Below are 144179 nucleotides of genomic sequence, written 5' to 3' on the forward strand. Positions count from 1 at the left end.
TCAAAGTACTTTTACAGCCCTCTCTAAGCAGTTTACAGAGTCAGCATATTGCCCCCAACAATCTGGGTCCTCATTTTATCCACCTCAGAAGGATGGAAGGCTGAGTCAACCTTGAACTGGCAAGATTTGAACTGCCAAACTGCAGCTAGCAGTCAGTTGAAGTAGCCTGCAGTACTGCACTCTAACCACTGTGCCACCTCAGCTGTTCATCTAGGCCATACTTACTTCTGTTTCATTTCTTGGTTGCCATTCAAGGGGGAGGGGGGAGAGTATGGGGGGGGACTCAGGAATGTGGTGCCTCGGATGGCTAACCATAACACCCACCAGCCGGTGTGAGAACCAAGGTCATTTCAACGGATATCTATTGAAGTTGAGCGGGAACCTACATCTCGACTGATAGGACCATGTGACTTGAGAGACAAAGGGGGGTGGGGAGGTCTTATTCTTTTAACTATCCCTAAGCGTGGGAATAATTCAGAGCTAGCTTCACCTTTCTAAGTGCCGATATGGTGTACTCAATAAAGGATCCCTTGAACCCGAACAAACATCAGAGTCCTGACTTCCATGAGTTCCTTACTTGGAACCATGACACAACTGACTGCCCAGTCTTTTCTTAAAACCCTACAGCGATGAAGCACCCACAACTTCTGGCGGCAAGTTGTTCCACTGGTTAATTGTGCTCAGTTTCACATTAATTCCAGTTTGCCTCTCTCCTTGATTAGTTTCCATCCATTGTTTCTTATCCTGCCTTCTGGTGCTTTGGAAAATAAATTGACACTCTCCTAAGTTTGTAGGCCAGAGAAATGCTGTGGACATAGTACACTTAGATTTCAGTGAGGCATTTGACAATGTAGACCACAACCTACTTCTTGGTAAGCTAGAAAAATGTGGAATAGACAACATCACCGCCAGATGGATTTGTACCTGGCTGACAAACCATACTCAAGGAGTAGTCCTTATGGTACTACATCAACATGGAGAGAAATAAGCAGTGAGGTACCACAAGGCTCCATCAAAGGCCCTGTACTCTTCGAAATATTCATAAATGATTAAGATGAGGGAATAGATGGGGAACTCATCCAATTTGCAGATAACACTAAACTGGCAGGAAAAGCCAACAGCCCTGAAGACAAGCTCAGGATCCAAAAAGATCTTGACAAACTTGAACAATGGACCCTATTCAACAAAATGAATTTTAACGTGGAGAAAAGCAAAGTTTTATATTTAGGCAGGAAAAATCAAAGATATAAGTACATATTAGGAATGACCTGGCTCAAAAACAGTAATTGTGAGAGAGATCTTGGAGTCCTAGTGGATGATCACTGGAATATGAGCCAGCAGCGTGCAGCAGCAGCCAAAAAAGCGAATACAATCCCGAGTTGTATAAACTGAGGCATAGAAACAAGATCACATGAAGCATTAGTACCGCTTCATAAAACCCAATAAGACCACAACTTGAATACTGCAACCAATCTTGTTCAAAGGCCCGGAGACTAAGACATATGAAGTACGGCTGCAGAATTTGGGTTTGTCTAGTTACTGAAAAGAAGAATTAGGGGAAACATCTGATAGCAGGATTCCAGTATTTGAGGGCTGCCCCAAGGAACAGTGAGTCAAATTATTCTACAAAGCACCGGAAGGCAGGACAAGAAACAGTGGTTGGAAACTAATCAAGGAGAGAGGCAACCTGGAATTAAGGAGAAACTTCCTAAAGTAAGGACAATTAACCAGTGGAACAGCTTGCCACCAAAATTGGAAGGGGCTTCATCATTAGAGGTTTTTAAGAAGAGACAGTCACTTATCTGAAATGGTGTAGGTTCTCTTGCTTGAGCTGGGGGCTGGAATAGAAGACCTCCAAGTTCCCTTCCACTCCTATTCCTATTCCTATTCCTATTCCTATTCCTATTCCATTCCATTCTATTAGGTAATTGGGTGAGCCTCTGACTGGCAGTGGGGCTATCGAGAGCATATCTATCATGGAAGAACCTGCCATTCAAAACAGCCAAGAGTATAACTTTACTGAAAATTCCATGTGGGTACAGAAGTGGAAAAGCGAATTCTAACAATTTTGCATGCAAACAACATAGGAAAACTTCCCCTTTTCCTGATTTGTCCATTTGTCTAGCCAATCAGTTATAATTGTGTTGATTTGATAACAGTCTCTTCACCTTGGACTTTTGCAGCTGATGACCTTGGGGTGCTGGATCTGTCTCAAGCTTCAAGTCTTCATGCTCCCAAATGCCCCCGCCCCCTGCATTCCAATGTCTTCCCTCCCCCTCTCCCATTGCTGATTTTGGTTTGTGAGCGGGCTTTGCATAGGGAGCCGACCATGACACTCTGTTTCTTGAACCTTGGACTGTTGTTTTGGACTCTGGACCTCAGACTTTACTTGTGGACTTTGGACTCGCCTTCCTGTCTTTGGAATCTTGGAGTGTGCTTTGACTTTTGGAACCTTGGACTCTGTTTTTTGGGTTCAGTTTTTGGGAGCAGTGTGTCTTGTGCTTATGCCTGGTGGGTCAGCTTGAACCCAGTTTCTGGAACTGGGAGGTTCTGGGGAAAGGGGACTACAGAAAGAGAAAATGAGGTGGAACTTTACCAGCCCCATTGGTGAATTATGGGATGTTGTGTAAGTGAGTAATAAACTGACTTTTTCTCTCTGTAGGAGGACATCTGCAGTCCTAGCCAAATACCTTAATCATCCTAATATACCAATGGTCTAAACTCGTTCTCTTCCCACACTGACTGCTAGCACCTTCAGAGGAAGGAGAGAAGAACATAGCACCATGCACCCATTCCTATAACCCAAAACAAACTTTTCTGGCTCCAAGGAGTTGTTAGACAGCTCTCCTGCAGAGTTTAAATTAACCTTAAATTAAGTTAGTTTCTTATTATATCCCCAGCCATGGGGGTTTAAATAAACCAGTCATTTTATCCAAATGTTGGTATGCTTGTTCACACTTACTAGGGTAAAACTGATTGTCACCTACTTTCCTACTTCATTCATGCTATCCAAACAAACTGTGGGTCAGACTCCATCTTCGGTTAAGGTGCTCAGTTTCAGGTGGGACAAATTCCACCTGAACCTTGACCCTCAAGTCCATCTCCTCCTTGGATCAACAAGAGACTTCTGATGTATGAAGAGAAGCTATTGCTAAGTGGGTAAGATATTGGTCTTCCCTGCAATTATCAGAATAACAGTCATTCTAAATGTATCCCCCATGGATTTCAACCCAGAAAAATATTCTGAGGTAAAATAAGCTTTTAAAAATAGGCTCTGAGTTTCCTCCTCCTGAAAAGGCAACTCCTGGCTTTGGTGAGACTCAGCTGGTCTTGGTTTTCTCTTTGGTCACAGACCAAGGATAGGTAAGGGGAAGCACGGATGATGTAAACTTGCCCTGGGACCATCCAGGTGGCATCGTCTCTCTCTCGCTCTATGGTGAAGAAATTTGGGTGTGATTTCAAGGGCTACCAGCAGTTCAACTGCTGCACAAACCTTGATTTCTGATCTAGGAATGAAGGGGAGAAGAATGTCTGGGCTGCCTCTCCTCCTCCTGCTGCTGCTGCTCTTCTGGCTCCTGCCTCCAACTTCTCTAATGTCTACTAAGAGGAAGCAAACTGGGTGTGTGTTGACAAACACTGTACACACTACGAGAGACTTTTACAGGCCTGGTGATCTCATCATTGGTGGGAATGTTGCCCTGGGAACTGCAATTAAAATTAACTTCCAAACCTTTAAAAAAGACCCATCTCTACTTCTGAAGAATATTTTGTAAGTTTCACCCAGAGGGGAAAGATGTAAATAATTTTTTTTAATTGAAAAGTTTTACAAAACAAAAATACAAAATTTCCCCCCCATGTTCCCCCCACTCTTTCCCCCCCTTCATCCCTCCCTCCCCCCCCGACTTCCCAGAGCAAAATACAAGGTATTTCATTTAATCAAACATAAACTAGATTAATCTACCTATCCTCAAAGTACTGCCTCCCCCACTGAAACCTTAACTCCACTACAGATAACCAAATACTTCTAATACTAACATTCATTCATAAGCTATTTGATATTTTCTTGTCTGATACTTATTTTGAATATAATCAATCCATCTTCTCCATTCCGATACGTATCTTTCTTGCGTGTGGTCCTTCAAATACACCGAGATTTTCGCCATTTCTGCTAGGATTGTTACTTTCAATATCCACTCTTCAATAGTAGGCAAAGAGTCCTTCTTCCAATATTGAGCTACCAGCAGCCTAGCTGCTGATATTAAGTTCAAAATCAATTTAGTCTCTGATACTGTATAGTCCGTAATTATACCCAATAAAAACAATTGAGGAGTAAATTTCAACCTTCTTTTCAGAATGTTCTGCATCACCCACCAAATTTTTATCCAAAATGCCTTGATTTTCTTACAGGTCCACCGTATATGATAATAAGTTGCATCATTACATTCACATCTCCAACATTTAGCTTGCAAGTTCGAATACATACATGATAATTTTTTAGGATCTAAGTGCCATCTATAAAACATTTTATAAAAGTTCTCTCTCAGATTTTGTGCTTGCGTAAATTTAACATTTCTGTCCCAAATCTTTTCCCACGTTTCCATCATCACTGGTTCCTGAAAGTTTTGTGCCCATTTTATCATACAATCCTTAACCAATTCTGTTTCTGAGTCTATTTCCAGCAATGCATTATAAAACCTTTTAATATGCATCTGACTTTGATCTCTAATCTGTTTCACCAAATTTTCCTCATTTTGCATAACCCCAATTTTTTGATCCTTCCTCCATCTAGCTTGAAGCTGACCATACTGAAACCAAGTATAAATTATCCCTTCTTCTTTTAATTCATCTAGAGATTTCAGTTGTAACTTACCCCTTTCCAAAAGAAGAAGCTCTCTATAGGTAATCACCTCTATTTTTTGCTCTATACTTATATTTTCTAATGCATGTCTGGGATTTGCCCATATAGGTATCTTATAGTTCAGCTTATATTGGTACTTTTTCCAAACCCTCAACAATGCATTTCTGAATATATGACCTTTGAACACTTTATCGACTTTTTTTTCATGGGAAAGATGTAAATAATTATTTGCTTTGCTTTACATTCAGGGACTCTTTTCAGAAATACTTGTTCTAGTGATGTTTGCAATGTCCTGGCATAGTTCAGATCTTTGTGTTTTTCTCAATAAACAACCAAACTCATAAAACAGGCTAGAATTCTCCATCTTTCCAGAACTCTTGATCAGGAAGCAAATAAACCGCCAAAAAAGTCAGGAAGGACAACACCTTAGAAACTGTGCTGGCCTAGTGAAGAAGTTGACTTGCAATATTAATTTGGACAGAAACTCCTGATGCAAAACTCAATCATGAGGTCAAACCTATTTAAAGTATAGAGAAGGAGTGAAAAATCCATCTGTCTTATGCTCAACAATGGTTTCCAGACCTGAAGAAGCTGCTTCAAGAGGGAAAGAAATTAATTGGGGTGGAAGAGGGAAGGATGACCATCACTGAAGCAAAGTGAAGGAAGGGAGTGGGGGCTGATGGAGGGGTATCAAATGATCTTGTGGAATGGAGAAACAGGATTTTCTCCTTTCTGTCATGGCCATTAATCAAGGAACAGCCTTAACAATGAATCAAACCCCATGGACTTTGAAACTTCCTGCTAGAAAGAACATTTTTTAAAAATCCACCAGCACCCACAAGCTTTCCTTAAAATTTCCCCAATGATTTTCTTACTGTAGAATGATACCCAAGAACTACCAGCAGTTCAGAGCGTTGGTGTTTGCAGTCAGAGAGGTCAACAAGGATCTGCTTCTCCTCCCCAACATCACTCTTGGCTTCCACATCTATAGCAATTCTCAGTCTGAGGTGGAGATTTGCTCAAACAGCCTCTCCCTGCTCTCCACCCGGGGCCAAATGGTTCCAGGGTACAAATGTGACATGAAGGACCCTCTTCTCTCTGTCATTGGAGATCTCAATCCCAGATCCTCAAGGCAGATGGCCTCCATCTTCAGCCTCTTCAAGGTCCCACAGGTAAGGGGGCTTCACTGGATACAGTAGAGAGTACAAAAACAACTGAAGCACACCCAGAAGCCAAAGGTGGAAAACAAAGGGGGTGTTTTGAGGGACATATATTTATATTTTTTGTGTCATGATATGTTTTTATAGAAGCCAAAACTGATCAGTGAGAAAACTTTGAAATGTGGTACTTGCCAAAAGGAATTCCTTTTTAATCTATTCTTTATAAGAGTGTAGTGTAATATATTCTCTGTATTGATTTGATGTATGGCTCCCTTGGCTTCTGACATAGTCCACATAATGATGACTCCTAAAATTTACTCTCTCAAGAATCTCACTTTCTCCAGCTCGGTGTTGGCTTTGAGTTCTCTCAAGGAGACAGAATAATTTATCCTTTCTTCTTCCGGATTAATCCCAGTGACTTTGCTGAGTGTGTGGGTTTAGTCCAGCTGCTTCTGCATTTCCAGTGGAACTGGGTTGGTCTTCTGGCCCCTGAAGATGACAGTGGAGAACATTTCGTCTCATCTCTGATGCCAATGCTGAAGGAGAAGGAGATCTGTTTGGCCTTCACTGAAATAATGAAATCAGATTTTCTTGTTACTTCAATGTTGAAATTACTTCATATTGTGGAGTCTTGGTCTAAAGCTGAAGTGATTGTTCTATTTGCAGACCCCGATAGTATTAAAAATGTACAGATGGCAATCAGTGTATATAAACATTTGAGGAAGATGTCATTTTGGAAAGTTTGGATCTTAACTTCGCATTGGAAACTTACTGTGGCCAGGAATCAAGACATCGTGAAAGCAGTAAAGCCCTTCCATGGGGCTCTGCATTTTAGGCCCCACAGTGGGGATGTCTCAGAATTCAGTCGTTTCCTTCTGTCTTTAGATCCCTTGAAGCCACAAGGGGACCTCTTTCTCCCTCCATGTTGGGAAAAGTTGTTTGGCTGCATGATGGACAAACCAGGAAGGATCCTTCCAAAGAGGGTAAAACCATGTACAGGAAAGGAGAATTTACAGAATCTACCATCTTTTTTATTTGAAACAAGCATGGAAGGTGAAAGTTACAATATCTACAATGCTGTTTATGCTGTGGGACACGCATTGCATGCAATACATGGATCTGGAGGACAACCAACCACAATGAGGCTCAGAAAGAGGATCTCAAATATTCAGTCATGGCAGGTAATCATAATCATAATCATAAATTTATTTGTCAAGCATATATAAGATAACAGGTAAAAGTATAAGCATAATTTGAAGACATGAAAAGAGTAAGTAAAAAGGAATATTAGGACAGGGACAGTAGGCACGCTGATGCACTAATGCACGCCCCTTAGAGACCACTTAGGAATGGGGTGAGGTCAACAGGAGACAGTCTAAGGTTAAAGTTTGGGGGGTTTGGGGAAGAAACTACAGAGTCAGGTAGTGCATTCCTGGCATTGATCACTCTGTTGCTGAAGTCACATTTTCTGCCATCGACTTTGGAACGATTTACCTTGAGTTTGTATCTATTATTTTCTAATGTATTGTTGTGGTTGAAGCTGAAGTAGTCATTGACAGTAAAGACATTGTGGCAGATAATTTTATGTACTATGCTTAGGTCAGACTGAAGTTGGCATAGTTCTAAATTGTCTAAGCCCAAAATTTGGAATCTGGTGGCATAAGGTATTTTATTGCAGTTAGAGGAATGGAGGACTCTTTTCATCAAATATTAAATATATCATATTAAATATAAAATATCGTAATCTCAGTGACTGGGCAACAGATCTCTAGATAGGAAACTATCTATATATGTTTCTTGAATTACTGTTTAAATATCTGTGTGCTATCGATCTATCTAAGAAGAGATTAAGATAGCAATTATTAAAAATAATTTTTGTAGAACCTCCTCACTTTCTCTCAGTCAGTAGCCTGAATCCACTCTATAAAAAGATAATCAATACATTTCAATGTTACTGTGGCTTAGAATTGTTTGTGACTCCACCGCATTTTTTATTATGCCATTTTGTGTCATATTATTATTTTATTATGCCATTGAAGAAGCCATGATTCAAATGTCCAATGATAAAGAGAATGTGTCATCATTTTGGGGATGGAGATGAATATCTGATGTTACTTCTGATTGCTTAGATCTTCATCGAGGGAACTCTTTTAGCTTCTCAGGTATAGACCCATCTCCTAGGCTGATGGCCATCACATTATGATAGAAACCAGGATGTCTCATGTGTGGTGTTCAGCCAATTAATCCGGCTGTCTTTTCTTTCAGCTTCTTCCCTATCTGAGGAACGTCAAGTTCAACAACAGTGCTGGGGAGGAAGTCTCCTTCTCAGAAAGTGGATTGGTTTCTTCTCGTTACGATCTTCTCAACTGGCTTTTCCTCCCCAATCAATCTTTTGTCACCATCAAAGTTGGACAAATAGAGTCCACGGCTTCCCCAGGACAAGATTTCACCATTAACTCTGATGCGATCATCTGGGCCACAAAGGTGAGTTGGAAGGAAAATTTATAAATTCAGCAAAGGATTAATTCACTCCAGGGGATGCATACCCCCCTTTTAACCAGGAAATAGATCTATTCAGTCAGAAAAAAATTCAGGGATTTGATGAAAAACCTGCTTTTGAGTTTAACACATTTACAATTTGACTTCTGAAAAGTCCAAGATGGGGTAAGATTGGGAAGAACTCCTGCTTGGAACCCAGGAGCCCATTAAAGCAAAAATGATTTCCATGGACCATTCAGTTGGATCCCCACAATTCTTTCTTTTCAAAAAGCTGTAGCTCCATCTCACAAGCCTTCATTTGTATTTTGAGGTCTCAGTTACAATCTCCAGCATCCATTCTGGAGGGTCAGGATTGCCACTGGCCTGACTCCCCCTGGAGCTTATCCCTCTCATAGGCCCTGGTAAACCATCTCTTTTGAAGACATTCTAAATTTAATTTAATTTAATATTTAAATTTATATACTGACCTTCTCCCGAAGGACTCAGGGCGGTGAACAGCCAAAAAGATAAAACACACAAACTACAAAATTTCAAAACAGTTTAAAAATATATTAAACAATTTGGCCCGACAGTTAAAATCCCCCATTTAAAACCCAAATTAAAATTACACAATTGGAGAGATTAGGCCAGCCTGGCTTGATGAAATAAAAAGGTTTTGAGGGCCCGACGGAAAGTACATAAATCCGGAATCGTCCGTATCTCTGGAGGGAGCTCGTTCCAGAGGGCATGAGTGACTGTGCACAAGGAGTCCCAATCCAGAAAGGAACGCAACTGACGAATCAGGCGAGCCTGATAAAAAGCTCCCCTGACCACGGCCATCACATGTTCTTCTAAAGACAACCATGCATCAGGAGGACACCCAAGTTGCGAGCCCTCTCCGTGGGGGCCAACGACTCGCCCCTAATAGTCAGAGATGGCACCAACTGACTATATTGGGACACCGGAAGCCACAGCCACTCGGTCTTGGATGGGTTGAGCTTGAGCCTGTTTCTCCCCATCCAGATCCGTATGGCCTCCAGGCACTGGGACATCACTTCAAGGGCATCGTTGGGGTGGTCCAGGGTGGAGATGTACAGCTGAGTGTCATCAGTGTACTGATGGTACTTCACCCCGAACCACAGATGATCTCACCCAGCGGCTTCACATAAATGTTGAACAGAAGGGGCGAGACGACTGACCCCTGCAGCACCCCACATACAAGGCACCTCGGGGTCGACCTCTGACCCCCCCCCATGAACACAAACTGTGATCAGGCAGAGAGGAAGGAAGAGAACTGCTGCAACACGGTGCCCCCCCACCCCTAATCCCTCCAACCGGCGCAGCATGATACCATGGTCGATGGTATCAAAAGCCGCTGAGAGATCTAACAGGACCAGGAGAGAGGAGCAACCCCTGTCCTGAGCCCTCCAGAGATCATCAACCAATGCGACCAATGCCGTTTCTGTGCTGTGCCTAGGTCTGAAGCCCGACTGGAACGGATTGAGATAGACCGCTTCATCCAGGAACTGGGGGAACTGTCGCGCCACTACACTCTCAACAACCTTCACCACAAAGCGGAGGTTGGAGACTGGATGGTAATTTGCTAAAACAGCCAGTCCAAGGAGGGCTTCTTGAGGAGGGGCCTCAACACAGCCTCTTTCAAGGTGGCGGGAAAGATGGAAATAGAAACAGAAATGTAGAAATAGACAAATGAAGCATGTTTATTACTTAGGCCATCTCAAATATTTCTCTTCTAGAAGGTGCCCTTTGCCAGGTGTGGCATGAAGAGGTGCCATGCAGGAGAGAGGAAGAGCGTTCCAGAAGGCAAGGAAGTTTGCTGCTACCAATGTGACCCTTGTCCAGAAGGGACCATTTCTAATCAGACAGGTACAGCACACGTCAAGTGTAGATCTTCAAGAAAGTCAATATTAATTTTGGCATCAGTTTTGGTAGGAGGCTTTATATGATTCAATATATTCATATATTCAGCAGACCCTCTCAGTTCATGAATCTAAGCTGTGCTACCCAGAGGCCACTTTTCCTGCTCCCCAACAATTTATTATCAGGTTGTTTCATGGCAAAATTTATAGGTTTCCTACTAAGGAAAAAGATTGAATGTCTGGATTTGCAGAATAAAGCAGAGAAGTTGAGCAAGAGAACAGATCTGTTTTTCTGGCTAATTTATTCCCAGCATTGTCAATATCGATGGATGATTTGTCTTTGTTAATTCATCATGAAATTCACACTGACTCTTGATTTCAGATGCAGCTCTCTGTGATCCTTGCCCAGAAGATCAATATCCCAACAAGGAAAAGGACCACTGCATTGCCAAGAAGCTCCACTTCCTTTCCTATCAAGACAACCTGGGATACTCCTTAACATCTCTCACTCTTTTTTTCTATGTGACCACATCTGCAGTCCTGGTGGTTTTCCTTAAGCATCACGATACACCGATTGTCAAGGCCAACAACCGAGATCTCACGTACATCCTCCTGGTCTCCCTCCTACTCTGCTTCCTCTGTTCCTTCCTCTTCATTGGTCAACCAGGGAACCTCACCTGTCTTTTTCGACAATCTGCCTTTGCCGTTTTCTTTTCTCTTGCAGTTTCCTCTGTCTTGGCAAAAACTGTCATGGTGGTTCTGGCCTTCATGGCCACCAAGCCTGGGAACAGGGCAAGGAACCTCTTAGGAAAACCACTGACCAATTCCATTGTCTTAGCCTGTCCCCTGGTCCAAGCAGTTATTTGCACCATCTGGCTGGTAACCTCTCCCCCATTTCCCAACTTGGACTTTCATTCCTTGGTAGGAGAGGCCATCTTGGAATGTAATGAAGGCTCAGCTTTGATGTTTTATGCTGTCCTGGCCTATCTGGGATTCCTGGCTCTCATCAGTTTCACGGTGGCCTTTCTGGCTAGGAAGTTGCCCAACAGCTTTAATGAAGCCAAGTTCATTACTTTTAGCATGCTGGTCTTTTGCAGTGTTTGGATCTCCTTCCTCCCCACCTACCTGAGCACCAAAGGGAAGTCCATGGTGGCCGTGGAGATCTTCTCCATCTTGGCCTCTGGGGCTGGTCTCTTGGCTTGCATCTTTTTCCCCAAATGCTACATTATTTTATTTAGGCCCAATCTGAATTGTAGAGAGAATATAATGAAGCATAAGAATCTTTGATGTGTGTGAGGATGTATGTTTAATTTTGACATTTTAGTGTTTGATTTTTTTAATCAATGTGTTTGATGAAATGAGGGAAGTGCTTTTTCATTAAATAATTGGAAATCAAGTGATGTACTAATCACAAAGTTTCTATCAATCAGCAATAAATGCCTAGCCTTTTATTTTTCATTGATGCCAGTTCTCCCCAGGGAGACCCCATGACCAACGTGGAAATAAACAATAATAATGTAAAGATGTTGTTATTCCTTTCCAATATAGATGTTGCCCTCTCTTTTATTTTAATCTGATTGGGTGTAAAAATGTGTTTTGTTGTGTTCACTTCTGGTGTTTTTAAGCTTATTTGTTTCAATAGATTTCTACAAAGGTATAGAGTTTATATGAACCACACTGTTTAATTTCTGTTAATTGAGAAAAATATCTTTTCATAAATAAAATCATGTGATCAGTAATATTATTGATAGTTTCCTGCCCTGCTTTTCATACATTGTTTATTCTGTCTTACTATTGTGGAGAAGAATGGATGGATGGATGGATGATAGAGATAGATAGATAGATAGATAGATAGATAGATAGATAGATAGATAGATGATAGATAGATAGATAGATAGATAGATAGATAGATGAATACATCATGACTTGTTTTTTCTTGAAATAATTAAATAATTCATATATTTAATTAAAGGGAGGAAGACATTGTTATATGATGCTCCCTGATTTGTTTAATGAAATTACAGATAAGAGATCAGAAAATGCTTTAAAAATTGGTTATTTGAGAAGACAAATGTCTTGTTCCTCTATATGCAGATGATAGTATGTTGTTTAAGGACTCGAATATATTTCCAAGAATTGTTACATAGATAGATATACATCATTGTTATGAGCATGTGTTTGAAAAATAATATATCAAATACCAAGATAGCTTTGTTTCAAAGAGAAATTGAATGAACCCTTTTTCCTGTGTTCCAGTGACTGTCTAGAAGAATTCAGTCTTATGAATTGGATGTTAGAACTGCCACTCAAAAGAGAAAACACCTCCTTTGTTAAATTGGGGAGGGGGGGTAGAGAGTGGGGGGAAGGTGTGGGTAGAGGTGTAGCTCTGAGACGTGTTCCCAGTCCTACCATTCAAAAATGTTCCAAGGACCAAATAACACTTTTTTAAATTCTTGTTGATAATGTTGATAAGGCTCCCAGATAACAGGGACACTCAGTGGAGTACAACAAATTGATTAATAAATAAAACAAGAAGGCATAATGCATCCTGGGTGAAATTGGCCAGTATGATTGCTGAGCACATTGTAAGCCGCCCTGAGTCTTCGGAGAAGGGCGGCATATAAATCAAAATTTAAAAAAAAAAATTAAAAAAAATGATGGGATCAGTTTCTTGAGGAGAAGGCTAGTCACAGCCTCCTTGAGAGATGCAGGAACAAGTTCTCTCTCAAGGGTGAATTTATGCTGGATCCAGTTCCATTCCTGGTCTCATCCCAATAACAGAGACTTCCTGCTTCCAACCTTTCTTCTTGCCTCCATCTTCTTTGTTGATCTTTGGGCATTCAGAGCCTCTGCAGCTCAATTCCATCCTTTTGAACAAATCAAAGCTATACAAAAAACTACATCACTACCATCTGCTTTTGGAGGAGGAGCTGAGAGTCCAGGGAGACACCCAGATTTCACAGCAGTCCTAAGCAAGCCAGGGCAATGTCATGGAAGACCAAAAACCCAATGTCCCCACCACTGGGAGGGCCAATCATCCACAGCTGCTTGATTCTACTGGGATTAAAATGGAGACTGTTCCTCCCCATTCAATAGGCTTCAGATACTAGGACATAAGCTGGACAGCATTGCTTGGTCAACCAATGGTTGAATACTTGGCCTTGAAAGACCTCCAAGGTCCCTTCCAACTCTGTTATTCTATATCTTTTATATCTTCTCAATGAGAAGGACTCACTGAGAAACCTTGAAAATCAAACGTTTGGGCTCAATGTCTCCCCTCCAACTCACACTGAATGGAAAGAGCTTCAGAGAATGGAGAGAACCACATAACACCCATGTACCCATTCCTGTTACCCCAGCCACTCCAGAGGTTTACCATGGGTGATGGGACACCAATTTGCACTTCTGAAGACCTCCTTCCCAAGACAAAAACAGCAGACAAACTTTCCTGATTCCAACTCCTTGTTAGATGACCTTCCTATAGAGTTTAAATTAGCCCAATACCTTGAGAGATGCTCCTGCCAACTTTTAAGTTCTATGGGAGAAGTTAGTGTCTAATTTCATCACCTGCCATATTTATTTATTTATTTATTTATTAAGCTTATATGCCGCCCTCTCTCCGACAACGACTCAGGGCGGCTCACAGCAATAACAAGCAAATAAGTCAATACTTAGATGTTAAAACTGTTAAAATTCCCCTTAAAAAACCCCTTCAGTCCCATCCAGCCCGGCGAAATAACCATGTCTTAAGGTCACGGCAGAAGGAGTGCAGGTCAGGGGCCACCTGGAGCTCCAGGGGGAGTTGATTCCATAAAGTAGGTGCACCCACAGAGAAAGCCCGTTCTCTAGGAGTCGCCAGTCGACACTGCCTGGCTGACGGCACTCCAAGGAGGCCCTCCCTGTGGGAACACACCAGGCGATGGGGAGCTGTCGCTGACCGCAGATGGTCCTTCAGGTACCCTGGACCTAAGCTATGTAGGGCTTTATAGGTGATAACCAGCACCTTGAATCTCACCTGGAGGGCAACCGGTAGCCAATGCAGGCCGCGCAAGAGGGGTGTAACATGAGAGTATTGGGACACTCCCATCACAACCCATGCGGCCACTTTCTGCACCAGCTGAAACCTCCGAGTGGTCTTCAGGGGCAGCCCCATGTAGAGAGCATTGCAGTAGTCGATCCGGGAGGTCACAAGCGTATGAGTGACTGTACGGAGGTCATCACGGTCCAGATAGGGGCGCAATTGGTACACCAGATGAATCTGTGCAAATGCCCCCCTGGTCGCGGTCGCAACATGATCTTCCAAAGTCAACCGTGAATCCAGGAGGACACCTAAATTGTGCGCCCTTTCAACAGGGGGCAACACCTCACCCCCTATGACCAACGATGGAATATTTCCTTGGAAATGAGATGCCAGTACCCACAGCCACTCAGTCTTGGTGGGGTTGAGTTGAAGCCTGTTCCTCCCCATCCAGAGCCGCACCGCTTCCAAGCACCGGGACATCACGTCGAGGGCATCACTGGGCTGGTTCAGGGTAGATATAAAAAGTTGGGTATCATCAGCGTACTGATGATACCTCACCCCGAGACCACGGATGATCTCCCCCAGTGGCTTCATATAGATGTTGAACAAGAGGGGTGAGAGGACCGATCCCTGAGGCACCTCACATGTGAGGGACCTCGAGGCCGACCTCTGTCCCCCTGCCAACACCATTTGCGCACGCCCTGAGAGGTAGGAGGTGAACCACTGAAGAACGGTGCTTCCACCTCCCAAACCCTCAAGGTGCCGCAGTAAGATACCATGGTCAATGGTATCAAAAGCCGCCGAAAGGTCTAATAGGACCAGGACAGAGGAATATCCCTTGTCCCGAGCCCTCCAGAGATCAACCACCAGTGCGACCAATGCCGTCTCCGTGCTGTACCAGGGCCTGAAACCCGACTGATATGGGTTCAGATATAATGTTTCATCTAGGACCAACGAGAGCTGGTGTGCCACCACACTCTCAACAACCTTCGCCATAAAGCGAAGGTTGGAGACAAGGCGAAAGTTGTTCAAAGTAGCCAGATTCAGGATAGGCTTCCTGAGGAGGGGTTTCACCACTGCCTCCTTCAAGGCAGCTGGAAAGTGCCCCTCACCCAAAGAAGCCATAATTACTGCCTGGATCCAGCCACGTGTAACTTCCCGGGTTGAATAAACAAGCCAGAAGGGACACGGGTCCAGCACACACGTGGTGGCACTCAGCTTCCCCATGATCCTGTCCACTTCCTCGGGAGTAACAGGATCAAACTCTTCCCAAACCACCAGACCACTCGTCCCCTCCCCGATCGACCCTGCCCAGTCAGAGTCCAGCCCCCTCGAATCTGAGCGATGTTATGTTGGTATATATAAACCACTTATTCCATCCAAGTGTTGGCACGATTGCCCAGAATAACTAGGGTACAACTGATTGTCAAGTGCCATCATGCCCCATGAATACTTATACAATCCAAGCAAACTATGTGTCAAGCTTCCAAGTAATTCATCACCTGAAATAAAATTCAAGGCATCCATTTTCCATTAAAGTCTGTTTATTAGGAACATATCAAATTGGCGAGGGCTTGGTGTAACTCCGACTCTGGCCAGGAAAGAATGCTACCTAGACATAACATCCCCTTTTATCTCTAGGACCCCCCTGTCAACAGCTAAAGAGCAGCGAGCCTGAAGTACCTTTAAATTCCTTTACTCGCAAACCTAAAAGCTAAGGGTAAAAATAGGCAAAGGCTACAATAAAATATGGCTACACATATGCCATCTTCAGGGTCGACACTATGGAAGAGGCCAGTCTTCATCTTGTGTGCACATGCTCAGTTTCACATAACTCAAATACCCAACAGATGACTCTCAACTGCATCTGATCTGTGGATTAACAACAGGAGAACCAAACTCATTTTTCTCTACCTGATGTATTGCTCCATAAATAGGAAAATTGCTTTCCCTTGCAATTATCAGAGGAACAGTAATTCCTAATGTATCCCCTTTGGATTTCTATACACACACAAACATACACACACTCAAAATCTTCCAAGATAAAAGCTGTTTAAATTAGATACTCAGAGTTCTCCTGGTGGGGGCAGGACATGTCACCTTGCCTTGTATTGCAAAGAGTGAACTCCTGGGTTTGCTTAGACTCAGCTGGCCTCAGTTTCCTCTTTGGTCATAAACCAAACACAGGTAAGCGGAAACATGGCTGGATCTAAATTGGCCTTGGGGCCATCCAGGTAGCACAGATTATTTCTCTTGTGCTAAAGCTCTGCTGAGATTTCAAATCCTTGCTGAGATTCGACTTCTACAAAAAAATAACCTCTTGATTGCTGATTTAGAGGGGAAGGAGAGAAGAATGACTGGGCTGCCTCTCTTCCTCCTACTGCTGCTCTTCTGGCTCCTGCCTCCAACTTCTCTAATGTCTACTAAGAGGAAGCAAACTGGGTGTGTGTTGACAAACAGTTTACAGACTAAGAGAGACTTTTACAGGCCTGGTGATTTCATTATTGGTGGGAATTTTCCCTTGGGAGCTACACATAAATCCAACATCCGGTCCTTTCAAAAAAAGCCATCTCTACTTCTGGAGAATATTTTGTAAGTTTCACCCAAAGTGGAAAGATGTAAATAATTATTTGCTTTGTTTTATATTCAGGGACTCTTTTCAGAAACACTTGTTCTAGTGACGTTTGCAATGTCCTACCATCGTTCAGATCTTTGTGTTTTTGTCAATAAAGAACCAAACTCATATAATAGGCTAGAATTCTCCATCTTTCCAGAACTCTTGATCAGGAAGCAAATAAACCACCAAAAAGTCAGGAAGGACAACACCTTAGAAACTGTGCTGTCCTAGTGAAGAAATTGACTTACAATATTAATTTGGACAGAAACTCCTGATGGAAAACTCAATGATGAGGTCAAACCCATTTAAAGTGTGGGGGAGGAGTAAAAAATCCATCTGTCTTGTGCTCAACAATGGTTTCCAGACCTGAAGAAGCTGCTTCAAGAGGGAAACAAATTAATTGGGATGGAAGAGGGAAGGATTACCATCACTGAAGGAAAGTGAAGGGGGGGTGATGGAGGGGTATCAAATGATCTGTGGAATGGAGAAACAGGATTTTCTCCTTTCTGTCAAGGCCATTAATCAAGGAACAGCCTTAACAATGAATCAAACCCAATGGACTTTGAAACTCCCTGCTACAAAGAACATTTTTAAAAAAGACACAGCAAACTCCATCAACACCCACAAGCTCTCCTTAAAATTTCCCCAATGATTTTCTTACTGTAGAATGATACCCAAGAACTACCAGCAGTTCAGCGCCTTGGTGTTTGCAGTCAGAGAGGTCAACAAGGATCTCGTTCTCCCCTCCAACATCACCCTTGGCTTCCACATCTATAGCAATTCTCAGATTGAGATGGAGATTTGCTCAAACAGCCTCTCCCTGCTCTCCACCCGAGACCGAATGGTTCCAGGGTACAAATGCGACATGAAGGACCCTCTTCTCTCTGTCATTGGAGATCTCGATCCCAGATCCTCAAGGCAGATGGCCTCCATCTTCAGCCTCTTCAAGGTCCCACAGGTAAGGGGGCTTCACTGGATACAGTATAGAGTACAAAAACAACTGAAGCACACCCAGAAGCCAACGGTGGAAAACAAAGGGGGTGTTTTGGGGGACATATAGTTCTATTTTTTGTGTCATGATATGTTTTTATAGAAGCCAAAACTGATCAGTGAGATAACTTTGAAATGTGGTACTTGCCAAGAGGAATTTCTTCTTAATCTATTCTTCATAAAAGTGTAGTGTAGTATATTCTCTGTATTGATTTGATGTATGGTTCCCTTGGCTTCTGACATAATCCAAATAATGATAACCCCTAAAATTTACTATCAAGAATCTCACTTTCTCCAGCTCGGTGTTGGCTTTGAGTTCACTCAGGAAGACAGAATAGTTTATCCTTCCTTCATCTGGATTAATCCCAAGGAATTTCCTCAGTATGAGGGTTTAGTCCAGCTGCTCCTGTATTTCCAGTGGAACTGGGTTGGGCTTCTGGCCCCTGAAGATGAGAGTGGAGAACGTTTCTTCTCATCTCTGGTGCCAATGCTGAAGGAGAAGGAGATCTGCCTGGCCTTCACCGAAATATTGAAATCAGATTTTCTTGATACTACAATGCTGAAGTTACTTCGTAGTGTGGAGACTTGGTCTAAAGCTGAAGTGATTGTTCTATTTGGAGACCCCAATAGTATTAAAAATGTACAGGTGGCAATCAGTGTCCATGAACATTTGAGGAAGATGTCATTTTGGAAAGTTTGGGTCTTAACTTCCCATTGGAAACTTACTGTGGCCAGGAATCAAAACATCTTGAAAGCAGTAAAGCTCTTCCATGGGGCTTTGCATTTTAGGTCCCACACTGAGGATGTCTCAGAATTCAATCGTTTCCTCCTGTCTTTAGATCCCATGAAGCCACAAGGGGATGTCTTTCTCCTACAATGTTGGGAAAGGTTATTTGGCTGCATGATGAACAAACCAGGAAGGATCCTTCCAAAGGGGGTAAAACAATGTACAGGAAAAGAAAATTTACAGAATCTACCTTCTTACATTTTTGAAACAAGCATGGAAGGTGAAAGTTACAACATCTACAATGCCATTTATGCTGTGGGACATGCATTGCATGCAATATATAGATCTGGAGGACAACCAACCACAATGAGGCTCAGAAAGAGGATCTCAAATATTCAGTCATGGCAGGTAATCTCAGTGAGTTTTTATCTAGTCCAGAGATCTCTAGGTAGGAAACTCCCTATATGCATTTCTTGAATTACTGATTAAATATCTGTGTGCTATCAATGTATCTAAGAAGGGATTAAGACAGCCATTATTAAAAATAATTTTTGTAAAACCTCCTCACTTTCTCTCAGTCAGTAGCCTAAATCCAATCTGTAAAAGGACAACTCAATTCATTTTAATGTTGGTTTAGATTATTGTGCCTCAGAAATGTTTGTTATTGCGTGCCAAGTTTCAAAACTTTTTTTTTAAGCAGGCTATCCATTCAATTTTAAATTAACCATTTTAATACTTCAGTGAGTTTTAAAAAACACTTCAATAAAACATTCTTCAGACTATAACCTTAAAGATACTATTAATCCATTGGGTTAAATTATTTCTAACTCTTGAGTTCATTCTTCAAAATATCAATTTCAAAACTTCCGGGAAGCTATCCATTAACTTTAAAATTAACCATTTTAATACCACAATAACTTTTAAAAAGCTATCCATTTTTAGTTAAACATTTTTACTTAAACTTAAAAAATACTAATTTCAGTAAGCTTTTCAAATTTATTATTAAGATCCTCCCCAAAAGAAATTAATCTTCCATTCTTCCTTTTTTTTTCTTTTTTTTTTTTCATTTTCATTTTCATTTTTTTTCTTTCTATATCTTTTCCAGTCCTTCTTCTTCAATAATACTTTCTTCTTCAGCATTGCTCCTCCCCCTGCTTTTATTTTCGAAAATTTTTGAATATGGATTTGAGGCTGATGTATCTTTGGAATTCGTTCTCTTCTTAGAATTATCTCCTTTAATTTAAAGCCTCCATTTCGACTCTTCCTGTTTGTATAATCAGTCACTTCATTCCTTAAAGATTGATTCTGTCTATTGTCATGGTAAAGTTTATCAGTCTGCAGGAAAGAGTCTATTTGCTGCTTTTCAATTAACTGCATAGAAGCCTCTGCCAAAACCTCTATTTCCAGTGTGCTAACTTCCATCTTAATCCTGACAGCCTCTTTTCCCCCCTTCAAAGTCACATTAGCTTGGTTAATTTCTTCTTCTTTTCCAGCCAGCAAATCATTGTTGTTCTCCAGATTTTGATTTTGAACAGTCCTTTTAATTGATTCTAATAGAACAGAAGTATGAAAATTTAAGAGTTCTTGTAAAACCTTTACATTCACAACTTGTGAGTTTGCTGGCTCATATAATAATGATCCTCCATCCTTGATGTCAGCCATATTTCAATTTTCACTTTAAATTTATTCAGCTATCAGGTCAATAAGTCCAATTATTTTCCACACAATTTAGAAGTATAAATTAGTTGAGGTCAATACCATAGTCTTTCCCATTCCACTAGCACTTTAAATCTTTTTCTTGCTGCGTAATCCAGTAGCTTTAACACTGTTGCTAACGTTAACAGGCACTTTCACTAGTAATAAGTTTCGTTTTCACACCCTTAGGCGCCATCTTTTTTTTTTCTCTTTTAAACGGAGTTAAAGTTCAGTACTTGCATTTTTTGTTCTCCTGATTTTGCTCTGCCAGCATCCAGGGTCGAAGTTTCTCATAATCCTTAAAATTGCATTGCTGGTGTAGTCGCGACCCCTTGTTCTGCATAAAGCAGACTCGTCCCAGATCTGGAGCACTGAAGGGCTTTCAGGGAGCTCTCACCCTGCAAACCCCAGGCTTAAAAAAAAACTGGGGGTCTAGGGGAGCTCTACACAGACCCTTCTGCTCTTCTCTCCCCCTTTTTCCCTGGGGGAGCGTTTCGAGCCGCTAGACAGCAGATTTTCACTGTTCTAGCGGCAAACAGAATCGCGGGGCTGGAGCTCCTAAAGGAGCGTCCATCGGGGATCGGATATCACTTTCAGCATTACCTATTTTAGGTCATGAAACATCTGCAAGAAAACAACCAGGCTCAGAGAGAAGCAAGGACTCCATAGAAGTTATTTAATCATTCCTAAAATGCACTTGCCATTTACAAGAATGGGGGGGCCAAATAAAATTAAAAACATAGCTTGCCAAGTATCACAGAGGAAAAACTACACAATGTAATTTGGAATATTTGTCTGTAGCTCTCATCCTTGTAAGACTGAAATTGAAGAAGCCATGATACAAATGTCCAATAATGAAGAGAATGTCTTGTCATTTTAAGGAGGGAGTTGAATATCTGATGTTACTTCTGATTGCTTAGATCTCCATCAAGGGAACTCTTTTAGCTTCTCAGATATAGACCTGATTCCTAGGCTGAAGGACATGACATTATGATAGAAACCAGGGTGTCTCATGTGTGGTGTTCAGCCAATTAATCCAGGTGTCTTTTCTTTCAGCTTCTTCCCTATCTGAGGAACATCAAGTTCAACAACAGTGCTGGAGAGGAAGTCTCCTTCTCAGAAAGTGGATTGGTTTCTTCTCGTTTTGATCTTCTCAACTGGCTTTTCCTCCCCAATCAATCTTTTGTCCCCACGAAAGTTGGACAAATAGATTCCACGGCTTCCCCAGGACAAGATTTCACCATTAACTCCAATGAAATCATCTGGGTCACAAAGGTGAATTGGAAGGAAATATTGTAAATTCAGCAAAGGATTAATTCACTCCAAAGGAAGCATAACACCCTTTTAACTGGGAAATAGGTCTATTCAGTCAGAAAACAATTCAGGGATTTGATGAAAAACCTGCTTTTGAGTTTAACACATTTACAATTTGACTTCTGAAAAGTCCAAGATGGGGTAAGATTGGGAAGAACTCCTGCTTGGAACCCAGGAGCCCATTAAAGCAAAAATGATTTCCATGGACCATTCAGTTGGATCCTCACGATTCTTTCTTTTAGAAAAGCTGTAGCTCCATGTCATAAGACTTCCTTTGCATTTTGAGGTCTCAGTTCCAATCTCCAGCATCCATTCTGGAGGGTCAGGATTGCCACTGGCCTGACTCCCCCTGGAGCTTATCCCTCTGGTAGGCCCTGGTAAACCATTTCTTTTGAAGACATTCTAAAGATGGAAAGAGAAATGTAGAAATAGACAAATGAAGCATGTTTATTACTTAGGCCATCTCAAATATTTCTCTTCCAGAAGGTGCCCTTTGCCAGGTGTGGCATGAAGAGGTGCCATGCAGGAGAGAGGAAGAGCGTTCCAGAAGGCAAGGAAGTTTGCTGCTACCAGTGTGACCCTTGTCCAGAAGGGACCATTTCTAATCAGACAGGTACAGCACACGTCAAGTGTAGATCTTCAAGGAAGTCATTCAATGGGAAAATATTAATTTTGGCATCAGTTTTGGTAGGATGCTTTATATGATTCAATATATTCATATATTCAGCAGATCCTCTCAGTTCATGAATCTAAGCTGTGCTACCCCAAAGGCCACTTTTCTTGCTCCTCAACAATTTAATATCAGGTTGTTTCACAGCAAAATTTATGTTTCCTTTTAAGGAAAAAGATTGAATTTATTATTATTAGTTCGATTTATATGCCGCCCTCCTCCGAAGACTCAGGGAGGCTTACAATGTACTTATAGCAATAGCCTTCATTCTTTTGTATATACCTGCTTATTAGGGCTTTTGCCCCGCCCCCATAAGTGGTGTTTCTACAAAGTCAGTTTATTGCCCCCACAATCTGGGTCCTCAATTTACCTACCTCGGAAGGATGAAAGGCTGGGTCAACCTTGAGCCTGGTGAGATTTGAACTCGCACTAATTGCAGGCAGCTGGCAGCTAAGTGATACATAACAGCACTTAGTCCACTGCACCACCAAGGCTCTTTTTGAATGACTGGATTTGAAGAATAAAGCAGAGAAGTTGAGCCAGAGAACAGATCTGTTTTTCTGGCTAATTTATTCCCAGCATCGTCAATATGGATGGATGATTTGCCTTTGTTGATTCCTCATGAAATTCACACCGACTCTTGATTTCAGATGCAGCTCTCTGTGATCCTTGCCCAGAAGACCAATATCCCAACAAGGACATGGACCACTGCATTGCCAAGAAACTCCACTTCCTTTCCTATCAAGACCCCCTGGGCTACTCCTTAACATCTCTCACTCTTTTTCTCTCTGTGACCACATCTGCAGTTCTGGTGGTTTTCCTTAAGCATCACAATACACCAATTGTCAAGGCCAACAACCGAGATCTCACCTACATCCTCCTGGTTTCCCTTCTGCTCTGCTTCCTCTGTTCCTTTCTTTTCATTGGTCAACCAGGGAAGCTCACCTGTCTTTTTCGACAATCTGCCTTTGCCATTCTCTTTTCTCTTGCAGTTTCCTCTGTCTTGGCAAAAACTGTCATGGTGGTTCTGGCCTTCATGGCCACCAAGCCTGGGAACAGGACTAAGAAACTCTTAGGGAAACCACTGACCAACTCCATTGTTGTAGCCTGTCCCCTGGTCCAAGCAATTTTTTGTGCCACCTGGCTGGTAACCTCTCCCCCATTTCCCAACATGGACTTCCACTCCTTGATAGGAGAGGCCATCTTGGAATGTAATGAAGGCTCAGCTTCGATGTTTTATGCTGTCCTTGCCTATCTGGGTTTCTTGGCCCTCATCAGTTTCACTGTGGCCTTTTTGGCTAGGAAACTGCCTGACAGCTTTAACGAAGCCAAGTTCATTACTTTCAGCATGCTGGTCTTTTGCAGTGTTTGGATCACCTTCCTCCCCACCTACCTGAGCACCAAAGGGAAGTCCATGGTGGCCGTGGAGATCTTCTCCATCTTGGCCTCTGGGGCTGGTCTCTTGGCTTGTATCTTTTTCCCCAAATGCTACATTATCCTATTTAAAGCCAATCTCAACTGCAGAGAGAATATAATGAGGCACAAGAATCTCTGATTTTATTATTTATTTATGAAACATAGTTATATTGCTATCCAATTTACACATTGGTGACTCCGGCTGGATTATAACATTAAAAATCACAACATAAAACCCATTGAAATGCCTCATTACACCCCCATTTATGCAGGGATTGGGAAGTTTTATTTTGATTTTGGATACATTGATTTTGATTTGAGGGGGGAGAGATATCCTCTTTTTCTACAGAATCCAATCTGGTTTTTTCATCTATTTGTGGTTTCTGTTTTCTATTCCTGTTCTGTCAAAGTCTTTAATTTTCTCTGTTTTTTCGGCTTGTTTCCTCCTTCTTTAATCTTCCCCTCTTCCAACTCTTGGTTCCATCTGAGGGAAATTACTGGAAGGATTCAAAGGTGCTTTTTCAAGAGACAACTGGACTTTCTGGTTTTTCTTTGAAGACATTTTGCTTCTGATCCAAGAAGCTTCCTCAGCTCTGACTGGATGGTGGGGATTCTCAGCATTCAGTTAGAACTGAAGAAGCTTCTTGAGTGAGAAGCAAAACATCTTCAAAACCCCTCCAGAAAGTCCAGTTGTCTCTTGAAAAAGCATCTTTGGAACAACTATGACCTGGAGGACTGAGAATCTCCATAGACATTTACCAGAAGGACGTTTCCCTCACGCAGGGTCTGAGGGGAGGCAATCAACATTTCTCTTTCCCTCTTTCCCTCAGTTGCTTCCTCCTTTCTGTTTGCCTCTTCTCATCTGAGCAGTTTATCTCTGAATTAGCCTCTTTCTCTGCCTCCTGGGCTTCAGTTCTGTCCATCTTCTTCCTCCTGGGGCCTCACAGAGAGTTCTTCCTCTATTCTGCATTCTTTGCTGGGTTTGCCTCATCCTGAGCTCCTTCCCTTCGTTCTCGAGAGGCCCAGGAACCTGAGTTTGTGTGGTGGCGAAGACCTATTCCCTGAGTTTGGAAGAGAAAAATACTGTCACCTTTGTAAATTTGGTTTATCTGCCTACCCGAAAATAGAAACCACCAAGGAATTCAGGCAAAGCCAAAGGCATTTTTGAGGGGGGTGGGATAGGGTGTCAAGTCTTTTTATAGGGTACAGAAATAAATACATTCATTAAGTATATGTGATACGTCAACAAGGAACAAATCATAGAACATAGAATAATAGACTTGGAAGGGACCTTGGAGGTCTTCTAGTCCAACCCTCTGCCCAGGCAGGAGACCTTATACCATTTCAGACAAATGGTTGTCCAGTCCCCCTTTGAAATCCTCCAGTGAGGGAGCACCCACAATTTCCGAAGGCAAGCTGTTCCACTGGTTGATTGTTCTCACTGTTAGGAAATTTCTCCTTAATTCCAGGTTGTTTCTCTCCTTGGTTAATTTCCATCCTTTGCTTCTTGTCCTGTCTTCAGATGCTTTGGAGAATAGGTGGATCCCGTCTTCTTTCTGGCAGCCCCTCAAATATTGGAACAAACTTATCATCTCCCCTCTAGTCCTTTTTTAAAAATTAGATTAGATATATCCAATTCCTGTAACCATTCATATGTTTTAGCCTCTAGCTCCCTAATCATCCTTGTTGCTCTTCTTCTCTGTACACTTCCCAGAGTTTTTTTTTTTATTGTGGTGACCAGAACTGGATGCAATATACCAAGTGTGGTCTTACTAAGGCTTTGTAAATGAGTACTAGAACTAGAAATCAAACAATAAGACATAATTTAGACATGGGAATTAAAGAATAGAAAGTATTGGTCCTAGATAACATTCCACAAGTGGCAAATTCATGAGTTACATCAACCCTCTTTTTCAATTAAGTTCATACCTTTCTCAATATACTTGCAAATGTACTTCAATGATTTCCAGAATATGCTCCCTATTGTTGAGTTGCTGAAAAAAACTAGTTTTTTCATGTTAAAAAAATGATTTGTCTGAAAACAGTCACATGGGTCACATCTTCCTCGTGTTCCAGACAGAACAAGATACGACAGGACAGGACAGGACAGGACAGGACAGGACAGGACAGGACAGGACAGAACTTTCCTGAAGTTCAAAAGGGACTAACCTGCTGGAGACAGAAGCAAAAATTGGCCCCTGGGATTATGCATTTCCTATATGGAAAAAATCTGTTCTTAGAAGAATGGAATTGATTAAATCAAATCAATGAATAAAGATATAAGGCCAAAATCTGTAATCTAATTAGAGCAATCCCATAGATTTCCAATGGGAAATTTTTCTCTTTTGGTGTCTGGCATTCTGGCTCCTTCTCTTGATTTATGGGAGAGGTTTTCCCTCCCTGTCCTAATTTATTGCTTTATTCCTCCCGTTTGGCTTCCGAAGGAAAATCTGCAGAAGAAATAGGCTGAGCTCCATTACTTGAGATCCTTTCCCTGTGAATATCTGTGCTTATCTTGTCTGTTCCTTATGCATTAGCCTCTCCTGCCTTTCTTAGATGTGTAAATATGAGACCATCCTTTTCTTGAGCCTCTCTCAATATTGGAGGAGTCCTACCAGCACTTACTGTTTCATGAACCCTGAAAAAAGTCTTGATTATTGATTAACCTCCAGTTTTAGAGTACCTCTGGAGGGAGGTGAGTGATCCATCACTGAAGGTTTTTCAGAAGAGACAAGCATATGTCTGAAATGGTATGGAGTTTCCTGCCTGAGCAGGAGGTTTATTTATTTATTTATTTGATAATATTTATATGCCGCCCTTTTCCTGAAGGACTCAGGGCGGCTCACAGCAATAAAACCAAACAATAAATAATACTAAAAATCCAATTAAAATCCCCAAATTAAAACTGTATCTCCCAAACAGATCAGAAGATTTGTTGAAAAAGCCATGTCTTCAGGTCACTGCAGAAAGAGCGGAGGTCAGGGGCCGTCCGGAGCCCAGTGGGTAACTCGTTCCACAGGGTCAGTGCGGCCACAGAGAACGCCCTCATCCTGGGCGCCCCCAGCCGACATTGTCTGGCTGATGGCACCCGGAGGAGGGCAGTCCTATGCGAGCGCACTGGGCAGTGGGAGGCCGGTAGGAGGTGGTCCTGCAAGTACTCCAGGCCCATGCCATGAAGGGCTTTATAGGTAAGCACCAGCACCTTGAAGCGGATCCAAAGGACCACCGGCAGCCAGTGCAGCTCGCGCAGGAGACGTGTAACACAGGAGTAACAGAAGCTCCCATAACAACCCACACGGCCGCATTCTGGACCAGTTGGAGCCTCTGGGTGCACCCCAAGGGCAGCCCCATGTAGAGGGCATTGCAGTAATCCAACCGAGAGATAATGAGAGCTTGAGTGACTGTATGGAGGGCATCCCTATTTAGGAAAGGTCACAACTGGCGCACCAGGCGAACCTGTGCAAAAGCCCCCCTGGTCACGGCCGTCAGATGGTCAACTAAGGAGAGCCGCGAATCCAGAAGGACGCCAAGATTGCGAACCCTTTCAGAGGGAGTAAGTAACTCCCCTTCCATCAAAAGTGATGGAGCCGCTAGATCATGGGATGCCGGCATCCACAGCCACTCCGTCTTGGAGGGGCTGAGTCTGAGCCTGTTCCTACCCATCCAGGAGGTCTTCTAGGTTGGGCTAGAAGACCTCTGAGGTCTCTTCCAGCTCTCTTATTCTGTTATTTCCTTCAGGTCCTCTGTTTGATTCCACCCATTCTTGTCATCCCTCCCAGAACAGAGGTTTAAGGGAGTGATGCTCTCCTTCCCACACCAGCTTACAATGGTGGAGACATTCTTCAGAAGAAAACACTGCAGATAACTTTTCTGGCTCTAACTGGTTAGACAGCCCTCCTGTACATTTAAAGGTCTTCAACAGTTACGAAACATAGAAATAAGGCTTGGTAAAGCTCTCCTCAATGAGAAGCAGGAATAGCTAAGAACAGCAATCTTGCAAAACAGGCAGGCCATGGACTTGATGCTGCTCAAAATGGCCCATGGATGTGAGGGATTTCCTGGTTTGGGTTGCTTCAACCTTACTGACAATTCCTTGCAAGTAAAAGCAGTATGTGGTGGCCTATAGGTGGAGCAATCAGGAGGCTGTGAGTTCGATCCTAGGTAGAGGCAGATATTTCTCTCTCTGGGCACAATGAGAATATATCTGCTGCAAACTCTGCATTGGCAACTGGAAGGGCCAGTAAACACTCAGCTCCATTCAGTTGCCCTGACTCCACCCCACAAGGGATTATTATTATTATTTATTATTATTTATTCAATTTATATACCGCCCTTCTCCTAATGGACTCAGGGCGGTGCACAGCCAAAACTAAAATACATAACAATACAAAATTTAAAATTAATTAAAAGGGTTAATTTTGGGGTCAATAAATGACAAAAAAAAAAAAGCAGTATGCAAGATGCAAAGGATCAGGCACAAGGAGCTACACAACAAGCCTCAGTCTTCTATGAAATTGGCTTTCCTTGTGGGTACCTGGGACAGGCTGGTTGCAAAATTGGGCTTTAGATTACCCAGTTCTTCTGCGTGGCATTAAGGTCTTTTCAAACATTGTTTCCAGAAGACTGAGCGGATAAATCCAGTCCTTTCAGGATTTTGCCCCCCAAGAGGTGAAAAGGGATAAGAGCTGTGAAAAAACCAAGTTGTTGGAGGAGTGAGACCCTCTTAGCAAGACAGAAGCATAGAAAGAAGGTCTGCTTTTGGGACCCTGAACTCCTTGCTTCTCAGTACATTTTATCAAAACTGCTACTGCAAAACAACTGATTGTGTTTCTTTTTATTAAGGCAATAACTCTCGAGGATACTAACAGCAGATGGGTGGGAAAGTAACCTGAGGATTGTTATTTATGGATATTTGTGCTTACAACATCGATTGTATTTTTTATATGTATGATCATCATTTTTCATCATTTTCTTGGTTTGGCCTGTTAGGAGTCAAAATACGTCTGACTCACATAGCTAATTTCTTTTGGTCGTTAGTTGCTCCTTTGTGTTCAGGTCTGGCCTCAGAATAATAATGTAGCACTTGGGGATGAAGACGCAACCAAGCAGACCAGCACTGGAGGCCAAGATGGAGAAGACCTGCACAGCCACCATGTATTTCCCTTTGGTGCTCAGGTAGGTGGGCACAAAAGTCACCCAGACGCTGCAGAAGACCAGCATGCTGAAGGTGATCAGCTTGGCTTCGTTGAAGGCCCCAGGCAGGTTCCTGGCCAGGAAAGCCACCGTGAAGCAGATGGCAGCCAGGAAGCCCATGTAGCTGAGGGTGACGTAGAACATGACAACGGCCCCTTCATTGCATTGCAGGACGATCTCTCCAGGCTGGGAGTGGAGGTCAGAGTCAGGGAATGGGGGAGAAACTCCCAACCAGATGGAGCAGATGATAATTTGGACAGCAGAAGAAGAAAGGATGATGGAGTTGGCCAAGCTCTTCCCCAACCATCTCTTCACTCGGTTTCCTGGTTTTGTGGCCAGGAAAGCCAGCACCACCGTGATGGTTTTGGCCAAGAGAGAAGAAATGGCCACTGAGAAGATGATGCTGAAAACCGTCTGTCGGAGAAGGCAGGTGGCTTTCCTTGGTTGACCAATGAAGAGAAAATTAGACAAGAAGCAAAGCAGGAGGGAGACAAGGAGGATGTAGGAGAGGTCCCGGTTGTTGGCTTTGACAAGGGGAGTTTCTCGGTATTTAATGAAGATGAGTAAGACAAAGCCTGTGGTTAGGGAAAAGAATAGAGCAAACGACACCAGGATGTTGCCCAGATGTTCTTCATAAGACAGGAAGGTTATAAATTTGGGGATACATTGGACTTGATCCCCATTTGGATATTTATCATCCGGACACTTGGTGCATTTTTCTGTATCTGAGAAAACAAATAAACAAAAAAAAATTATTTAACATATTATCCTTTCACCTTCAAAGAAATACATTCGTGGGACAAGATGCATTTCTTACCATCTTCTCCACAGGAGGTTCATAAAAAGAATACCATTTTCTTAAAAAAAATTATATTTGTAATTGTTTATTAAATTGGGAGATGTCCTAGGATATTAATGATTTCCTGTGTAATGTGGAGAATCTTCATAGGAACCTACATTATTACAGGTAAATAATAAATCAGTTACTCTTTCTGGACACACTTCCTGAATCCTCCACATGGCACTTCTTAATATACAGGACTCAGGAGAGGCTAACTTTTGGAATCTAGTTTGCTGGCAGGGAAAGCTAGTCCTGCAAATAATCAAGAATGAATCCTGGGAGCAGCGATAATTTATTTGTCATGAGGTAGACCCCTAACTGTCCTCACCACCTCATTGTGGACCAGCAAAATCTTCTCGGTGATCCTCAACGGGGGAGCCATATAGAATGCATTGCAATCCCAAAGATGTTTTTTCCAAAAGGCAACTGGACTTTTTTTGTGTGTTTTTTTCTTTGAAAACATTTAGTTTCTCATCCATGATGTCTATGGAGATCTTCAATCATCCAGGTCATAGTTGTCAAACCATGAAACTAATCAAGGAGAGAAGCAACCTAGAACTAAGGAGAAATTTCCTGACAGTTAGAACAATTCATCAGTGCCTCCAGAAGTCGTAAATGTTCCAACACTGGAAGTTTTTAAGAAGAGATTGGATAACCATTTGTCTGAAGTGGTTGTAGGGTTTCCTGCCTAGGCAGGGGGTTGGACTAGAAGACCTCCAAGGTCCCTTCCAACTCTGTTATTCTATTCTAATTTCTTCCATTTAAACATTGGTAGGACTTCTCACACTTAGCAGGTTCAAGAGATTGTCACGTGGCCCATTTAGCACTCAAACTATGTGAACAAACTGTGGCTCAGGCCAAACTCCATCTTGTGTGCAGCTGCTCAGTTTCATGTACGTTAAATACAGTCAACTTTATCTTGATGCTCAAACTCTGAAACAATACAAGGTCCCTTCCAACTCTGCTATTCTGTTGTGTCCCAAAGACGTTTTTTCAAAAGGCAACTGGACTATCTTGTTTTTTTCTTCCTTGAAGAAGTTTCCTTTAAAACCGAAGAAGCTTCTTGGATGAGAAGTGAAACATTTTCAAAGAAAAGAAAACAAGAAAAACTAATTGCCTTTTGAAAAAAAAAAAGCACCTTTCAGGATAACCGTCATTGAGACGATTCTTGGAGACTGGAGACGCAATCTGTCACATCCTCCTCTCTGTTCCGAGCCACTCCTTCATGTTTGTCATCCCTTAGATAAGAAATTGTGCAGTTTGAAAATAAACAAGCTTCTAACTTTTAACTTGGACTTCCATGAAAATGCTCTGGTGTGGATGAATCCATTCCCTGTCTTTTTCTTTGGTGTCACCCACCTTCCTGAGTGGAGAAGGTCCCCTCTGGACAAGGAACGCAGTCGTAGCAGCAAACTGGCTCTCCTTCTCGAGCCCTCTTGACAAATCCAGGATGACAGTTTTCCACACATTTGGACTGAGGCAGGGACTGAGCAGAAAAGAAGGAATGCCAAAAGTAAAACCTCAGAACTCACCATCCATGGAAAATGGAGGTAGACATAAGCCTTAGGGAAGTAACTAGGTTTTGGTTAAATAAATATGAAATATCACCTGACTTCCCATCATTGACAGACAACCTATTCCATTCCATTCCATAATTCTTTTCCATTCCTATTTCTTCTATTCTATTCTATATTCCATTTCATTCCATTCCATTTTCTATTCCATTCCATTCCATTCCATTCCATTCCATTCCATTCCATTCTATTCTATTCTATTCTATTCTATTCTATTCTATTCTATTCTATATTCCATTCCATTTTCTTTTCTATTCTATTCCATCCCATCCCATTTTTTATTCTATTCTAAATTCCATTCCATTCCATTCCATTCCATTCCATTCTATTCTATATTCCATTCTATTTTCTTTTCTTTTCTATTCTATTCCATCCCATCCCATTCTTTATTCTATTCTAAATTCCATTCCATTCCATAATACTATTCCATTCTATGGCCCTATTAATATGGATTCCTCCGTTCTTCCTATAGCCATGATTTTCAAGGATGATGGTCTATCCCTTAAATTTATAATAAAATTTATTCTAGATGGTTTATTAATTTTTCTTTTATTAGATTTAAAAAAAAAATAAGTAGAACAATGCAGTGATGAAAAAGAAAATTCTGCCCAGCAGGATACTAAATTGCAGAGGGGAGACAAAAGGGCCATGATCTATGTCATAAAGTTTAGTCACCCAGCGTCCCATGTTGGACATGGCTGGATCAGCTGATAATAGTCTTCCATACTAGAGCATCTGAAGGACACCTTGGTCAATAGCACTGAAGCTTTCTAAGCCACCTAACAAAATTAGAAGAGTACCACTCCCCACATTAAATTCTCCATCTTGGTGACCAGGCTTAGCCCACATGAAATGGGTTCTAGGGCTTTGGAAGCCGGAGAAAAGTCTCCAATATTTTCCCTACCTTGTTGAGCGACTTTAGCCTTGACAGACCATCTTGGTTGATAATTACTCTCTGTCTTTCAACACTCCCAAGTTTCAGTTGGATGGGATCCTCCTCGGAGACAATCAAAATACATACAAAGTCCAGATCTGCTGTTATGTCTCCATTTTGGTCCAAGTAGAGTTTAAAGTGGGAAAAATTCCAAAATTCATTCTTCTCAAGGAAGGGGTGGAACTGGAATGAATTCATTCCCATATTTTAAAAGTAGAACCCTTCTTTCTTTTTTTTTAATCCCATGTGGTCTTTTAACATTTGAATCTTTCTTCAACACTTGTCTAAATTGCAAATATGCTTGGTTCGGGGGGTGGGGGAGTGTTACCACTATCTTCAAAAGTTAAAAAAGGTTCAGCAACATTTGTCAACCACATATTGAGAAAATATAGATTGAGAAAATAAATATTGACAAACTTTGTCAATTATATGGAACATTCTTGAACAGCTCACAAATAAATTAACAAACAAAGAGATTATGTATACACTCCCGGAAAACAACAGGGTGAGTAAAAGAAAGCAGGGATTTGTCAAGAAGAAAGTTGCCAATTTAATTTTCTCTCTGATAGTTGACAGGAAAAACACATCCTAATGAGCTAATTCTACCTTATTGTAAAGCCACATCAACAGAACTTTGCAAGTCTGAAAGTACAAATCTCCCACCATCAGTTTTGATTGGCTGAAAAGGTAAAGGTAAAGGTTTCCCTTGCACAGACGTGCTAGTCATTCCCGACTCTAGGGGTCAGTGCTCATCTCTATTTCAAAGCCAAAGAGCCAGCGCTGTCCAAAGACGTCTCCATGTTCATATGGCCGGCATGACTAAATGCCAAAGGCGCACGGAACGCTTTTACCATCCCACCAAAGGTGGTCCCTATTTTTCTACTTGCATTTTTTACATGCTTTCAAACTGCTAGGTTGGCAGAAGCTGGGACAAGGAACAGGAGCTCACCCCATTACGCAGCACTACGGATTCGAACCACTGAACTGCCAACCTTTCGGTTGACAAGTTCAGCGTCTTAGCCACTGAGCCACCGCAAGCCTGAAAAGTTAGGGATGATCATTTCTGAATTCCTTTTTTTTGCCTGTTATTCGGCTGTTGCCTGCCCCCTCTTATCTGGTTGTTCCCAGGAAATCTTCCCCATCATTCCTCAAGATCATTCTGACATGTCATTCTGCTTCTTAATGAAATGTAGGGATGGCAGTAATAAAACTTGATTTAGCAAAGTACTAACAAATTACTTCATGGGGTTATGATTAGGAAGCTACTTACGTAAGATCTGAATTGTGATAATTAGGTGGAGAAAAACTGTCTTAAGATGAAAGGAGCTGCTCCAGCCATGAAGAAAGACAACAAGGGAAAGAACTATATTTTTATGGCAGCTGAAAATCAGAAGATGCTTCTAGAAGCACCATGTTCAAATAACACAATCTCTTTGTTGGAAAGGATAGCGCACTCTTCCAATTACTAAAAAAATGTTACACAGAAGATTAAGCACTATATTCCATAGTTTATAGATATGGAAAAATGAACTCAGTCATAAGATGAGGAAATTCTGGCTGAATAAGAAGAAAAATGTCATAAAAGGAGGAGCCAGTGAACCTGAGAAATTCAGTCTCCTCTTGTCTTAATGCAAAGACTGAGCAAATATAGGCCAAAGAAATTTCAGCTGGGATTCATGCAGAAAGGAGTGGTTAGGCTAGATGGCCTCAAGGTCTCCATTAAATATATAAAGGTAAAATTCTATGATGCTAATCACAAACCATATACCTACAGGGATTTATTTAAAACTGCATGCATCCTTTTCAAATTAGCAATGTTTAATACCAAATATTAATAAATATTAATATTTATCTACCATGGTGTAGCTTCTTTGGAATATTAACTCCTGGTCAATTAGATTGGCCAAAAGTGTTGGACTTTTGTAGCATAATTAGATTGAGATGGTTCTTGTTCTTTTCCATTGGACTTCTTCTCAAACAGAACTGAGATTTGGGGACTGGAGGCTAGAACATACAATGAACCGTTGCAGGAACTGGGCATAACTGGTTTAGTGAGGAGAAGGACAGGGGAGACATGATAACATCTTCCAATATTTGAGGGGCTACCACAGAGAGGAGGGGATCAAGCCATTTTCCAAAACACCTGAAGGCCAGACAAGGAATAATGGATGGAAATTGAACAAGGTGAGATTCAACCTGGAAATAAGGAGAACAATCAACTAATGAAACAGAAGTTGCCTTCAGAAATAGTTGGAGCTTCAACACTGGAGGTTTTTAAGAAGAGACTGGACTACCATCTGTCAGAAATGGGGTATGAACTCCTGCTTGGGCAGGGGGTTGGACTAGATGACCTACAAGGCTCTTCCAACTCAGTTAATCTAATCTAATTAATGGCCACTTGACAGGGTCCCATACCTGCCATGGTTGCAGCCTTGGAGCTCCCAAACTCTCTTCGCCCTCCTTCCTACTCCTTCTGTATCTGGAGGAATATGCAACATTCAAGGCATGCGCCAGACTCTTAACGATACTGTAAATATGTTTGTTATTTTTGATCCGTAAAGTGTTCCTTCCCTGCTGGGTCTCCATTGATGCTTTCTGGGTGCATCTTCTCCGACCATTGACAAAAGAGACACGGTTTGAAAAAGAACAGTGAAAATACTGATCTTCATACTGGACATCTACAAAGAAGTAGGGTTCAAACGCATCCTCTTTTGGCCATTGTTTCCTCTGAAAAGTAAAAGACCAAATACTATGGACATGTTTGAGACATCTGTGTTTTTTCAATGAATATGTTCCCAAATTTGTGGTGATCCAGACTTTCCCTTCAATGGGTCCTGGCAAACCTTCAAGAGTTTCATGGAAAGGAAGGATTCCGTCTGAAATTGAAACGTATTCTAAGAAGTGAACAAAGACATTGACTTGTCTCCACTTAGAGAGGGCCTCTCTGAAGGATGCCGGATGTCTAGTCATTGAGATTCGTTGTGATATAACCACACAAATTCCATTCCTGACAAGCATAGGAGTCAAAATCCTCATGAAATTCTCTCCGTTCTCTGTGTCTGAAGCAAAGAGGCCAATCAAGGTCCATCTGAAATGGAGGAGCAATTGGATAATTGCTGGGTACTGGAACCTTCCTTTGGGGAGCATCCGGTGGTAAAAAGGGAATTGACTTTTATCACTCAGAGCCTCCGAAGCAGTTTGATAACTGATCTGAAAAGACAACGAAGAATGCTTATATTTGGGTTCGGATCAAGTCCAAATTAGCTTTTAATACGTCCAACTTCATTCTCTTGAACTTGTTAGAATAGTTTATTGTTGATTAGTCATGAGGTCTACAAAAATACAGAATATAAAACACAGAACATTAAGAACACAATATATAAACATAGAATAAAAAAATTAAGGAAACAAGAACACAAATAAAGAATGAAAATCATACTTCTGTATCACCTTTATAATTTCCCACAATCAGACGCAGATATACAGATTTTAGGTGAACTCTTTTGTTCCACTAAAGTGCCGTATTATATATAATTTTTGAATTCTCATAGCATAGGAAATGAGTTGTTTTAATATAAGGGTCACAATAGGTTGTTTTTATAATGTGTAGTCCAAGCTTTTGAAAGTTTTCTTTCTTATATAATTGAGATTGAAAGGATGAACATGTTAGTCTCTCTCTGGAGCTCCAGAAAGACAAGTTCATTGGGACTTGGTTAAATCTTCTATATTTCCAGCACATTCTCACTAAAATAAATATCTCCTGAAGGCACTTTTGCATTTAAATACTTGCCTTTTAATGGAACTTTTGTCTGTTAAAAATGACAGAATTTTAGAAATCTCAGTTTCTACAGCTTAATTTTATATCAAAAATTGTATATCCCAATTTTAGATAGGGGAAAAGTTGTATAAATTCCCAATTAAGCCCTGAGGGTGGAAGAACTTTTATCCACCCACACAATCCTTCTTAGATGATGTGATTATTTTAGTGATGATATATGTCTTAAAGCTTCAAATCACAGCTCCATATAAGAGTTTAGGGGTAATCTAAGGGAGAGAAGCAACCTAGAACTAAGGAGAAATTTCCTGACAGTTAGAACGATTAATCAGTGGAACCACTTCCCTCCAGAAGTTGTGAATGCTCCAACACTGGAAGTTTCTAAGAAGATGGATAACCGTTTGCCTGAAATGGTATAGGGTTTCGTGCCTAAGCAGGGGGTTGGACTAGAAGACCTCCAAGGTCCCTCCAACTCTGTTATTCTATTGTGTTCTAATCTCGGCATTATATACTTTAATAAATGGGGCTAAGGAAGTTGGATAGCTTAAATTTAAGTAGTAGATTCACTTATGTCCATGCTCTGGGCTCTTTTGATGTGGAGTGAGCAAAGATCCCATCTCCAAGAAAACTACCTCTAGATAAGGAAAGGTGTTACTTGCTCTATGGCTCACCACTGAATAGCCCTCTATGGGTATGATGTCATTTTTAAAATTCATAACTTTTGACTCTGATTTATTAAGAATCAGATACTTCTTATGGGAGTTGGAGCCAAGTCTTCTTTACAGCATATGGAACCCAACTTGACGGAGTCCTTGGTGCTGTCTGAGCTTGCTTGTTTTCTTCCAGACATTTCATAACCTGAACTGGCTAACATCATCAGTGCTAACCATCATCATCATCATCACTAGCACTGATGATGTTACCTAGTTTGGGTAAAGAAACATCTGCAAGAAAACAAGCAAGTTCAGAGATCACCAAGGACGCCTCATGTCAACCCCGAGCTACAAATATTCTCCTTTATTACGGGTATAATAAGAATAATAATACCATTCTCAGTTTATAACAAGATGATAATAGATGTATCTAGTGTCTTAGGCATGTGAACCGGAGGGTCCTTTATGAGTCCTGGTAAGTCATTCGTGTCTAGACTGAATAATAATGGTACAAGTATGCACCCTTCGTAAGCTTTGGTCCCATTTGCTACAAGTGTCCAGCAGAATCCACCCAAGCCATGAAGATGGTGACATGAGAAGATATGGCTGCTTTGATGGTTGCCTCCTTCTCAATATGGATCCCAATCACCAGCCATGAGACCTCAAATGGCTATGGTGAAAAACAGCTCCTGAATTCCATGGAGAAGATGCAAGTGGGGATATTGATCACCCACCAACTCTGCTCTCACTTTACCAGATACACAAACACACACACACACACACACACCTGTGAGGCTTTGTAGGTGCCTCCTAAAGTTGACATCTGGATGGAGATGTCCCTTCTTGCTGCATCGAGAAGAGTCAAAAGACTGTCCTTCTTCCCACAGCTGTAGTTGGGAACATTGGCTTCTCCAGTAGAGAGCATGTCCAGCAAAGCATCTGAAGTGGCAAGTGAGCTCAGCGAGTTGTCATGGATGTTGTAGCCAAGTGTGAGATTGTGCAGGAGCTGTGGGTTCTTGTTAGCCATGTGAATGGCAAAAATGAACCGGACAATTCTAAACTTATCAGAAGATAACCTACCTGAAGCTGCCCACCTGTGGAAAAATATTCATATTATCAACACCACCATCGAAAGCAATAACAGGATATTGTTTAATGTATTTTCTCTTTGTCACACAAGCCTATTGAATTTTAAGCCAATACTGATCCAAAACTAGAGGCAAAAATTAAACCATTCAATGAGCATTTATAGATAGATACAGATTAAGAGAGTTGGAAGGGACCTTGTAAATCATCTAGTCCAAACCCCTCACCCTCACCCAAGCAGACCCTGAACCATTCCTAACAGATGGCAGTTCAGTCTCTTCTTGAAAACTTCCAGGGATGGGCTTGACATAGGAAATTGCAACCTTTTCAATAGTTACTTTAAACAAAAGTCAGTTTTCAAACAGAGGAACTCAGGGCTGGATGGGGAGGAAGAAATAATCTGGAGTTCTTTTAGCTGTTTCTCCATCTTTGGATTTGAGTCTCTTCCAGGAAATTAGGTGGGTCCTTCCATATAGGAGTAAGTGAAATAAGGAGGGGAAAAAAGGAGAATATTACATCTGAAAATGGAAGGAGTGCAAATCCATCATCCTGAATGACTTACGAGTCAGACTGAGTAGAAGGAGCCATGTTGAAAGGCAACGTTATATTTGAGCTTAATGTTGCTGTGGTGACCATGCTAATGAGATGGTCTCCTGGCCTGTAATAGCTTGGTGGATTTTTTCCATCCCGGTGCTCCAAATTCATCGGGCACTTCCTCCTAAGCTTTCCAGAGACTGGCTGGAACACCGGCAGCATCAGAAGCATCAGGAGCAGAATCAGGAGGTCCATCATTCCTTGGGCTGAATCAATCCCTTTCTAAACAAGGACACCAAGAAGATACGGAAGAATTCCAGGCTTCCCACAAGATGGAAATGCCAGTGGTTCTTCTGATTCAGACAAAAACAAGCTGAGCTTCATCTGGAAAAGAGAGAAAGTACATTCAAGAGCAGAGCTCCTACCTGTCTCAAAATGTGTGCCATCAAAGAGCCTGACCTGAAGCATTTATCCTTTTCTGATGCAAGATCCCTTCCATGCTGCTTCAGTCTGATGTTTACATCAAGGCAGTCGCTGGAGAATTGACAGAAGAGGTCACAGAGAACAGGATGGCGATAATTACACTGTGAAGCAACTTCTCCTCTGGGAACCCTGAAGTTCTACCAGGGCTCCATGTGAGGAGGGATGTCTGGAGAAAAACATCAAAAATCACAGATACACACCTAGGGACATTATTCTGTAATGGTTGTGGTCCTTGCTGTCCGGACATGCCCAGAAAATTATCGAAGTACAGATTAGGTGAGATCTGGCTCAAAAACAGTAACTGTGAGAGGGACCTTGGAGTCCTAATGGATGACCACTTGAATATGAGCCAGCCGTGTGCAGCAGCAGCCAAAAAACCTAATACAATCCTGGGTTGTATAAACAGAGGCACAGAATCAAAATCACATGACGTATAAATGCCGCTTTATAAAATCCTTAGTAAGGCCACACCTGGAATACTGCAACCAATTTTGGTAACCATACTACAAGAAAGAGGTTGAGACTTTGGAAAAAGTGCAGAGAAGAGCAACTAAGATGATCAAAGGCCTGGAGACTAAAACATATGAAGAACAGCTCTAGGATTTGGGTCTGGCTAGTCTAGAGAAAAGAAGAATTAGGGGTGACATGATAGCAATATCCCAGTATTTGAGGGGCTGCCCCAAAGAAGAGGGGGTGAAATTATTCTCCAAAGCACCAGAGGTCAGGACAAGAAACAATGATTGGAAAAAAGAGAGAAGCAACCTGGAATTAAGGAGAAATAACAGTGGGGACAATTAACCAGTGGAACAGCTTCCCTTCAGAAATCATGGGAACTCTGTCACTGGATGCTTTTAAGAAGAGACTGGACAGTCAGTTATCTGAAATGATAATGGTATTGTCAGGCTTCGAGGTCGTCTCAAATAAATTGCATTTCAAACAAAGTCTTTGAAGGAAAACTCCTATTTATTAAGCACGACATTCCACACCTGACTCCATCGAAGCCAATACTGACTTCCAGACCCAAAACCCTCCCTTTCCTTTCCCCACTCCTCTGCACTCATTGGCCATCTTCCAAGTCATTCTACCCCTAATCTCCCGTTCCAGCTCAAAGGAATTTCCCCCCTCCCATCCCATCTCCTAGGGGATATTATCTCCAGGGAAAATAAGTAGGTGAAAAGTCAAACGTCCCTTTCCAGATGCCTCCGCCTCTCCTTCTTATGTCAGCACTAGAGTAAATGCAGCTTGAAGTGCTGACACGTATTAGTACTCCTGGTACTAAAGAGAAGTCATGATTCTTGCCTAGGGGGTCACTTTGGGTTTTTAAAAACCCTCCATTTGACTAGGAGGCAATTCTGGTGGCCAAAGATGAAAGCTGATGTAGAAGACTACGTGAGGAGCTGTGCCACCTGCGCCACCATGAAATCCAGACCAGGGAAGCCCCCTGGACTTTTCCAGGCTGTAGCCGAACCCACAAAGCCCTGGGAGGAGATTGCGATGGACTTCATAGTTGAGCTCCCTGACAGTGAGGGCAACCGTTTCATTTGGACTGTCATTGATTTATTCTCCAAGCAAACTCGCTTCACTGCGTGCAGCGGACTACCCTCAGCCAAAAAACTGGCAAAGCTGTTTGTGAAACACATCTACAGGCTACATGGAGTCCCAAAAAGAATAATATCGGACCGCGGGGTCCAGTTTACCACTACGTTCTGGAGGGAGTTCCTACAATCCATTGGGTCATCCCAGGGACTTAGCTCGGCTTTTCACCCATCGACTAATGGATCGGCTGAAAAATTGAACTCAATGGTGGAGCATTACATTAGGTGTTATGTCAATTATCAACAAGAGAACTGGGTGGACTTGCTACTGTTTGCAGAAGTTGCTTATAATAATGCAGTACACAGCAGTACTGGGTTGACTCCTTTTCAGATAACTACGGGCATGGATTTTGTGCCGATGCCTGAGTTGCCTCGAGAGCCGCCTACTTCTATGTCCCTAATGGAGTGGATGACCTCGTTGAAAAAGGGTTGGGAGAATACAAAAAAAAAGCTTTAGCGGTGTCAGCAGAAAAGTATAAGGCCCAGGCCGACAAACACCGGGGTCTCCAACCACCTTTCGGAATAGGTGATAAGGTGGATTTGTCAACCAAGTACCTGAGATTGAGGTTGCCTAGCAAGAAGTTTGGACCCAAATTCATTGGTCCCTTTCCCACAGTGAAAGTGATTAATCCGGTGACTGTCCAACTTAGACTCCCTCGCATATTAGGGAAAATACACCCCGTTTTCCACAGTAGCTTATTGAAACCGGTTAGAGAATCCACCCTCTGACCTTTGCCAGCTGCTCCGCACCCCCCCCCTTTAGTAGTACAAGGGAAGACTCCTTATGAGGTGAAGAAAATCCTGGACTCTACAGGGGGCGATTACAATATTTGGTGCACTGGAAAGGCTACCCTTTGGCTGAAGCTACTTGGGTTAAAAGTTGGGATGTGAAGGCTGATGCACTCGTGAAACAGTTTCATGACAAATTTCCTGACAAACCGAAAGGTCCTCCGGGGGAAGGGAGGGGGGGTTGAAGGGATTGGTGCTAGCTACATACCAAACAAAATTTTCTGGCTCCAAGGAGTTGTTAGACAACACTCCTGCAGAGGTTAAATTAGCCTAATACCTTTGACATCTATTTTTTAAAATCTATGGCAGAAGTTAGTTTCTTATTTCATCCCCTGCCATGGGGTTTTAAATAAACCATCCATTTTATCCAGATGTTGTTACGATTGTTCACACTTACTAGGGGACAACTGATTGTCTTGTGCCACCCTACTTCATTCATACTATCCAAACAAACTGTGGGTCAGACTCCATCTTGGGTTCAGGTGCTCAGTTGCAGGTAGGCCAAATTCCACCTGAACCTTGACCCTCAAGTCCATCTGCTCCTTGGATCAACAACAGACTTCTGATGTATGAAGAGAAGCTATTGCTAAGTGGGTAAGATATTGGTCCTCCCTGCAATTATCAGAATAACAGTCATTCTAAATGTATCCCCCATGGATTTCAACCCAGAAAAATATTCTGAGGTAAAATAAGCTTTTAAAAATAGGCTCTGAGTTTCCTCCTCCTGAAAAGGCAACTCCTGGCTTTGGTGAGACTCAGCTGGTCTTGGTTTTCTCTTTGGTCACAGACCAAGGATAGGTAAGGGGAAGATGTAAATTTGCCCTGGGACCATCCAGGTGGCATCGTCTCTCTCTCTCTCTCTAGTGCCGAAACTCTGGTGTGATTTCAAGGGCTACCTGCACTTCAACTGCTGAACAAACCTTGATTTCTGATCGAGGAGGAAAGGTGAGAAGAATGGCTGGACTGCCTCTCCTCCTGCTACTGCTCTTCTGGCTCCTGCCTCCAACTTCTGCTAAGAGGATGCCAATCAAATGTGTGTTCGCAGATCCTTATCAGAATCAGAGACAATGGGATTATAGCACGTCTGGTGACCTCATTATTGGTGGGAATTTACTCCTGGTAACTATTGTTTCATCCAGTCTCCCAGACTTTCAAAAAAACCCATACCAGCTTCCTTTCAGGATTTCGTAAGTTTCTCCTATTGGGAAAGATGTAAAGAATTCTTTGGTTTGTTTTTGGTTCAGAGTCTAATTTTAGAAATATTTGTTCTAGTGATAATTATAATCTCCTACTTTTTCCTTTTCTCAATGAAGAGGCAAACTTCTCTGTCTTTCTACAACTCTTCATCAGGAAGATGATAAACAACATAAAATGTAAAGAGGAACTACACCTTGGAAACTGAGGCATCCTTGGTGTTCTCTGAGCTTGCTTGTTTCCTTGCAAATTTTTCATCACCAAAACTAGGTAACACCCGAATAATGTGAACTAATCTGGGTAATGAAACATCAGCAAGAAAACAACCAAACTCTGAGAGCATCAAGCACCCTTTAGCTACAAATATTCTCCTTTATTGGTACTCTTTGTGAGAAGAGAAATACAGGTATATCCATTGGGAAGTTGCAGGTAATAAGGGCCAGGAGTGGGCTTGCAGGCCTCATTGAACCAAAGTTTTAAATTAACATAATTGCAAAATGTACCAGACATATTTCTAGTACGCTGACTTGTGTGCTGCATTTCTTGCAAAGTACATGGTTTTGAGATATATTTGGAATCGGAACACTGAAACTGTGAGAAATAGGGAACTGAAAGTAGCTGATGGATAGAGGTTTGAGATGGACCGGGGGGGGGGGGGTTGCAGAGAGTGACGGTCAGTAAGAATGTAAGAAAGAACAGGGAAGGGAAACTATGGAATGTGTATGTCAGTATAAAAAAAAAAGAAGGTAGAAGAAATGTGACTTGAGATGAGAACAGGGTCCTTTGCCCAATAGCAGTCCTTGTAGGACTTGCTATGTGTGTCCTTGGACCCCATTGCAATGGTTTAATAATGTATGTTTTGTCACGAAATTGCATTGCTATGATGGCTTTTCATGTTCCAAATTGTTCCTGAAATAGACCTCTGAATCTTAAAGTAAGATATATTGCTTGTGGTTTCCTATTTGGTTAATTTATAATATTAATTTGAACAGAAAATTGTAGTGGAAAACTCAGATAAAAGGTCTATCCTTTTCTAGTATGGGATACTGGAAAAAAAAACTGAACTCAGTTTTGGAATCATCAGTGCTCAGGATTGATGGCCTTCAAGAAACCTTCAAGATGCTCAGAGAGACTGAAATTAATTCTGGTGCTGGAGGAAGAGTTAAGAAGGATGACATTCACTTGAGCAAAGTGTAGAAGGACAGAACAATAGAAGGGTATAAAAATGGTCCATGAAATGGAGAGACAGGCATTTCTCCTTTCTGATAAAGGCCTTCAAATTTAATGAAAGGACAACTTAAAAAATAACAACCTTCATTTGTTCTTCGGACTTGCTGCTCCACACAAAATACAAAAATGGGAAGCAAATCAAATCCCATCTCAGACACACCCCATCTTTTCTGTAATGTTCCCAATGTTTTTCTCACTCTAGACCCATACCCAAGAATTACCAGCAGTTCCAGGCCTTGGTGTTTGCGGTCAAAGAGATCAACAAGGATCTGGATCTCCTGCCCAACATCACCCTTGGCTTCCATATCCACGACAATTTCCAGATTGAGGTGAAGATTTCCATAATCTGCCTCTCCCTGCTCTCCAGAAAAGGCCGATTGGTTCCAGGTTACAAATGGGACTGGAAGGACCCTCTTCTCTCTGTCATTGGAGGTGACAACCCCAAATCCTCAAGGCACATGGCCTCCATCTTCAGCATCTACAAGGTCCCACAGGTAAGGAGGCTTCTTTAGATAGACTGATGGAGTAAAATAACAGAAGCACAACTGAAGCCAAAGATGGAACCAGAGGTGTCTTTGGGGAGGAGTCAGTGAGTCTATGATTTAGAGAATTCATGATAAGTTGAATTCATTTTTATATTTTATGTTTTGATTTATATAGCTCCAAAGAGATAACGAGATAATTCTGAAATGCTGTATTTGCCAAGAGGAATTCCTTCCTAAGTTACTCTTCATTGAAGTTTAGCAAACCTTTCTGTGTACTTTAGTCTCTGTATCAGGTTGATAGTTTGTTCCCTTGGCCTCTCACCTCTTACAACCAGGCAAAATATGAAATTACAGCTCCTCCTAAGAAGGGAAGAAGTTTCAGCTTGTCCCTTAAAGTAAGTCAGTTGGTTGTAGGGCAATCAATCACAAAGTGGTGACCCCTACAGTCACCATAAAACTTAACTTCGTTTTTGAAAGAAGAATCTCCCTTTCTCCAGCTTGGTGTTGGCTTTGAGTTCACTCAAGGAGAAAGAGCAGTTCATCCTTCCTTCTTCCGGATTAATCCCAGTGAATTTCCTGAGTATGAGGGTTTAGTCCAGCTCCTTCTGTACTTCCAGTGGAACTGGGTTGGGCTTCTGGCCCCTGAAAATGATGATGGAGAACATTTCGTCTCATCTATCTTGCCAATGCTGAAGGAGAAGGAGATCTGCCTGGCCTTCAATGATAAGTACAAGTTTGATGTTAATGCTTTTACAGAATTGAAAATGCTTCGTCTTTTCAAAGCTTTGTCTAGCACTGAAGTGATTATTCTATTTGGAGACTCCCATAGTATTTCAAATGTACTGGTGGCATTGTATTGTCATGAAGAATTGACAAAGAAACCATTTTTGAAAGTTTGGATCTTAACTTCTCATTGGAAAGTTAATGTGATAGCATCTATTGGGATACTGAAAGATATCAAGCGCTTCCATGGATCTCTGCATTTTAGGGACCGCACAGCTGATGTCCCAGAATTCAGCCATTTCCTCCTGTCTTTAGACCCATTGAACCCACAAGGGGACCCCTTTCTCCCACTATGGTGGCAATGGGTCTTTGGCTGCAGCTTCCACCAGGTACCTCAGAATAAGGAAAAACATTGTACAGGAAAGGAGAATTTACAAAAGGTGCCAATTTACATCTTTGAAACAAGCATGACAGGTGAAAGTTACAACATCCACAATGCCGCTTATGCTGTGGCACATGCGTTACATGCAATGGATGGATCAGGAGGGCGACCAACTAAGTTGAGGCTTGGAAACAGGATCTCAAATGTCCAATCATGGCAGGTAATCTATAGGACTTTCTATCCAATCTACACATCCTTAGAGTGGAAACTTCCCACATGCATCTCCTGAATTACTGATTTGTAATTGTAATATGCGATTGAATTTGTATTTGCAATTGTGATATGTTTGCTGCCATATGCATGCATTTCAGAACAGTTTAAGAGAGCAGTTGTTAAAAAAATAATATCAATAAAGTGTGAGATTTTATTGGAAAGGGGTAAAGGAGGGAAGGAGAAAAGTAAACAAAACCAGTTGTCCATAAGTTCTCTAGAGCAGTGGTCACCAACTGGTGGTCCGTGGAAAACTGGTGGTCCGCGAGAAAATTTTGGTGGTCCTCAGAAGAATTATTTGCATTTTTTATATTGCACTAAATCAGGGGTCCTCAAACTATGGACCCTGGGACAGATACGTGCAATGAATGTTTGTGTTGCTGCAGAGAGTCTCCCCCTTCAGGGTCTTTTTGTGCTGGTTGGAGGGGGGCAGAAATTCCAACTTGGGGTCTACTTCAGCCTCCTGGTGTGGGGCTTTGGCTGAAGGCTGGAAGGAAGAGCCACTGGTGGCAATGAGCCAGAGGGCCTCATTCCAGTGGGACTGCCTCATGGCCTGGAACTGGCTGACCATCTCAGCCCACTGAACCTCCAGGAACCAGTACCTGGCCTTGCACTCCTGCAGGTCTTCCCTCTGATTGGAAAGCCTATGCTCCTAGTCCTCAGTGAGGTGCTTCTGCCGAGCCTCCTTCTCGGTCAGATCCAATATAAACTGAGCTGTTTTGCCAACTCTTTCTCGTGGTGGCTGCTTAGCTCCAACAACTGCTTCTTTTTTTATATAAAAGTAGTTTTTATTGAATATAAATATTAAAAAAGACATACGTAACATATACACAACAACCATTTATACAACATATACACAAAAAGAGTGTAATTTCTTCTTAAGCATTTTTTCAGAGTGACATTCTACAATTCTACTTATGATATATTCTTTCACCTCTCCTTAATCTAATAACATTTTTTATTATATATATATTTAAATCGGTAATATTTCCCCTATATTTTTTGTATATTTCTGATTTTTAACCAATTATACCAATTATTCCATATTTTATAATAGTCTGATTCTTCTCTTTCTTGTAATTCTTTGGTTAACCAACAACTGCTTCTTGTTAGGACCCTAAGGAGCCCAGGCGGTCAGACAAGGAGTGGCGAGTAGAGGCTGGCAAGGTGCCCCTCGATGTGAGTGACATCAAGTTGGCCACGCCCACCCAGTCACATGACCATCTTGCCACGCCCACCCAGCCATTCATTAGGCGCAGATCATATTAGTGGTCCGCAGGACTTAAAATTATGAATTTAGTGGTCCCTGAGGTCTGAAAGGTTGGTGACCCCTGCTCTAGAGGAAAGACGTTCCTATAAGGTCCCAAATGTTCTTCAATGGTTACCTGAGTTTAATAATAATAATAATAATAATAATAATAATAATAATAATAATAACAACAACAACAACAATAATAACAATAACAATAACAATAACAATAACAACAACAACAACAACAACAACAACAACAACAACAATAATAATAATAATAATAATAATAATAATAATAATAATAATAATAATAATAATAATAATAATAATAATTTTATTTCTATACCGCCCTTCTCCCGAAGGACTCAGGGCGGTGTACAGCCAATTTAAAAACAAAAGACACAACAATGATTAAAAATTAAAATAATTAAATAGATTTGGCCGGTTTAAAACCCCGAAAATTTAAAATACCCCAATTTAAAATTATTATGTTGATAGCCCGGCCTGGCGGAACAACAGGGTCTTCAGTGCACAGAGAAACACCCGGAGGTCGGAGATCTTGCGCATTTCCGGGGGCAGTTCGTTCCACAGGGCTGGGGCTCCCACAGAGAAGGCCCTCCCCCTGGGTGTCGCCAGCCGACATAACTTGGCCGATGGCACCCTGAGGAGACCCTCTCTGTGGGAGCGGACTGGTTTGAGACGGTGACAAATCCATGCAGGAGGTGTCAGCTCTGAGCAAGATGAAAATCTGGATGCTTCAAGAAGTTGACATGTCCTAGTGGGCCCATTTGCAGAACCACCTCAGTTTCCCTCAGTATGTAGCCTGAATCCAACCTGTAAAAAGTCAGTCATCATCAACCCAAATTCCTTTTAACTTCCTTGGTACATATTTCTGTGGCTTAGCATTCTGTGTGACTCTCTGCCACTTGTTTAATTTGCCATTTCTTCAATTGCTCTGCAGAATCTGTCACCCTCAGCACATCAAGCAGCACTCAAAGTGGACATAATGGATGACTGGCCTGAAATCCCTCAGACTTTTCAAAGGATTTCAAACATTGGGCCTCTCTCCACAGTGAGGTGACAAACCAGAGCTGGGTTTTCCTTACACAAAGCTCCTCTTGGTCAGACAAGGTTCCTGCATTCTTCTCAATTAGCTTAACAATCAGCTGGAGAAAGTCAATGGGATTATATTATTTCATCATTCCTAAAATGCATTTCTCATTTATAAGACCCTGGGCCAAAGCAAGTGTTTTAATATGTATATATTTAAAAATGTCTAAATCATTGGCTCTGCAACCAAACAAGACATACACAGACTTCAACGAATAATTAGAACTGCAGAAAAAAAACAGTTGCTACCAACCTGCCTTCCATTGAGGACCTGTATACTGCACGGGTCAAAAAGAGGGCTGTGAAAATACCTACAGACACCTCACATCCTGGACATAAATTGTTTCAACTTCTACCCTCAAAACGATGCTATAGAGCACTGCACACCAGAACAACTAGACACAAGGACAGTTTTTCCCACCATGCCATCACTCTGCTAAACAACTAATTCCAAAAACATTGTCAAACTATTTATTAAGACTGTATTACTATTATTCTTCTCATCCTTCCTATTACCTATCTCTTCCTGCTTATGACTATAACCTTGCTGCTTGTATCTTTATGATTTATATTGTTTTATTTAGTTTCCTAGTATGATTTGATTGCTCATTTAGTATCATATGACTATCACTAAGTGTTGTATCTTATCATTCTTGATGAATGTATTTTTGATGTACACTGAGAACTTATGCACCGAAGACAAATTCCTTGTGTGTCCAATCACACTTGGCCAATAAAGAATTCTATTCTGTTCTATTCTATTCTATTCTATTCTATTCTATTCTATTCTATTCTATTCTATTCTATTCTATTCTATTCTATTCTACTCTACTCTACTCTACTCTACTCTACTCTACTCTACTCTATTCTATTCTATTCTATTCTATTCTATTCTATTCTATTCTATTCTATTCTTCTATTCTATAAAACAATATAATGAAATTCTAAATGTGGAATTAAAATATTCCTCTAATATTTGAGACGACTCTGAATCCTGACAGAATCATTTGGTAAAACTGGAGTTGAAGAAGCCACGGTAGACATGCCCAATGATAAAGAGAATTTGTGGTATTGGGAAATGAATGAAATATTCGGTGTTATCCTTGATTGCTAAGATCACCATGAAGGGAAATCTTCTAGCTTCTCAGATATACAACCATCTGCTAAGATGATGGCCATCACAGAATGATAGAAGCTCTTGATATCTCATTTGTGGCTTCCAGCCAAGTATTCCAATGTCTGAAGGTTCCTTTTCTTTCAGATTCTTCCCTATTTGAGAAAAGTCCAATTCAACAATTGTGCTGGAGATGAAATCTCCTTCTCAGAAAATGGACTGGGATCTGGTGGTTATGATCTTCTGAACTGGGTTCTCCTGCCCAATCAATCTTTTGTCCCCATGAAAGTTGGGCAAATAGACCTTGGGGCTCCCCCAGGCCAGGATTTCACTATTAACACCGATGCTATCATCTGGGCCACAAAGGTGAGCTGTTAAAAAATCTTCTAAATTCAGAGAAGGATTCATACTCTCCTGGGAATAGCCATCTCAAGCATTTCTCTTTTCCCTTTTAGAAGGTGCCCTTTGCCAGGTGTGGCCTGAAGAGGTGCCAGGCAGGAGAGAGGAGAAGAGTTCCAGAGGGAGAGCAGGTTTGCTGCTACCAATGTGACCCTTGTCCAGAAGGGACCATTTCTAATCAGACAGGTAAAGCTCATCTCAAATTTATACAGTAACTTCTAAGATCAAGGAAGCCATTAAGTAGGAACAAATATCAATTCTGTTGTCATTCTTGTTGATTGACATTTTTCAAAATATTCATGGTTTCCAGCAGAACCTCTGAATTCATGGATCTAAACTGTGCTTCCCCCTTCCTCAGCCACTTTTCCTGCTCCTCAGCCATTTAATGCAAGGTAGCTTCAGGGCAGAATTCATGGATTCCCCAATAGACATTCTACTCCTTCTCTTACAGGTTCAAGGTTTAATGTTCATTATTTTGCTTCTTCTGTCAGCATTATCAGTCTCCCAGGAAATTGATAGACTCATTGGAGAAAGAGAAGATGGATCTAGCTATGTCTGCCTGCCCTTCTCTGCCAAAAAAGACTGAATGAGTTAATGCAAAATATAAAGCAGAGAAATTGAGCCCAAGAGCTGAAAGGCTTAATGTATCCTCTGGGTTATCAGTAGTAAAGGATGATTAGCCCTTTTTGGCACACCATGAAATGAAAACTGACTCTTGATTTCAGATGCAGCTTCCTGTGATCCCTGCCCAGAAGACCAATACTCCAACATGGAAAAGGACCACTGCATTGCCAAGAAGCTCCACTTCCTTTCCTATCAAGAGACCCTGGGATACACTTTGGCTTCTCTCACTCTTTCTCTATCTATGATCACGCTGGCAGTTCTGGCAGTTTTTTGTCAACATCATGATACACCAATCGTCAAGGCCAACAACAGAAATCTCACCTACCTCCTCCTCATCTCCCTCCTGCTCTGCTTCCTCTGCTCCTTCCTCTTCATTGGTCGACCTGGAAAGCTCACCTGTCTCTTTCGACAAACTGCCTTTGCCATTCTCTTTGCCCTTGCAGTTTCCTCTGTGTTGGCAAAAACTGTCATGGTGGTTCTGGCTTTCATGGCCACCAAGCCAGGGAACAGGGCAAGGAAACTCATAGGAAAACCACTGACCAACTCCATTGTCTTAGCCTGTCCCCTGGTCCAAGCAGTTCTTTGTGCCACCTGGCTGGTAACCTCCCCACCATTTCCCAACATGGACTTTCATTCCTTGGTAGGAGAGGTCATCTTGGAATGTAATGAAGGCTCAGCTTTGATGTTTTACACTGTCCTTGCCTATCTAGGTTTTTTGGCCCTCATGAGTTTCACAGTGGCCTTTCTGGCTAGGAAATTGCCTGACAGCTTTAATGAAGCCAAGTTCATTACTTTTAGCATGCTGGCATTTTGCAGTGTTTGGATCTCATTCCTTCCCACCTACCTGAGCACCAAAGGGAAGTCCATGGTGGCCGTGGAGATCTTCTCCATTTTGGCCTCTGGGGCTGGTCTCCTGGCTTGCATCTTTTTCCCCAAATGCTACATTATCCTACTTAAACCCAATCTGAATTGTAGGGAAAATATAATGAGGCAGAAGAATCTCTGATTTATACGAAAATTAGAAACTTTCAATTTCAATCAGACTAAAGCTGGAAGGGACCTTGGAGCTCAAGCAGGAGACCCTACATCATCTCAGACAGGTTGTCAACCTCCTGCCTGGGCAGGGGGTTTGGACTAGAAGACCCTGAAGGTCCCTTCCAACTCTGTTACTCTATTCTAAAACAGCTTCAGCTGAAGCCATAGAAATAGCAATAGCACTTAGACTTATATACCGCTTCAAAGTACTTTTACAGCCCTCTCTAAGCAGTTTACAGAGTCAGCATATTGCCCCCAACAATCTGGGTCCTCATTTTATCCACCTCAGAAGGATGGAAGGCTGAGTCAACCTTGAACTGGCAAGATTTGAACTGCCAAACTGCAGCTAGCAGTCAGTTGAAGTAGCCTGCAGTACTGCACTCTAACCACTGTGCCACCTCAGCTCTTCATCTAGGCCATACTTACTTCTGTTTCATTTCTTGGTTGCCATTCAAGGGGGAGGGGGGAGAGTATGGTGGGGGGACTCAGGAATGTGGTGCCTCGGATGGCTAACCATAACATCCACCAGCCGGCGTGAGAACCAAGGTCATTTCAACGGATATCTATTGAAGTTGAGCGGGAACCTACATCTCGACTGATAGGACCATGTGACTTGAGAGACAAAGGGGGGTGGGGAGGTCTTATTCTTTTAACTATCCCTAAGCGTGGGAATAATTCAGAGCTAGCTTCACCTTTCTAAGTGCCGATATGGTGTACTCAATAAAGGATCCCTTGAACCCGAACAAACATCAGAGTCCTGACTTCCATGAGTTCCTTACTTGGAACCATGACACAACTGACTGCCCAGTCTTTTCTTAAAACCCTACAGCGATGAAGCACCCACAACTTCTGGCGGCAAGTTGTTCCACTGGTTAATTGTGCTCAGTTTCACATTAATTCCAGTTTGCCTCTCTCCTTGATTAGTTTCCATCCATTGTTTCTTATCCTGCCTTCTGGTGCTTTGGAAAATAAATTGACACTCTCCTAAGTTAGTAGGCCAGAGAAATGCTGTGGACATAGTACACTTAGATTTCAGTGAGGCATTTGACAATGTAGACCACAACCTACTTCTTGGTAAGCTAGAAAAATGTGGAATAGACAACATCACCGCCAGATGGATTTGTAGCTGGCTGACAAACCATACTCAAGGAGTAGTCCTTATGGTACTACATCAACATGGAGAGAAATAAGCAGTGAGGTACCACAAGGCTCCATCAAAGGCCCTGTACTCTTCGAAATATTCATAAATGATTAAGATGAGGGAATAGATGGGGAACTCATCCAATTTGCAGATAACACTAAACTGGCAGGAAAAGCCAACAGCCCTGAAGACAAGCTCAGGATCCAAAAAGATCTTGACAAACTTGAACAATGGACCCTATTCAACAAAATGAATTTTAACGTGGAGAAAAGCAAAGTTTTATATTTAGGCAGGAAAAATCAAAGATATAAGTACATATTAGGAATGACCTGGCTCAAAAACAGTAATTGTGAGAGAGATCTTGGAGTCCTAGTGGATGATCACTGGAATATGAGCCAGCAGCGTGCAGCTGCAGCCAAAAAAGCGAATACAATCCCGAGTTGTATAAACTGAGGCATAGAAACAAGATCACATGAAGTATTAGTACCGCTTCATAAAACCCAATAAGACCACAACTTGAATACTGCAACCAATCTTGTTCAAAGGCCCGGAGACTAAGACATATGAAGTACGGCTGCAGAATTTGGGTTTGTCTAGTTACTGAAAAGAAGAATTAGGGGAAACATCTGATAGCAGGATTCCAGTATTTGAGGGCTGCCCCAAGGAACAGTGAGTCAAATTATTCTACAAAGCACCGGAAGGCAGGACAAGAAACAGTGGTTGGAAACTAATCAAGGAGAGAGGCAACCTGGAATTAAGGAGAAACTTCCTAAAGTAAGGACAATTAACCAGTGGAACAGCTTGCCACCAAAATTGGAAGGGGCTTCATCATTAGAGGTTTTTAAGAAGAGACAGTCACTTATCTGAAATGGTGTAGGTTCTCTTGCTTGAGCTGGGGGCTGGAATAGAAGACCTCCAAGTTCCCTTCCACTCCTATTCCTATTCCTATTCCTATTCCTATTCCTATTCCTATTCCTATTCCTATTCCTATTCCTATTCCTATTCCTATTCCATTCCATTCTATTAGGTAATTGGGTGAGCCTCTGACTGGCAGTGGGGCTATCGAGAGCATATCTATCATGGAAGAACCTGCCATTCAAAACAGCCAAGAGTATAACTTTACTGAAAATTCCATGTGGGTACAGAAGTGGAAAAGCGAATTCTAACAATTTTGCATGCAAACAACATAGGAAAACTTCCCCTTTTCCTGATTTGTCCATTTGTCTAGCCAATCAGTTATAATTGTGTTGATTTGATAACAGTCTCTTCACCTTGGACTTTTGCAGCTGATGACCTTGGGGTGCTGGATCTGTCTCAAGCTTCAAGTCTTCATGCTCCCAAATGCCCCCGCCCCTTGCATTCCATTGTCTTCCCTCCCCCTCTCCCATTGCTGATTTTGGCTTGTGAGCGGGCTTTGCATAGTGAGCCAACCATGACACTCTGTTTCTTGAACCTTGGACTGTTGTTTTGGACTCTGGACCTCAGACTTTACTTGTGGACTTCGGACTCGCCTTCCTGTCTTTGGAATCTTGGAGTGTGCTTTGACTTTTGGAACCTTGGACTCTGTTTTCTGGGTTCAGTTTTTGGGAGCAGTGTGTCTTGTGCTTAAGCCTGGTGGGTCAGCTTGAACCCAGTTTCTGGAACTGGGAGGTTCTGGAGAAAGGGGACTACAGAAAGAGAAAATGAGGTGGAACTTTACCAGCCCCATTGGTGAATTATGGGATGTTGTGTAAGTGAGTAATAAACTGACTTTTTCTCTCTGTAGGAGGACATCTGCAGTCCTAGCCAAATACCTTAATCATCCTAATATACCAATGGTCTAAACTCGTTCTCTTCCCACACTGACTGCTAGCACCTTCAGAGGAAGGAGAGAAGAACATAGCACCATGCACCCATTCCTATAACCCAAAACAAACTTTTCTGGCTCCAAGGAGTTGTTAGACAGCTCTCCTGCAGAGTTTAAATTAACCTTAAATTAAGTTAGTTTCTTATTATATCCCCAGCCATGGGGGTTTAAATAAACCAGTCATTTTATCCAAATGTTGGTATGCTTGTTCACACTTACTAGGGTAAAACTGATTGTCACCTACTTTCCTACTTCATTCATGCTATCCAAACAAACTGTGGGTCAGACTCCATCTTCGGTTAAGGTGCTCAGTTTCAGGTGGGACAAATTCCACCTGAACCTTGACCCTCAAGTCCATCTCCTCCTTGGATCAACAACAGACTTCTGATGTATGAAGAGAAGCTATTGCTAAGTGGGTAAGATATTGGTCTTCCCTGCAATTATCAGAATAACAGTCATTCTAAATGTATCCCCCATGGATTTCAACCCAGAAAAATATTCTGAGGTAAAATAAGCTTTTAAAAATATGCTCTGAGTTTCCTCCTCCTGAAAAGGCAACTCCTGGCTTTGGTGAGACTCAGCTGGTCTTGGTTTTCTCTTTGGTCACAGACCAAGGATAGGTAAGGGGAAGCACGGATGATGTAAATTTGCCCTGGGACCATCCAGGTGGCATCGTCTCTCTCTCGCTCTATGGTGAAGAAATTTGGGTGTGATTTCAAGGGCTACCAGCAGTTCAACAGCTGCACAAACCTTGATTTCTGATCTAGGAGTGGAGGTGAGAAGAATGTCTGGGCTGCCTCTCCTCCTCCTGCTGCTGCTGCTCTTCTGGCTCCTGCCTCCAACTTCTCTAATGTCTACTAAGAGGAAGCAAACTGGGTGTGTGTTGACAAACACGGTTCACACTATGAGAGACTTTTACAGGCCTGGTGATCTCATCATTGGTGGGAATGTTGCCCTGGGAACTGCACTTAAAATCGACTTCCAAACCTTTAAAAAAGACCCATCTCTACTTCTGAAGAATATTTTGTAAGTTTCACCCAGAGGGGAAAGATGTAAATAATTTTTTTTTAATTGAAAAGTTTTACAAAAGAAAAATACAAAATTCCCTCCCCCATGTTCCCCCCACTCTTTCCCCCCCTTCATCCCTCCCTCCCCCCCGCCCGACTTCCCAGAGCAAAATACAAGGTATTTCGTTTAATCAAACATAAACTAGATTAATCTACCTATCCTCAAAGTACTGCCTCCCCCACTGAAACCTTAACTCCACTACAGATAACCAAATGAAAGAGCCTTGGTACTACAGGGGTTTAAGGCACCCTGTTATTAAGCTTATTAAGACCAGCTGCCTGCAATTACTGCAGGGTTCGAATCTCGCCAAGGCTCAAGGTTGACTCAGCCTTCCATCCTTTCTAAGGTAGGTGAAATGAGGACCCAGTTGTGGGGGCAATAAGCTGACTTTGTATAAATATACAAAAGGATGAAGGCTATTGCTGAGCACATTGTAAGCCGCCCTGAGTCTTCGGAGAAGGGCGGCATATAAATCAAATTAAAAAAAAAAATACTTCTAATACTAACATTCATTCATAAGCTATTTGATATTTTCTTGTCTGATACTTATTTTGAATATAATCAATCCATCTTCTCCATTCCGATACGTATCTTTCTTGCGTGTGGTCCTTCAAATACGCCGAGATTTTCACCATTTCTGCTAGGTTTGTTACTTTCAATATCCACTCTTCAATAGTAGGCAGAGTCCTTCTTCCAATATTGAGCTACCAGCAGCCTAGCTGCTGATATTAAGTTCAAAATCAATTTAGTCTCTGATACTGTATAGTCCGTAATTATACCCAATAAAAACAATTGAGGAGTAAATTTCAACCTTCTTTTCAGAATGTTCTGCATCACCCACCAAATTTTTATCCAAAATGCCTTGATTTTTTTACAGGTCCACCATATATGATAATAAGTTGCATCATTACATTCACATCTCCAACATTTAGCTTGCAAGTTCGAATACATACATGATAATTTTTTAGGATCTAAGTGCCATCTATAAAACATTTTATAAAAGTTCTCTCTCAGATTTTGTGCTTGCGTAAATTTAACATTTCTGTCCCAAATCTTTTCCCACATTTCCATCATCACTGGTTCCTGAAAGTTTTGTGCCCATTTTATCATACAATCCTTAACCAATTCTGTTTCTGAGTCTATTTCCAGCAATGCATTATAAAACCTTTTAATATGCATCTGACTTTGATTTCTAATCTGTTTCACCAAATTTTCCTCATTTTGCATAACCCCAATTTTTTGATCCTCCCTCCATCTAGCTTGAAGCTGACCATACTGAAACCAAGTATAAATTATCCCTTCTTCTTTTAATTCATCTAGAGATTTCAGTTGTAACTTACCCCTTTCCAAAAGAAGAAGCTCTCTATAGGTAATCACCTCTATTTTTTGCTCTATACTTATATTTTCTATTGCATGTCTGGGATTTGCCCATATAGAAATCTTATAGTTCAGCTTATATTGGTACTTTTTCCAAACCCTCAACAATGCATTTCTGAATATATGACCCTTGAACACTTTATCCACTTTTTTTTCATGGGAAAGATGTAAATAATTATTTGCTTTGCTTTATATTCAGGGACTCTTTTCAGAAATACTTGTTCTAGTGATGTTTGCCATGTCCTTGCATAGTTCAGATCTTTGTGCTTTTCTCAATAAAGAACCAAACTCATAAAACAGGCTAGAATTCTCCATCTTTCCAGAACTCTTGATCAGGAAGCAAATAAACCGCCAAAAAGTCAGGAAGGACAACACCTTAGAAACTCTGCTGGCCTAGTGAAGAAGTTGACTTGCAATATTAATTTGGACAGAAACTCCTGATGCAAAACTCAATCATGAGGTCAAACCTATTTAAAGTATAGAGAAGGAGTGAAAAATCCATCTGTCTTATGCTCAACAATGGTTTCCAGACCTGAAGAAGCTGCTTCAAGAGGGAAAGAAATTAATTGGGGTGGAAAAGGGAAGGATGACCATCACTGAAGCAAAGTGAAGGAAGGGAGTGGGGGCTGATGGAGGGGTATCAAATGATCTTGTGGAATGGAGAAACAGGATTTTCTCCTTTCTGTCATGGCCATTAATCAAGGAACAGCCTTAACAATGAATCAAACCCAATGGACTTTGAAACTTCCTGCTAGAAAGAACATTTTTAAAAATCCACCAGCACCCACAAGCTTTCCTTAAAATTTCCCCAATGATTTTCTTACTGTAGAATGATACCCAAGAACTACCAGCAGTTCAGAGCGTTGGTGTTTGCAGTCAGAGAGGTCAACAAGGATCTGCTTCTCCTCCCCAACATCACCCTTGGCTTCCACATCTATAGCAATTCTCAGATTGAGAAGGAGATTTGCTCAAACAGCCTCTCCCTGCTCTCCACCCGGGGCCAAATGGTTCCAGGGTACAAATGCGACATGAAGGACCCTCTGCTCTCTGTCATTGGAGATCTCAATCCCAGATCCTCAAGGCAGATGGCCTCCATCTTCAGCCTCTTCAAGGTCCCACAGGTAAGGGGGCTTCACTGGATACAGTATAGCATACAAAAACAACTATAACACACCCAGAAGCCAAAGGTGGAAAACAAAGGGGGTGTTTTGAGGGACATATATTTATATTTTTTGTGTCATGATATGTTTTTATAGAAGCCAAAACTGATCAGTGAGAAAACTTTGAAATGTGGTACTTGCCAAAAGGAATTCCTTTTTAATCTATTCTTTATAAGAGTGTAGTGTAATATATTCTCTGTACTGATTTGATGTATGGCTCCCTTGGCTTCTGACATAGTCCACATAATGATGACTCCTAAAATTTACTCTCTCAAGAATCTCACTTTCTCCAGCTCGGTGTTGGCTTTGAGTTCTCTCAAGGAGACAGAATAATTTATCCTTCCTTCTTCCGGATTAATCCCAGTGACTTTGCTGAGTGTGTGGGATTAGTCCAGCTGCTTCTGCATTTCCAGTGGAACTGGGTTGGGATTATTGCCCCTGAAGATGACAGTGGAGAACGTTTCTTCTCATCTCTGATGCCAATGCTGAAAGAGAAGGAGGTGTGTTTGGCCTTCACTGAAATAATGAAATCAGATTTTCTTGTTACTTCAATGTTGAAATTACTTCATATTGTGGAGTCTTGGTCTAAAGCTGAAGTGATTGTTCTATTTGGAGACCCCGATAGTATCAAAAATGTACAGGTGGCAATCAGTGTATATAAACATTTGAGGAAGACGTCATTTTGGAAAGTTTGGATCTTAACTTCTCATTGGAAACTTACTGTGGCCAGGAATCAAGACATCGTGAAAGCAGTAAAGCCCTTCCATGGGGCTCTGCATTTTAGGCCCCACACTGGGGAGGTCTCAGAATTCAGTCGTTTCCTTCTGTCTTTAGATCCCATGAAGCCAGAAGGGGACCTCTTTCTCCTGCACTGTTGGGAAAAGTTGTTTGGCTGCATGATGGACAAACCAGGAAGGATCCTTCCAAAGAGGGTAAAACCATGTACAGGAAAGGAGAATTTACAGAATGTACCATCTTTTTTATTTGAAACAAGCATGGAAGGTGAAAGTTACAATATCTACAATGCTGCTTATGCTGTGGGACATGCATTGCATGCAATACATGGATCTGGAGGACAACCAACCACAATGAGGCTCAGAAAGAGGATCTCAAATATTCAGTCATGGCAGGTAATCATAATCATAATCATAAATTTATTTGTCAAGCATATATAAGATAACAGGTAAAAGTATAAGCATAATTTGAAGACATGAAAAGAGTAAGTAAAAAGGAATATTAGGACAGGGACAGTAGGCACGCTGGTGCACTAATGCACGCCCCTTAGAGACCTCTTAGGAATGGGGTGAGGTCAACAGGAGACAGTCTAAGGTTAAAGTTTGGGGGGTTTGGGGAAGAAACGACAGAGTCAGGTAGTGCATTCCAGGAATTGACCACTCTGTTGCTGAAGTCGTATTTTCTGCCATCGAGTTTGGAACGGTTTACCTTGAGTTTGTATCTATTATTTTCTCGTGTATTGTTGTGGTTGAAGCTGAAGTAGTCGTTGACAGGAAGGACATTGTGGCAGATAATTTTATGTACTATGCTTAGGTCAGACTGAAGTCGGCGTAGTTCTAAGTTGTCTAAGCCCAAAATTTGGAATCTGGTGACATAAGGTATTTTATTGCGGTTAGAGAAATGGAGGACTCTTCTCATCAAATATTAAATATATCATATTAAATATAAAATATCGTAATCTCAGTGACTGGGCAACAGAGCTCTAGATAGGAAACTATCTATATGTGTTTCTTGAATTACTGTTTAAATATCTGTGTGCTATCGATCTATCTAAGAAGAGATTAAGATAGCAATTATTAAAAATAATTTTTGTAGAACCTCCTCACTTTCTCTCAGTTAGTAGCCTGAACCCACTCTATAAAAAGACACTGAATTCATTTCAATGTTACTCTGGTTTAGAATTCATTGTGACTCCACCCCATTTTTTTATTATGCCATTTTATGTCATATTATTATTTTATTATGCCATATTATGCCATTGAAGAAGCCATAATTCAAATGTCCAATGATAAAGAGAATGTTTGGAGTTGAATATCTGATGTTACTTCTGATTGCTTAGATCTCCATCAAGGGAATTCATTTAGCTTCACAGATATAGATCTGATTCCTAGGCTGATGGCCCTCACATTATGATAGAAATCAGGGAATCTCATGTGTGGTGTTCAGCCAATTAATCTGGGAGTCTTTTCTTTCAGCTTCTTCCCTATCTGAGGAACGTCAAGTTCAACAACAGTGCTGGAGAGGAAGTCTCCTTTTCAGAAAGTACATTGGTGTCTGATTGTTATGATCTTCTTAACTGGCTTTTCCTCCCCAATCAATCTTTTGTCACCACCAAAGTTGGACAAATAGATTCCACGGCTTCCCCAGGACAAGATTTCCCCATTAACTCCAATGAAATCATCTGGGTCACAAAGGTGAGTTGGAAGGAAATGTTATAAATTCAGCAAAGGAGTCATTCACTCCAGGGGATGCATAACTGCCTTTTAACTGGGAAATAGATCTATTCAGTCAGAAAAAAAATCAGGGATTTGATGAAAAACCTGCTTTTGAGTTTAACACATTTACAATTTGACTCCTGAAAAGTCCAAGATGGGGTAAGATTTATGAAGAACTCCTGCTTGGAACCCAGGATGCCATTAAAGCAAAAATGATTTCCATGGATCATTCCCATTCAGTTGGATTTTGACGATTCATTCTTTTCAAAAAGCTGTAGCTCCATGTCACAAGGCTTCCTTGTATTTTGAGGTCTCAGTTCCAATCTCCAGCATCCATTCTGGAGGGTCAGGATTGCCACTGGCCTGATTGCCCCTGAAGCTTATCCCTCTGGTAGGCCCTGGTAAACCGTTTCTTTTGAAGACATTCTAAAGATGGAAACAGAAATGCAGAAATAGACAAATGAAGCATGTTTATTACTTAGGCCATCTCAAATATTTCTCTTCCAGAAGGTGCCCTTTGCCAGGTGTGGCATGAGGAGGTGCCATGCAGGAGAGAGGAAGAGCGTTCCAGAAGGCAAGGAAGTTTGCTGCTATCAGTGTGACCCTTGTCCAGAAGGGACCATTTCTAATCAGACAGGTACAGCACACGTCAAGTGTAGATCTTCAAGGAAGTCATTCAATGGGAAAATATTAATGTTGGCATCAGTTTTGGTAGGATCTTTTATATGATTCAATATATTCATAGTTTTCACCAGACCCTCTCAATTCATGAATCTAAACTGTGCTACCCCAAAGGCCACTTTTCTTGCTCTTCAACAATTTATTATCAGGCAAAATTTATAGGTTTCCTACTAAAGAAAAAGATTGAATGACTGGATTTGAAGAATAAAGCAGAGAGGTTGACCCAGAGAACAGATCTGTTTTTCTGGCTAATTTATTCCCAGCAGTGTCAATATCGATGGATGATTTGCCTTTGTTGATTCCTCATGAAATTCACACCGACTCTTGATTTCAGATGCAGCTCTCTGTGATCCTTGCCCAGAAGACCAATATCCCAACAAGAACAAGAACCACTGCATTGCCAAGAAGATTCACTTTCTTTCCTATCAAGACCCCCTGGGATACTCATTAACATCTCTCACTCTTTTTCTCTCTGTGACCACATCTGCAGTTCTGGTGATTTTCCTTAAGCATCACAATACGCCGATTGTTAAGGCCAACAACCGAGATCTCACCTACATCCTCCTGGTCTCCCTCCTGCTCTGCTTCCTCTGTTCCTTTCTTTTCATTGGTCAACCAGGGAAGCTCACCTGTCTTTTTCGACAATCTGCCTTTGCCATTCTTTTTTCCCTTGCAGTTTCCTCTGTCTTGGCAAAAACTGTCATGGTGGTTCTGGCCTTCATGGCTACCAAACCAGGGAACAAGTCAAGGAAACTCTTAGGAAAGCCACTGACGAACTCCATTGTCTTAGCCTGTCCCTTGGTCCAAGCAATTCTTTGTGCCACCTGGCTGGTAATGTCTCCCCCATTTCCCAACATGGACTTCCACTCCTTGGTAGGAGAGGCCATCTTGGAATGTAATGAAGGCTCAGCTTCCATGTTTTATGCTGTCCTGGCCTATCTGGGTTTCCTGGCCATTGTCAGTTTCACTGTAGCATTTTTGTCCAGGAAATTGCCTGACAGCTTTAACGAAGCCAAGTTCATTACTTTCAGCATGCTGGTCTTTTGCAGTGTTTGGATCTCATTCCTCCCCACCTACCTGAGCACCAAAGGGAAGTCCATGGTGGCCGTGGAGATCTTCTCCATCTTGGCCTCTGGGGCTGGTCTCTTGGCTTGCATCTTTTTCCCCAAATGCTACATTATTTTATTTAGGCCCAATCTGAATTGTAGAGAGAATATAATGAGGCACAAGAATCTCTGATTTTATTATTTATTTATGAAACATAGTTATATTGCTATCCAATTTACACATTGGTGACTCCGGCTGGATTATAACATTAAAAATCACAACATAAAACCCATTGAAATGCCTCATTACACCCCCATTTATGCAGGGATTGGGAAGTTTTATTTTGATTTTGGATAAATTGATTCTGATTTTGGGGGGGGGGAGAGAGATCCTCTTTTTCTTCAGAATCCAATCTGGTTTTTTAATCTATTTGTGGTTTCTGTTTTCTATTCCTGTTTTGTCAAAGTCTTTAATTTTTTTTGTTTTTTCTGCTTGTTTCCTTCTCCTCTTCCAACTCTTGGTTCCATCTGAGGGAAATTACTGGAAGTACTCAAAGGTGCTTTTTCAAGAGGCAACTGGACTTTCTGGTTTTTCTTTGAAGACGTTTTGCTTCTGATCCAAGAAGCTTCCTCAGAATCTTCCAAGAAGATTCTCACCATCCAGTTAGAACTGAAGAAGCTTCTTGGGTGAGAAGCAAAACATCTTCAAAAAAAAAAAAAAACCTCCAGAAAGTCCAGTTGCCTCTTAAAAAAGCATCTTTGGAACAACCATGACCTGGAGGACTGAGAATCTCCATAGACATTTACCAGAAGGACTTTTCCCTCATGCAGGTTCTGAGGAGAGGCAATCAACGTCTCTCTTTCCTTCTTTTCCTCAGTTGCTTCCTCCTTTCTGTTTGCCTCTTCTCGTCCGAGCAGTTTATCTCTGAGTTAGCCTCTTTCTCTGCCTCCTGGGCTTCAGCTCTGTCCAGCTTCTTCCTCCTGGCGCCTCACAGAGAGTTCTTCCTCTATTCTGCATTCTTTGCTGGGTTTGCCTCATCCTGAGCTCCTTCCCTTCGTTCTCGAGAGGCCCAGGAACCTGAGTTTGTGTGGAGGCGAAGAGCTATTCCCTGAGTTTGGAAGAGAAAAATACTGTCACCTTTGTAAATTTGGTTTATCTGCCTACCCGAAAATAGAAACCACCAAGGAATTCAGGCAAAGCCAAAAGCTTTTTTGGGGGGGGGGAATAGGGTGTCAAGTCTTTTTATAGGGTACAGAAATAAATACATTCATTAAGTATATGTGATACGCCAACAAGGAACAAATCATAGAACGTAGAATAATAGACTTGGAAGGGACCTTGGAGGTCTTCTAGTCCAACCCTCTGCCCAGGCAGGAGACCTTATACCATTTCAGACAAATGGTTGTCCAGTCTCCCTTTGAAATCCTCCAATGAGGGAGCACCCACAATTTCTGAAGGCAAGCTGTTCCACTGGTTGATTGTTCTCACTGTTAGGAAATTTCTCCTTAATTCCAGGTTGTTTCTCTCCTTGGTTAATTTCCATCCTTTGCTTCTTGTCCTGTCTTCAGATGCTTTGGAGAATAGGTGGATCCCGTCTTCTTTCTGGCAGTCCCTCAAATATTGGAACAAACTTATCATCTCCCCTCTAGTCCTTTTTAAAAAATTAGATTGGATATATCCAATTCCTGTAACCATTCGTATGTTTTAGCCTCCAGCTCCCTAATCATCCTTGTTGCTCTTCTCTGTACACTTCCCAGAGGTTTTTTTTATATATATATATATTGTGGTGACCAGAACTGGATGCAATATACCAAGTGTGGTTTTATTAAGGCTTTGTAAATCAGTACTAGAACTAGAAATCAAAGAATAAGACATAATTTAGACATGGGAATTAAAGAATAGAAAGTATTGGTCCTAGATAACATTCCACAAGTGGCAAATTAATGGGTTACATCAACCCTCTTTTCCTCCTAAATTCATACCTTTCTCAATATTCTGATTTCCAGAATATGCTCCCTATTGTTGAGTTGCTGAAAAAAACTAGTTTTTTCATGTTTAAAAAAATATGATTTGTCTGAAAACAGTCACATGGGTCACATCTTCCTCGTGTTCCAGACAGGACAGGACAGGACAGGACAGGACAGGACAGGACAGGACAGGACAGGACTTTCCTGAAGTTCAAAACCTGCTGGAATCAGAAGCAAAAATTGGCCCCTGGAATTATGCATTTCCTATGTGGAAAAAATCTGTTCTTTGAAGAATGGAATTGATTAAATCAAGTCAATGAATAGAGATATAAGGCCAAAATCTGTAATCTAATTAGAGCAATCCCATAGATTTCCAATGGGAAATTTTTCTCTTTTGGTGTTTGGCATTCTGGCTCCTTCTCTTGATTTATGGGAGAGGTTTTCCCTCTCTGTCCTATTTTATTGCTTTATTCCTCCCATTTGGCTTCCGAAGGAAAATCTGCAGAAGAAATAGGCTGAGCTCCATTACTTGAGATCCTTTCCCTGTGAATATCTGTGCTTATCTTGTCTGTTGCTTATGCATTAGCCTCTCCTGCCTTTCTTAGATGTGTAAATATGAGACCATCCTTTTCTTGAGCCTCTCTCAATATTGGAGGAGTCCTACCAGTACATGCTGTTTCACAAACCCTGAAAAATGTCTTGGTTATTGATTAACTTCCAGTTTTGGAGTACCTACAACCTCTAGAGGCAGGTTGATCAATTGTTCTAGTCAGTGGAATGAGCTGCCTCCAGAAGCTGTGAGTGATCCATCACTGAAGGCTTTTCAGAAGAAACAAGCATATGCCTGAAATGGTATGGGGTTTCCTGCCTGAGGAGGGGGTTGGGCTAGAAGACCTCCGAGGTCCCTTCCAGCTCTCTTATTCTGTTATTTGCTTCAGGTCCTCTGTTTGATTCCACCCATTCTTGTCATCCCTCCCAGAACAGAGATTTATGGGAGTGATGCTCTCCTTCCCACACCAGCTTACTGTTCTGTCCCCGTCTCACAAACGCACACCAGCAGTCGACCAAGAGTTAAAATAAACCAGCAGACAAGAATTTCCTTTGAAAGCAGAATTGGCAGCAACCCAGTGGCTGCTTTCCAATAGTTTTTACTTACAAAGGGAGGTTTATCTCCTCCGACTGAAAACATCAAAGTTCACAAAAGCCAAAGAATAGTCAAGTCCAGTCCAAAAAATCAGTCCAAGCAGAGCATATAACAAAGTTCCAGAAATGCAGAATGACTTGCTAGCTTTCAGTTTTGTCTGTCGTAAAGCCTGAATGGCCACCACACCCCCTTTTATCCCCTGTAGGGTGTGGTCCAGTGACTCAGCTTAATCTCTGGCATGCCTCCTTCTCTGCTGCGTGCACTTGTCTTTCTGACGCTGTCGGGGATCCAGCCAAGACTTATCTCCATTGCTGTCTAACTGAGGCTGCTCAGAAATGCCTGGCTCTTGGCCTATCTCTTCTCCTTCGGAAGACACCTGAGGCATTGCCAGAGAGGAGGCTCCTGGAGAGGGAGGCCTTGCCAACTCCTCTCCTTCACTTTTGGAGTCTTCTCCCTCCGATAAGACGGTCTCGGGGGTCAGAGTCACAACACTTACAATGGTGGAGACATTCTTCAGAAGAAAACACTGCAGATAGACTTTTCTGGCTCTAACTGTTTAGACAGCCCTCCTGTACATTTAAAGGTCTTCAACAGTTACAAAACATATAAATAAGGCTTGGTAAAGCTCTCCTCAATGAGAAGCAGGAATAGCTAAGAACAGCAATCTTGCAAAACAGGCAGGCCATGGACTTGATGCTGCTCAAAATGGCCCATGGATGTGAGGGATTTCCTGGTTTGGGTTGCTTCAACCTTACTGACAATTCCTTGCAAGTAAAAGCAATATGTGGTGGCCTATAGGTGGAGCAATCAAGAGGCTGTGAGTTCGATCCTAGGTAGAGGCAGATATTTCTCTCTCTGGGCACAATGAGGATGTATCTGCTGCAAACTCTGCATTGGCAACAGGAAGGGCCAGTAAACACTCATCTCCATTCAGTTGCCCTGACTCCACCCCACAAGGGATTATGGGGTCAATAAATGACAAAAAATAAAAAGCAGTATGCAAGATGTAAAGGATCAGGCACAAGGAGCTACACAACAAGCCTCAGTCTTCTATGCAATTGGCTTTCCTTGTGGGTACCTGGGACAGGCTGGTTGCAAAATTTGGCTCTAGATTGCCTAGCTCTTCTGCCTGGCATTAAAGTCTTTTCAAACATTGTTTCCAGAAGAGTGAGCGGATAAATCCAGTCCTTTCAGGATTTTGCCTTCCAAGAGGTGAAAAGGGAGAAGAGCTGTGAGGAAAGCAAGTTGTGGGAGGAGTGAGACCCTCTTAGCAAGACAGAAGCATAGAAAGAAGGTCTGCTTTTGGGACCCTGAACTCCTTGCTTCTCAGTACATTTTATCAAAATTGCTACTGCAAAACAACTGATTGTGTTTCTTTTTATTAAGGCAATAACTCTCGAGGATACTAACAGCAGATGGGTGGGAAAGTAACCTGAGGATTGTTATTTATGGATATTTGTGCTTACAACATCGATTGTATTTTTTATACGTATGATCATCATTTCGCACCATTTTCTTGGTTTGACCTATTAGGAGTCAAAATACTTCTGACTCACATAGCTATATTTCTTCTGGTCGTTAGTTGCTCCTTTGTATTCAGGTCTGGCCTCAGAATAATAATGTAGCACTTGGGGATGAAGACACAACCAAGCAGACCAGCACTGGAGGCCAAGATGGAGAAGACCTGCACAGCCACCATGTATTTCCCTTTGGTGCTCAGGTAGGTGGGCACAAAAGTCACCCAGACACTGCAGAAGACCAGCATGCTGAAGGTGATCAGCTTGGCTTCATTGAAGGCCCCAGGCAGGTTCCTGGCCAGGAAAGCCACCGTGAAGCAGATGGCAGCCAGGAAGCCCATGTAGCTGAGGGTGACGTAGAACATGACAACGGCCCCTTCCTTGCATTGCAGGATGATCTCTCCAGGCTGGGAGTGGAGGTCAGAGTCAGGGAAGGGGGGAGAAACTCCCAACCAGATGGAGCAGATGATAATTTGGACAGCAGCAGAAGAAAGGATGATGGAGTTGGCCAAGCTCTTCCCCAACCATCTCTTCACTCGGTTTCCTGGTTTTGTGGCCAGGAAAGCCAGCACCACCGTGATGGTTTTGGCCAAGAGAGAAGAAACAGCAACTGAGAAGATGATGCTGAAAACCGTCTGTCGGAGAAGGCAGGTGGCTTTCCTTGGTTGACCAATGAAGAGAAAATTAGACAAGAAGCAAAGCAGGAGGGAGACCAGGAGGATGTAGGAGAGGTCCCGGTTGTTGGCTTTGACAAGGGGAGTTTTCCGGTATTTAATGAAGATGAGTAAGACAAAGCCTGTGGTTAGGGAAAAGAATAGAGCAAATGACACCAGGATGTTTCCCAGATGTTCTTCATAAGACAGGAAGGTTATAAATTTGGGGATACATTGGACTTGATCCCCATTCGGATATTTATCATCCGGACACTTGGTGCATTTTTCTGTATCTGAGAAAACAAAAAAAAAAAAATTTCTTTAACATATTATCCTTTTACCTTCAAAGAAATACATTCATGGGACAAGATGCATTTCTTACCATCTTCTCCACAGAAGGTTCATAAAAAGAATATCATTTTCTTAAAAAAATAATATTTCTGATTGTTTATTAAATTGGGGAATGTCATAGGACATTAATGATTTCCCGTGTAATGTGGAGAATCTTCATAGGAACCTACATTATTACAGGTAAATAATAAATCAGTTACTCTTTCTGGACACACTTCCTGAGTCCTCCACATGGCACTTCTTAATATACAGGACTCAGGAGAGGCTAACTTTTGGAATCTAGTTTGCTGGCAGGGAAAGCCAGTCCTGCAAATAATCAAGAACGACTCCTGGGAGCAGCGATAATATATTTGTCATGAGGTGGACCCATAACTGTCCTCACCACCTCATTATGCACCAGCAACATCTTCTCAGTGATCCTCAAGGGGGGAGCCATATAAAATGCATTGCAATCCCAAAAATGGACGATTGAGAATCTCCATAGACCATGAATTGCAATAATCCTTCTGGGAGATGGACCCAAGATAATTCCTCAAGTTTCAAAGAACTCAGATCTTCTCAGAAAGGTTAAAAACTATAAGGATGCCTCCCAACTGAAAACCAGAAGAGAGATTTTCTCTGAGAGTAGTGAAGCTGGTGCAATCTGTCAAATCCTCCTCTCTGTTCCCAGCCTCCCCTCCATGTTTGTCATCCCTTAGATAAGAAATTGTGCAGTTTGAAAATAAACAAGCTTCAAACTTTTAACTTGGACTTCCATGAAAATGCTCTGGTGTGGATGAATCCATTCCCTGTCTTTTTCTTTGGTGTCACCCACCTTCCTGAGTGGAGAAGGTCCCCTCTGGACAAGGAACGCAGTCATAGCAGCAAACTGGCTCTCCTTCTCGAGCCCTCTTGACAAATCCAGGATGACAACTTTCCACACATTTGGACTGAGGCAGAGACTGAGCAGAAAAGAAGGAATGTCAAAAGTAAAACCTCAGAACTCACCATCCATGGAAAACGGAGGTAGACATAAGCCTTAGAGGAGTAAGTAGGCTTTGGTTAAATAAATATGAAATATCACCTGACTTCCCACTCCCTTGGATCTCATCTATCAAAGAATGGTGTTGCTGAGGTGCAGAAGAGCTTGATCTGCTGTGGCCTACACCTTCTGGAATATTCTACCATTGGAGGTGAGATATGTCAGATATAAATGCCTTATTCTCCAATGTGTAAATAGTGTACAGACAGGGTATCAGGGGTTAACTTATTCTTCACTTCTTAATGTATTCATAATTCACCACTCCCACATATAGCTCCACCCATTGTATATATAAGGAGCTACCTACACCATTTCCCTTGCTTCTATCTGTGAATATTCAGTGAATATAGAATGCCTAATGTAAATAAAAGAATATATAGTTAAATCTTTAACTCTTGTTGATCTTATTGAGTCTGATCCTGAAAATATTGCAACAAACTGGTAGCAGAGGATGGTTAATTGACTCAATAAAAAGCTTTAAAATGTCTAAGAAAGATAGGCCCAACACCAGGGCCTACAGCAAAGAAATGGAAACGGAACAAGAAATAATCAACGAATCCACGAATGCAATTTCGAGAGAATCCGAAGAATACACCACTGAAGACGAAGAAATAATTGATGACCAGGAGGAAATCGAAATAGAAAATAACGAACTCAGGTCAGAGATATTAAAACTATTAAAAAGCCAGAAGAATGATGAAAGCCTCATCGCGAACCTCCAAGATATGCTAAAGAACAGCGGAGCAGCGAGAGAGAAAAACATCACCAATGAAAAACCCAAAGATCCAAAAATAGTGAGTAATATGACTGCGGAGAAAATCATTACAAAGAAGAAAAACGATGATCCCGCGCAAAAATTTGAATGGCGGCCATCTTGGTTTCAACCGGCCTCCAAGATGAACGAAGAAGAGCCAATCAGCAAGCTCAATTCAAAATTTCTGGCGCGAAAAATATTATCGGACAACGAAAACGAAAAGGAAGATTCAAACACCTCAGAAGAATCAGAACCAGAAAGCGAGGAAGATCCAACAAAACACCAAATAAAATCAGCGATGAAAACGCTCTTTGCTGCATTTGGGCCAAAACTGAAAATTACTAAAAAGACACCAAAAAAGCGAACGAGCAAGCCAATGCCTCAAGACCTGCCCGCTCCCATCCTGACTACTAGAGCGCTGACGCCGGAACCCAGAGAGCCCTGCCGATACCGCCCTACGCCGCAGACCGAAGCAAGCACCAACGCTTTCAATAGAAGAGGAAGAACAGCCACCATCGCCAGAACCCCCAAAGTCGAACCAGAGACCGACTCATCTGAAGAAGAGCAGAGCGAGCAAGCCGCAATGAGGAGAACCTTCCACGACGACGCCGAAGAAGAAATGGGCAACGCGCATGCGCGAAACTACGCTGACGATCCGGGAAGACATGAACAGGAGAGAAGATCATGCAGACTCGTAGCGAGCATCCCCATGCCGTTTTGCAATTTTCTGCATTTACGAGACCACGGACTACCTCAGGTTGTAAGTAATGGACCCAATAATGTCGGAAATTTACCCAGTGACTTCCCAAAACTAAGGGTTGATGGCATTAATTTACAAGAATGGTATCAACAGCTCCAGGTTGTCTTTATGAAGGAAAACTTACTGTTTTTTATCACTAGTCCCCCAAAAAGACCTTGGACACTAAAAATAGATTGTTTACACCATAGAGCTTTTTTCTTAATAATATCTAGTGTGTCTCCTGCAATGTATCACAGCATTAAGCCAAATTTGACTGTTTCAGAAATTATTCAATGCATGTTTAATTTGTTTCACAGTGACAGTGTAGCCACCACCACAAGGATATCTAAAGACTTCTTTTCATCTAGGATAAAACCAGGGGTTTCCATAAGTGAACATTTAATATCTTTGAACAAAATAAGAGCTGAACTGCATTTGAGGGGGGAGGTGATTTCAGACCAAACAATGAAAAGTGTCATTATCAACTCACTTGACCCATCATGGGACAACTTTATGTCACATTTAAACACAATCAATCTAGGGTATTTATCCATAGAAAGTCTATCTAACAAATTGATAACAGAAGATAATTCTAGAAGGAATCGTTCTAACAATCACACAGAACATAAACCATATAGGAAAGTAGCTTTCCAAGAAAAATATAGTGGAACATTTAAATGTCATAATTGTGGATCCAGGGAACACAATAGAAGAGATTGCCCAAAATTCTTAAAAGAAAGATATAGATCAGAATACAGAAACAAATACGATTATAGACAGCCTTCCATAGAAAGGCATAGATATAGGAGCCCACCAAATCACAGAGAGAATAGAGGGGGCAGAAACAATTCAAAGGATAGAAAGTCTGGTTCACTGAATGGATTAAATAAACAAGACAACACTAACACACAACAAAGTGAGAACAATAATTGGCTTATTGATTCTGGAGCAACTAATCACACCACTAATAACAAAAGTATATTGTCTTCATTTGCAGAAGATAAATTTGTAATTAAGGTAGCTAACCAAGAAAAGGTTCAAGTATTAGGTAGAGGAAATGTAACCTTGCCTGGTTTAGGAAAAATAGAGGGGGTATTACTAATACCTGAAATACCTCATAACATATTAAGTGCCATAAAACTAAGCAGAGATTCTGACATTAACATTGTCTTTTCAAAAGGAAAGGCAACTTTGGAAAAGAATAAAATAAATGTAGGCACTGTGGTGACTAAAGGAGGACTACCTTACCTAATAACAAAAGAAAAATGGTTACATAACATTGATTCAAATATGGAAGATTGTATTGAAATAGATGATGAGAATGTTAGCAACAGTGACAATGATGAATGTAAAATATCTCATGATCACACAGATGCACACAACGATAAGAAGCCAAAGATAGGTAAACCAATTCATGATGAGTGTGCTCACATATTGCATAGGAAGTTAGGACATGCCAGTTTTCCTGTAGTGCAAAAAATGACTGAACACGCAGAAGGTGTTAAAATAAAGAATTGTGAAAATTATCTGGAATGCTCAGTATGTAAATCTACAAAACTAAAAACTAGTCCCAGGCCAAGAAAATCTACCAGATCAACTAACAAAATTTTTGATTTAGTACACATGGACTTAGTTGGTCCATTAACTCCATCAATCACTTATAGGAAACGTTACTTCCTGACAATAGTGGACGATTATAGCCGCTATGGATTTGTTTACACATTAAAACACAAAGATGAAACATTTCAAAAATTTAAAGAATTTTACAAACGCATAGAAACACAACACAACATCAAAATAAAACAAATTATGACAGACAGAGGATGCGAATTCATGTCTAAAGAATTCTCACAATGGTTAAAAGACAAAGGAATGTTACATTACACATCTAGTCCATTTTCTCCGTTCCAAAACGGGATTGCAGAGAGAAAAAATTCCACATTACAAACCATGATTAGATGCACATTGGAAGATGCTGGCTTAAGCAAACAATTCTGGTCAGAAGCCCTACATTATTCAAATTACACACAAAATAGAACATGGTCCAGCATTATAAATAAGACACCATATGAAGTGATGTATAATAGAAAACCAAAATTAGCACACATGCATATATTTGGAGTCACAGCAGACGTACACATACCTAAACAATTAAGAAGAAAGGGAGAAAATGTGTCCAGGAGACTCAGATTTATGGGATATGAGACTGGCACTAAAGGATACAGATTCATTGATAGTAACAACAAATTTATAGTCTCCAGAACAGCTGTGTTCCATGAACAAGCTAACTGGTCTAAATTACATCTTAATGAGATATTCCCAAATAAACATGAAGGTACAAAATCTCATGAGAAAGGGACTATAGAAAAACAAAATATCAACAAATATAAAAACAAAACCAAAACTTGGACAAATAGCCAACTCAAAATAAAGACAGATACACTAACAAAAAAGGAAGCAAGATATTTGCATGATAACGATAGTAAACCCGAGAAAATCATTAGAAACACCAGAAATCAAATGCCAAATAAATACAAGGATTATGTAATGCACATGAATGGTGAACCAACAACACCCAATACATACGAGGAAGTGTTAAAACTTCCTCACGAAGAAAAAGAAAAATGGGAATTAGCAATGAAGAAAGAGATGGAAAGTTTACAAGGACTAAATGTATTTACACCTGCATCTGCACCTAAAGATAAGACAATTATTGGTACCAGATGGATATATAAAATTAAGAATTTAGAGGGAGGAAATACTCTATACAAAGCTAGATTGGTTGCACAGGGTTATGCACAGAAATATCCAGAGGACTATACTGACACGTATTCCCCCACTGTAAGAACAGAGAGTGTCAAAACAGCTCTAGTGGTAGCTTCAGCACTCAATCTAGATGTATTCCAATATGACATACAGACTGCGTACCTACACGCAAAATTAGATAAAGAAATATACGTGAGAGCACCTCATAGTCCATACACAAACAGAAATGAGACTTGGTTGTTAAACAAGAGTTTATACGGGCTAAAACAATCTGGTAAACGGTGGTATGATTGTTTAGTAAAAGTACTTAAGACCATGGACTTCAACGCTACCACTGCTGATAATTGTTTCTTTGTCAAGAGGGGTGATGATTACATTGAATTTGTACTGATTTATGTGGATGACATTTTATACATAGGAAAACATAAAGAAAGAAGAGAAACTTTTGTAACTAAACTAAATGAACATTTCTCATTGAAATCTTTAGGCAAGGTAAACAAATACCTTGGTGTCCAAATTAATAAGACAAAAAGGGGATTCAAACTTACCCAGAGAGATAAGATCATAGATCTTTTAAATAAATGCAACTTAAACAATGCCAAACCTTGTGATACCCCTATGCAAACTGACTTTCTAAGGAATTCTGATGAATCTTCTCCCGAGTTCAAGGACAATACATTCTATAGATCAATCATAGGTTCACTCCTTTACATATCTAATTGGACTAGACCGGACATCGCTTTACCACTCAATTTATTATCTAGGCATGTCAGCAAACCAACAATGTACCACTGGGAAGCTGTTAAAAGAATTTTAAGATATTTAAAAAGTACACTAGACTTTTGTTTAATGTTAGAACCTAATGATATTAAAGAACCAAAGCTTACGTGTTATGCAGATGCAGATTGGGCTGGAGACACCTCATGCAGAAAAAGCACATCCGGTTATGTATTTCTCTTAAATGACTGTCCAGTTTACTGGTACACTGGTAAACAAGAACTAGTGGCTACTTCAACAACAGAAGCGGAATATGTTTGTTTATCCAAGGCCGCAAATAATCTTGTATGGTTTAATGATTTAATTTCAGATGTCTGGAAAAAACCTGCTCTGCCTTTTGTTATGCATGAAGACAATAAAGCAGCCATTGAAATATCTAGATCTGATGCCATTGGACAAAGATCCAGACATATAGATATAAAATTTAAACATGTGAGACAATTATCTCAGGATGGATTTATTAAAGCAGTGCATTGCGACACTTCAGAACAATTAGCTGATATATTAACGAAGCCTTTACCTTCTAAACAGCATAAATACTTAACCTCTAAGTTGTATGTTTTGTATTGTCCTGAATCTGAATGTAACTGGTGTTGTATAACGAATCGGCATTTAGAGGGGGATTTGTCAGATATAAATGCCTTATTCTCCAATGTGTAAATAGTGTACAGACAGGGTATCAGGGGTTAACTTATTCTTCACTTCTTAATGTATTCATAATTCACCACTCCCACATATAGCTCCACCCATTGTATATATAAGGAGCTACCTACACCATTTCCCTTGCTTCTATCTGTGAATATTCAGTGAATATAGAATGCCTAATGTAAATAAAAGAATATATAGTTAAATCTTTAACTCTTGTTGATCTTATTGAGTCTGATCCTGAAAATATTGCAACAAGATAGGTCCCCACAATACTGGCCTTCTGGGAGAACCTTAAAACCTGACTTTGCTGGGTAGCCTGGGGGCTCCATAGGAGGGTGCTGTTCTTGGGGTGTTCTGTTGTGGGCTCTTCTTAATATTGATCACATTGTATTAACTTTTTAACCTTTCTGTCATTTTGTAAGCTGTCCAGAGTTGCTGCAATAATGAGATAAGTGGCATATTAAATGAATGAATGAATGAATAAATGAATAAATAAATAAATAAATAAATAAATAAGTAAGTAAGTAAGTAAGTAAGTAAGTAAGTAAGTAAGTAAGTAAATAAATAAATAAATAAATAAATAAATAAATAAATAAATAAATAAATAAATAAATAAATAAATAAATAAAGAGCCTTGTTACTACAGTGGTTTAAAGCACCCTGTTATTAACACAGCTGCCTGCAATTTACTGCTGGTTCGAATCTCTCCAAGGCTCAAGGTTGACTCATCCTTCCATCCTTTCTAAGGTAGGTGAAATGAGGACCCAGTTTGTGGGGGCAATAAGCTGACTTTGTATAAATATACAAAAGTATGAAGGCTATTGCTTAACGCACTGTAAGCCGCCCTGAGTCTCCGGAGAAGGGCGGCATATAAATCAAATTTAAAAAAATAATAATAAATAAATAAATAAATAAATAAATAAATAAATAAATAAATAAATAAATAAATAAATAAACAAATAAATAAATAAATAAATAAATAAATAAATAAATAAATAAATGTCTCACTTGCTCCAAAGGGTTGTAGGAGATACAATTACTGGCAGATTTCTTCATTTATTTCCTTCCTTTTGCTTCTGGCATATTACATTGAGACAAACTTTAGAAAAAGTTCAGAGAAGAGCAACTAAGATGATCAAAGACCTGGAGACTAAAACATAGGAAGAACGGCTGCAGGATTTGGGCCTGGCTAGTCTAAAGAAAAGAAGGACTAGGGGCTGATAGCAATATTCCAGTATTTGAGGGGCTGCCCCAAAGAAGAAGGGGTGAAATTATTCTCCAAAGCACCAAAGGGCAGGACAAGAAACAATGATTGGAAACTAATCAAAGAGAGAAGCAACCTGGAATCAAGGAGAAACTATTTAACAGTGAGGTCAATTAACCAGTGGAACAGCTTACCTTCAGAAAAATTGGAGCTTTTTAAGAAGAGACTGGACAGTCATTTATCTGAAATGGTATAAGTTTTCCTGCCTGAGCATGGGGCTGGACTAGAAGACCTCCAAGGTCCCTTCCAGCTCATTCTATTCTATTCTATTCTATTCTATTCTATTCTATTCTATTCTATTATATTATATTATATTCTATTCTATTCTATTCCATTCCATTCTATTCTATTCTGGCCTGGCCTGGCCTGGCCTGGCCTGGCCTGGCCTGGCCTGGCCTGGCCCGGCCCAGTCCATCCTATCCTATCCTATCCTATCCTAAAGGTCTTTTCTACCTGATAAAGTCTGGAGTGATGGAATTGAGAAAAGATTTAAACGTTCTAACAAAATTAGAAGAGTACCACTCCCCACATTCAATTCTCCATCTTGGTGACTAGGCTTAGCCCACATGAAATGGGTTCTAGGGCTTTGGAAACCAGGGAAAGGTCTCCAATATTTTCCCTACCTTGTTGAGCGACTTTAGCCTTGACAGAGCATCTTGGTTGATAATTACTCTCTGTCTTTCAAAGCTCCCAAATTTCAGTTGGATGGGATCCTCCTCGGAGAGAATCAACAAGCATCTGAAGTCCAGATCTGCTGTTACATCTCCATTTTGGTCCAAGTAGAGTTTAAAGTGGGAAAAATTCCAAAATTCATTCTTCTCAAGGAAGGGGTGGAACTGGAATGAATTCATTCCCATATTTTAAAAATGGAACCCTTCTTTCTTTTTTTTTAATCCCATGTGGTGTTTTAACATTTGAATTTTTCTTCAACAGTTGTCTAAATTGCAAATAGGCTTGGTCGGGGGAAAAGTGTTACCAATATCTTCAGAAGTTAAAAAAGGTTCAGCAACATTTGTCAACCACATATTGAGAAAATATAGATTGAGAAAACAAATAATTGACAAAGTTTGTCGATTCTATGAAACATTCTTGAGCAGCTCACAAATAAATTAACAAAGAGATTATGTATACACTCCCGGAAAACAACAGGGTGATTACAAGAAAGCAGGGATTTGTCAAGAAGAAAGTTGCCAATTTAATTTTCTCTCTGATAGTTGACAGAAAAAAACACATCCTAATAAGCTAATTCTACCTTATTGTAAAGCCAGATCAACAGAATCTTGCAAGTACAAATCTCCCACCATCAGTTTTGATTGCCTGAAAAGTTAGGGATGATAATTTTTGAATTCCTTTTTTTTTTTTTGCCTGTTATTCAGCTGTTGCCTGCCCCCTCTTATCTGGTTGCTCCCAGGAAATCTTCCCCATCATTCCTCAAGATCATTCTGACATGTCATTACACTTCTTTAATGAAATGTGGGGATGGTGGCAGGGGTGAAATCCAGCAGGTTCTGACAGGTTCTGGAGAACTGGTAGCGGAAATTTTGAGCAGTTCGGAGAACCGGCAAATACCACCTCTGGCTGGCCCCAGAGTGGGGAGGGAATGGAGATTTTGCAGTATCCTTCCCCTGCCATGCCCACCAAGCTATGCCCACAGAACTGGTAGAAAAAAAAATTGGATTTCACCACTGGATGACAGTAATAAAACTTGATTTTAGCAAAGTACTAACAAATTACTTCATGGGGTTATGATTAGGAAGCTACTTACGTACGATCTGAATTGTGATAATTAGGTGGAGAAAAACTGTCTTGAGATGAAAGGAGCTGCTCCAGCCATGAAGAAAGACAACAAGGGAAAGAGCCATGTTGGTTTATGGCAGCTGAAAATCAGAAGATGCTTCTAGTAGCACCATTTTCAAATAACACAATCTCTTTGTTGAAGAGGATAGCGCACTCTTCCAATTACTAAAAAAATGTTACACAGAAGATTAAGCGCTATCTGTTTACTGTTATTCCATAGTTTATAGATATGGAAAAAATGATCTCAGTCACAAGACTGAGGAGATTCTGGCTGAATAAGAAGAAGAACCTCATAAAAGGAGGAGCAGTTTTAGCTGAGAAATTCAGTCTCCTCTTGTCTTAATGCAAAGACTGAGCAGATATAGGCCAAAAAAGCTTCGGATGGGATTCATGCAGAAAGGAGTGGTTAGTGCCTGGAGGCCGTGCGGGCCTGGATGGGGAGAAACAGGCTCCAACTCAACCCCTCCAAGACCGAGTGGCTGTGGCTTCCGGCGTCCCGATATAGCCAGCTGACGCCATCGCTGGCTATTGGGGGCGAATCACTCGCCCCCACGGAGAGGGCTCGTAACTTGGGCGTCCTCCTGGACGCACGGCTGTCGTTAGAAGATCATTTGGCGGCCGTGGCCAGGGGGGCTTTTTATCAGGTCCGCCTGATACGCCAGTTGCGCCCCTTTCTAGATCGGGACTCCCTACGCACAGTCACTCAGGCACTCGTCACTTCCCGCCTGGACTACTGCAACGCTCTCTACATGGGGCTCCCCCTGGGGTGCACCCGGAGGCTCCAGCTGGTCCAGAACGCGGCCGCGCGGGGGATTTTGGGGGCGACGAGGCGCTCCCACGTGACACCTCTCCTGCGCGAGCTGCACTGGCTCCCGGTGGTCTTCCGGGTGCGCTTCAAGGTGTTGGTGACCACCTTTAAAGCGCTCCATGGCTTAGCGCCGGGGTATCTACGAGACCGCCTTCTGCCACCAATAGCCTCCCACCGGCCAGTACGCTCCCACAGAGTGGGCCTCCTCAGGGTGCCGTCCGCCAGACAATGTCGGCTGGCGACCCCCAGGGGGAGAGCCTTCTCTGTGGCGGTGCCCACCCTCTGGAACAACCTCCCCCCAGAGATACGTACAATAACAGACCTCCGGATTTTTCGTCGGGCCCTAAAAACCCATTTATTTCAACTAGCTGGGCTGGCTTGAGTCAAATTTTAAACGGATTTTAAATTGGAATGTTTTAATTACGGCCAAAATTATTTAATTATTTTAAACAGATTTTAGATTTTGTATGTTTTGTATGTATGTCTTGTTTTTACTTTGGCTGTTCACCGCCCTGAGTCCTACATTGGAGAAGGGCGGTATAGAAATTTAAACAAATAAATAAATAAATAAATAAATAAATAGTCTAGATGTCCTCAAGGTCTCCATTAAATTTATAAAGTTAAATTCTATGATGATATTCACAAACCACATACCTACAGGGATTTATTTAAAACTGCATGCATCATTTTAAAATTAGCAGTGTTTAATACCAAATAATGAATATTAATATTTATCTACCATGATATAGCCTCTTTGGAATATTAACCCCCGGTTGTCCAAAATTAGCATAATTTTTGCAGCATAATTAGGTTGAGATGGTTCTCCTTCTTCTCCATTGGACTTCTTCTCAAACAGAACTGAGATTAAGGGACGGGAGGGTAAAACATACGATGAATGGTTGCAGGAACTGGGCCTGGCTAGTCTAGTGAAGAGAAGGACCAGGGAAGACATGAAAGCAGTTTTCCAATATTTGAGGGACTGCCACAGTGAGGAGGGGCTCAAGCTATTCTATAAAATACCAGAAGGCCAGACAAGGAAGAATCGATGGAAATTAATCAAGGGGTGGGATTCAACTAGGGGTGGGATTCAGCCAGTTCAGACCAGTTCAGGCAAACCGGATGTTAATTTTAATCTGATTAATCTGACCCCTCCCAGGAGTCTCCGTGCAGCCCATTTTGGATGCCAGGTAAGTGCAGGGCCTGCACGGAGGCTCTGGGAGGGCGAAAAATGGGCCTTCCGGAAGTTCCAGAAGTCCAGAAATGGGCCCGTTTCCAGCCTCTGGAATGCCTCAAGAGCCTGGGGGAGGCCGTTTTCGCCCTCCCAGAGGCTCAAGGAAAGGTTCTGGGGCCTGGGGTGGGGTGGGTGAAAATGCTCCCCACCACAGGAGGCAGAAGTGCAGGAGGCAAAGTAGGTGATGCCCACCATGGCCACGCCCACCCAGCAACCGGGCAGAGAACCGGTTGCTAAAATTTTTGAATCCCACCCGTGGATTCAACCTGGAAATAAAGATAAATTTTCTGACAGTGAGAACATCAATGGAACATAAGTTGCCTGCAGAAGTTGTGGGAGCTTCATCCCTGGAAGCCTTCAAGAAGAGACTGGACTGCCATCTGTCAGAAATAGTGTAGGGTCTCCTGCTTGGGCAGGGGGTTGGACTAGATGACCTACAAGGTCCCTTCCAACTCAGTTAATCTAATCTCATTAATGGACACTTGGCAGAGTCCCATACCTGCCACGGTTGCAGCCTTGGAGCTCCCAAACCCTCTTCACCCTCCTTCCTTCTCCTCCTGTATCTGGAGGAATATGCAACATTTAAGGCATGCACCAGAGTCTTAATGATACTGTAAACATGTTTGTTATTTTTGATCCGTAAAGTGTTCCTTCCCTGTTGGGTCTCCATTGATGCTTTCTGGGTGCATCTTCTCCGACCATTGAAAGAAGAGACACGGTTTGAAAAAGAACAGCGAAAATACTGATCTTCAAACTGGACATCTACAAAGAAGTAGGGTTCAAACGCATCCTCTTTTGGCCATTGTTTCTCCTGAAAACTAGGGGACCAAATACTATGGACATGTTTGAGACATCTGTGTTTTTTCAATGAATATGTTCCCAAATTTGTGGTGATCCAGACTTTCCCTTCAATGGGTCCTGGCAAACCTTCAAGAGTTAAATGGAAAGGAAGGATTCTGTCTGAAATGGAAACGTATTCTAAGAAGTGAACAAAGACATTGACTTGTCTCCACTTAGAGAGGGCCTCTCTGAAGGGTGCCGGATGTCTAGTCATTGAGATTCGTTGTGATATAACCACACAAATTCCATTCCTGACAAGCATAGGAGTCAAAATCCTCATGAAATTCTCTCCCTTCTCTGTGTCTGAAGCAAAGAGGCCAATCAAGGTCCATCTGAAATGGAGAAGCAATTGGACAATTGCTGGGTACTGGATCCCTTCTTTAGGGAGCATCTGGTGGTAAAAAGGGAATTGACTTTTATCACTCAGAGCCTCCGAAGCAGTTCGATAACTGATCTGAAAAGACAACGAAGAATGCTTATATTTGGGTTCGGATCAAGTCCAAAACATTAGCTTTTAATACATCCAACTTCATTCTCTTAAACTTGTTAGATTAGTTTATTGCTTATTAGTCACGAGGCCTACAAAAATACAGAATATAAAACACAGAACATTAAGAACACCATATATAAGCATAGAATAAAAAAAATTAAGGAAACAAGAACATGAATAAAGAATGAAAATCATACTTCTATATCACCTTTATAATTTCCCGCAATCAGATTCAGATACAAACTCAAGGTAAACTGCTCCAAACTCGATTGCAGCAAATACGACTTCAGCAACAGAGTGGTCAATGCCTGGAATGTGGTTTCATAAAAAAAAAACCCAAATTTTAACCTAAGACTCTCTACTGTTGACCTCACCCCATTCCTAAGAGGTCTGTAAGGGGCCTGCATAAGGGCACCAGCCTACCATCCCTGTCCTACTGTCCCCATTTATTTGTACTCATTTCCTATGTCCATGTCCATGTTTATACTTATACCTGCTATCTTGTACATGTTTGACATAAACAAACAAACAAGCAAACATATTTTAGGTGAACTTTTGTTCGAATAAAGTGCCATATTATATATATTTTTTGAATTCTGATAGCACAGGAAATAAGTTGTTTTAATATAAGGATCACAATGTTTAAGTTGTTTTTATAATGTGCAGTCCAAGCTTTTGAAAGTTTTCTTTCTTATATAATTGAGATTGAAAGGATGAACGTGTTAGTCTCTCTCTGGAGCTCCAGAAAGACAAGTTCATTGGGACTTGGTTAAATCTTCTATATTTAGCCATTTTTTCCAGCACATTCTCACTAAAATAAATATCTCTCGAAGGCACTTTTGCATGTAAATACTTGCCTTTTAATGGAACTTTTGTCTGTTAAAAACGACAGAAATTTGGAAATCTCAGTTTCTACAGCTTAATTTTATATCAACAATTGTATACCCCAATTTTAGACAGGGGAAAAGTTGTATAAATTCCCAATTAAGGTCTGAGGGTGGAAGAACTTTTATCCACCCACAAAATCGGTACTCTGGGCTCTTTTGATGTAGAGTGAGCGAAGATCCAGTCTCCAAGAAAGCTACCTCTAGATAAGGAAAGGTGTTACTTGCTCTATGGCTCACCACTGAATAGCCCTCTATGGATATGATGTCATTTTTAAAATTCATAACTTTTGACTCTGATTTATTAAGAATCAGATACTTCTTATGGGAGTTGGAGCCAAGTCTTCTTTACAGCCTATGGAACCCAACTTGAGGGAGTCCTTGGTGCTCTCTGAGCTTGCTTGTTTTCTTCCAGACGTTTCATAACCTGAACTGGCTAAACATCATCAGTGCTAACCATCATCATCATCATCATCACTAGTACTGATGATGTTACCTAGTTTGGGTAAAGAAACATCTGCAAGAAAACAAGCAAGTTTAGAGAGCACCAAGGACCCCTCATGTCAACCCCGAGCTACAAATATTCTCCTTTGTTACAGGTATAATAAGAATAATAATACCATCCTCAGTTTATAACAAGATGATAATAGATGTATCTAGTGTCTTAGGCATGTGAACCGGAGGGTCCTTTATGAGTCCTGGTAAGTCATTCATGTCTAGACTGAATAATAATGGTACAAGTATGCACCCTTCGTGAGCTTTGGTCCCATTTGCTACAAGTGTCCAGCAGAATCCACCCAAGCCATGAAGAGGGTGTCATGAGAAGATACGGCTGCTTTGATGGTTGCCTCCTTCTCAATATGGATCCCAATCACCAGCCATGAGATCTCGAATGGCTATGGTGAAAAACAGCTCCTGAATTCCATGGAGAAGATGCAAGTGGGGATATTGATCACCCACCAACTCTGCTCTCACTTTACTAGATACAGAAACACACACACACACACACACCTGTGGGACTTTGTAGGTGCCTCCTAAAGTTGACATCTGGATGGAAATGTCCCTTCTTGCTGCATCGAGAAGAGTCAAAAGACCGTCCTTCTTCCCACAGCTGTAGTTGGGGACATTGGCTTCTCCAGTAGAGAGCATGTCCAGCAAAGCATCTGAAGTGGCAAGTGAGCTCAGCGAGTTGTCATGGATGTTGTAGCCAAGTGTGAGATTGTGCAGGAGCTGTGGGTTCTTGTTAGCCATGTGAATGGCAAAAATGAACCGGACAATTCTAAATTTATCAGAAGATAACCTACCTGAAGGTGCCCACCTGTGGAAAAATATTCATATTATCAACACCACCATCGAAAACAATAAAATGATATTGTTTAATGTATTTACTCTTTGTCACACAACCCTATTGAATTTTAAGCCAATACTGATCCAAAACTAGAGGCAAAAATTAAACCATTCAATGAGCATTGATAGATAGATACAGATACAGATTAAGAGAATTGGAAGGGACCTTGTAAGTCATCTAGTCCAACCTCCTCACTCTCACCCAAGCAGACCCTAAACCATTTCTAACAGATGGCAGTTCAGTCTCTTCTTGAAAACTTCCAGGGATGGGCTTGACATAGGAAATTGCAACCTTTTCAATAGTTACTTTAAACAAAAGTCAGTTTTCAAACAGATGAACTCAGGGCTGGATGGGGAGGAAGAAACAATCTGGAGTTCTTTAAGCTGTTTCTCCATCTTTGGATTTGAGTCTCTTCCAGGAAATTAGGTGGGTCCTTCCATATAGGAGTAAGTGAAAGTTCCATCATCCTGAATGACTTACGAGTGAGTCTGACTAGAAGGAGCCATGTTGAAAGGCAACGTTATATTTGAGCTTAATGTTGCTGTGGTGACCATGCTAATGAGATGGTCTCCTGGCCTGTAATAACTTGGTGGATTTTTTCCATCCCGGTGCTCCAAATTCATCGGGCACTTCCTCCTAAGCTTTCCAGAGACTGGCTGGAACACTGGCAGCATCAGAAGCATCAGGAGCAGAATCAGGAGGTCCATCATTCCTTGGGCTGAATCAATCCCTTTCTAAACAAGGACACCAAGAAGTTATAGAAGAATTCCAGGCTTCCCACAAGATGGAAATGCCAGCGGTTCTCCTGATTCAGACAGAGACAAGCCGAGCTCCATCTGGAAAGGAGAGAAAGTACATTCAAGAGCAGAGCTCCTACCTGTCTCAAAATGTGTGACACCAAAGAGCCTGACCTGAAGCATTTATCCTTTTCTGATGCAAGATCCCTTCCATGCTGCTTCAGTCTGATGTTTACATCAAGGCAGTCGCTGGAGAAGTGACAGAAGAAGTCACAGAGAACAGGATGGTGATAATAACACTGTGAAGCAACTTCTCCTCTGGGAACCCTGAAGTTCTTCCAGGGCTCCATGTGAGGAGGGATGTCTGGAGAAAAGCATTAATATCACAGATACACACCTAGGGACATTATTCTGTAATGGTTGTGGTCCTTGCTGTCCAGACAGGTCCATAAAATTATCAAAGTACAGATTAGGTAAGATCTGGCTCAAAAACAGTAACTGTGAGAGGGACCTTGGAGTCCTAATGGATGATCCCTTGAATATGAGCCAGCCGTGTGCAGCAGCAGCCGCCAAAAAACCTAATACGATCCTGGATTGTATAAACAGAGGCACAGAATCAAAATCACATGACGTATTAATGCCGCTTTATAAAATCCTTAGTAAGGCCACACCTGGAATACTGCAACCAATTTTGGTAACCATACTACAAGAAAGAGGTTGAGACTTTGGAAAAAGTGCAGAGAAGAGCAACTAAGATGATCAAAGGCCTGGAGACTAAAACATAGGAAGAACAGCTGTAGGATTTGGGTCTGGCTAGTCTAGAGAAAATAAGAATTAGGGGTGACATGATAGCAATATCCCAGTATTTGAGGGGCTGCCCCAAAGAAGAGGGGGTGAAATTATTCTCCAAAGCACCAGAGGGCAGGACAAGAAACAACGATTGGAAAAAAGAGAGAAGCAACCTGGAATTAAGGAGAAATAACAGTGAGGACAATTAACCAGTGGAACAGCTTCTCTTCAGAAATCATGGGGTGCTTTTAAGAAGAGACTAGACAGTCAGTTATCTGAAATGGTATAGGTCAGGGCTGTCAAACTCCCGGCCTGTTGGCCAGATGCATCACACGCTAGCCACGCCCACTCCCAGTTTAGCAAAGGGGGGAGGGAGTCCCAATATGTTCATCTTGTATGAAAGTAGCTTCTGTCTACCCTTCTAGCTCCCCCAGGAAGAGTCAAAGTGGTCCTAACAGGTTCCTGGTCTGAAATCCATCAGGTGTTTCTGCATCAAAAAGCTAAACATTGGATCTCTCTGGATAAGGAAGCGATAAACCAGGGCAGCCACTTCCTTCCATATGACCCCACTTGGTCAAATCTTGATCGGATTAAGTGAATGGCCTTCAAAATTTAATATTGAAAGAAAAAATTAAAATCGAATCTGCTGTGTAGTGTAGTGGAAACTTACTGAATGGAGAAACAAGCCTGTCAAAGAAACTACAATGGATGAGAGTGAGGAAATGGTAGTAGAAAGGCAGGATGTGGGATACAGAGGTGGGTTTCAGCAGGTTATGACCAGTTCTGGAGAACCAGTAGCGGAAATTTTGAGTAGTTTGGAGAACCAGTAGTAAAAATTCTGACTCGTCCAGCCCCCATCTATTCTCTGCCTCCCGAGTCCCAGCTAATAGGGAGGAAATGGGGATTTTACAGTAACCTTGTCCTGCCACGCCCACCAAGCCATGCCACGCCCACCAAGCCACACCCACAGAACCAGTAGTAAAAAAATTTGAGTCCCACCACTGATAGGATAGACACGTAGGCAAAAATTAGCCAAATCTTCAGAGTGGGGAAAAGAGGAATACAAGGTGTAAAGAGGAAATTGTTAGCCAAGGGGAAATTAATTGAATGGGATAACAGGAAAGGCAAAGCTAAAACGGAAAAACAGGAAAAATCTATTGTTCTAAGAATCCATAAAAAAGCTCAGAACTCAAAACAGGCAACTGAGCATGTCTAATTAGCTGATGAATATTATTTGACACACTTTGCATAAATTATCTCCTAATTTTGATGTACATGTGATGTATGATTTAGTATGTAGCAGAAATATGTAGGAGTCGGTCGGGCAGAGCATAACCTTGTAGCACCTCAGCCAATGGGGAACGAGGAGGGATGTGGAGCAGTTTCCTTTCACTTACCTTTGCTACCGGTTCACTCGCGCATGCGCAGAGCGTATTTGGGCGGAGCCTCCCACCACCATTACTACCGGTTCACCCGAATTGGGGCGAACCAGTAGAAACCCACCACTGATGTGGCAGCCAGAACAGGGTTGTATGAAGAAAGGAATATGTTGGGTTGGAACTTTGGAGAAAAGCTTCTCTCCCCATTTTTTGTGATAAATGAAACAATGGCTGGTTATTGGTCAGGAGAGCTTGTCTCTAATCATGAAGGAAAGTAGCCAGGAACACATAACAAATCTGATTTCTGAATTCTGCACTTTTTAACTATCATCTAGACCAGAGGTCTTCAAACTTGGCAGCTTTAAGACTTGTGGACTTCAACTCCCAGAGCTGGCTGGAGAATTCTGGGAGTTGAAGTCCACAAGTCTTAAAGCTGCCAAGTTTGGGGACCCCTGATCTAGACAAAGTCAGTGGAATTCTACACTGTTGGGATAGAAATTATTTCATTGGTCCTAAAATGCACTTGTCATTTAGAAGACCTTGTTCCGAAACAAACATTTAAAAATACATAGGAGTAAAACTACACATTGAAATTAGGATTGTGGTGTTAATTTCCTCTTATGTGCATATCTTTTGGTAAACCTGGAGTTAGAAAGGCATGATACAATTGTCCCACGATAAACAGAATCTTTTATAATGTACAACCCTCTTCAAAAAAAACATCAGTTTCCAACATTTTTCAGAGCAGCCATTTCTACAAGAACACATATTAATCAGGAAAAGCCAATGTTAAAAGTTCTCTTATTTTCCTGTCTCCAGAAGCAGTTTCCAAGCAGAAGCAAAGTTGGATATGTTCTTTTCTCTAGTTCAAGCAGTCAGTTTTGCCATTCTGCAACATTTGCCATTTTTTCACATGTTCTTCTGTTAAGGAGAGTGCTATATCTTTCCATTTTTGCACATAAAGAATTCTCACCACAGTCAGCATTTACAATAAAAACCATCCTTGTCTCATAACCTTAAAAGAAAAACTTCCACTTTCCATTTTATATTAGCCTAAAGAATTTTCTGCATTATAACATGAATTTGAGCCTAATATTTCTTTGCTTTATCACAAGTCCATCAAAGATGCTAAAAAGTACCTTCTTTAGAATAACATTTCCAACATATATTTGAAAGACCTTCGACCATTTTTCAAGTATTAAGTACCAATATAATATAATATATGTGGGTATATAAACAATTTTTATTTATTTATTTACATTTTTGTCATGTTTATGTAGTGCATATTGGAGGTGGTGACCCTTTGAGAGCTATATGCAACGAAATTTCATTTTAATGTATGTCGATTAGTGTTCATTCAAAGTGACAATATTCTCTTCTCTTCTCTTCTCTTCTCTTCTCTTCTCTTCTCTTCTCTTCTCTTCTCTTCTCTTCAGTGGTAGGTTTCAAATTTTTTTACTACTGGTTCTGTGGGTGTGGCTTGGTGGGAGTGGCAGGGGAAGGATACTGTAAAATCTCGGATTTTACATACGGATCATTGGTATGATTGCCCAGACTAACTAGGATACAACAGATTGTCACAAGTGCCACCATGCCCCATGAACACTTATACTATCCAAACAAACTATGAAAGAGGCCAGACTCCACCTTCCTTGAGTGCACATGCTCAGTTTCACACAACTCAAATACCCAACTTCACCTTGACTCTCAACTGCATCTGATCTGTGGATTAACAACAAGAGACCCAAACTCATTTTTCTTCATCTGGTGTATGAAGAGCAATTTTTCCTAAGCAAGTAGGAAAATTCCATGCAATTATCAGAAAAACAGTAATTTCTAATGTGTCCCCTATGGATTTCTACCCACAAAAATCTTCCGAGATAAAACCTGTTTTGATTATATGCTCAGAGTTCTCCCGGTGGGGACAGGACATGTCACCTTGCCTTGTCTTGCAAAGAGTGAACTCCAGAGTTTGCTCAGATTCAGCTGGGCTTATTTTCCTCTTTGGTCACAGCCCAAACAGAGGTAAAGGGTAGTATGGTTGACATAAATTTGTACTGGGGGCATCCAAGTGGTACAGTCTCTCTTTAAAGTCCTGGTGATATTTCAAGTGCTATCTACAAATTCATCATCTTCACAAACATGGATTTTTGATCTTGGAGGGGAGGGGAGAAGAATGACTGGGCTGCCTCTTCTCCTCCTGCTGCTGCTTTTCTGGCTCCTGCCTCCAACTTCTGCTGAGAGGATGCAGATGGGATGTGCATTAACAAACACTTCACAGACTAAGAGAGAGTTTTACAGACCTGGTGATTTCATTATTGGTGGGAATTTTCCCATAGGAACCGTACATGCCTTCACTATCCAATCCTATAGAAAAATCCCATCTCTGATTCAAGAGAGTGTTTTGTAAGTTTTACCCAGAGGGGAAAGATGTGTTCAGGGAGTCCTTTCAGAAATACTTGTTCTAGTGATGTTTGCAATGCCCTGGCATAGTTCAGATCTTTGTGCTTTTCTCAGTAAAGAACTAAACTCATAAAACTGTCTGGAATTCTCCATCTTTCCAGAACTCTTGATCAGGAAGATCATAAACCAGCGAAAAAGTGAGGAGGGGCAGCACATTAGAAATTCTGCAAGTGAAGAGGTTGACTTACAATATGGTGGAAAATTCAATCTTCACTTGTAATTTGATTGTTGTAATCAAATTACAAAGGACATTGTGGGGGGGGGGAAGCAAGATAAATTCCATCAACACACACAAGATTTCCTTAAAATTTCCCCAATGATTTTTCCCCCGTAGAGTCATGCCCAAGAACTACCAGCAATTCATGGCCTTGGTGTTTGCAGTCAGAGAGGTCAACAAGAATCTGCTTCATCTCTCCAACATCACCCTTGGCTTCCACATCTATAGCAATACTCAGACTGAGGTGACAATTTCCACAATCAGCCTCTCCCTGCTCTCCACTCGAAGCAAAATGGTTCCAGGTTACAAATGTGACATGAAGGACTCTCTGCTCTCTGTCATTGGAGGTCTCAACCCCAAATCCTCAAGGCTGATGGCCTCCATCTTCAGCATCTTCAAGGTCCCACAGGTAAGAGAGCTCCACTGGAGACAATATGAGGTAGACAAACAACAGAAGCACACACAGAAGCCCAAGATGATAGCCAAATGTGTTTTGGGCGGCAAATGTATATTTATTTATTTGTTTGTTTGTTTTAATTTGTATACCGCCCTTCTCCAGCAGGACTCAGGGCGGTGAACAGCCCAGTATATGCCTAGAGAATCTGCACTATAGTTGAATTTGTTTTTATATTTTATGTGTCAAGATACATTTTTATTTTATTTTATCATATACTTAGAGACTCTTTGATGAGAGTTTGGAAGAAGCATCGATTCAAATGGGATTATAAAATACCGCTATGGCTGGATCTTGGTCATACTTTGTGGAATACAAATATAATGTCACTCGGGGGGTTTTTATATAAAGAGGTTCTTTTTACAGATGCGGGCAGATGGCAGCTGAAGACATTGCAGACACTGTTGGACGAAGGGATTAATTTAACTTGGTTACAATATAATCAATTACAATTGAGATGGAAAGAGGACCAAAAAACTGGTATTATGTTGCATGAGGAAGAATTGGTTAGACATATAAGGGAGAAAGGTCCAATGCATATCAAAAGGCTTTATAATGTTTTGCTAGAAAGGGACTCAGAAACTGAATTAGTTAAAGACTGTATGATTAAGTGGGCACAAAATTTCGAAGAACCAGTGATGTTGGAAACATGGGAAAAAATTTGGGTTCAGAATGTTAAATTTACACAGTCGCAGAACCTGAGGGAAAATTTCTATAAAATGTTTTATAGATGGCATTTAGATCCCAAAAAGTTGTCATGTATGTACCCTAATGTTCAGCCAAAATGTTGGAGATGTGAATGTTTGGATGCTACGTATTATCATGTTTGGTGGACCTGTAGGAAAGTTAAGGCTTTTTGGATAAAAATTTGGTGGGTCATGCAGAATGTTTTGAAGAAAAAAATTCAATTCTCTCCACAATTGTTTTTATTGGGTATAGTTAAGGGTTTTACATTGGGTGAAACAAAATTGATATTGTATATGATAACAGCAGCAAGATTGTTGATAGGTAAATACTGGAAGAATGAAGCCTTGCCCACTATTGAGGAATGGACTTTGAAGATGGCCAGTTTTGCAGAGATGGCGAAGATTTCAGCATATTTAAAAGACTGTTCACAAGAGACTTATGAGTGGGAATGGAAAAGGTGGATAGAATATGTTCAGAACAAATATCAAACTAGGAAGTATCAAATAGCTTTTACTTGAAAATAATGTATTAGAAATTTTTTAATGTAATGAAGATAAAAAGAGAAATTATAAGGGGGAGGGAGGGGTTCAAGTTTTATACAAGTTTTATACTAAGGGGGGTTTTGTATCGGATATGAGTATATTGTGTGGAAGTCTGGGGGGAGGGGAGGGTTAGGGAGGGTTAGGGAGGTTTGGAAGTTTGGGGTGGGTGGTGTGGGGGGAAAAAAGGGGAGAAAATGTAATTGTAAAACTTTTGCAATAAAAAAAAAAGATACATTTTTATTGACCCAAAAGTGTTAGGCAATGAGATAATTCTGAAATGCTGCACTTTCCAAAAGGAATTCCTTTCTTCCTAACCTATTCTTCATAAAAATGTAACCATCCATTCAGTGCAGTCTATTCTCTGTATACAGTTGATGAATTGTGCCCTTATAAACAGTGGCTGTTCCTAAGAAGGCAAGAAAATTAAGCTTGCCTCTCAAAGTGAGACAGCCTAACTGGTGGGACAATAATCCCCTAAAGTCACCATAAAATGTTAATTTATCAAGAATCTCATTTTCTCCAGCTTGGTGTTGGCTTTGAGTTCTCTCAGGAAGACAGAAGAGTTTATCCTTCCTTCTTCCAAATTAATCCCAATGAATTTTCTCAGTATGAGGGTTTAGTCCAACTTTTCCTGTATTTCCAGTGGAACTGGGTTGGGCTCGTGGCCCCTGAAAGTGACAATGGAGAATGTTTCATGTCATCTCTGATGCCAATGCTCAAGGAGAAGGAGATCTGTTTGGCTTTCACTGAAATATTGAAATCAAATTTTCTTGATACTACAATGTTGAAATTACTTCATATTGTGGATATGTGGGCTAAAGCTGAAGTGATTGTTCTATTTGGAGACCCCAATAGTATTACAAATGTACAGGCAGCAATGAGTATCCATGAACATTTGAGGAAGACGTCATTTCGGAAAGTTTGGATCTTAACTTCCCATTGGAAACTTAGTGTGGTGAGGGATCAAGAAGTATCGATAGTAGTAAAGCCCTTCCATGGGGCTCTGCATTTTAGGCCCCACACTGGGGATGTCTCAGAATTCAGTCACTTCCTCCTGTCTTTAGATCCCTTGAAGCCACAAGGGGACCTCTTTCTTCCGCTGTGTTGGGAAAGGTTGTTTGGCTGCAGGATCCACAAACCAGGCGGGATCTTTCCAAAGGGGAAGAAACAATGTACAGGAAGGGAGAATTTACAAAATTTACCTTCTTACGTTTTTGAAACAAGCATGGAAGGTGAAAGTTACAATATCTACAATGCCATTTATGCGGTGGCACATGCATTGCATGCAATATATGGATCAAGAGTGCAACCAACCATGATGAGGCTTGGAAAGAGGATCTCCAATGTCCAGCCATGGCAGGTAATTTCTGTGAGTTCTTATCTAGTCCACAGATCCTTAGAGAGGAAGCTTCCCATAGGCATTTATTGAATTACTGATTAAATATCTTTACGGTAGAAGGAGAAAGGAGAAGTAAACCAAACCAGTCATCCATAAGATCCATAAAGGAAATATTTTCCTATAAATTCCTGAAAGGTCTTCAGTGGTTGCCTGAGGGTCAGAGGTGACCATCCCAGGGAGGAGGTTTCAGCCCAGAACAAGATGACAATCTGGCCATTTTTTGCAAGAAGTCCTAGTGGATATATTTGCAAAACCTATTGTCCTGTCCCAGTTCATGCAAGTAACACTCAGGAGGGAAGGTATATTTATTTCACAACTAATTCAGTATATTTATTTCACAACTAACTCTCCCGGAGCATTCCCCAAAACCCCAAGTCAATTTCCCAAAGTTTATAGGAACCCAGAAGTAGTGACCTCAGTGAGGGGGAACAGAGCTGGATAGGAGAGTAAAAACAGTCACCTCGCTGATCCCCACTGTGCCTCTCAGCGTTCTGCTCTCCTCATCCATGGATCAGGCGGGGACAACAGCTGTTCCTCACCAGAACTGACCCACTGCCGCTGGGCCTCATTGACCTCTCTCTCTTCTGCTTGCCAAGGCACTTCTCATCCAGTCAATTGCTCACCTCACTTCTCAAAGCTCCCATGACAGCATCCCTTTCCACCAAGGAGCCCTCCGCAATTTCCAGACCTCCTACTCCACTTCTTTTGGCTTTCAGGAGCTGTGGTGGCCCTGTCAGCCCCGGATCCATTTTGATCCTCGGGGCTGCTTTGGAAATGGGGGAGGGAGAAGGGGGTGAAGCCTGAAGATAGTCACAACAACATTCCATCCCCGTGGGACCAAGGACACTTGCTAGCACCTGGACAGGCGTTCCTGGACTCTGGGTGACTTGGGGACCAGGATTGGTGCATGTGACAGGCTGAGGGTGGACAGGGGCAGGGATTGAGTTTAGCTTAGGGGTTGGGAAAACGTGGGAGTTCAGATTCGGGTTTTCCCAGGTGTGCCAATATGACTTCTCTATTAAAGGCTTTGAATAGACTGAATTGGAGTGGACTTTGGTTGTTTGATGAGGAGTTTCTTGCAACCCTGACAGGCCCAGTGGTTAGAAAGCAGCATTGCAGCCTGACTCTGCCCATGGCCAGGAGTTCGATCTTGACCAGCTCAAGGTTGACTAAACCTTCCATCCTTCCAATCCTTCGGTAAAATGAGGACCCAGATTGTTGGGGGCAAGAGGCCGACTCTGTAAAGTGCTTAGAGAGGGCTGTCAAAGCACTGTGAAGCAGGATATAAGTCTAAGTGCTATTGCTAGAGCTGACCTTTCAGCTAAACGTTAGACTTCTGGAAAGTGAAGTGACAACCAGGCAGGCACTTCCTTCCACATCACACACACACACACACACACACACACAGAGAGAGAGAGAGAGAGAGAGAGAGAGAGAGAGAGAGAGAGAGAGAGAGAGAGAGAGAGAGAGAGAGAGAGAGAGAGAGAGAGATCTGCTTCCTTCCTTCTGCTCTCTTTGACTATCTGCTGGAGAAACCAGTGGAATTGTGTGAGGTTGTGATAGAAATGAATCATCCTTAAAATGCATCGGTCATTGATGAGGCCTTGGGCCAAAATAAAAATTGAATGTGTATACAGCCAAATATTAGAGTAGTGCAGTGGCCTAGAGGTGGAGCTCTCACCTCACAATCAGGAGGCTGTGAGTTCAATCCTAGGTAGAGGCAGATATTTCTCTCTCTGGGCACAATGAGAATATATCTGCTGAACAAAACTCCACATTGGTGTCAGGAAGGGCATCTGGCCATTAAAACACTCAGCTCCATTCAGTTGCCCAGGCTCCACCCCGCAAGGGACTATGGGGTTGTTAAAAGACGATGATGATACGGCCAATATTACAGGAACAAAACTAGGCAATGAAATGTGAGGTGTTGTATTAGAAACTGTGTATGCACAGTAGGAATCAGTCTAGCAAAACTGGAATTGAAGAAGCCATGATACAAGTGTCCAATGATCAAGAGAATGTGTTGTCATTTTGGGAATGGAGTTCAGTATTTGATGTTACTCCTTGATGCTCAGATCTGCAACAAGGGAAATTCTCTAGCTTCTCAGTTACAATCCCACTTCTCAGGATGATGGTCATTTGGCTTTCTGGCACTGACTCTGATGTCTGTAGGTCTCTTTCAGATTCTTCCCTATCTGAGGAAGGTCCAGTTCAACAACAGTGCTGGAGAGGAAGTCTCCTTCTCAGAAAACGGACTGGGGTCTGCTCGTTATGATCTTCTCAACTGGCTTTTCCTCCCCAATCTATCATTTGTCCCCATGAAGGTTGGGCAAATAGATCCCAGGGCTCCCCCAGGCCAGCATTTCACCATTAACTCTGATGGGATCACCTGGGCCACAAAGGTGAGTTGAAAGGAAATCTTATAAATTCAGGGAAGGCTTCATTCTCCCCCTGGAGGGACAGAACATCCTTCTAACTGGAAAACAGCTCCCTTGAGTCAGAAATTATTTCAGGAATTTGATGTAAAAATCGCTTTAAAAAGCTTAACACATTTGAGATTTTATTTCTGAAAAGTCCACGTTGAGGGCAGGATGGGGAAGAACTCCTGTTTGAAACACAGATTTCCTTTACTTTTATTGATTTTCCTTCAAGATACTTAGTGAACAGTACATTGTCTGGGTCCATTTACTTTATACAAAATCTTAGTAACAATGATAGTATTAATTAAATATACATAATAATACTCTTTCAGCTTCTCAGATATACATATACATTGCAATTATAATGTATTCTATTTTGTAGCAGTATACAAAGTAGTGTTTTTCCAGTTTCCACTTTCTCTCTCTTATTACTAGCCTCTGATACAACGATTCCCATATTAAGAGGTATTATGAATCTCTCCATCATTCCTTATTTTTTTTACTTTACTTTTTAAGCCTCCATAATAGTAGTTTTAACTTTTAACATTTACTTATACATATTAACTATAATAGCTTCTATCATATAACAGTATGCATAATAACATTTTCTCAATTTTTAGTTTCTAGCTCTATTTTTAGTCTTTAATAAAACAAATTCCATATTAAGATGCATTCTATATCTATCCATCATCTCTTGCCCTTTTTAGTATTTCCTTTTAGTATTTCCAGGCCACCACCAAAGCAGGCAAGAATGATTTCCATGGACCATTCCCATTCAGCTGGATCCTCACGATTCTTTCTTTCAGAAAATCTGTAGCTTTTTTTAATGTCACAAGCCTTCCTTTGCATTCTGAGGTCCCAGTTCCAATCTCCGGCATCCATTCATGGGTCAGGATTGCCAATGGCCTGAATCCCCCTGGAGCTTATTCCCCTAGTTGGCCCTGGTAATCCATTTCTTATGAAGACCTTCAGAGATGGAAACAGAAATGTAGAAATAGACAAATGAAGTGTATTTATTACTTAGGCCATCTCAAATATTTCTCTTTTTCTCTTTCAGAAGGTGCCCTTTGCCAGGTGTGGCATGAAACGGTGCCAGGCAGGAGAGAGGAGGAGAGTTCCGGAGGGAGAGCCGGTCTGCTGCTACCAATGTGACTCTTGTCCAGAAGGGACCATCTCTAATCAGACAGGTAGAGCACACTTCTAATGTTGATCTTCCAGGAAGTCATTCAGTGTTAATTTTGGCATCAGTTTGGATAGGATGCTTTACATGCTTCAACATCTTCAAACTTTTCAGCTGACCCTCTCAGTTCATGAATTTAAACTGTACTATCCCACAGGCCACTTTTCATGCTCCTCAGAAATGTAATATGGGATAGTTTTGGGGCACAATTCATAGGCTCCCTACTAGGCTTTCTACTCCTACTTTTATATCCCATCTGGGAAACCAGCTATCAATCTTTTTGTGAAAGATGGGATGTGAAATTCAAGCTTTAGTTTTTATTAAGGACTCTTCTATCAGAACATTCAATCTCGCAGGAAATTCATAGACCTGTTGGAGACAGAGCAAATCCATCGACCTATGTCTGCTAACCCTTCCCTGCAAAAAAAAAATTAAAAAAAATTGAATGAGTGGATTTGAAGCATGAAGCAGAGAAGTTGAGTTGGAGAACATTGCCAGTATGAATGGGATGATTTGCCTTTGTTGATTCACCATGAAATGAACACTGACTCTTGATTTCAGATGCAACTTCCTGTTACCCCTGCCCAGAAGACCAATATCCCAACAAGGACAAGGACCATTGCATTGCCAAGAAGCTCCACTTCCTTTCCTATCAAGAGACCCTGGGATACTCTTTAGCATCTCTCACTCTTTCTCTATCTGTGATCACATCTGCAGTCCTGGTGATTTTCCTTACGCATCATGATACACCGATCGTCAAGGCCAACAACCGAGATCTCACCTACATCCTCCTGGCCTCCCTCCTGCTCTGCTTCCTCTGCTCCTTCCTCTTCATTGGTCGACCCACAAAGCTCACCTGTCTCTTCCGACAAACTGCCTTTGCCATTCTCTTTTCCCTCGCGGTTTCCTCTGTCTTGGCAAAAACTGTCATGGTGGTTCTGGCCTTCATGGCCACCAAGCCAGGGAACAAGACAAGGAAACTCTTAGGAAAACCTCTGACCAACTCCATTGTCTTAGCCTGTCCCCTGATACAAGCACTTCTTTGTGCCACCTGGCTGGCAACATCTCCCCCATTTCCCAATTTGGACTTCCACTCCTTGGTAGGAGAGACCATCTTGGAATGTAATGAAGGCTCAGCTTTGATGTTTTATGCTGTCCTTGCTTATCTGGGTTTCCTGGCTCTCATCAGTTTCACAGTGGCCTTTCTGGCTAGGAAATTGCCCGACAGCTTTAATGAAGCCAAATTCATCACTTTTAGCATGCTGGTCTTTTGCAGTGTTTGGGTCAGCTTCCTCCCCACTTACCTGAGCACCAAAGGGAAGTCCATGGTGGCCGTGGAGATCTTCTCCATCTTGGCCTCTGGGGCTGGTCTCTTGGCTTGTATCTTTTTCCCCAAATGCTACATTATCCTATTCAGACCTAATCTGAATTGCAGAGAGAATATAATGAGGCACAAGGATCTCTGATCATATTATTTATTTATGAAACACATTTAAATTGCCACCTAATTTCCACACAGGTAACTCCAGCTGTTTTACAACATTTAAAATCGCAACATAAAAACCCATTAAAATGCCTTTATGCAGGGATAGGGAGACTTTATTTTGATTTGGGATATTTTTCAATTTGATCTTATTTATAAAAAAAGTAAGGAACAGAGAGATGACCTTTTCCATTAAACAATTGGAAATCAAGTGATGTGAGTAATCACAGAATGTCTGTTAATCTGCAATGAACACCCATTTTTTTTCATTAATGTTAGTTGTCCCAAAGATCCAAAGATCAATTTGATAATAAACATTGATATTATATACTTGGATATTAGTTTCCAAAATGACAGTTTCTCATTTTATCAATTTTAATGAAAAGCATATTTAAGAATATGTTGGTGTCAGGTCCCATATCTTTCTATTGGGAGGCTGGCATTCTGGTGGGAAGGAGGAGGATTGGAGGGATCTCTACAGGAAGTTTCTGTTTCCTGCAGTGCTGTGCTGTGGGAGGGGTTTTGTTTGCACTGCTTTAAATTGCTGTTTTTAAGTGGGAAAATTAGTTCCTGCCTAGACCTCTTGCTATCACAAGCCTTTCAATAAAAGCTCCTTTTGGGACAACTTCAGTTTCAAGAGTCCTGCTTTCTTGCAGAAATTGGAGACCTTACAGTGGGTTTGTTTCACTCTCAGTGTTTTTAAGGTTGTTCCTTTCCATTGGTTCCCGAGGCTTTGCTGAATTCCCTACTGACTTTTTGTTTCAACTGATTATTAGAGGGTTTTTTTTAATTAAATGAACTACATTGTTTTATTCTTTATTAATTTACCAGAGAAAAATTATTAGAATAGAATAGAATAGAATAGAATAGAATAGAATAGAATAGAATAGAATAGAATAGAATAGAATAGAATAGAATAGAATAGAATAGAATAACAGAGTTGGAAGGGACCTTGGAGGTCTTCTAGTCCAACCCCCTGCCCAGGCAGGAAACCCTACACCACTTCAGACAAATGGTTATCCAACATCTTCTTAAAAACTTCCAGTGTTGGAGCATTCACAACCTCTGGAGGGAAGTGGTTCCGCTGATTAATCGTTCTCACTGTCAGGAAATTTCTCCTTAGTTCTAAATTGCTTCTCTCCTGGATTAGTTTCCTCCCATTGCTTCTTCTTCTACCCTCAGGTGCTTTGAAGAATAGTTTGACTCCCTCTTCTTTGTGGCAGCCCCTGAGATTAATGAATAAGATCACGCGAAATGGATATTGATGGCTATTTCCTACTCCTGCTATTCTTAATATTTTTGGCAATTGTTATGAAGAAGGAAGTTGAATGGAACAATTAAACAGTGAGAACAATGAACCAGTGGAACAAATTGCCAGAACTGGAGGCCTTTAGGACGAGACTGGACATCCAGGTGTCAGAAATGGTGTAGGATCTCCTGGTTGGGCAGGGGGTTGGACTAGAAGACCTCCAAGGTCCCTTCCAACTCTGTTATTCTATTTCTAACAGACTGACATCCAGGTGTCAGAAATGGTGTAGGGTCTCCAGTTGGGCAGGGGGTTGGACTAGATGACCTCCAAGGTCCTGTTGGAAGAAATGTCCATCTGGGTTCAGTTCCAAGGGGGGGGGAGAAAGACACTGGAAACATGGTGGCTGTCAAGTATTTGCAAGCCATTGGCACATGTGTCATACAGACACTAGTGGAGGCAGAAAAGTGCCTCCACCCCTATGTGGAAAGGAGGGGCTTACACTGAGTATGAAACCCCCTCCAACCTTTCCACCATGCTCTCTTTTTACGTTTGTTCTCCATGAGACATGACCTTTGATCAGGGTAGCCACACACGCTGTGTGCCCCCTATCCTATAATGAATATTAAGACAACCCTTTGTACATAGTTAATATGTTTTGTTATATGAATAAATACATTTAAGACATTTATTCGTGCATCTGCTTTTGGACTCTTCTATGCTCCTGGGTGATTCTACGATCCCAAATTCCACAGTGGCTGATTGGAAAAATGGTTTAATGGTGGACAGGACCACATGGTTTGAGGTTCTGGGCAAAAAAGCACATGGGGAGAGAGAGGGAGGGAGGGAGGGAGAGAGAGAGAGACAGAGAGAGATTTATACCCTCTGGTGGGCTTTGAACTTCCTTCCTGTTCCTGTGTAAGAAATGTGCTCTGATTGGCTGTCAGACTCCCAGGAGGTGGGGGTCTTAGCTAACTGTGGGCTGATTATGTCCCAGGCTTGGTTGAGCCTTGCTGGGTGATGTAATCTTCCCAGGTGCCATGTGGTGAGATGGGTAGAGGGCTAATCCTATCATGTCCTGAGGGCCATGTCTTAATCCCATCACCCTGGAGCTGAGGGGGAGGCAGGGAGCTGCAGGAAGCTTCATTGTCTTTAAAAATATGTTTCTCCTTTTCTCATCCAGGGAAATATAATAATCTGCCTTTTTAATATTTCCCAGAATATTTCATTCTTTTAGAGGGTGGGTGGGTGAGTGCTAACTTCCTACAATCCCTTCCAACTATTCTATTCTATTCTATTCTATTCTATTCTATTCTATTCTATTCTATTCTATTCCATTCCATTTCAAATTATGTATCCCATCGAAGGTTTGGTGTTACTGCTAGCACTTTCTAGTGTACAACTTGTTTGTCACGTGCCAACATGACCCATTAGCATTCATACTATCTTAAAAAACTATGGCATAAGCCAAATTGCATCTTGTGTATGGAGAACATGTAGACGTTAGGAAAACTGAAAGATGGAGGGAATGTGTGCAAATTGGGGCAACCTTGAAATGCCTACTTCTCACTTAAGCTTTATCAACATTTCTGTGGCAACATAACTGAGAGGTTTGTTTCTATTAAGATAACAGTTCTTTCTGGAAGACAGTAACAGAAGGACAGGAAGTCACCTGAGAGCAGTGGTGGGTTTCAAAAATTTTTACTACCAGTTCTGTGGGTGTGGCTTGGTGGGAGTGGCTTGGTGGGCGTGGCAGGGGAAGGATACTGTAAAATCTCCATTCCCCCCTGATCAGCTGGGACTCGGGAGGCAGAGAATAGATGGGGGCGGGGCCAGTCAGAATGTTTACTACCAGTTCTCCGAACTACTCAAAATTTCCACTACCGGTTCTCCAGAACTGATCAGAACCTGCTGAAACCCACCTCTGCCTGAGAGCTATTATGTCATTTCTTGGGAATATGTATCCAAGCATCATTTGTGCCCTCCTTTCTGAAATGCATAAATAGGGGTGCATTTAATCTGCAGGGTGCGTCTCCCATTATTTTTTTGGTGGAGATCTTTGCATTAAGTACTTTCTAATAAATCACTGCAGTGAGTCTGGTGTCAGGTTAGGTGCCACTGCAGGAGCCTCAAGCGAAGAAAAATCCAACTGTTTATTAGGAGACGGCCTTGACTTTGGCCGGCTAGGATGTGCTTTGTTTTGACTTGAGGTGTAAATTCCTCGATGCAGCTGCAAGGCTCGATTCCCCATCCCACTGCCTACGGCAACTCAGGAGCAGGTCAGGAAATCTTCGTGAGTTGACATTTGGGTTGTTTGCTTTGGGTCCTTCATCCTGATTCCATGTATGGCACAGGCCAAACTCCATTTTGTGTATGGAGGTCGTGGAGGTGAAACACCCAACTTCACCTTGACTCCAAAGTCTGTACGAACTGTGGATTCACAACAAGAGACACAAAGATGTTTTTCCCCTTCTGGTGTGTAAACCAAATCCAGTGCTAAGTGGATAGGACAGTTGCTTTCCCTTGCAATTATCATAAGAACAGTAATTCTGAATGTATCCCCTTGTGGGAATTACCCACAAAATACTTCCAAGAGAAAATCTGTGTTAAAAAATATGCTCTGGCTATTCCAAGGGGAGGGGAAAGGACATGTCAGCTTACCGTATCTTGCAAAGGACTAGCTACTTTTTTTGGCGAGACTCAGCTGCCCTCAGTTCTCTCTTTGGTTAGAGTCCGAGCACAGGTAGGAAAAAGCATGGCTGGAATAAAGTTGCCCTGGAGACATCCAGATGCCACGGCCTGTCTCTTTTCTGCTGAAGCTGTGCTGAGATTTGAAGTGCTACCTGCCACTCAGCTTCTCCATAAACCTTGAGTTCTGATCTAGGAGGGAAGGTGAGAAGAGGGAAGGTTTCCTGCCTAAGCAGGGGGTTGGACTAGAAGACCTCCAAGGTCCCTTCCAACTCTGTTACTCTATTCTAAGAATGGCTGGGCTGCCCCTCCTCCTCCTCCTCCTGCTACTCTTCTGGCCCCTGCCTCCAGTTACTGCTAAGAGGATACAGACTACTTGTGTCTTGAAGAAACATCCCAGCATTCACAGATATTATTACAAGCCTGGTGATCTCATTATTGGTGGGAATCTGCATCTGCAAACCTTTGTTCCTTTCAGGAAACCAGACTTTCAAAACGACCCATTACGGCTTCCTGTTTATACTTCGTAAGTTTCACCCAGAGGGGAAACATGTAAATCATGGTTTGCTTTGCTTTGGATTTAGGGACACATTTCTGAATAGTTGCTCGAGTGATATTAGCAATGCCAGAGTGTAGTTCAAATCTTTCTGTTTTTCTAAATAAAGAACCAGGCTCATAGATTGGATGGCATTATCAAACGTTCCAGAACTTCTTCATCAGGAAGATGATAAGCAACGAAATTTAAGGAGAGACGACACACTAGAAGCCGTGTCTAGAGAAGAATTTGATTTATTATAATAAATCAATAATTTATAATAATGTGCACCAGCGTGCCTTCCGTCCCTGTCCTAATATTCCTTTTTACTTACTCTTTTCATGTATTCAAATTATGCTTATACTTTTACCTGTTATCTTATATATGCTTGACAAATAAACTTATGAATTATGAATAATATTAATTTGGACTGAAAGTCAACTCAGAAAACTCAGAATTAGGCCTTTTAGAGTGTGGGGTAAAAATTCAGTTTTGCAATCCGTGTTATTCACGAAGGGACGTACTCCACAATCGTTCAGAACTCTTGATCAGAAAGATGATGAAAGTTTATATAAAGTGAGGAGGAACAACATGTAACAAACCGAGCTGGCTTAGGAAAGATTTTGAGATATTAATATTAATTTGGAGAGAAACTCAAAGAAATATTACGTCCTTTCCAGAGAGGTTAGTGTAAAATAAAATAAAACTAAAACTCAGTCCTGAAATAAAACTCAGTCCTGAAATCAGCATTTCTTGTGAATAATGACCAGAAGTAAATCGATGCTTTGACCTTCCCACTGGAGTCTGGTGCTCAGCAATGGTGACCAGACCAGAAGTATCTGCTCAACCAAATGGATTAGGCTGCTAGAAGAGCAATGGGGAAGGATTGCAGCCACTGGAGGGAAGAGAAGGAGCCATAGAACGGTTTAAAACGGTCCATGGTGTGGAGAGCTTTTCTCCTTTCTCACAACACTTTTCAAAGTTAGAATAGCAGAGTTGGAAGAGACCTTGGAGGTCTTCTAGTCCAACCCCCTGCTTAGGCAGGAAACCCTATAGCATTTCAGACAAATGGTTATCCAACATCTTCTTAAAAACTTCCAGTGTTGGAGCACTCACAACTTCTGGAGGCAAGGAGTTCCACTGATTAATGGTTCTCAATGTCAGGAAATTCCTCCTTAGTTCTAGGTTGCTTCTCTCCTTGATCAGTTTCCACCCATTGCTTCTTATCCTGCCCTCAGGGGCTTTGGAGAAGAGCTTGACTCCCTCTTCTTTGGGGCAGCCCCTGAGATATTGGAAGACTACTATTTTGTCTTCCCTAGTCCTTCTCTTCATTAAACTAGACATACCCAGTTCCTGCAACTGTTCTTCATATGTTTTAGCCTCCAGTCCCCTAATCCTCTTTGTGGCTCTTCTCTGCACTCTTTCTAGAGTCTCCACATCTTTTTTTTACATCGTGGTGACCAAAACTGAATGCAATATTCCAAGTGTGGCCTTATCAAGGCATTACAGAGTGATATTAACACTTCACATGATCTTGGAAATTCCTCCTTAGTTCTAAGTTGCTTCTCTCCATGATTAGTTTCATGAAGAAGAAGAACAAGAACAAAGGGAAGGCAAAGTCTTCCAGAATTCATGAGCTTTCCTCTAAGGGTCCCCAATGCTTTTCTCACTCTAGATTAATACCCAAGAATTACCAGCACTTCAAGGCCTTGGTCTTTGCAGTCAGAGAGGTCAACAAGGATCTGGTTCTCCTGCCCAACATCACCCTAGGCTTCCACATCTATGAAAATTACCAGATTGAGACGAAGATTTCCTTATTCAGCCTCGCCCTGCTCTCCACCCGCGACCGAATGGTTCCAGGATACAAATGTGGCAGGCAGGACCCTCTGCTCTCTGTCATTGGAGGTCTCGACCCCAAATCCTCAAGGCTCATCGCCTCCATCTTCAGCATCTTCAAGGTCCCACAGGTAAGGGGGCTGCACTGGATCCAATATGGTGTAGACAAACAACAGAAATGCACACAAAAACCAGCCTGGCTGGGTGGCTCAGTGGCTAAGATGCTGATCAGAAATGTCGGCAGTTCGGCGGTTCGAATCCCTAGTATAGGTCTCCTGCGTGAGCAGGGGGTTGGACTAGATGACCTCCAAGGTCCCTTCCAACTCTGTTACTGTTACAAGACCCAATGAGAAAAGCAAAGGATCTTTTGGGGAAGGGTACATCAGGAGTGTGAGACTGAGAGAATCCAATGAATTCAATTTTATATTTAATGTCTCAAGATAGGTTTTCTATGAGCCCAAAGAAGTAGATAATTCTGAAATGCTGTACGTGCCAAAAGGAATTTGTTCCTAGCATTCTTCACCCTCTCAAACTCTCTTTATGAGTTGATGGTTTGTTCCCTTGACTTCTGATCTATGACAAAACAGGCAAAACAGACAACTGGTGGCTCTTCCTAAGAAGGGAGGAAGATGTAGATTGCCACTCACAATGAGTAAATCTGACTGGTGGGACAATAGACCACACAATGGGGGCCCCTAAAGTCACCATAAAACTATACTTTGTCTCTTAATGAGGATTCTCACTTTCTCCAGCTTGGTGTTGGCTTTGAGTTCAGTCAGGGAGACAGAAGAGTTTACCCTTCCTTCTTCCGGATTAATCCCAAGGAATTTCCTGAGTATGAGGGTTTAGTCCAACTTCTTCTCTATTTCCAATGGAACTGGGTTGGGCTTATTGCCTCTGACAGTGAGTATGGAGAACATTTCATCTCGTCTCTGGTGCCAATGCTGAAGGAGAAGGAGATCTGCCTGGCCTTCACTGAAATATTCAAATCTGAGGAAATGATGGTTACAGTCAGACATTTCATTCGTATTTTCAACAGTTGGCTTAAAGCTGAAGTGATAATTCTGTTTGGAGATTCCAAAGGTGTTGAAAATGTTGCAATGGCTGTGAATGTCTATCAAGAATTTCAAAAGACGACATTTCAAAAAATTTGGATCTTAACTTCCCTTTGGAAACTTAGTGAGATGGAATACGAAGAGACACTGAAAATTGTAAAGCAATTCCATGGGGCTTTGCATATTAGGGACCGCACCAGTCATTTCTCAGAATTCGCCCATTTCCTTCTGACTTTGGACCCTTTCAACCCACAAGGGGATATTTTTCTGCCACTATGGTGGGGAAAGGTCTTTGATTGCGCAATCCAGAAACCGGGAAAGATCTCTCAAAAGGGGAAAAAACCATGCTCGGGAAAGGAAAAACTACAAAACGTACCTTCTTACATCTTCGAAACCACCATGACGGGGAAAAGTTACAATATCTACCATGCCATTCATGCTGTGGCCCACGCTTTACATGCAATGCATGGATCAGGAGGGCGACCAACCATGATGAGGCTTGGAAAGAGGGTCTCCAAAATCCAGTCATGGCAGGTAAAGTCTCAGACTTTCTATCCGGTCCACAGATGCTTAGAGTGGAAGGTTTGCATGTGTATTTTTGAACTATTGAATAAAATCTCCATATGGACCTTCTATCTGAGCCCCTGCTGCTACCAAACCAAACGGTGATGCGGGTTGTTTTAATGCTCTCAACGGTGCCTCTGTAAAAAGCTGCCAGGACAGAAGGAGAAATATGGAGTGGTGCAGTGGCCTAGAGGTGGATCTCTCACGTCACAATCAGGAGGCTGTGAGTTCGATCCTAGGTAGAGGCAGATGTTTCTCTCTCTGAGCACACTGAGAATATATCTGCTGAACAAAACTCCACATTGGTGTCAGGAAGGGCATCCGGCCATTAAAACATTCTGCTAGATCCATTCAATTTCCCAGACTCCGCCCTCAAGGTATTATGGGGTCGTTAAATGAAGATGATGATGATGACAGAAGGAGAAAGATGTGGTCTCTTTTTCTTTCAGCTTCTTCCCTATTTGAGGAAGGTCCAGTTCAACAGCAGTGCTGGAGGTGAAATCTCCTTCTCAGAAAATGGACTGGACTCTCCTCGCTATGAGATTCTCAACTGGCGTTTCCTCCCCAAACTTTCTTTTGTCCCTGTGAAAATTGGCCAAATAGATCCCGGAGCTCCCCCAGGCCAGGATTTTACTATCAACTCCGATTTGATCATTTGGGCCACTGAGGTGAGATGGGGGGAAATGTTCTGAATTCAGGGAAAGGCCTGTTTTCTCTTGGAGATGAAAGTGTATGGAATCGGAAAATGTGGAAGCTGGATGGTGAAAGTTCTGTTTTTCGTGCAACCGATTCAAACCTTTGTGTCATCTCCACAAAGGCTTGGAGTTGAAGGAAAGCCCTGGCTGAACCTAGGGTGCAATTAGAGAAAGCAACTGTAGATTTTGTGAATCATTCCTGTTTAGTTTGAACATTGTGATTCTTTCTTTTAGAAAAAGCTGTAGCTCAAAGACACAATGCAAGGACGTAATTCTAGGGAGTCCTCATTGTTCAACCATTTGTTCAGTGACCGTCTGAAGTTATAACAGCACTGAATGAATGGGACTCATGCCCAGTTCTCAGACTGTTGGCCATTGGAGCCCCCTGCAGTCACATGACTAAAATAATCCTCCCCCCCATCTCTGCCCCTTTGGTCCCCTCTGCTCTGCTACCCCCAGGAGACCTCACTGTCTTCTGGATCCCATTGCTGGATCCCATTGCCTGGCCTGGCTCTTCCCAAGGCAGCTGATAGCCAAGGAAGTCCTTCTTAGGATGTTCCTGGCGCTTAACTCAAAACTTTTGGGGGAAATGTCTCTTGTAGTCACCAGCTGCTTCTTGAAGGGCAACCCTGGGCATGCCTTGTCTGCAATAGGAGCAAGAAGATGGTAATGGTCAGCTGAGATGGTGGAGCAGATGGTGCCAAGGGATTCACAGAGCAGGTGATGAGGGTGGATGTGGCTGGGTCTTTGATGCCAATTCTGGACTGGCATTAGGTGGGTCTTTGTGACATATTGCTAAACTGGGTGGCTGAGGTTTTATGCTGCATGGCTGGGACAGGGTTTTCTTGGCAAACTTCAGCTCTAGGGCTTCTTGGTGCTCCATGACTCTGGGCTATTTAACGATCTTTGACCCAGGAGGCATCTTGGCACAACGTAGCCAACTTCTGATGGAGTGGAGGTTGTGGGATGCAGTGGCCTTTTTATGCTGTGCAGTGTGGCCAAAAGAGCAGAGACGTGGAGAGGAAACAGGTGGGGGGGGAGGAAAGATTGTCCCTTTCCTTGGAACAACCGAGGCTCTGGGTTGGAAGCGACCATGCCAGGAATGGTTTGGATCAGGGTGAGTCCTCAGCTAATGACACAGAAATCATTTAACAACAGCAGTAGGGACTTCTGGAACTGTTCGTCATTGAATGGGGACATCACATGATGTTTCTATTAACTATTGTTTGATTAGCAACAGAGCTGCCAATTCTAATTACGGTAATAAAGAGAGGACTACCTATAACTGCCTTACTTGCAGACCTCAAATTACAATTCCCAGCATCCATTGGTTACGTGGCGATGCAAGTGGTCTGAATTCCTCAGGAACTCCTCATGTTCATGTGATCCAGTTCTTCTAAAGACCTTCTGAAGGTGGAGATGTCAATTCACCATGATGAATTGACATGATGCATGATCAACATATAGAGCATCTCAAACATTTCTCTTTTCCCTTTCAGAAGGTGCCCTTTGCCAGGTGTGGCACGAAGAGGTGCCAGGCGGGAGAGAGGAGAAGAGTTCCAGAGGGCGAGCAGGTTTGCTGCTACCAATGTGCCCCTTGCCCAGAAGGGACCATCTCTAATCAGACAGGTAGAGCACTCTTCAAATGTAGATCTTCCAAGATCAAGGAAGCCATTCAGTAGATCAAAACTTTAAGAGTATTTTGGGTCATTTGTTGGTAGGTTTCACATGCTTCAGGGTGAGAGTATAAATTGTCCTGTCACAACTGAGGAATGATAATTGGCAGGACTTCTCTCCTGACCCAATTTCACACAGGGTAGACTCAATTTGTAGATTTCCTGCTGTACTTTCTGCTCCTCCTGTCACATGTGAATGGGAATATCAGCTACTGGTCCTTTTCACGAATTAATAGAGCAGCGTGTCTGTTCATTTGTGTTACTTTATTGTGCCTCTTCTGTCTGGAATATTAATCTTCCTGGAAACTTGCAGGCATGTCAGAGAAGTAAATCAATCTACCTGTGCCTGATAGCCCCTTCCTGCAAAAGATTTGGGGTTTCTTCCCCAAATCCCCAAAACTTTAACCTTAGATTGTCTACTGTAGACCTCACCCCATTCCTAAGAGGTCTGTTAGGGGCATGCATAAGTGCACCAGTGTGCCTACCATCCCTGTCCTAATGTTTTCTTTTATTGGTATCCTTTTCATGTATTTATAATTATGTTTACACTTGTATCTGTCATAAAATACATGCTTGACAAAATAAATAAATAAATAAAATAAAATAAAATAAAAACAAATCTCTAAATGCATAATGGGAGAAACTGATTTGAAATAGGGAAATTCATTCTCCCTCCTCACAGACCTCCCATTCCACATAGGTGTGTGATTGTTCTTGTCTAGGAATGTGTGTATGTCACTTTATGATCTTATGACACACCAAGAGATAATGTACCTAAAGAGCAAATAGCAGGATCCCTAATAGGCAGGTGTATAAATCTTCTTGGACTTCCAGTATGATCTGGGTGGGGGAGAGATCAAGTTCCAATTTCTCCCTGTGAAAGGAAAATGAATTGCAGAAGAGAGATCCTGATCTTTAAGCAATTGATCCCTGAGCTCATTTTGAATGTACAATGATCTCTACTTTTTAAGGGACCTGAAGCTACCAAGGAGTTCTTTTCAAGTTACACTCACTAGAAAAGAGTCACACTGGGATCCTAGGAGAGAAGGGGGAATAAAACTCACTGTTGATGTCTCTGAAGTCCTAAAACAAAGACTCTTGATTGCAGATGCAGCTCGCTGTGACCCCTGCCCAGAAGACCAATATCCCAACAAGGACAAGGACCACTGCATTGCCAAGAAGATCCACTTCCTCTCCTATCAAGAGACCCTGGGATACACTTTAGTTTCTCTGACTCTTTTTCTCTCCATGATCACATCGGCAGTGCTTGCAATTTTCCTTAAACATCGTGACACACCAATTGTCAAGGCCAACAACCGAGATCTCACCTACATCCTCCTGGTCTCCCTCCTGTTCTGCTTCCTCTGCTCCTTCCTCTTCATCGGTCAACCTGGGAAGCTCACCTGTCTCTTCCGACAAACTGCTTTTGCCATTCTCTTTTCCCTGGCAGTTTCTTCTGTCTTGGCAAAAACTGTCATGGTGGTTCTGGCCTTCATGGCTACTAAACCAGGGAACAGGTCAAGGAAACTCTTAGGGAAACCACTGACCAACTCCATTGTCATAGCCTGTCCCCTGGTGCAAGCAGTTCTTTGTGCCACCTGGTTGGTAATCTATCCCCCATTTCCCAACTTGGACTTCGGCTCACTAGTAGGAGAGACCATCTTGGAATGTAATGAAGGCTCAGCTTCAATGTTTTATGTGGTCCTGGCCTACCTGGGGTTTTTGGCCCTGGTTAGTTTCACGGTGGCCTTTCTGGCTAGGAAATTGCCCGACAGCTTTAACGAAGCCAAGTTCATTACTTTCAGCATGCTGGTCTTTTGCAGTGTGTGGATCTCCTTCCTCCCCACCTACCTGAGCACCAAAGGGAAGTCCATGGTGGCCGTGGAGATCTTCTCCATCTTGGCCTCTGGGGCTGGTCTCCTGGCTTGCATCTTTTTCCCCAAATGCTACATTATTTTATTTAGGCCCAGTCTGAATTGTAGAGAGAATATGATAAGGAACAAAAATCTCTAACTGGTGCATGTCCAAGAAACATTTAAATTTTCCTTTGAGGCATGTTTAGTATCTTATGACGTTTCTAAAACATGATGATACAGAATTTATTTATTTATTTATTTATTTATTTATTTATTTATTTATTTATTTATTTATTTATTTATTTATTTATTTCAACTTATATACTGCCCTTCTCCCCAGGGGGACTCAGGGCGGTGGACAGCCAAACTTAAAACACATATAGTACAAAAGTTAAGAAAAAACTAAAATAAATTAAATCATTGGCATTTCCAATATAAAATCCCAGATCTGCAAAATCGAAAAGTTCCCAATTTAAAACCCGGAATCAATAAAATCGAAAATTTAAAAACCCCATTAAAACCATTTAAGCTAGGCCAGCTTGTTGGAATAAATAAGTCTTCAGGGCCTTTCGGAAAGCGCGGAGGTCCGGGATCAGTCGTATTCCAGGAGGTAGCTCATTCCACAGGTTGGGTGCCCCCACAGAGAAGGGTCTCCCCCTGGGGGCTGCCGGCTGACATTGCTTGGCCAACGGCACCCTGAGGAGGCCCTCTCTGTGCGAGCGTACTGGCCGGTGGGAGGTTATCGGTAGCAGCAGGTGGTCTCGCAGGTATCCCGGCCCTATGCCATGGAGCGTTTTAAAGGTGAGAACCAACACCTTGAAGCGCACCCGGAAGACCACTGGGAGCCAGTGCAGCTCGCGCAGGAGAGGTGTTACGTGGGAGCGCCCTGTGGCTCCCATAATCACCTGCACGGCTGCATTCTGGACCAGTTGGAGCCTCCGGGTGCACCTCAAGGGGAGCCCCATGTAGAGAGAATGAGGAACATGCCCATTAAATAATGCCTTATCAAGTTCTATAACTGGTTACAATAAAAGTCACTTCTTTGAGATGGACAGCTATAGAAATTGAATGACTGAGTCAATGAATAACTAAACAAATAAACCTGCTATCAGTAGCAGGCAGCCATTTTCACCCCATGTCTTCCAGTTGTCCACACTGAGTCCCAGTGCCCTGTGTAGAAAGAAAGCTTGCTCTTATACATCTTTGATCTTTGGGCACTCAGACTCTCCCCAACTCAATCTCATCCTGTTGAGCAAACTGAAGCTTTACAAACAGCTACCATAACTAACTTCTGCTTTTTGAAGGGGGATGAGAGTTGAAAGAGACACTCATATTATACAACAAGTCAGGGCAATGTCATGCAGGACCAAAGAAGGAAAGTCCCCAGTACTGGGAGGATCAATCATCCACGGCTGTTTGATTCTGCTAGGTTTAAAAGTGGGAATCTTCCTCCATCCAATAGAATTCAGGCACAAGGGCAAATACTTGATAACATTCCTTGGTCAATCAATGGTTGTATAATTGAATATTATCAGGGTAAGGATGATACTTAGAGCCGAGGTGGCGCAGTGGTTAGAGTGCAGTACTGCAGCTACTTCAGCTGACTGCTAGTTCAGCAGATCAGCGGATCAAATCTCACCGGCTCAAGGTTGACTCAGCCTTCCGTCATTCCGAGGTGGGTAAAATGAGGACCCAGATTGTTGGGGCCAATATGCTATTTAGTATACTTTAGTCTTTGGTGTAAGCCGCCCAGAGTCCTCGGAGAGTGGGCGGCATAGAAATATGACTAATAAATAATACTTGACCTTGAAATGAGAAGGCCTCACTGAGATACCTTAAAAATCAAGATTTTGGGCTCAATGTCTCCCATCCAATCAACAGAGCTTCAGAGAATGGAGGGAACCACATAACACCCATGTACCCATTCCTGTTACCCAGCCAGTCCAGACGTAGACCATGGGTGATGGGAGAAGAAGCTTTCTGATTCCAACTAGTTGTTGGATAACCCTCCTGTAGAGTTTAAATTTGCCTAACACCTTGAAAGATCTTCCTGCTGATTTTTAAGTTCTATGGGAGACGTTAGTGTCTACTTTCATCAACCGCAATGTTGGTATCTATAAACCACTTATTCCATCCAAGAGTTGGCATGATTGCCCAGACTAACTAGGGTACAATTGATTGTCAAGTGCCACCGTGCCCCATGAACACTTATACTATCCAAACAAACTATGGAAGAGGCCAGACTCCACTTTGAGTGCACATGCTCAGTTTCACATAACTCAAATACCCAACTTCACCTTGACTCTCAACTGCATCTGATCTGTGGATTAACAACAGGAGAACCAAACTCACTTTTCTCCATCTGCTGTATGAAGAGTAGCCAGGGCCGGATTTTCCTATAGGCTAACTAGGCTTCAGCCTAGGGCCTCAAGATCAAGAGGGGCCTACATTCAAATTGTTAGCAAAATTAAAATTACACTTTCACTATAGGTGAAAGGGCCTCATAAGTGGAATAGCCTAGGGCCTCTTTTCATCTAAATCCGGCCCTGAGAGTAGCTATTGCTCAGTAAATAGAACAATTGCTTTTCCATGCAATTATCAGAAGAAGAGTAATTTCTAATGTATCCCCTATGGATTTCTACACACAAAAAACCTTCCGAGATAAAAGCTGCTTTAAATTAGATACTCAGAATTTTCCCTTGGGGGCAGACATATTACTTTACTTTGTTTTCCAAAGAGCTAACTCTGAGGTTTGGTAAGATTTTAACTGGCCTTCGTTTCCTCCCTGGTCACAGCACAAACAAAAATAAGAGGAAGCATGGTTGATGTAAATTTGCACTGAGGCCATTCGGGTGGCACAGCCTCTCTCTATGATGCTAAAGCTCTGGTGAAGTTTCAGGTGCTATTTGCGATTCGGCTTCTGCAAAGACCTTGATTTCTGATCTAGGAGGAAAGATGAGAAGAATGACTGAGCTGCCTGTCCTGCTGCTGCTCCTCCTCCTCTGGCTCCTGTCTCCAACTTCTGCTAAGAGGAAGCAAACTGAGTGTGTTTTGACAAACACTTTGCAGACTAGGAGAGACTTTTACAGGCCTGGTGATTTCATTATTGGTGGGAATTTTCCCCTGGGAACCATACATGCCTTAAAAAGCCAAGACTTTCAAAAAGAATTATCTCTGCTTCAAGAGAGTTTTCTGTAAGTTTCTCACCCAAAGGAGAAATATGTAAATAATTATTTGCTTTATATTCAGGGACTCTTTTCAGAAATACATGTTCTAGTGATGTTTGCAATGTCCTGGCGTAGTTCAGATCTTTGTGCTTTTCTCAATAAAGAACCAAACTCATAAAATAGGCTAGAATTCTCCATCTTTCCAGAACTCAGGAAGCTAATAAATCACCAAAAAAAGGGAGGAAGGAGAACCTCTTGGAAATTAAGTTGGCTTATAATATAACTTTGGACATAAACCCCTGATACAAAACTCAAAGATGAGGTCAACCTATTGACACTGTGGAAGAGTTTGAAGAAATGCCTCGGTTTCTGAATCAGGATTGCTCATGAATAATGGCCTTCCGTAAATCAGACCCCTGACCCCCTTCCCAATTGAAGTCCTGTGCTCAGCACTGGTTACCAGATCAGAAGAAGCTGCTCCAAGAGAGGACCAAATTGATTAGGGGGGAAAAGGAGCAATTGAGGAGGACTATACCCACTGGGGCAGAGAGGGACAATAGAGAGGTATACAATGATCTCGGATATGGACAGACGAGATTTTCTCCTTTCTCTCAAGGCCATCAAATATTAATCAAGGAACACCCTTAACAACAAAACAAATCCAACTGAATTTGGGACTACCTGCTACAAAGAACAATTTTTTAAAAGACACAACAAACTCCACCAGCACCCACAAGCTTTCCTTAAAATTTCCCCAATGATTTTCTCACTGTAGAGTCGTACCCAAGAACTACCAGCAGTTCAGCGCCTTGGTGTTTGCAGTCAGAGAGGTCAACAAGGATCTGCTTCTCCTCCCCAACATCACCCTTGGCTTCCACATCTATAGCAATTCTCACATGGAGATGGAGATTTCCATAATCGGCCTCTCCCTGCTCTCCACACGAAACCGAATGGTTCCAGGTTACAAATGCGACAGGAAGGACCCTCTGCTCTCTGTCATTGGAGATCTCAATCCCAGATCCTCAAGGCAGATGGCCTCCATCTTCAGCCTCTTCAAGGTCCCACAGGTAAGGGGGCTTCACTGGATACAGTGTCAGATAGAGAAATAACAGAAGCACACACAGAAGCCAAAAGTGGGGAAAAAAGGTGTTTTGGGGAACATATATTTATATTTTTTGTGTCAAGATATGTTTTTATAGAAGCCAAAAGCGATAGATTATGACATAAATTTGAAACGCAGTACTTTCCAAGACGAATTCCTTCCTAACCTATTTTTCATAAAAGTGTAACCAACCTTTCAGTGCAGTCCATTCTCTGAACTAAGTTGACGTATGGTTCTCTTGACTTCTGACATGTCACCACCAGTCAAAATATGTAACCTCTTCTTCCTAATATGTAATCCTCCTTCCTAAAAAGCCAGGAAAATTAAGCTTGACACTCAAAGTGAGCCAGTCTCACAGGTGCAACAATAATTCACATAAAGGTGACACCTAAAATTTATCCAGAATCTCACTTTCTCCAGCTCGGTGTTGGCTTTGAGTTCACTCAAGGAGACAGAATAGTTTATCCTTCCTTCTTCTGGATTAATCCCAGTGACTTTCCTCAGTATGTGGGTTTAGTCCAGCTGCTCCTGCATTTCCAGTGGAACTGGGTTGGGCTTTTCGCCCCTGAAGATGAAAGAGGAGAACGTTTCATCTCATCTCTGGTGCCAATGCTGAAGGAGAAGGAAATCTGCCTGGCCTTCATTGAAATGATTCTTGATATTACAGTGTTGAAATTACTTCATATTTTGGAGACTTGGACTAAAGCTAAAGTGATTATTCTATTTGGAGACTCCAGGAGTATTACAAATGTACAGGCAGCAATGAATATGCATGAACATTTGAGAAAGCCATCATTTCGGAAAGTTTGGATCTTAACTTCCCATTGGAAACTTAGTGTGACCAGGAATCAAGACATCTTGAAAGCAGTAAAGCCCTTCCATGGGGCTCTGCATTTTAGGCCCCACACTGGGGATGTCTCAGAATTCAGTCGTTTCCTTCTGTCTTTAGATCCCTTGAAGCCACAAGGGGACCTCTTTCTCCTGCGATGTTGGGAAAGGTTGTTTGGCTGCATGACGGAAAAACCAGGCAGGTTCATTCCAAAGAGGGTAAAACGATGTACAGGAAAGGAGAATTTACAGAATCTACCTTCCTACATTTTTGAAACAAGCATGGAAGGTGAAAGTTACAACATCTACAATGCCATTTATGCGGTGGCACATGCATTACATGCAGTGCATGGATCTGGAGGACAACCAGCCATGTTAAGATTTGGAAAGAGGATCTCAAATATTCAGTCATGGCAGGTAATCTCAGTGAGTTTAGCTCTCTAGGTAGGAAACTCCCTATATGCATTTCTTCAATTACTGATTAAATATCTATATGCTATCAATGTATCTAAGAAGAGATTAAGATAACAATTATTTTAAAAAATGTAAATTGAATTAAGTGAGAGGTTTTTGTTGAAAAGGGAGAGAGGGAGGAAAAAGAGAATTAAACTAAACCAATTGTTCATAAGAGCAAAGAGCTTCCTGGAAGGACATCAATGGCTGCCTGAGAGTCAGACGTGACCACTCCAAGGAGAAGTGGTCATCCCAGAGCTTAAGGACAACCTGGATGCTTTTGTACCAGGTGCTTCAACAGGTCAGTTCAAGTCTCAGTGGACACATTTGCAGAAGCACCTCAATTTCCCTCAGTTGGTAGTTTGAATGCAATCTGTAAAGAGACACTCAATTCATTTCAATGTTACTGTGGCTTAGAATTCTTTGTGAGTCCATCCCATTTTTTTTATGATTATCCCATTTCTTGTACTGCTTCGTTTGTTGTGTTCAGCCTCGGTCAACCTCAGCATGTGCAGAAGAAGATTCAATATATAGTCCTAATGGGTTCCTGATCTGAAATTCATCAGACTTTCAACATCAAATTATTCCTCTCTGGACAATGAAGTGACAAACCAGGGCAGGACAAACCTTCTACGTGGTCCCTCTTGGTCAGATCTCCTTCTTCTCTTTGACCATCAGCTACAGAAAGTCAGGGGAACTGTAGGATTTTATGATAGAAAGTATTTACCAGTAAAGGAAAATATTATACAGTCAGGTCCAGAAATATTGGGACATCGACACAATTCTAACATCTTTGGCTCTATACACCACCACAATGGAGTTGGAATGAAACAAACACAATGTGCTTTAACTGCAGACTGTCAGCTTTAATTTGAGGGTATGTACATCCAACTCAGGTGAACAGTGTAGGACTTACAGCAGTTTGCATATGTGCCTCCCACTTGTTAAGGGACCAAAGGTAATGGACAGAATAATAATCATAAATCAAACTTTCCCTTCTTAATACTTGGTTGCAAATCCTTTGCAGTCAATCACAGCCTGAAGTCTGGAACGCATAGACATCACCAGACGCTGGGTTTCATCCCTGGTGATGCTCTGCCAGGCCTCTACTGCAACTGTCTTCAGTTCCTGCTTGTTCTTGGGGCATTTTCCCTTCAGTTTTGTCTTCAGCAAGTGAAATGCATGCGCAATGGGATTCAGGTCAGGTGATTGACTTGGCCATTGCATAACATTCCACTTCTGTCCCTTCAAAAACTCTTTGGTTGCTTTTGCAGTATGCTTTGGGTCATTGTCCATCTGCACTGTGAAGTGCCGTCCAATGAGTTCTGCAGCATTTGGCTGAATGTGAGCAGATAATATTGCCCAAAACACTTCAGAATTCATCCTGCTGCTTTTGTTAGCAGTCACATCATCAATAAATACAAGAGAACCAGTTCCGTTGGCAGCCATACATGCCCACGCCATGACACTACCACCACCATGCTTCACTGATGAGGTGGTATGCTTAGGATCATGAGCAATGCCTTTCCTTCTCCATACTCTTCTCTTCCCATCACTCTGGTACAAGTTGATCTTGGTCTCATCTGTCCATAGGATCTTGTTCCAGAACTGTGAAGGCTTTGTTAGATGTTGTTTGGCAAACTCTAATCTGGCCTTCCTGTTTTTGAAGCTCACCAATGGTTTACATCTTGTGGTGAACCCTCTGTATTCACTCTGGTGAAGTCTTCTCTTGATTGTTGACTTTGACACACATACACCTACCTCCTGGAGAGTATTCTTGATCTGGCCAACTGTTGTGAAGGGTGTTTTCTTCACCAGGAAAAGAATTCTTCGGTCATCCACCACACTTGTTTTCCGTGGTCTCCCAGGTCTTTTGGTGTTGCTGAGCTCACCGGTGCATTCCTTCTTTTTGAGAATGTTTCAAACAGTTGTTTTGGCCATGCCTAAAGTTCTTGCTATCTCTCTGATGGTTTTGTTTGGTTTCTTCAGCCTAATGATGGTTTGCTTCACTGATAGTGACAGCTCTTTGGATCTCATCTTGAGAGTTGACAGCAACAGATTCCAAATGCAAATAGCACACTTGAAACGAACTCTGGGCCTTTTATCTGCACATTGTAATTGGGGTAATGAGGGAATATCACACACCTGGCCATGGAACAGCTGAGAAGCCAATTGTCCCATTACTTTTGGTCCCTTAACAAGTGGGAGGCACATATACAAACTGCTGTAAGTCCTACACCGTTCACCTGAGTTGGATGTACATACCCTCAAATTAAAGCTGACAGTCTGCAGTTAACGCACATTGTGTTTGTTTCATTCCAACTCCATTGTGGTGGTGTATAGAGCCAAAGATGTTAGAATTGTGTCGATGTCCCAATATTTCTGGACCTGACTGTAGCTCAGGGTTGAAATGAGGGGTCCTTGGTGCTCTTTCAGTTTGGTTGTTTTATTATAGACATTTCATGACCCAACTAGGTTGCATCATAAGTGCTGGAAGGGAGGGATATCACTATCAATGTTACCTAGTTTAGGTTCATGAAACGTCTGCAAGAAAACAACCAGGCTCAGAGAGCACCAAGAATCCCTCCAAAATTATTGAATCATTCCTAAAATTCATTTTGTCATTTCCAAGACCATGGGCCCAAATAAAATTAAAAATGTAACTTGCCAAGTATCACAGAGCAAAACTACACAATGTAATGTGGAATATGGCATTAATATGTTTCTCTGTAGCTATCGTTCCTATTAGACTGAAATTGAAGAAGCCATGATTCAAATGTCCAATGATAAAGAGAATGTGTCATCATTTTGGGGATGGAGTTGAATATCTGATGTTACTTCTGATTGCTTAGATCTCCATCAAGGGAACTCATTTAGCTTCTCAGGTATAGACCCATCTCCTAGGCTGATGGCCATCACATTATGATAGAAATCAGGGAATCTCATGTGTGGTGTTCAGCCAATTAATCCTGCTGTCTTTTCTTTCAGGTTCTTCCCTATCTGAGGAACATCAAGTTCAACAACAGTGCTGGAGAGGAAGTCTCCTTCTCAGAAAGTGGATTGGTTTCTTCTCGTTATGATCTTCTTAACTGGCTTTTCCTCCCCAATCAATCTTTTGTCCCCATGAAAGTTGGACAAATAGATTCCACGGCTTCCCCAGGACAAGATTTCACCATTAACTCCGATGAAATCATCTGGGCCACAAAGGTGAGTTGGAAGGAAAAGTTATAAATTCAGCAAAGGATTCATTCATTCCAGGGGATGCATAGCACCCTTTTCACTGGGAAACACTTAAATTCAGGAGTTTGATGAAAAACCTGTTTTTGAGTTTAACATATTTGAGATTTGACTTCTGAAAAGTCCAAGATGGGGTAAGATTGAGAAGACCTTCTGCTTGAAACCGGAACCCCATTAAAGCAGGCAAGAATGATTTCCATGGAGAATTCCCATTCAGTTGGAGCCTCACGATTCTTTCTTTTAGAAAAGCTGTAGCTCCATGTCACAAGCCTTCCTTGTATTTTGAGGTCTCAGTTCCAATCTCCAGCATCCATTCTGGAGGGTCAGGATTGCCACTGGCCTGACTCCCCCCGGAGCTTATCCTGGTCTCTGGTAAACCATTTCTTTTGAAGACATTCTAAAGATGGAAACAGAAATGTACAAATGAAGAAATGAAGAATATTCATTGCTGAGGCCACCTACAGTATCTCTCTTTTCTCTTTTATTTTTATTTTTTTGAATTTTTTTAATTAATTTTTGAAACACAAACATAAAATACATTTATTTATTTATTTATTTATTTATTTATTTATTTATTTATTTATTTATTTATTTATTTATTTATTTATTTATTTATTGGACTTATATGCTGCCCTTTCTCCACAAGGACTCAGGGTGGCTCACAGCAACAACAAGTCCAAATTAAAATTCAAACAATAAAAGAATCTAAAATTCCCATTAAAACCCCTTCAGTCCAGGCCAGCCTGGCGAAACAGCCATGTTTTAAGGTCACGGTGGAAAGAGCAACGGCCAGGGGCCACCCGGAGCTCCAAGGGGAGCTGATTCCAGAGGGTAGGTGCGCCTACAGAGAAGGCTCGCTCTCTAGGGGCCGTCAGCTGACATTGCTTGGCCGACGGAACCCCAAGTAGGCCCTCTCTGTGTGAGCGCACTGGGCAATGGGGAGCCGTTGCTGGCTGCAGGTGATCCACCAGATACCCCGCGCCTAAGCCATGTAGGGCTTTATAGGTAATCACCAACACCTTGAACCTCACCCAGAGGGCAACCAGTAGCCAATGCAGGACACGCAGGAGGGGTGTGACATGGGAGCATCAGGACACTCCCATCACTACCTGCGCGGCCACATTCTGCACCAGCTGAAGCCTCCGAGTAGTTTTCAAGGGCAGCCCCATGTAGAGAGAGTTGCAATAGTCAATCCGAGAGGTGACGAGTGCTTGGGTGACCATGTGTAAGGCATCTCGGTCCAGATAGGGGCGCAACTGGCACACCAGACAAATCTGGGCAAATGCCACCCTGGTCACGGTCGTGACATGGTCTTCAAAAGTCAACCGTGCATCCAGGAGGACGCCTAAGTTGTGTGCCCTATCCACAGGGGGCAACACCTCTCCCCTATGACCAAAGATGGAATATTCCCTTGGAATTGAGATGCCAGTACCCACAGCCACTCCGTCTTGGCAGGGTTGAGTCGCAGCCTGTTCCTCCCCATCCAGAGCCCCGCCACTTCCAGGCATTGGGACATCATGTTGAGGGCATCACTGGGCTGATTCTGGGTGGATATAAAAAATTGGGCATCATCAGCATACTGATGATACCCCACCCCAAAACCACGGATGATCTCCCCCAGCGGCTTCATATAGATGTTAAACAGCAGGGGAGAGAGAACCGACCCCTGGGGAACCCCACATGTGAGGAGCCTTGGGGTCAACCTCTGCCCCCCCACCAACACTGCTTGCGAGCGTCCAGAGAGGTAGGAGGAGAACCACCGTAAAACAGTGCCTCCCACTCCCAACCTCTCAAGGTGCTGCAGTAAGATACCATGGTCGATGGTATCAAAAGCCGCTGAAAGATCTAACAGGACCATGGCAGAGGAATATCCTCTGTCCCTAGCCCTCCAGAGATCAACAATCAGTGCGACCAATGCCGTCTCCGTGCTGTACCCGGGCCTGAAGCCCGACTGGTACGGGTCTAGGTATGATGCTTCATCCAGGACCAGCAGGAGCTGACGTGCCACCGCGCTCTCAACAACCTTTGCAATAAAGCGAAGGTTGGAGACAGGACGAAAATTGTTTAAAATAACTGGATCCAAGGTGGGCTTCTTGAGGAGGGGCCTCACCACCGCCTCCTTCAAGGCAGCAGGGAAACTCCCCTCAGCCCTCTTTTAAGAGCGAAGCTTTGATCCGGTCATGTATAGGTACAATCGCTTCTCCCTCTTTATCAAGCTCTTTCCCAAATCTCCACCATAACATCTTTTTAAAATAAAAACCAAAACATTTTTTTCCCCAATTATAATATCTTAATCTAAACAATTACCTTTCTATTATATCACCACAAATCTTAATTTCCAAATAACACAACTCAATATTTAATTACATTTATTACCCTGAATTCTATCTATATACCCATATCTAGGACCCACTACATTAAATCTTTAAATCCTAATCTCTTTATTTTACACCTATATTTCTTAAATTTATCACACATTACATTCTTCATTTTACACAGTCATTTCATTTTTACAGTCTTATCATTTAATACTAATCCCAGCATAATCATATTATTATCACCACCAATTCCAACTTAAGTCATATTTATTTTAACTACTTGTCTCTTAATCATCTTCTTTTGGCTGTTTTCCAGCATCATCATTTATTGTTTTGGCTGTTTCCCAGCATATTCATATTATTTGGCTGTTTCCCAGCATATTCTCTCTATTTTACTATCACACTCAAAGAGAGAAAAGAACTCATAGAGAGTTCCCTCCTACCTCCGAGGAACTTGCCTGCTCCCCTTGGTCATCTGAGGTGCATCTCTTCCTACCCCATCCCTGCAAGACAGTTCTGGTCCGAAGACTCATCGGGAGCAATTCGGCAGTCGGGTTTCTCTCAGGGCTCTGCGGAGCCTGCTATTTTCCTGGCTGTCTCGCTGTGAAGTCAAACTGGAAGTCTCTTTTCTCTTTTAGAAGGTGCCCTTTGCCAGGTGTGGCATGAAGAAGTGCCAGGCAGGAGAGAGGAGAAGAGTTCCAGAGGGAGAGCTGGTTTGCTGCTATCAATGTGACCCTTGTCCAGGAGGGACCATTTCTAATCAGATAGGTAGAGTTCATGTCAAATTTATATCTTCTAGGATCAAGGAAGCCATTAAATAGGAACAAATATTAATTTTGGTATCAGTTTTCTAGGATTTACACACTTCAATATATTCATATTTTTCAGCAGACCTTCTCAACTCATGAATCTAAACTGTACTACCCCACAGGGCACTTTTTCTTGCTCCTCAGAAATTTAATACAGTTGGTTTTGGAGCATAATTCATGGGTTACCTACTAGGCTTTCTACTTTTACATCTCATCTGGAAAACCAGAGATCAATCTTTTTGTGAAAGAATGGGATGTGAAATTCAAGCTTTAATTTTTATTAAGGACTCTTCTACCAGAACACTTGATCTCCCAGGAACTTTGTAAACCTGTTGGAGATAGAGCAGATCTATCGATCTATGTCTGTTGACCCTTCCCTGAAAAAAAAAAATTGAATGAGTGGATCAGGGGTGAAATTCACTTACTTTCCCTACCGGTTTGCAAATGTGTGCACGGCATGTGCAAAGCCTTCTGTGCACGCACAGAGGCTGAAAATCATCGCAAAAAGGTACATCATGAAGTCCGTGTGGGTGGGTGGGTCTTTGCACATTTGGCCCTACTGTATCACACGATTCATTAGGAACTGGCTGAATTTCATCCCTGGAATGGATTTGAAGCATAAAACAGAGATGCTGAGCCAGAGAAAAGAACTAACCTATTTCCAGCATTGTCAATGTGGATGGATGATTTGCCTGTGTTGGTTCACCATGAAATGCACACCGACTCTTGATTTCAGATGCAGCTCTCTGTGATCCCTGCCCAGAAGACCAATATCCCAACAAGGACAAGGACCACTGCATTGCCAAGAAGATCCACTTCCTTTCCTATCAAGACCCCCTGGGATATTCTTTAGCATCTCTCGTTCTTTTTCTCTGTGTGACCACATCTTCAGTCCTGGCAGTTTTCCTTAAACATCACGATACACCCATCGTCAAGGCCAACAACCGAGATCTCACCTACATCCTCCTGATCTCTCTCCTTCTCTGCTTCGTTTGCTCCTTCCTTTTCATTGGTCAACCAGGGAAGCTCACCTGTCTTTTTCGACAAACTGCCTTTGCCATTCTCTTTTCCCTTGCGGTTTCCTCTGTCTTGGCAAAAACTGTCATGGTGGTTCTGGCCTTCATGGCCACCAAGCCTGGGAACAGGTCAAGAAAATTCTTAGGAAAACCACTGACCAACTCCATTGTCTTCACCTGTCCCCTGATCCAAGCACTTCTTTGTGCCACCTGGCTGGTAACCTCTCCCCCATTTCCCAAGATGGACTTTCATTCCTTGGTAGGAGAGGCCATCTTGGAATGTAATGAAGGCTCAGCTTCCATGTTTCACACTGTCCTGGCCTACCTGGGCTTCCTGGCCAGTGTCAGTTTCACAGTGGCCTTTTTGGCCAGGAAATTGCCTGACAGCTTTAACGAAGCCAAATTCATTACTTTCAGCATGCTGGTCTTTTGCAGTGTTTGGATCTCATTCCTTCCCACCTACCTGAGCACCAGAGGGAAGTCCATGGTGGCCGTGGAGATCTTCTCCATCTTGGCCTCTGGGGCTGGGGTCTTGGCTTGCATCTTTTTCCCCAAATGCTACATTATCCTATTCAGACCCCATCTGAATTGCAGGGAAAAGATAATGAGGCACAAGAATCTCTGATTTATGTGGGTATTGGAAACTTTTATTTTGATTCTGAAACTTTGAATTGGGACTTTTATTTTCACTTTTTTGTACTTCATCTGATTTTTTTTTTAATGATTAAATGGAAGATGAGTTTGTCTATTAAATAATTGGAAACCAAGTGAAGTGACTAATCACAAGCTATCTCTCATCAGCAACAGGGGTGAAATCTGAACCGGTTTGCTACCAGTTCGCTGGCTGTGCAGTACGCACCAAAAGGAGGCTAGATAGGTAAGTAGAACAGCAAGGGCGGGGGGGGGTCAGCTGTGGCTGAAATCCTGCTTTCCAGCAAAGCTAAACCACACGGCACAGGTGATGGTTGGATCGTAGCTTTCTTTAACTACCGGTTCGACTGAATCGGTAGCTTTTTTTTATTACCAGTTTACCTGAACCGGTAGTTTTTATCGCTACTAGTTCGCCCGAACTGGAGCAAACCGGTAGCATTTCACCCCTGATCAGCAACTATCCCTCACGCTTTTAGTTTTCATTCATTCCTTTGTCCTCACTGAGGCCCCAGTGATCAATGTGGAAATAAACATAGACGTTTTAAGGATGTGAATATTTGTTTCCAGCATGTTTCCCACTTTATTATCATCAAATAAAGCTTTAAAAATATGTTTGAGTTTAAAAATTTTAAAAATAGGTCAGTGTTTTTAAGCATGCTCATTTCCATAGATCTCTGAGGGTGTGTTGAGTTCCTACTAATTTTACATTCAATCAAGTATCAGAGGGTTTTTTTCATAACAAATTTCTAGGATTTACATGAGGCTCATTATTTTACTCTCTACTAATTAATTGTGAGACATACTTTATTAATAAACAAGAATATATAAAGTAGACAATAGAACATTTGCAATAAATGTTCTATTGATTTGATATTTATAGTTCATTCCAAGAAGCTAACCTGAGGATAAGCTTCAAACAGGCTCCTTCCTAATTCCCAGAAAGGTAAACTGCGGAAAGAGGGAAGCACATTCAAACTTGCAAAGCGCTCTATTCAAAGTAGCCTTAGACTCATGTGGCTTTGGGTTCCTGGCATGCTTTTTATTGGCTGAAAGCCCCTCCCCCCCCACAAATGGTAGCATTTTATTAAAGGGATCCCTCATTTCATTGAGGCTCATCTTCTCTGCCCAAATGCACCAGATGGGCAGAAACATCTGGAGACAGGTGATCCTTCAAATAACCGTCAGGCCCCATGAAGGACTGTGTAGATGACAACCAGTTCCTTGAATCACACCTGGAAGGCAACTGGTAGCCAATGGAGCTCTCAGGGCAGCAGGGACACATGGACACAGGGAGATGTGCCTGTTATACAGCTCACACAGCTTCAGTTTGCACCAGGGTGACTTTTCTGACTTAAACCAGTTTCATCACTCAGCTTTCCAGAACTTCCCTGAATGTCACCCAAACTGCCCTTCAGGTTGTCTTTGGACATGGTGGTCCTGCTGGGGTCTTTGTGCCAAACCACCTGAAGATTTCAAGATTAAAATCCCCCCTTTCAATGGCATGGAACTGAAATCCAATGGCACTGAAATTTCTAATATCAGCAGATTTGAGACCTCTGTCATTTCTCTGTTCTGGAATTCCCGTCAAGAGTTGGGAAAATGGCAGGATCTCATGTCATCAGTTCTGCAACCAACGGACTTTTCCCAAACCTTCTAATCCTGGTTGTGGGTTAAAGCAAAGGGGAGGGGGAGCTGCTGAGGAGTTCTAAAAAGAGTCCACAGAGAGGGAGGTGGGAGAGGGGCAGAGGAAGGCAGTGAAGGGAAAGCCTCTCCCCCTTCTGTGCAAAAGGGAATGGAAAGAAATTCCAAGGGAGGAATTTCAGACATCATTCGTAATCTGGGTCTAGTTGTGGCATGCAATGCCCTGTAGCAACATTCTGGGACGCTGAAAAAGTTTCTGTTCAGGATGTGAAGTCTGTAGTTATTTTCTCATCCCTCTTCCTGATTCGTGCAGTAATACAGATCCTCAGTGGAAAGCAGGGTGTTTGCAATTGTTTTTTCTGCAGTCCTGACTACTGGTTGAAGTCTGTACCTGTCCTGTTCGGTTGCTGTGCCAAACCAGACAGTTCCAGAAATACAAATGACAGACTCAATAATTCCCGTGTAGAACTGGGATCAGCAGCTCCTTGGGCAGTCTGAGCTTCCTGAGTCGACACAAGAAGAACATTCTTTGCTGTGCCTTTTTAGTGATGGTTCCAATGTTAGGTGTCCGTTTCAAATCCTGGGAAATGATAGAACCCAAAAACTTGAAGATCTCAACTGCTGATACTGTGTTGTCTAGTATTGTGAGAGGTGGTAGAATAGGAGAACTTCTAAAATCTACTATCATCTCTACAGTTTTAAGCGTGTTCAGCTCCAGATTGTTCTGGCTGCATCACAGGGCCAGAGGTTCAACCTCCCGTCTATATGCAGACTCAGCATTGCTTCCAATGAGACCAATGACTGTTATATCACCTGCAAACTTCAGTACTTTAACTAGGGGATCCTTCAAGATGCAGTCGTTGGTACATAGAGAGAAGGGCAATGGGGAGAGAACACGGCTCTGGGGGGCTCCTATGGTACTTGAACAGATGATTGGTGTACAGATTAACAGAGTTGGGAGGGACCTTGGAGGTCATCTAATCCAACCTCTCTCCCCCAAAGCAGGAGACCCTACACCATTTCTGACAGATGGCAGTTCAATCTCTTCTTGAAAGTTTCCAGGGATGAAGCTCCCACAACTTCCGAAGGCAACTTCTGTTCCATCGGTTGATGGTTCTCACTGTCAGAAAATGTCTCCTTATTTCCAGGTTGAATCTCTCCTTGATCAGTTTCTATCCATTATTCCTTGTCTGGCCTTCAGGTGCCTTGGAAAATAGCTTGAGCCCCTCCTCTCTGTGACAGCCCTTCAAATATTAGAATACTGCTATCCTGTCTCCCCTGGTCCTTCTCTTGCCTAGACTAACCAGGCCCAGTTCCTGTCATCCTTCTTTGTATGTTTGAGCCTCCAGTCCCCTCATCATCTTGGTTGCTCTTCTCTGCCTTTTTATTTTCCCTAGCTTCACCTGCTGTTTTCTATTTGTTAGACCTCAGATACGTGACTGTGAACAATGCACAATAAAAGAAAGAATAAAGGAAACAGTTGAAACAATTAACACAACATTAAACACCAATATCAATAAAACCGAGGGGAGATGGACTCTATGAAGGCAAATGTACGTGTCCCAGGATAATGTTGCAGGATCCAGCAGGACTAGAACCTCCGAATTGTTTAATGTACTTTGCATCCATTGGAACTTCCCAATTCTCTTCAAGGGCAGAATTACAATAATCCATTCAGGAGATGACCAGGGCATGTATAACTGAGACTGGAACCTCTATACCACCAAAGTCTCCAGGCAATGGGACACAATATCAACAGCATTGTCTGAACTCACAACATTGTTGTGGACTGAAAGACCAGAGATCTATGGATGAGTACAACCAGGAGCTGACGATAGCTCACCCCACAGAGGCTTCCAGTAGATGTTAAAAAGAAATGGAGAGAATACCGAATCCTCTGCCATCCAACATAACATCCGCAAATTGAGTCATGGCACCTGGACCTCTTTTCTTTTTGGCTTGAAGCCTTTCACTGCTTAATCCAAGTAGCTTCTTCCATGCTAGTTGGTTGGAGGGACTCCACTTACATCCTCCCTAATCGGAGTAGCTCATTAGGTGAGTAGGCAGAGTCTTCTTTTTTTTTTTTTTTGAAAAAGCTTTTTCAGTTTTATTTTTTTATATACATATAATATAAAGTGTACGTTTTCTTATATATAATTAATCATATATGTATATATTTTCCTTAAAGAAAGCATTAAAATAAGTCATTTTAATTACATTCAGAGTTGCTCTTCTACCTTTTCTTCCCTCTTTTCACAACAAGCCTTCTTCTTCTCCTCCTTTCTTTTCCTTCCCAACCTCCTCTCCTCTCCTACTTTCTCCTTCCTCCTCTCCTCCCTCCCTTCTTCCCCTTCCTTTCCCCCACTCCTCTCTTCTTTCCCCCTTCTGACCTTCTCTCCTAGTCTTGTCCCCTGTCCTTCCTTCCTCTCCTTTTCCCTTCCGTCTTTTCCTCTTACTCCCTCTCCTCTTCCTACCCTCTCCTACCCTCTCCTTTCTATCTTCTTTGTTATATAAAAATCTTCTTGTTTGGTATCTGAGCAGTTCCTATATTCTAATCATATATACTTTCTTTCAATTTCTTTTCAAATTTATTCTCTCTATCAATATTGCATCATAATTGCACATTATTCTTATACTCTTCTTCCCCTCCCCCACCCTGCTTTTCAATTTTTCTCTGGTATCATCTAGATTTCTATTTCTTTTTTATTCTCTCCGTCATTTACCCTTCTATTATCTCCCTCATTTATCTGGAGATAATGGACATCCTTGTCTACTTCTTTTTCTTATATCTATTTTCTCTGTCATTTCACCATTCATTATTACTTTTGATGATTGGTCTTTATATATAGTCTTAATCATATTAATAAATCTATCCCCAAAATCCATCTTTTGTAATTGTAGGGTCATAAATTGCCAATTCACATTGTCAAATGCTTTCTGTGAGTCTAGGAATAACAATGCCATTCGTTTCTCTGGATGTGCCTCATAATATTCCAATGTATCCAGTATAATTCTTGTATTATCTCTAATTTGTCTTTTAGGCAGGAAACCATTTTGATCTAAGTGTATAAATTCATTTAACAACCTTTTCAATCTTTCCGCCATAATTGATGCAAATATTTTATAGTCTGCATTTAAAAGTGAAATTGGTCTATAATTCTTTATTTGTTGTGAGTCTGTTTCTTCTTATGGTATAAGGGTTATGTATGCCCCCATCCATGAATTCGGTACCTTGGCTTCTATTAATAGGTCATTAAATACTTGTAGCGGTATATCGTTTAAAACATCCTGTAGCTTTTTATATAATTCTGCTGGTGTCCCATCTGGTCCTGGGGCTTTTCCATTTTTCTCTTTTTTAATTCCCTCCATCAATTCCATCATTGATATTCTTTCTTCCAGTGCTTTTTTAAATTTTTCTGGTATTTTAGGAGTCTTTACTTTTACCAAAAATTGTTCTATTTTTCCTTCTGGTATCTGTTTTTGTTTTATACAGTTTCTTATAGTATTCCTCAATTATTTTTTTCTTTTCCTCATTTCGGTAATGTATCTTTCCCTCTTGGTCTGATAATTGGCTTATCGATTTCCCTTCTTTTTCCTTCTTCATCCAATATGCTAACCATCTTCCTGGTTTATCTGCTTTTTCAAAAAAATTATGTTTTGATGCTTTTATTTTCCTGGCCAAATCTTCATTTTCTATTAAATTCCATTTATGTTTTGTCAAATCCTGTAGGTTTTTGGATTTTTTAACTTGTGCAGTTCTTTCTCTAACTTCTTATATTTCTCCTCTAAATTCTTTTGAGCTTGTCTATTCTGTTTATTTTTTTTTTCCTGTATAATGATAGATGAACTAAGCCTGCATGATGCTTGGAGGAAAAGAAATTTAAAGGAGAAACAATATACATTTTATTCAAATAGACATATGTCACGGTCTAGAATAGGTATGATGTGGATGTCACTAGATTTAATATCTAAGATAGATAACATTGATATAGAAGCAAATCCAATAATGACGATATGGAAAGGACAGAGAAAAAGAACGAGATGGACAATAAATCAAAGTTTATTAAATGAGGAAGACTTTATACAATTGATGGAAAAAGAATTGACTTTTTTCTTTAAAGAAAATAGAAAAGAAGATACATCATTGCAAAATGTATGGCATACTAGCAAAGCATATATAAGGGTTTGGCAATGACTTATACAGGCAGAGTCTCATTCAAAGTAGTGGCTCCCAAATCCTTTCCCCTAGATGGGTCGTTACATGTAACCTCCACTTCTAATCTGACCCCCATTTTTTAATGCTGCTCTTGCATTGGTCCCCAGGAGGATCAAGACCTCTTCACAGGTGCTGCAGGATCTGCAGGTTCCCGGGTTTACCTGGATGATTGAGAATCTTCCTGAGACACCCCACTTATTAGGGGCCAAGGACTGGTAGGAAGGGAAAGGAACCAGCACAATGCAGTGCTGCCCACTCCCGTTTCATTGAGCTGATGGAAAAGGCTACCAGGGTCAGTGATGCTGAAGGCCATTGAGAAGCCATAAATGTATTGGCAGTTTCCTGCATGTTACAACTTTTCTTTCTCCTGGTTTTTTTCCCCATCCTCCAGTCTCTCCGACCCCCCATTTTTAATCTTTATTTTCACTGTATTTTATGTTATAATAAACCTGTATTGGTTTATTACCAATAAACCAATTTTAAAAAGAAAGAAAAACAACCAAGGATTTTGGCTCAGTTTCTCTCCTCCAACCCACACTGACCGGAAACAGCTTCAGAGGAAGGAGAGGAGCACAGAAAACCATGAACCCTTTTCTATTAGCCCAGATGGCCAAAGGTCTCCTGCGTCCATAGTGAAACTGACCAACTGAAGTTGGAACTTTTCAATTCATGCATCTCCTCCCTGATATAGAGCTTTGACTTTCTAGCCTGAAGAAGGTTGAAAAACATTGACAGCTTATGGGGTTAATCTGCTCATTCTTCCCGCAAAGCTGGATCAGTGTGAGAATTGCTAACTTTTGACTATTCAGAAAAACTGTACTCAAGAATAAAGAAGTCATCTACTGCCCAAAGGAAACCTGAAAGGAAAAACCTTTGCCTTCACACATGCTGTAACCCTATTGCCTCTTTTATACTTATTCTTCAAGCACGAGGACCAAAAAAATTGATTGCATTGTTTGGTCCATCAACATTTGTGCAATTGAGTATCATCAGCATGTAGATGATTCCAGACCTCAAACTGGGAAGCCTCACTGAGGCACCTTGGAAAGGAGGGAGTGGGCTCAATCTCTTGATTTGATTAATTTCACATTTCAACCCTGCCATCGAGACATAAGGAAACAACTTAGGGGACGGGAGGCTAAAACATATGAAGAACGTTGCAGGAACTGGGCATGTCTAGTTTGATGAGAAGAAGGACTAGGGGGGACATGATAGCAGTCTTCCAATATCTCAGGGGTTGCCACAAAGAAGAGGGAGTCAAGCTATTCTCCAAAGCACCTTGAGGGTAGGACAAGAAGCAACGGGTGGAAACTAATAGAATAGAATCAAATAGAATTTTGTATTGGCCAAGTGTGCATTTCTTGGTGCATATGCTCTCAGTGTACATAAAAGAAAAGTTACGTTCATCGAAAATCATAAGGTACAACACTTAATGATAGTCATAGGGTACAAATAAGAAATCAAATCATATTAGGAAACACTCAATATAAATTGTAAGGATACAAGCAACAAAGTTACAGTCATACAGTCATAAGTGGAAGGAGATGGGTGATGGGAATGATGAGAAGATTAATAGTAGTACAGACTTAGTAAATAGTTTGACAGTGTTGAGGGAATTATTAGTTTAGTGTTTAGTATTTGGGGAAAAACTGTTCTTGTGTCAAGTTGTTCTGGTGTGCAGTGCTCTATAGCAATACAATTTATTTATTAATTAATTAATCAAGGAGAGAAGCAACCTAGAACTAAGGAGAAATTTCCTGACAATTAGAACAATTAATCAGTGGAACAACTTGCCTCCAGAAGTTGTGAGTGCTCCAACATTGGAAGTTTTTAAGAAGATGTTGGATAACCCTTTGTCTGATGTGGTATAGGGTTTCCTGCCTAAGCAGGGGGTTGGACTAGAAGACCTCCAAGGTCCCTTCCAACTCTGTTATTCTATTCTAATTTCTTCCATTTAAACATTGGTAGGACTTCTCACACTTAGCAGGGTTGAAGTGATTCTCACATGCCCCATTTAGCACTCAAACTATTTGAACAAACTGTGGCTCAGACCAAACTCCATCTTGTGTGCAGCTGCTCAGTTTCATGCAGGTCAAAAACTTAACTTCACCTTCACTCTCAAAACTCTGTGGATTAGCAACAAGAGACACAAACATGTTTTTGCCCTTCTGGTAAGCAAGCAAAATTTATTGCCAAGGGAACAGGACAATTTCTTCTCCTTGCAATTATCAGAATAGTCATTCTTAAGGTTATCTCTTGTGGATTTCAACATACAAAAATCTTCCAAGTTAAAACTTGCTTTAAACTATGTATATGCGCTGAGTGTTCCCAGAGGGGGCAGGACAGGACAGCTTTCCTAGTCTTGCAAAGAGTGAACCTCTGAGCTGGTCTTGGTTTCCTCCTTGGTCACAGCCCAAACACAGGTAAGAGAAAGCATGGATGATATAAATTTGCCCAGAGGGCATCCAGGTTGCAGGGAGCGTCTCTATTGTGCTAAAGCTCTGCTGAGATTTCAAGTGTTCCCTGCAATTCAGCTTCTGCACAAACCTTGATTTCTGATCTAGGAGGGAAGGTGAGAAGAGGAATGTCTGGGCTGCCTCACTTCCTCCTCCTGCTGCTCTTCTGGCTCCTGCCTCCACTGGCTGCTAAGAGGATGCAAACTGGGTGTGTGTTGAAGAAGCTTTTCCAGAGTAAGAAGAACTGGAACTATTACAAGCCTGGTGATCTGATTATTGGTGGGAATTTAGCCATGGGGTCTTTCCTCTCACCCACGATCCCAAACTTTCAGAAGGATCCATTCTGGCTTCCTGGTTCCATTTCGTAAGTTTCACCTGATGGGGAAAAGTGATGTTAATTGTTTGCTCTGTTTCAGATTCAGGGACTCCTTTCAGAAACACCAATCCTGCAGATGTTTGCCATGTCCCAGTGTAGTTCTACTCTTTCTGCATTTCTCAATGAAGAGCCAAGATCATAAACTAGGTCAGAATTACAAATGAAGGGGAATATTCATGTCCCAGGATAATGTCCCAGGATCCCAACTCGGTCGGTCACTCAGACCAGAGGTTTTGCCTTCTGAGTTTTCAGACTTGTTTCTGGAGCCCATCCTTTTTTCTTTTTCTTTTTCTTTTTTTTGTAAAAGTTTTTATTTTTTTCCCTTTACAACAAACATTTCATCTTTCATTAATCCGTGTGTTGTTTGAGTACAAATTTTTTGTGTCATAATAGTTGCAGTTTACCATCCAATTCTTTATATACATCTATTCTTATTTTGACATTACAACTTAACATCTCTCCTAATATAACATTTCTCTTCCTAAATTATTTAATTTTATACTTTTTATCCATATTCATTTTCTAACCAATGATAAAATAACCTCCATATATTATAATAATCAGATTCTTCCTTCCCTTTATTGCTAGCGTTAATCTACTCATTTCTGCACAGTCTACTATTTTCTTTCTTTTTTTTATAAAATATTTTTTATGAAACAGTTTGTCTTTAAAAACAACACAAAAAACAATCACACATATATAAAAGCAAAACATATCAAAACGTAACGTGTTGAACATTATATAATATTAATGGTAATTTTACAGCATTTCGTATCAACTTACGTACTTTGCTTTTGTAGTTCTCTATTCTATCATTTCTATTTACTACTCAATAGTAGAATAATTGCATTACTCCAACATATATATATATATATATATATATATATATATATATATATATATATATATATATATATATATATATATATATATATTATAATATTCATTTGTTCTTATCTACACATTTATATTCGTTTATATTTACCTCTCTTTATTTAATGTTGTTCAATTACTTTAAGTTTCATCAATATTAAGTTAAATATTTCTTGTTCTGATTTCTATTTTCGAGCCAACTGTACATTTTATTCCATATTTCATAATAGTCCGAATCCTCTCTCTCTTTCAACTCCATAGTCATTTTATCCATCTCTGCGCATTCTAGAATTTTCCTTATTACAGTTTCGTCTGACGGTATATTTTTTTGTTTCCAATTTTTTGCAAATGTGATTCTTGATGCGGTAAGTATGTACAATATAATGCATTGAAGGTTTTTATTCATTTTCAGGTCCAGTATTCCTAATAAAAACAATTCAGGTTTCATATCTATTTTTTGCTTTGTAATTTCTTCTAAACATTTTTGAATTTAACACCAATACTTCTTTGTGATGGGGCATGTCCACCACATATGGTAGAATGTTCCAGATTTATAGTTACATCTCCAACAATTAGGTGATAAATTGGGATACATTTTGGCCAATCTCGCTGGTGGCAAATGCCACTTATACTGTAAAACATAGAGGTTTTATAGAGGTTTTCTTTGTAGGTAACTGATGTTGTGAGTTTGTAGTTCCTTTCCCATAGTTTGTCCCACTGTTCTAATTCTATGCTGTGGCCAAAATTCCTTCCCCAACTAATCATTTACAACTTCCTCCTCCATTTTATGTCTTAGTAGAAATTTATATAATTTTGTAATAATTTTTCCTCCTGTTCCCAATAAAATTTTATCCAACTCCAATTGTTTTTCATATATGCCGAATTGTTCTTGATCTTTTTTTAGTCTTTTTTTTTTATTGAAAAAGTTTTCAAATACAGATTTTTCCCCCTTTTTCCCCCCCTCTCCCTCCCCCTCCCTAACCCCCCCTCCCCACCCCACCCATCCCCCCCTGTGACTTCTTCATAACAAAAAAAACCTAATTCATAACAGATTACTTACTCCCTCCTCTAGATATTGACCTTTACTTACTAAAAATATTATTAATATTATAACATCCCCCTTTATCCATACATTTCAGAAAAGAGAAAGAGAAAAGAAAGGGAAAAAAGGGGGGGGAAAAGGACATTATACTATAACATTATAAAATAACTTCTCCACTTTAAAACTATACAATAAGTCCTACTTTAACATTTAATCTTCTATGTATATTACTATACATAGTATATTACTATAACATTTCAGAGCAGCCTTCCCCATCAAATCTAGTTTAACATTTATTCCACTCTATCCATTTCCTCCACTCCCCTAAATATATCACTTAAAAATCCCTTTTCTTAGACTAATCAATCTACTAACTAGCTTATTCACCCACTATCATGCAAAATTACCATACACATTTCTTAATATCTTTAATTCACTGCCCACACTACTTAAAAATATATGTCTATATTTTCCATTATATCTAAATAAAAAAAAAGAAAAGACAATAACTTTAAATTTATAATCCATATAGTATCTTCTTTAAGGTCTTTCCACTGGATTGGTAGAACCAACATCCATAATCGGGTAACATAGCTTGCTGGTGCAACAGTTTATTCAAGATCTTCAATCATATCTGCCCCCATCAGTAGTAAATATCTTCTTATATATATAAAAGTAAAAACAACCACCCGAGTGACATTATAATTATATTCCATATAGTAATAATTGTGGGTTTCATCAGGATTATAAATTCCCGTCATCGTAATGGGTAACAACCCGATCTTCTGCATGCCCCAGCATAATTCTCTTGCCTTGTAATTCGAGATAATATAATATATTTATCAACACAAAAAAAAAATTCCAAAATGGATAATTCAAATCCATCAGTTTAAGGCTCATTTCACGTCCCCAAATTACGGCCATGCAGAGATCTGCCACAATCTTCAGGATGATATTAACCAATACATCGCCTCTTCTGTGTTTACACATAATCATTCATATTTTAAAGTCACTGGCTTCACTGTTGCCTGATTTAGAAATTTCTATTTTTATGCCACCTACTTCTTTTTTCCTTTACTTTTTGTGGGTTTGGTTTCCATCCTGGTTTCTTTTCTACGAATTGTGTATCATCTGGTCGGATTTTGTTCTGCTTTGTAGATTGGTCTTGTTGATTTTGTATTTGTATCTCATATTTCTTTTTTATCCCTTGTATTTCCCCTAATTGGTTTCCATGCTTATCCTTGCCTTGAAAGGTCATCACATTAAGGTTAGATGCCACTTCTCTCAAATTTGTAGATAGTCCAGCTGGGGTATCCAATAAATCCAAAGGCAATTCATCTGGTACAGTCTCTATATTTCGATATTTTACCTTTATTTCCGGCTCCTTCTGCTTATTGTGTATTATACCTGAAGATGTTAAGTTCATTTTCAACCTATTTTGATAAAATTCTTCCGCTCTTTCAACAGTGTTTAGCTGATATCTTTCTCCTTGATATCTAAATATAATACCAACTGGGGCGTCCCACCTGAATGAGATATTTCTCTTTTTTAACTCATTCACCAAAAAACCAAATTTCTTCCTTTCCATCAATATCTTAGGTGGGAGTTCCTTATAAATCCAAATCTTTCTTCCATGCAGTTGCAACTTAGAATTGAAGGAATATTGCACGATGTTATTCCTAATTTCTTTATCTATAAAATAAATCACCACATCTCTAGGCAATTGCCTTTGCTTGGCAATCCAAGAGTTGATTCGATAAACTCTGTCAATCCTACTAAACACTTCATCAGGTTGAACCTTTAGAATCCCAGCTAGAAATTCAGAAGATATTTTCCTTAAATCATCTCTATTATTTTCCTGCAAACCTCTTAATCTTATCGCATATTCTGTAAAATTATATTGTACCATTAAAATCTCTTTTTCAATCTTCTGTTGCAGATTTTCTGCATTACCATACTTTTGATCAGCATTCATTTTAGGTTTTTCTTCTAAGCTATTATCCTGAATGTTTATCAAGTCATTTTCAATTTTTTGGATTCTATTGTCCAATTTATCTTGAGTTCCTTCCATTTTAGACTCTAGTACATTAGTATTTGTGTCCAACCGCATCATAAATTCTGTAAAACCATTAGCCATTTTTGAGAATTTTTTCTCCAAAACATCAAACTTAGATTTCACCAATTCTTTAATTTCCTGCTTAAATTTTTCAAATTGCTGATTCACAATCTCCTCCCTTCTTTCAATCTCTTCTATAAAAAATTCTATTATATTAAAATCAGGTTTCTCAGACTGAAGAGTTAAAACTTGTTCCTTTAAGTTGCTGGTGGGGGAATCCCCCCCCCTTCTTGTTTATCTGACTTTATGAGTCTCAGTGCCATGTTTCCGCCCAGGCAGACTTTGTTAAAAAAAAAAGCAAGAAAGACTTCTTTCCAATCAACAACAATATCAGGTCTCCAAGGGAGAGAAAAAGAGAAAAAAAACACAGGAGTGAAGTTTTGTCTACAAATGTAGCCAGTGGTATTTATTCCGCTACATTGTAGTAATAAAAAACGGAAGGACTTTCCCTTTCAGCCTCTCCTCCAGCCGACGCCATTTTAAAAGGCTTTTTTTTCCTCTTTCTTTTCCTCCTCTCTCTTAAGTAATTTCTTTTAAAAATTCAGTAAAATACTTGCGGTTCAGTATTACAGGTCCAGCTCACATTTCTTTGAGTAGTCTGTTAAATTTACAGGCTCACTTTTGACGCCTGGCTCTGCATCAGGAGAGGTCTCCCAAAGCCCGGAGCAGCGGCTGGGGATACGGGGCATCTCATCCGCTCCGTCCCAAAAGTAAAAAAAAATCTTTTGGGACTCCGCAGAGAGTTCTACCCACCCCTGCCGGCTCTATCTCCATTTCCTCATGGAAACGGAGTTTTTTCGAGCCGCCATTCCGTTGTGAAGGCAGCTCTGACAGGCGATGGAAGCTGACGATCCCAAAGGAACGTCTGGCAGCGGCAAGCAGCAAACCGGAAGTCCCTTGATCATTTTTTTAGTCTTGTTTTGATTTGTAGGAAGGGCCACCATTCTATATTTATTCCTTGTATTTTCAATGTTTGCACTGATTTTAATTCTCCTTTCTTGTCTAAAATTTCTGAGTATCTTACCATTTTATTGAGATCTACTGTATTTGGGTGTGTCATTGCCTCCATTGTCGATAGCCAATTTGGGATTTTCATATAGTGGTGTTTTTTAATCTTTACCCACACATTGTATAGAGAATTCCTTATTATATGCATCTGAAAATATGAATGTGTTTTATTTTTACCTTCCCATAGAAACCCGTGCCAACTTAGTTGGAGATCATGCCCTTCTAATACTAATATTCTTTTGTTTTTAAGTTGAATCCAATCTCTTAACCATGTCAGCACTGCTGTCTGGTAGTAGAGCTCCCAGTCTGGGAGACCAAAACCCCCGTGGTTCCTACTATCTTGTAACAGCTTAAATTTAATGCGAGGTTTTTTACCTGCCCATATAAATTTAAATATTATTGGATTTCCGGCGGAGGCATAGGTTGTAGCGGTACAAGAAAGGAGAGCTCCGCTTTCTCATGGCAATTTTCTGAGTTTCGGTGCCCGTAAAGGGGGCGATCGGTCCGGGTGAGGACCGGGAGAAAGAGGGCGACTTCAGAGGTGCGGTGTGGAGAGGTGCGATCTCACATCGGACCAAGGAGAGCCCTTATTTCGGACATAGAAGAAGGAGGCCGATTCGGCAGGTCCAGAGACCTGACGTCCCGAACGTATAAGAGCAGGAAGACGAGGAAGTGAGAGCGGTGAAATTTGGTGGCGAGAGCAGAGATTGAGTGTTATAAATTGTTTCTAGCACTGAGGGACCAACAAAAGAGGACGGGATTTAAAGTCCAGAAGCGCAGCAGAAAGAAGAAGTGGCATAACGAGGGAGGAAGCAGCAAAGAATAAGACTTGCCAGAGTGTGACTCAGTGAAACCGGATTCTTAAGATTTGTGACAGTAAGTTTAAAGCTCTCCCTTTTTTGTTGGAAGAGAAAAGAACATAGGACTGAGGGCTGGATTGATAAAGCAAGAATGGAGAACTGTGCTGAAGGAGAAGATTATTGGGGCAAAACAAAGTGAAGAGTGACAGATAAGAAGAAATAGAAATAGACAGATAAGAAGAAATAGAACTGATAATTGGGAGTGTATTTCCATGCTTATTTCATATAAATACCAACAATGACTTCATGAGGATGAATGTGGGACTAGGTTATGAAATATATAATGTGTAGAGGAGAAGAATATATATAGATATGTAAAAGAATAGAAATGAAATGTCAACTATAAGATATGATCTATGTATATGAATATTTTATTATGGTTTTAATTGTTTTTATAATTGTTTGATAATTTAATAAAGTTTGTTTTAAAATAAAAAAAATAAAAAAATAAATTTAGATATTATTTTGTTTATTTGTTCGAAGAAATTCTTTTCTAATCTTACAGGTGTCGTTTGAAAAAGGTATAGCAGTTTGGGTAATATGTTCATTTTAATTGTTGAAATTCTGCCAATTAGTGATATCTGTAATTTGTTCCAATTTTCGAAATCTTTTTGTATTTGTTTTATCAATGTATTATAATTATCCTCTTTTATCATATTACATTTTGCTGACAGCCATATTCCCAGGTATTTAATTTTTTTAACTCTTAAAATTCCCATTTTCTCCTCTAGTTCTTCATTTTGTCTTTTGGTTAAATTTTTGGTTATTATTTTAGTTTTCTCTTTATTTATTTTGAGTCCTGCCACTTTGCCAAATTGGTTTATATCCTGTAATAGTATTAATCCTGTCTCTAAAGGCTCTTCTATAATAAATGCCAAGTCGTCAGCAAAGGCCTGTACTCTATACTCTTGTCCTCTAATTTTTAATCCTTTGATTTCCTGATTCTGTGTAATTTGTTGCAACAGTGTTTGTATTGGAAAAATAAATAACAGAGGAGATAGGGGGCATCCCTCTCTAACTCCTTTTGTTATACTGAAACCTTCTTTTATTTCTCCATTCAATAGTATTTTTGCTTTCTGGTTTGAGTATATTGCTTTAATTGTTCTAATAAATTTCTCCCCAAAATTCATTACTCCTAGTTGGTTAATTAAAAAAATCCCAATTTAATTTGTCAAATGCTTTTTGTGTGTCTAGGATATAATTTATAATTTATAAGCCAACCATCTTCCCGGTTTATTAGCATTTTTAAAGTAGTTTTGTTTGGTTGCTCTAATTTTTTGCACTATTTCTTCTTGTGTAATTAGATTAAGTCTATGTTTAATTATCTCTTTTTCGTCTCTAATTTCCTGGTTGTGGGGTTCTTTCTGCATTTTATCTTCTAATTTTCCCAATTTCTCTTGCAATTCTATATATTGTTTTCTTTTATTTTTATTACTTCGTATAATATATGCTATTGTAAGACCCCGGACGTAAGCTTTAGTTGTGTCCCACAGGTTTTGTATAGTTGTTTGTTCATTCCAATTTTCCTGTAGGAAAAACACTAATTCTTTTTCTATTTGTAAAAAACGTAATTTTTTTCTTTCGTTATCCTTTGATTCATGGTCCATCTCTTTTTTCTTTTTTCCTCCCCCTTACATTTCACTATTATCGGGTTATGATCTGTCTAGGTATTCAGTTTTATCTCTATTTCCTCTACGGTTTTTCCTGTTTCTGAATCCATCCAGACCATGTCTATCCGGGACCATGAGTAATGTGGGTTGGAAAAATACGTATATTGATTTTTTTTTTGTGGGTTAATTTCCTTCCAAATATCTTTCAGATTTAACTCTTGGGTCATTTCAAAGAACATCTTTGGTAATGTTCTCCTTTCATAATTTTTTTTACTTCCTGACTTGTAGTCTTTTTTGGGATCAACCACCGCATTGAAATCTCCTAATAGGCATACATTATCTATTTCCAATTCTACAATTTGTTTATGTAATTTGCGGTAATATTCTTTCTGTTGTGTGTTTGGTGCATATATGACTCCAATTAATGTTCTTTTTTGTTTTATTAGTACCCCAATCAATAACGTTCTTCCCTCTTTATCCACATATATTTATTTGGGTTTTAACTCATCTTTTATATAGACTGCAATTCCTCTTTTTCTTACGTCTGCTAGGGCCAAAAATATTTTACCTAATTTAGGGGCTTCCAAAAGATTACCTTCTTCTTTTTTCATATGGACCTCCTGTAAACATATAATGTCTGTGTTTTGTTTTTGGAGTTTAGCAATTACTTGTCTTCTCTTTATTGGTGAGTTTAACCCTTTTATGTTAACTGAAAATAATGTCACTTCTTCCTCCATTCCACTACTTATTGTCGCCCTTACTTCCCTCCTTTGTCTCATTTCCTTTTGCTTTCTTGTTCTCGTTCCTTCTCTTTCCTGGGTCTCAGTATCACTTCTCTCTCTCTCGTATCTTGTTCCAGTCCCTTTTCCTCTAGCTGTTATTCCTCTTGACTTTGGGTTTCCAGTTCTTCTCTGCTGTCTGATTCTTCCTCTGTATATCCTGCATAAAATTCCTGAGCCTTATCCATTGTGTCTATCCTTATTTTCTTATCCTGCCATGTTATTAACAATCCTTCTGGCAACAACCAGTGAAACATTATTTTATTTTTTATTAATTGTGTTGTAAGGAACTGGGAATCTCTTCGTTTCTCTCTTATTCTCTTTGGTATCTGTTTGAGAGTTATGACCTCTCTTCCTGTGTAGGTCAATTGGTCATCCCTCGTTCTTCTATAAACTTCATCCCTGATTGCTCTTTTTGCAAACTTTATATGTATCTCCCGTGGTAGTCTGTGTCTCCTAGCATAGTTCATTTGCACCCTATATATTTCATAAATGTTGTTCCTTAATTCATTTTTATCAATTTATAGTGGGTCAGCTAGAATGTCTGTCATCAATTTGTGTAGGTCTTCATCTCTTATTTCTGTGATATTTTGGAACCTCAGGTAGAAGGAAGGTCTCTCTAATTCCAGATGAGTAATTGCCTCTACTAAGTCTCTGTTTGCTGCTGTCAATCTTTCTTCGGTTTCTTCTAGTTTCTTTTCAGTTTGATCCGTTCTTACTTCTATCGCTTTTATTTTCTGTTCATTTTTAGTTATTGAATCTTGAATTTTTCCCATTCTATTATCCAGTTTCTTTATGTCTTCTTTTACTTCTCCTAATTCACTCTTCATATCCTCATGATTGTTTGTTATTGATTCCTGCGTTTTTATCAACTCCTGAATCATATTTAATGAAGATTGTAGACTTTGCAGGGTTGGTGTTGGTCCTGGTTTTTCACTGCACACCGTATCTGTAATTAATTTTTGCCCTGCTGGAGAAGCTTTCATTGACATTGGGTTTTTTGCCACTTTAGTTACTGTGGATATATTTGACATTTTTAAACTTTTGAAAAAATTATTCCACAATAGCTTTTTCACTCTAAACCTTCCTTACAATAATAATACAGTGTTAACATCCAATTTCTTAAAATTTCTTATAACTATTATACCTATGAGTAAATATAGGGATCTCTATGTATACAATTATTAATCAACAGTAGGTATTTAAAACTAATTAATTCATTTAAATATACATAAATCAATCAAAAGTTTGAAATCAGAAAAAGCAATATGTTTCTATAAACTATTAAAGTTTAGAGATAATCATTCAATGTATATTTCTCAGTGGTAGGTCTCTTTCAGGTTTATTTAAGTATTTAGAATATACAGTAAAAATTTGAAATATCCGGGGTATTCACAATATACAATTCTTTAAGAAGAGGTCTCCTTCAAAGTCATTTAAGTTACCGCAGTTCTTTGTCTTCACTCTGCAACTTCCTTGTTTTCAGCTTCCAGAATGGTGGAATCACCACGTCAATCACCACTGTAGCCTTTTCTTTCCTCCTGCTGGGTTTCACTACAGGTTTTTGTCTCTCGAAACCCTGTTTCCAAGGTATCAACTGTTCAGTCCACACTCACAATCGCTTTCCCTCCTCACCAATCCACAACAATCCCGTCTTCTTCCTTCTCCGCTCCACCGCTAAGGCGCCGCCACCTCCACCTCGGAGACTCACTTCTATTCAGTAGTTTTTGTAAATCCCATCTACCAGAGAGATAGTTCGGTGTCCCACGTTTTTTTCTTTTTTCTATCCGCCGATACTTCTGCTGCTTCTCACTTTCTGCTTCCTCTCACATCTTTGTCGGGCTGCCACGTCTCTGGACCTCGCCTTGACAGCTGGTCTCTTCTACGCCAGTTTTCAGGGCTCTCACCCTTCGTAACGGGGGATGGCTCCTCTCCCCGTCACCCCTGGATGTTCCCCTCACTATAGCTGTCCCCTCCAAGGACCTGCTTTGCCGTTACTGGCTTCCAAAACGCAGAAAATCAGGCAGGGAGAATGGAGTTTACCCCGGAAGCCCCATCTACTATTTTCTTATTCACCTTTTCATCTTTAGGGATTTCTTCAATTTTCCAATTTTGTGCAAATACAATTCTAGCCGCAGTTATTACATGAATAATCAAATATGCATTTTCTTTATTATATTTCCCTGGTAGGATACCCAACAAGAACAATTCAGGTTTTAAATCAATGTGTTGCTGTGTCATTTTCTCCAACCACATTCGAATTCTTGCCCAATATTTTTTCGCTTCTATATATGTCCACCACATATGAAAATACGATCCTGGTGTTTGAAGCATTTCCAACATTTGGTTGATTTGTCTTTAAACATTTTTGCCAATCTTTCAGGTGACATGTGCCATCTATAAAACATTTTAACTTTCTCTAACTTTCTCCCATACTAATAATAAAGCATTTCTTATACAGTATAATGTCTTTGAAAATAACCATGTATCTTTTTTTCCCCGTACCATAAGAAGGCATGCCAACCCAACTGTAAATCATGTCCCTCCAATGTTAATAACCTTGTATTTCTTAGTATAATCCATTCTTTCATCCATGATAACTGTGGAATTGGGATCGTAAAAACACCCAGGAGCATAGAAGAGTTCAGAGGCAGATGCATAAATAAATGTCTTAAACGTATTTATTCATATGATAAATCATATTAACTATGTACAACAGAGATCAAGTCTCATGAGGAACAAACATGAAGAGAGAGAGATGGAGAGAGCGTGGTGGAAAAGGTTGGAGGGGGTTTTATACTCAGGGTAAGCCCCTCCTTTCCAGATAGGGGTGGAGACACTCTCTGCCTCCACTGGTGTCTATATGACACATGTGCCAATGGCTTGCAAATACTTGACAAGAACACTGCTGCTTGATAATATAATTCCCAAACCCTCGGTAACCCAAACCCTCTTCTGATTCTTGCATCTTGTGACATTTTTGAATTAATTCTCACTTTTTTCCCTTGCCATATATACTTCCCTATTATTTTATTAAGGCTTTCAAAGTATTTATTTCTCTAACTTTATTGGGATTGTTTGGAATAAAAACAGCAATATTGGTAAAATATTCATCTTAATTGTTGCTATTCTTCCTATTAAGGATAATTGCAAATTCTTCCATCTCTCCAAATCTATCTCAATTTGTCTTATCAATTTATAGTAATTCTCTTCCTTTTGTCAAGGTTCCAAGCAACACCCCCAACGAAATCAAACTCCGAGGCTTGAAGTTCCTCAAGGCTAACTTTTATGAGAGATGTCATATTGGCACATCTGGGAAAACCCAAATCTGAGAGCTTTCAGGTTTTCTTCACCCAAAAGAAAGTCCAAGTCCTTGCCCCCATTACTCACATGTCCACCACATATCCAATCATTTCCAGTCAGGGACAAAAGATATCTTCCTCTTTTTCTTGGCACACCTGCCGAGCACTTTGGCCTTGACTTTTTACAAAGAATTTCATTATGGCTACACTCTACTCACTCTTATCCTATCGCCCCTCCCAACTTTCCACGGTAGGATTGTGGCAGGCCTGGAGCCTGAAGGCACAAAGGTAAAAAGACGGCTTCTAGATCTGCCACCTTTATTGTTACACATCTTGCTGCTAATTGAATTCCTAAGTATCTTACTTTTTTGGAAATCTGAATATCTAGCTTTTCCCTTAACTCCCTTTTCTCTTTCTCTGTAACGTTTTTTACTAATATTTTCATTTTGTCTTTATTAATTTTTAACCCTGCCACTTCACCAATATAATAAACCACATAAAAACTAAGGACAACAAATTTAAAACTGTGCTAGCCGAGTGAAAAAGTTGATATTAATTTGGACAGAAAATCCTGGTAGAAAACGCAAAGCACAAGGAAGAAGAACTCGGTTTTGGAATCAGTAGTGCTGATGAATAACGACCTTCAGTAAATCAATGCTTTGACTCTCACTGCAGTCTGGTGCCCATCAACGATTACCAGACCTGAAGAAGCTGCTCCAAGAGAGGACCAAGTTGATTAGGGTGGAAGAGGAACATCTGGGAAGGATTAGAGCCACTGGAGCAAAGGGAGGGAGGGAGGAAAGAGTCCTATAAAACAGTCTGTAATATGGAGACAGAGACCCTGTATCATTTCTCACTAAGCCCTACAAGGTTAATTAAAGAGCATCCTTTTTATAGCTGGGACTTGCTATTCTAACCAACATCAAACATTTGGCAAGAGAAACTCCAGCAGCAAACCCTGCTAAATTAAATTTTAATTTTAATTTTAATTAATTTAATTTAATTTAATTTAATTTAATAATTTAATTATTTAATTTAATTTAATTTAATTTAATAATTTAATTTAATTTAATAATTTAATTATTTAATTTAATTTAATTTAATTTAATAATTTAATTTAATTTAATTTAATAATTTAATTTAATTTAATTTAATTTTTTAATTTAATTTAATTTAATTTAATTTAACCCTGCTATAAATTTTTTTTAAAAAGCAAAAAAGCAAAAAAAAAAAAAGCAAACCCAAATTCCCTGTAATGTTCCCCATGTTTTTCTTACTCCAGGGATGTACTCAAGAATTACCAACAATTCCTGGCCTTCATGTTCACAGTCAGAGAGATCAACAAGGATTTGGCTCTCCTCCCCAACATCACCCTTGGATACCAGATTTTTGGCTATTATCGGACTAAGATGAATTCCATAAACAGCCTCTCTCTACTCTCCACCATAAAGGAAATGGTTCCAGGTTACAAATGTGACAGGCAGGACCCTCTGCTCTCTGTCATTGGAGGTGACAACCCCAAATCCTCGAGTCAAATGGCCTCCATCT

General features: G+C 41.1%; 7 protein-coding genes across 7 annotated transcripts; 5 read left to right on the forward strand and 2 right to left on the reverse strand.

Moving 5' to 3' along the window:
• The first annotated feature begins 10277 nt into the window (after window positions 1–10277).
• On the forward strand, window positions 10278–11663 carry LOC148116229 (vomeronasal type-2 receptor 26-like). Its single transcript, XM_087883518.1, has 2 exons — window positions 10278–10404; window positions 10783–11663. Exons 1-2 carry the CDS (start codon window positions 10278–10280, stop codon window positions 11661–11663), a joined length of 1008 nt encoding a protein of 335 aa, XP_087739644.1.
• Window positions 11664–22247: 10584 nt separating this feature from the next.
• On the forward strand, window positions 22248–23965 carry LOC148116230 (vomeronasal type-2 receptor 26-like). Its single transcript, XM_087883519.1, has 2 exons — window positions 22248–22374; window positions 23085–23965. Exons 1-2 carry the CDS (start codon window positions 22248–22250, stop codon window positions 23963–23965), a joined length of 1008 nt encoding a protein of 335 aa, XP_087739645.1.
• Window positions 23966–28802: 4837 nt separating this feature from the next.
• On the reverse strand, window positions 28803–38671 carry LOC148116231 (vomeronasal type-2 receptor 26-like). Its single transcript, XM_087883520.1, has 3 exons — window positions 38445–38671; window positions 37877–37890; window positions 28803–29648 (listed from the first exon to the last, which is right to left on the reverse strand). The coding sequence occupies exons 1-3, from the start codon at window positions 38669–38671 to the stop codon at window positions 28843–28845; spliced, it is 1047 nt and encodes a 348-aa protein (XP_087739646.1). The 3' UTR covers window positions 28803–28842.
• A 1593-nt stretch (window positions 38672–40264) lies between these two features.
• Window positions 40265–51072, forward strand: LOC148116232 (vomeronasal type-2 receptor 26-like). The gene is made up of 8 exons (XM_087883521.1): window positions 40265–40421; window positions 42329–42470; window positions 43910–44201; window positions 44810–44992; window positions 47781–47891; window positions 49191–49409; window positions 49801–49834; window positions 50168–51072. Exons 1-8 carry the CDS (start codon window positions 40265–40267, stop codon window positions 51070–51072), a joined length of 2043 nt encoding a protein of 680 aa, XP_087739647.1.
• A 9602-nt stretch (window positions 51073–60674) lies between these two features.
• Window positions 60675–62063, forward strand: LOC148116233 (vomeronasal type-2 receptor 26-like). The gene is made up of 2 exons (XM_087883522.1): window positions 60675–60801; window positions 61183–62063. The coding sequence occupies exons 1-2, from the start codon at window positions 60675–60677 to the stop codon at window positions 62061–62063; spliced, it is 1008 nt and encodes a 335-aa protein (XP_087739648.1).
• A 4282-nt stretch (window positions 62064–66345) lies between these two features.
• On the reverse strand, window positions 66346–92286 carry LOC148116234 (vomeronasal type-2 receptor 26-like). Its single transcript, XM_087883523.1, has 3 exons — window positions 92161–92286; window positions 68567–68663; window positions 66346–67439 (listed from the first exon to the last, which is right to left on the reverse strand). The coding sequence occupies exons 1-3, from the start codon at window positions 92284–92286 to the stop codon at window positions 66535–66537; spliced, it is 1128 nt and encodes a 375-aa protein (XP_087739649.1). The 3' UTR covers window positions 66346–66534.
• Window positions 92287–93391: 1105 nt separating this feature from the next.
• Window positions 93392–108928, forward strand: LOC148116235 (vomeronasal type-2 receptor 26-like). The gene is made up of 6 exons (XM_087883524.1): window positions 93392–93456; window positions 102765–103056; window positions 103678–104514; window positions 105015–105212; window positions 106233–106356; window positions 108024–108928. Exons 1-6 carry the CDS (start codon window positions 93392–93394, stop codon window positions 108926–108928), a joined length of 2421 nt encoding a protein of 806 aa, XP_087739650.1.
• Window positions 108929–144179: the final 35251 nt, after the last annotated feature.

Source organism: Pantherophis guttatus, chromosome 1, assembly GCF_059756535.1.
Source record: "Pantherophis guttatus breed Tessera chromosome 1, ASM5975653v1, whole genome shotgun sequence".
In the NCBI taxonomy this organism is placed as follows: domain Eukaryota; kingdom Metazoa; phylum Chordata; class Lepidosauria; order Squamata; family Colubridae; genus Pantherophis; species Pantherophis guttatus.

Excerpts from the sequence above, each read along its gene's own strand:
- LOC148116235 (XM_087883524.1), top strand. The coding sequence starts at position 93,392 with ATGGGGTTGTTAAAAGACGATGATGATACGGCCAATATTACAGGAACA. Across the intron at positions 93,457-102,764 it reads ACAAAACTAGGCAATGAAAT|ATTAATACCCAAGAATTACC; the intron begins GTGAGGTGTTGT and ends TTCTCACTCTAG. Across the intron at positions 103,057-103,677 it reads GCATCTTCAAGGTCCCACAG|CTTGGTGTTGGCTTTGAGTT; the intron begins GTAAGGGGGCTG and ends CACTTTCTCCAG.
- LOC148116229 (XM_087883518.1), top strand. The coding sequence starts at position 10,278 with ATGAAGAGGTGCCATGCAGGAGAGAGGAAGAGCGTTCCAGAAGGCAAG. Across the intron at positions 10,405-10,782 it reads TACAGCACACGTCAAGTGTA|CAGAAGATCAATATCCCAAC; the intron begins GATCTTCAAGAA and ends GTGATCCTTGCC.
- LOC148116231 (XM_087883520.1), bottom strand. The coding sequence starts at position 38,671 with ATGGACCTCCTGATTCTGCTCCTGATGCTTCTGATGCTGCCGGTGTTC.
- LOC148116234 (XM_087883523.1), bottom strand. The coding sequence starts at position 92,286 with ATGGATCCGGGGCTGACAGGGCCACCACAGCTCCTGAAAGCCAAAAGA. Across the intron at positions 68,664-92,160 it reads TGGGAGCTTTGAGAAGTGAG|AATATTCCAGAAGGTGTAGG; the intron begins GTGAGCAATTGA and ends CTCCAATGGTAG. Across the intron at positions 67,440-68,566 it reads CCAAGGGAGTGGGAAGTCAG|AAAAATGCACCAAGTGTCCG; the intron begins GTGATATTTCAT and ends TCTCAGATACAG.
- LOC148116230 (XM_087883519.1), top strand. The coding sequence starts at position 22,248 with ATGAAGAGGTGCCATGCAGGAGAGAGGAAGAGCGTTCCAGAAGGCAAG. Across the intron at positions 22,375-23,084 it reads TACAGCACACGTCAAGTGTA|CAGAAGACCAATATCCCAAC; the intron begins GATCTTCAAGGA and ends GTGATCCTTGCC.
- LOC148116232 (XM_087883521.1), top strand. The coding sequence starts at position 40,265 with ATGAAAGCTGATGTAGAAGACTACGTGAGGAGCTGTGCCACCTGCGCC. Across the intron at positions 44,993-47,780 it reads AAGCTTTGTCTAGCACTGAA|AATCTGTCACCCTCAGCACA; the intron begins GTGATTATTCTA and ends ATTGCTCTGCAG. Across the intron at positions 47,892-49,190 it reads ACATTGGGCCTCTCTCCACA|ATTCTTCCCTATTTGAGAAA; the intron begins GTGAGGTGACAA and ends CTTTTCTTTCAG.
- LOC148116233 (XM_087883522.1), top strand. The coding sequence starts at position 60,675 with ATGAGGAGGTGCCATGCAGGAGAGAGGAAGAGCGTTCCAGAAGGCAAG. Across the intron at positions 60,802-61,182 it reads TACAGCACACGTCAAGTGTA|CAGAAGACCAATATCCCAAC; the intron begins GATCTTCAAGGA and ends GTGATCCTTGCC.